We start from the raw sequence: 144,179 nt of genomic DNA, 5'->3' as shown, positions 1-144,179 counted from the left end.
GGAAGACTTAAACGCTAGAACCACCAACATAGAATCTGTTTCAATCCAAAGGTTTATCCATCCTTTGCTATGGGCAATCTCAACTGCAGTCATGGCTCCAATCAGTTCATCATGCAGAGAGGAAGAGATACCTAAGTTATAAGCATAAGCCCCCAAAGAAGAAGAATCAGCATTTCTAAATAAACTCGTTGGTTTATGACTCTATAAATGAAAACCACCACAAGAGGATGGTCCAGGATTACCAATAGATGACCCATCACAGTTACACTTAATCCAGTTGAAAACTGGGGGCTGCCACAACACTTCTTTAATAACAGGAGCATTTGCATACTTGAATTTGACATGGAAAGCTCTGAGAATGGTAAATTCAGTAATATTAGAGTTAGCATGAAGCTTACAATTATTACCAGAAAGGGATACTCCAGCAATGATAAGGTTCACTGCAATGTTGTGATGAGTCAAGTAATCTTCAAATCTTCTTTTGTTTCTGTAGTGCCAGATAACATTAAAACAATAGATGATTGCTAAGAAATAGAGCCTGCAGAGATTGAAGACTTTTGAGGATTGACATGTTGACCTGAAGCTTGTGTATATTTGATGAAAAGGTCAGTAAGAGATTGAATATTGGAAGAAGTAGCCTTACAAAAAAGCATAATATCATCTGCATATAAAATGTGTGATGGAACCGACATATCTCTGGAGCCATGAATGAGATTTAATTTCCCTTCTCTGACAGCTTTAGTAATACTTCTGCTAATAACTTCCTCTGCAAGGCAAAAAAGGATTGGGGAAAGAGGGTCCCTTTGCCTTACTCCTCTAGAACAAGAAAAAAAACCATGCAGCTTCCCATTGACTGAGATGGATATTTTTGCAGACTCAAGAATAGATTTAATCCAATTGCAAAAAGTAGAATTGAAACCAAAAGCGTGTAAAACTTCAAGTAAGAAATACCAGTTAAGGGTATTAAAAGCCTTCGCTATATCCACTTTTAGAGCAAGGTTACCACCAAATGATCTTTTATGAAAAACATTAATAGCCTCTGAAGTTAAGCAGATGCAATCCTTGATGCTCCTACCCTTGATAAAACATCTCTTCTGAACTGAGGTGATTGGCAGACATTATTGTAGATAGCCTGTCAGCTAAGATTTTAGAAATGATCTTGAACTTCAAATTTGCAATAGCAATGGGTCTGTACTCAGCCGCAGTGTCTGTATTATCTGTCTTAGGAATAAGCACTAAAGTATTAGCATTAAAGTTTGGTAATAACCAAGATGTGAAAAACTGCAGAACAGCTTTATATACATCATGCTTGATTATATCCCAATAAGTTTGAAAGAATATTGCTCCAAATCCATCAGGACCCGGGGCACTATCTTTGTTTAAATTAAAAACAACATTTTAAATTTCTTCATGAGTGGGAATAATAGTTAACATTGCATTAATTCTATCAGTAATGAGATTAGGAATAACGTCTTCCACCATACCATTATCATTAAAAGTAGTAGAACTATTAAAAAGAGAAGTAAAATACAATACGAGCTGAGACTTCTTCAGGATCAATTAGTGTGCTATTACCATCCATAAGGGTAGATATGGCTTTGGTTGTGGATTTAATCTTGGATATTTTGTGGAAATAAGCAGTGTTACGGTGTCCCTCACGATGCCAACTAACTCTAGATTTTTCCTTCCAAAATAACTCTTCCATATTGAGGGCATTATCTAAATTAATTTGTGCAATATTCTGCTGATCCAACAGTACATCAGTAGGGCCAATTGAATCCAAGACATGTTGAATGTCATCCAATTTCTGAGAAGCTATCTTGACATTGGAGTGCACATTGCCAAAAGTATTTTTGTTCCAAATCTTGAGACTTTCTTTCAAAAATTTCAGCTTTTGAGTCAGAACATACACGGGACAACCTACCACTACTCTATTCCAGCTACGAGTAATAACATTGAGACAATCTGGATGAGATATCCACATGTTAAAAAATTTAAAACTTGAAGCAACAGTATTATCTTGAGTTTTGAATTCTAAAAGAAGAGGGAAATGATCAGACCTGGTGTTGGTGAGGGTGGAAATATTAGTGGAGTTGCAAGAAATGATCCAACCCTCATTGCAGATAACTCTGTCAAGCCTTTTCTGAGTATGATGTCTACCTCTCCTTCAATTAGCCCAAGTAAAGAAAGCACCATGAGTAGGTAAGTGAATCAATTTATTAACATCAGTCAAGTTTTGAAAATCTTCCATAGGTGTCTTAGCAGGAGGAGAGTGACCACGTTGTTCATGAGAGCCTAATATGGTATTGAAGTCTCCAATGCAACTCCTAGGAATCAAATGTTGACTGTGAAGCTGAGAAATGGTTGTCCAAAGATATCTTCTTTTAAGGTAGCAGGTGGAAGCATAGACTCCAGTAATGCCAAAAACTTTACCACTTTGCTCCACTGTTGATCATCCAAGGCAATAAGGGTAGGGGAAAGGTGAGGGGAACATAAACACCAGAGGTTAGGGAGGAGATTGGTTCTATTATTTAAAGTAAAAAGTTTTCAAACCAATTTTATTTAACCATATTTTAGAAAAATCCATCCAAGGTTTAGCTATAAAAACTATATCAGGTTTGGATTAAAAAATTAGCTTCTTCAAAGCCAGCCTGGAAGGAGGATTAGCTAACCCCCTTATGTTCCAAAATAAACACTTCATTGAGAGGGTTTAGTTGAACCACCCTTAGGCCTGGTGGTAGAACTGTTCTTTGTTTTTCATTTCTTTTAGAAGACCTTGGAGTCATAAGTTGAAAACCTTGAGAGTCAATGGTGCTTGGATTGGCTTGATTAGCTTGCATATCCAACTCCAAAAACTTGTGTATCTTCCTAGAAGCCTCGGCGTCTGATGAACCTGAAGATAAAGCACCAGTTGAAGATTTTTTCAATAAGGCTTCATTTTCTTGATCCTCTTTTTCAGCAAATTCCCCCATGATTCCTTGAGAAATTCAATATCCTTTTGGACAACTAGGTATCTGCTCACTATCAACATGAATACCTAATTGCTCAACATCAGATTTGTGTTCCCCATGGACTTGAGTAGCTTCCACAAACTCTGTATCTGCAAAACTAGTAATATCATTCTACACCAAATACCTAGCTAAAAACAAGTAGAACTATAGAAAGTAACAAAGAAAAATATTAAGAGTTGTTCCCACAATTTGTAGAAAAATATTTGCTTAGGATGGGGAAAATTTGCTTAGTGGTGACAAAAGACCAATCAAACATGTAATATTATAGAGTTAAATATGTTTTCAGTCCCTTCTAAAATTTTAGAATTTTGTTTTAGTCCCTGTAAAATAAAATCACACTTTCATCCATATCCTGAACTGCACTTCAATTGGTTCCACACCATACATGAAAAAAAAAAAAGCAGTAGAAACCTTGATACATGGTTTATTTCCATGATAAGAGTTGGCAAAAATAAAAAAATTTAAACTTGTTTCTACATTCACTTACAGCCTGAAATATGCGTAGAAACAAATCAAAAACCTTTCATATATGGTTTTATCTCCTTGACAAAGTTTCTTGCATCTGTTATTCTTCCCCCAATTCTTATCCTGCAACCAAAACATCAGTTTTCCCTCCACAGTCCACAGTCTCTTCAAAATTCAGGGCCAGTTGACAAACTACTATGAATGTAAGTCCTATGTCAATGTTATCACTTGTAGACTCAACAAGAACTTTCTTTTCAATCATTGGCAGAAAAGATTAAACTTATTTAGATCATACATTCAATAATTAGGGCAGAAAAGATTAAACTTATTGAATACCCCCCCGACATGGAAAGTGAGAGTATGATATTTTCATACTTACAAATTCATATTTTGTTGCTTTGGGGCAGAAAGGCTAGCAACCTTTTTTAGTGTTATCCTCCTTATGGTCCTCATTTTCCCGGGACAATTATCTACGTAGTAGTTGAGATCCTCAACCTCTAAGCCATCATAGTTATGAGAATTTCCTCCATTTATCTCCAACATGCAGATTAGGCATCCTTCTACAACATAAGTATATCAGTTCAGAGGCTAATCCAACACCACTAACATTATATTTGCACGATCACTTTAAATAGTAGTTGCATTTAGATACTAAAGCTAATAACACAGTATATCATTCTTAATACATACAAAACTCAAGAAGTAAAACATATCCATTGATTCATGCAATCAAACTCAGGGTTATTAGGCTGATATATACCACCCCTTTTTAATATTATGGAATATGATCCCATCTCATAGTGGCAAGTCACAGTCAAGAATTGTGTTTAGAATCATAAAAGCTTACAATAGATATTATCCTCCATTACATTATGAATAAAAATTCATATCAAGTAATCATCTGACTCACGATGCTTCTTTTAGAGGGTCGTCTACGCAACCGACACTTACAAAATTAATTGAAACACTAATGCTTGGATTCCTTCCCAGTCATCGAATAGCTATAAAATGGAGCAAATTATGTTTCTCAGTGGTCATTCACATTATAATATTGAATTCAAACTTATAAAAGCACAATATGATATCAACTGCTTATATTATAAATACAAATTCATAAAGATTATGGAAAATTGAGGAGTTCAGTAAAGATTTCATAAAAGTAGTGTTTGCCCTTTTCCATTTTGTCAAAGTATATACTGATACCATACTAGTCAAAGAAAAATGTGGCTTTTAAGAAATTAATTATTGGAATACTCAATGTATTCCCAAAAATTAAAATATCAGAAGACAATAAGAAAAAAAGGCAAATCTAAACATTGTGACTATGGTTTAAAAATTAGAAAAAAAGAAAGACTCGGGTATTGAGGTTGGGTAAAGCATTGCCTATACATAATTTGCTTGACACTACTTTTTTACAGGGAAACAATTTTAAGGAAATAAATATGTATCATAAAGTAACAAAAGAAAAATTGGAGAGTTCAAAAACGCAACTAGTACCTTAACTCACGCTGTTCCATTTCTGAAACCTTTACACCTTCAAATAGATATTGCTCATCTTCTATATCATCTCTGCAATAATTATGCAAAAGGTTATCAAATTCAACTAGAATATTAAGGAAAAATAAGGACTATAACACATATCATCTATGTCCAATATACCAAATACTAATTTGTTCATCACAGAAAATTAGAACTCGAAACAACCATAAGAAAATAAAAGAAATGGAAGTAGAATCATACCTCAGTTCTTCTAATTTCTTTTCCTGTCTTTTCTTTAAGTATTATTTTTAGTCCCTCTAAAATTTTAGAAATTTGTTCTTAGTCCTTGAAAAATAAAATCGCAATTTCATTCATATCCTGAACTGTACTTCAATTGGTTCCACACCATACATGAAAAAAAGTAGTAAAAACCTTGATATATGGTTGAAGTATGTTCATCTTTCGGTTGAAAGTTCAATGGCTGCTACTAACAAAACTCTGTTATATAATGGCAGATAGTGACAGAATGAGACAAAACATTAAGATTGATTATCACTTTTTATTTCTTACATGGACAAAATTGGTGGTTTTATTAAAATTGTAGCTCATGAAACATAACTTTTACATTATGAGTAAAGTGTTCATAATGTTTTTTACGGTCAATAAGGCTTCCAAATACAAAGCAACAGTTTATAGAACAAATAATATTCATCTATTCCTGTCGGGTCATGAAGGCAGCATATAGTCTCAAAATTGAGGCTCATATTTATATTCATTGATACCTTTCGGGTCATCCAAGCATCCAATCCATCCCTTATATTATGAATGAATCAAATTCAATTCATATCGATATGGCATCAAAGGCATCGGACAACTTTTACATTATGAGTGTTCATAATGTTTTTTACGGTCAATAAGGCTTCCAAATACAAGCAACAGTTTATAGAACAAATAATATTCATCTATTCGTGTCGGGTCATGAAGGCAGCATATAGTCTCAAAATTGAGGCTCATATTTATATTCATTGATTCCTTTCGGGTCATCCAAGCATCCAATCCATCCCTTATATTATGAATGAATCAAATTCAATTCATATCAATATGGCATCAAAGGCATCGGACAACTTTTACATTCATAAATGCATTCAAGTCAAAAAAAGCTCAATAGATACCAACCTTATATTGTGAATACAAATTCACATTCATAAATGCATTTAAAGCATTATAAATTTGTACATTATAAATAAAGTGTGCATCATGTACTTTTCTTTAAAATCAGTTAGGCATCCCAACAATTACCAAATTCATCGATTCCTACCATCAAACTTGGGGGTTATATCATCCTTTTTCAAATTGCAAATAGAGATTTCAAATCACATAGACAATTCACAGTAAAGAATTTCATTCGATACATAAAAAATATCATCCAACTTGTGCATTGTAAATATAGGCTCATATAGTGTTCATATTGTTTTTTACGGTCAATAAGGCTTCCAAATACTAGCAATAATTTATAGAACAAATAATATTCATCGATTCCCCACAAAAAGCTCATCATATGGTGAGGCTTTTTTAATGAAGATGCTTTGGAATCTCACCACCAAATCAGAAGACCTCTGGTGCAAGGTTCTTTATAGCAAGTATGGAAGGAACAAAGACCTTAGGGTAACCATAAATTCTCAACCTTATGACTCTCCTTTGTGGAAAGCCTTAACAAGTATTTGGGAGAAATTTCAGCAGAATATTGTGTGGAAGTTGGGTGATGGTAACATTATTAATTTTTGGCTAGATAAATGGACTCCCAGTGGAACTTCTCTTATCTCCATTACTAATCAAACTATTATCGACACGACTCTCTCTGTGAGGGATGTGGTAACCCCCTCGGGAGATTGGGATTATAATTTTCTTACTTCTAGCTTACCGTCTACCTTTGTTTTTCAGGTTCTCGCTATCCCCGTGCCTAAGGACACCGATGGACAAGACAATATTGGTTGGGGAGGAACCAACATGAGAGACTTCACAGTTAAAAGTGCCTATGACTCTCTAAACACTATAGCTCAACCTATTGAGGGGGATTGGAAGGCCTTGTGGAGCTGGAAAGGCCCTCATCGAATTCAAACTTTTATGTGGATGGCGGCTCATGAACGTCTTCTCACTAATTATCGTAGGAGCAAATGGGGAGTTGGAGCTTCTCCTACATGCTCTGCTTGTGACAGAGACAATGAAACCACTATTCATGTTTTGCGGGATTGCCCCATAGCAACACAAACATGGATAAGGTTAGTACCTTCTAATAATATCTCTAACTTTTTCTCTCTTGAATGCAGGGATTGGATCTTCAAGAATATCAATAATCAGAACAAGAAGTGGATAACAACTTTTATGGTGGCGTGTTGGTACATATGGATGTGGAGGAACAAAAATATATTCGAGGAGGAATTTCAGCGTCCGACTGATACAATTTTCAAGATTCTCAAGATGGTTGATGATATAGATAATTACACCAGACATCCTCTGAATACCCGTCGATGCGACACTATTTTCATTGGATGGAAAAGACCTCGGGAGGGGTGGATTAAGCTTAACTGTGACGGAGCCTTCAAGAATTCTTTGGGTCTAGCTGGTTGTGGTGGACTCTTTCGAAACTCTGGTGGCAGATGGATTAAAGGATATGCACGAAAAATGGGAACTTGTGACGCTCTTTCCGCTGAAATGTGGGGAATGTACTTGGGAATGAAGCTTGCTTGGAGTCAGGGTTTCCATCATCTGGAAGTAGAAAGCGACTCAAAATCTCTAGTAGACATGATCACAAGGAAAGTTAAAATTAATGGCAATCCTCCAACCTTGGTGCGTCGTATACAAGAGCTTTTAAAGTTGAACTGGCAGGTGCATTTCAATCATACCTGGCGGGAGGGGAATAGAAGTGCTGATTGGCTGGCTAATTTTAGCTTCTCCTTAGACTCTTTTAATATTCATGTTATGGAGAATCCTCCCAGTGAGGTTTCGAGACTCCTTTTTGATGACTTTTTCGGGGCTTGCATGCCTAGAAATATTCGTTCGATTCTGTAGTTCTTTTCGTTTTGGGCTTTAGCCCTCTTTTTCTACCAAAAAAAAAAAAAATATTCATCGATTCCTTTCGGGTCATGAAGGCAGCATATAGTCTCAAAATTGAGGCTCATATTTATATTCATTGATTCCTTTCGGGTCATTGAGGCATCCAATCTATCCCTTATATTATGAATGAATGAAATTCAATTCACATCGATATCGCATCAAAGGCATCAGACAACTTTTACACTATGAGTAAAGTTTTCATAATGTTTTTTACGGTCAATAAGGTTTCCAAATACTAGCAACAGTTTATAGAACAAATAATATTCATCTATTCCTGTCGGGTCATGAAGGCAGCATATAGTCTCAAAATTGAGGCTCATATTTATATTCATTGATTCCTTTCGGGTCATCCATGCATCCAATCCATCTCTTATATTATGAATGAATGAAATTCAATTCACATCGATATCGCATCAAAGGCATCAGACAACTTTTACATTATGAGTAAAGTGTTCATAATGTTTTTTACGGTCAATAAGGCTTCCAAATACTAGCAACAGTTTATAGAACAAATAATATTCATCTATTCCTTTCGGGTCATGAAGGCAGCTTATGGTCTCAAAATTTAGGCTCATATTTATATTATTTGATTCCTTTCGGGTCATCCATGCATCCAATCCATCTCTTATATTATGAATAAATGAAATTCAATTCACATCGATATCGCATCAAAGGCATCAGACAACTTTTACATTATGAGTAAAGTGTTCATAATGTTTTTTTACAGTCAATAAGGCTTCCAAATACTAGCAACAGTTTATAGAACAAATAATATTCATCTATTCCTTTCGGGTCATGAAGGCAACTTATGGTCTCAAAATTTAGGCTCATATTTATATTATTTGATTCCTTTGAGGTCATCCATGCATCCAATCCATCCCTTATATTATGAATAAATGAAATTCAATTCACATCGATATCGCATCAAAGGCATCAGACAACTTTTACATTATGAGTAAAGTGTTCATAATGTTTTTTACGGTCAATAAGGCTTCCAAATACTAGCAACAGTTTATAGAACAAATATTTCTTTTTATCGTGTTTCACAACATTACAGGATTTTCCAGCAAAAACCAAAAATGTCATAGATTTGTATACCCCAGTTAAATTTTTCACTCACAAAATAGTAAGTTCTTTATTAAAAAAAAAAGCAGAGATTGAAGCATCTTGAATCAAGAATGAAAAAATTGGTAGCCAACAGCAGAAGATTGAAACACGTACCAACTATATAAATCGAAGGGGCAAATCTTTTGAAAAGAAATTAAAAGATCGAAATTGCATTACTTGAGCCAATGAATAAATTGATTTTCGAAACTTAGCGAACGTTGCAACCCTATCTTGAAGAAAACAAGATTCCGTCAACTAAACAAACCGCGCTGCAATCTTTGAAGATGCCACACAAGTTTTAGAGATGATCGAGAGAGAGAGACACAAGATGATTTAGGGTTTGAAGATGATCGAGTGATACTCAAATCTTGATTTTTAGGGTTTCTCTTCAGAACGCGTCTTTAACCTTTTCAATTTCGGTAGCTCTAAGAAGGAACACGGAATGAATTTCAAAGGGTCTACTACTATGCTATTTATCGGAAAACTTTACCCCATCACACTTATCTTATTCCCAACATTTTATTCAAAAAATTCAAAAATTTCAGTTCTGCCCCCTTATTTTTTAACATTTCTATTTACAAATTTTCACCCCAACACATTTCGGTTGATAGTTTTAATTTGTTTTTAAATGAGGGTAAAATAGGTATTCCTATCAAATGTTGGGGTACAACGGAGATTTTTCAATTTATAGATTTTATTGGGATTTTTTTTATTTTAATGGAATGGTTTCAGGCTGAAATATCATCTTCTTTTGTTTAAGTTGAAGAGGTAAACCACTGAAATTAAATTCACACATAACTTTAAAGTTTCGGGTTCGAATTTGGATCATGGTATTCTACCTTACAATTTCGTCATTTTTATTAGTTGAGTCAAGACTTATGAACGAGTTCAAATATAGTTTAATCCACTTAGTATTTCTTAGGATAAATTTGTAAGAATTAATTACTTATACTAAGAAATTTTTTTAAGGTGTTCGTTTTAAATGAATTTCATATTTTACATTTTATTGTTTCTCATTATTTAAATTTTTTTTTTAATGCTAAGAGATCTTTTATGATGATCTTGCTTTGAAAAAAAAGGCCCAGCTAGTCTGATTGATGAAAGTAATTGCCTTGTGCCTCTATACAACATAGTTTAAGTTTGGTTTGACATTGTTGTTGCAGCTTGTCCTTATATATAACATTGGTAGTTTGTTTAAAATTTATTGCTAATCCGTGCTCTGCCGCCTGCCGTCGTAGTTCGTCGGAAAATATGTGGTCCCCCGCCGTGGACCACCGTGCCGGCGCCAAAGGTCCGACGTTGACCGGCCACCACCACCACCTAACTTTTTTTAATTCAAAATTATATTATTAAAAACATCAAACAGGAAACAATAGAATTCGGCTTATTAATTAAAAAAAATAGAATTGGGCCTGTTAGCAAATTACGGGGGTCTAAATAGCAACTTTCTAAAAACTGAAAATAAAAATAGAAACCAAAACACATTTTACAAGTTTCAGTTTTTTAGTCCACAAAACTAAAAACACAAAACAGTTTTCAAAACTTTTTTTCAAAAATAGTTTATCAAACAAGTTTTTTAATTTTCTAAGTTTTAAAAACTAAAATAGAGAATTTGAGAAGTGTTTCAAAAAAGCCCTTAGTCTATTTGCAATCTATGAATTTTATTTGTCTTTTTTTTTTAAAAAAAAAAAAGAAATTTATAAACACCCATTTGTAGTAATTGCACAATTTTGGAACCATCTTAGAAATTTTGGTTAAATGAAATTTTGGTTCCTATTCTTTTTTGGAACGCTAGTCCCTATTTTTAATTGCACAAATTTGGACTCATCTTAGAAATTTCGATCAATTAATGATTTTGGCCACCCAAATTCATGAAGTGAAATGCAATTAATGTGGGTGTAATTTCATTTCAAAAACAAAACAGTTACAATATGCATCTATAATAGAGAAGGTCAGTTTATCTGAGCAAAAACTATTTGCAAGCATCAAGTTATTTCTCCAAAATAGCGGAAGCAACTTGACTTAAAAGAAGAATGATTTCAACCAATCGAACCGGATAGCAATGCGGTTGTTGATTGCATCAATTAAAACCTATAAAACGTTACCTATAGTTTGCTTCAATTTTATATTAATTATATAAGATACACTTAAACGACTACTTAAACTTCTATCGGTGATAAACAAATCTTGCTGCTCATACTTTTCTATATGTTATATGCTAGTTCTTAAGATTTTGAAATTTAAATGGAATAAAATTATTCCTTTAAAAAAGATATATGAATTTTTTTTATCTAATACTATATATTGTATTGAATTAATAAATAGTATATTATTTTTTATTTATAGAATAAACTACAAAATAACATACAATCAACATTTATTATTTTAACAAGCAAAATAATTAGTTAGTAAAAAATATGCAATAAATATTAAACTAACAATATTCATGCTAACATATAATTGTATTCACTTAATGGATAAGTAAAATATCAAAATTTATTGTACAAAAAAAAAATTCAAAATTTAAAGCAAACAATGTAAGAAACAAACCAATTATAACTCCATGATGCCTTAGTTGTACCAGAATATCACTCATAAGGTAATCAGAAATCGTCGTCATCGTTGACGTCGTCATCATCATCATCATCATCATCTTCATATTCATCATCACCGTTATAATTGTCACCATTGTCGTTGTCATCATCAAGTATAGATTCTACTAGATTATTAATCATATTTGAGTTTGAACTATCGAAATCATCTTCAATCAAATTGTTTTCAGGGGCATCAAACGTCAAGAAAGGCCCTTCGTATGTAATAAAGTTGTCCTCATCAGACAAATTTAGACTAGAGATAAATGTTGAACGGTCTTCTAAGCTGGTATTGGAAGATTTTAATTCTAATGACTCATGTTGAATTTGGATAAAGTCAGGGATGGATGTGATTTCCTTATCATCGGAATTGCAAGATTTTGATTTCAACGACTTGTGTTGAATTTGGACAAAGCCAAGGAAGAATGTGATTTCCTCCTCGTCATAAGGCGATGGTGGGATTTCAATTGAGTTCGAATTTAGACCATAGATAAATGTTGAATAGACTTCTAAGCCAGTATTAACAGATTCAATTTGCAACATTGAAAGCTGAATTTTCTTCCTTGACAATTTGGCTGTTCTAAATATGAGCACCACCAACTTCGACTAATTTTACCTGTATCACTCTTCAAAGTCAATAAAGTTGAACCAGGTTATTATGATTTTCATTTAAAAAAATTAGGCGCAAAAAAGTTAAACGATTTCTATTTTATTAAAATTAGGAACTAACTTTGATAGTGTATAGTTTCCCAGCTTAAAAATAGATAATTAATAAAAATAATAACAAACTCTAGCAAAACAAAGATAACAAACCGGAAACAAAACACCTTAAATCTTGGTCTATATAAATCTTTTATTTTTATTGATCAAGAAGACAATAGTTAATAATGTTAATATTAAATTTTATTAAAATGATACTATATACAAACAAACCAAAAAGTTGGTCAAAACGGCTATTTTTATGAATTAAAGTATAATCATACATACATACACACACATATATATATATATATATATATATATATATATATATATATATATATATATATATATATATATATATATATATATATATATATATATATATATATATATATATATATATATATATATAAAATTAGAAGAAAGGTGATAAAACTTGCACAAGAAGTAATTCAAAAACCGAGAACAAAATTAAATAAAACTAAATTACTAGTGGCTAAGATACTATTTCATTCTTTATAAATAGTTCTTTAACCAAGTGATTGTATTAAAGTACACAATGAATTTCTTTTCTTTTTTTTTTGGTACAAGTACACAATGAATTTCATCCGAAAACAAAATTATTCGAGAGTCCAAATTGAAAGTTTATATGACATAATTATTAGTCTGACTTTACTTATTCTAATCGAACTCTAAATTATCAAAACTTTTTCCTTAAATAACGGCAGGACAACCAAAAAAGAATTTGCACTGGTTTATGAATTACTAAAAATCCTTCACATGAGGGTATGACATACTGAAATTGGTGTTAAACACTAAAAAAATGTACATTCAGAAATCTATTTAGTCTTCTTATGATGATAAATAAAGTAAACTTGTATGAATGCATGTGATGAGATAAAACAAAAGAAACACGGTGAAATTTTTCAGTAAAAAAGAAGTCAAAATTAAAAAGCTTACCAATTGTTCTTCAAAATGTGAAATCCAATCCTCTTAAAATTCTCATGTACTTTCTTTATAACTGATCATGAATTCATATTTATAGATTATATTTTATCTTAACTTTTTGTAACAACTAAAGAGATAATTAAGGTAGTTAAGATTAAAAGATAAACTATAATTTGTGTAAAAAAAAGATAACCTTGTATAATCTAAACCAAAAAAAAAAAAAACTATAATCTAGACCAAATGAAATAAGATAAGCTATACTCCGTTAATTTTTTTATTATAAAAAAATATGTTAATTTAAATATCTAAATATTTTTTTAATAATAATATTTAATTATATTCACTTTAATAGTTTGATCTAGTGGTAAAATGATATATTTTAGATTTGCTCTTTGCGTGCTATAGTTTTTCCTGTCTTGCATTGGGCTATAATCTATACCCAACTCCCGGCGCTTAAACATACTCCCCCGTTCCTTTTTAAGTATCTTTTTATAATAGTAACATCAAATTAATAAAGTGAGTTTTTGCAGTTTATTTTCTCATTATACCCTTACTAATTTAAAGACTCGTGCATTCACACGGGTTCACTGATTTTTATTCGATATTGGAGTTTGTCACTATATTAATGCAGAAAATTTATTTTAAATTAAATATTTCAAAATTTGTTATATAATTTTGTTAAAATATAAAGTGGAATTATTGTGTTAATTATTTCTTAGTGACAAATAATGGTCCGTGTATATTTTTAATAAAAAAATTAGAAATTTTATTATGAATATTTAGGGTCATTTAGTTTGTTTGATACTATTTAACTTTATGTTATCATCATTAGTAATTATTGTTTTTTTACTTCTATTTTTATGTATATATTGTTATGTTTTCTTCCTATCTATAATCTATTTTGTTCCTATTTTTAAGCATATCATCTTTCAATATTTTTTTCCTTATATTTATTTTAGTGAAATTACAATGAAGGATATAAAACTTGTAACATGGTTAAAAGTAATAAGTATAAAATATGAACTTTGGTGGTAATCGATTTTAATATATTAGTAATAGATTTTAATCCACCAATAAATTCTTATTTTTTTGCACACACTTTCTCTTTCCAATATTATATAGCAAAAAAATAAATTTAATATGATACTGTATGTATGTACAATTTTTATTTTTTTAAATATAACAATAATTAGTTTCATTGAAAAAGATAAGAGTAATTAGCAATAAGTATAATTGACAAATCATACTCTTAAAATACCAAAAGGACAGTTAAATCCGGCGTCAAAAGACACTTAAATAAAAAAGGAACGGAGGGTTTTCCCAAAAAAAAAAGAAAAAAGAAAGAATCCATTGTAATGTATTAAATTTTGTAACCCTGATTTACTAACACTACTACTATGTAATTTTTTTTTTAAGCCCATTGCCACAGCACATGTTGCACATATGTCTGGGCCGGCCTTACTTTCCAAGCATTATGGCCAATTCTTACCTCCATCAGCTTCACAGAAAGATGTCTCGAACCCTTTCCCTTGAAGATATTCTTCAGCTCAACCCCACACTACCAAGCAACTTGTTTGTGAAATATCACATAATATACAAATTAAACACATCATAAATAATATAAAATATTTTAAACACAAAAGAGAATTTCATGAAAATGAACATACCAACTACTTGTACCAATATTTTGAAGTAGTAAATAAAACTTTTATTAGTAAGTTGAGCTTTAGCGTTTAAAGAAACTATACATAACTTTGTTGATTCTATTGCCATCCCAAAGTTGAGCTTGTATTCTTTATCACACAAGAAAATAAAAGAAAATAAAAGCTTTTATAAAGATGTTTGGTGTTTTTCTTACATTTGAGACTCAAAGAGTGGTAAGCTTCAATAAATGAGATGTTTGTTTCTAAACTACTTAAATATTCTAAGATACAAGTTTGTAAGAATTCTATCTAAGTGTTTTTGCTTAACATATAACTAGACCCTTACCCGTGCGATGCACGGGTGTGATGCAATTATTTTTATTTTACAATTGCATAAAACTGAAACATTAAATATTATCAAAATAATAATAATAATAAAATAGAGAATCCAAAATTCAAAAGATTTATTTTCTAAGGAGAAGTGGTGTGGCATTGTAAGTGAGTGGTTAAATGAAGAAATATTATTGGTTTAAGGATTATGGTTTACTTTACATGAGTAACATAATGACTATCTAAAATTTATATATACAGGAGTAATATGATATATCTCCGCACAACATATAAATCTATTTCAAAACACACAAAGGATTTGATGAAAAGATATGTGACAAAATCTAAGTCACACAATTGGCATATAAATAGTGACAGAATTAGAAAAACTCAAATAAAACAAATAAAATTAAAAGGTACATATCTTTTAAAAATATTCCAAAGGGACATATGTGAAGAGCATCAACCTCACAGTTCAGTTCGTTTGAGTAAGAGATGATGACCCAAAGCCTAAAATCAAAAATTATAAAAATAAGTATATCAATAAAAAAAATGAATAAATAAAAAAGTAAAGGAAAGGAAAGTAAAACAACTATTACATAATTCAATTAAAAATAAAGTATATATTATTTAATTTGTATCATAATAGAATATAAATACACATATACAGTAACAATTAACTAAACCTATAAATGATGTGCAACACAAAAGTTGAATGTATGATCTGCAACAAACAAAAAAAGTCTCTCTTAATTTTATTTGTTATGCAAAAAGTTAATTTTTGCAAAAAATAAAATAACTACAACAAATCATGGTTTTAGAAAATAACATAAGTATTTATACCTGATGCACAAAAGATGAAGAGGCAAGATAATGGAAAGAGAAATTGCACATTATAAGATATGAAAAAATCTATTCTCACATTCAACCGGAAAAACAAATGGTAATCTTATTAAGCACATGATTGAGCACCAGGGGATGAAAATATTTGTTTCTAACATTCGTAATGGTTAGTTAGGAAAATATGAATAGGATACAAATTAAAACAGTTGTAAGCTATATATTAAAATATTGGTAGAAGAGTCCAAGAGATGAAAATTGAATTGTGACTTAAGAGATGAAAATTATATTACTGAGAGTTACAAAGTTAGTTAGTGTGTATTTTTGTATTCTCCTTATTATAATATACTAAGCAAAAATTATTATATTCACCAAAAAAAGTAAAGGCTAAGTAAAAACTTGAGTGAGTGTATATTAAAAAGCCATAAGTAAATAAATGTAGAATATGAAAAGTATAGAGATGACAATAATAATAATAATAATAATAATAATATTAATAATAATAATAATAATAATAATAATAATAATAATATGGATGATGTGGCTAAATGAAACAATTTGATTGGTCTAAGTGGATTAGGGTTAGGAGAACTATTTAAGAATTATATATATAGATTACAGTGAGTTGTGAGCTTGTGAGAGTTCAGAGATTGTGTTCAAGAATAGTAAGTCTTCAAGTTTCTCAGAGACCCATATAAATATGAGAGTTGAATAGAATTGTTGATGAAGAGTTTGTCAGCTTGGATAGATATGTTGAAGGTTATATTGAACGTTGGAAACCTTTCTCCATTTGATAAACCATTTACTTGATAAATGAATCATTTGTTGTACTTGGAATGATCCGTTGTAGCTTTCTTGGAAATGAACTCTTTTAACATCGTTGATTGTGAGCATGCTTGCTATGTGCGTTTAATGCAACAGAGACAACATGCTTGGAGAATGTCAAGGATGTTGACATTCTTGAGCAAAGAGGACAAATATGTTAGTCCTATGAGCAAGCTCTTCAAAGAAGTATAATACATGTCATTGTCACTTCAAAATCTTGGTGAAAGCTTGATCTTTTCAAAATCTTGCTTCAGCTTCAGAACTTGTCTTCTATTTAACCAATCTTCAAAACTCATTCTTCAGATGCAGAAGGTCCTCTTGATTCTTCTTGAGATATATTGCTCAAAACTTTGACTTTGTTGGATCTTCTCAGAAGCATTCTTCTTCAGAACTACACCAGTCTTTAGAACTTGTAAGCCATCAGATTTGACTTTTGTTGTGCGTTCAACATGTCCTTCAAATGCAAATTTCTACAATTTCAGAACTACATTTTTAATCCATGGTCTTGTATACTTGAACATAAATTAGAATATTCAATTGTTCTCTTATACATTGTTATTATCAAAACCTCAGAGATATTGTCCTAAAATCCATTTTAGTTTAAGATATTTATTTAAGACATCACAAAATCTTTCCTTAAAAAATCACCCAATTTTATATTTACTAAATATAATAAGAAATAAAATCCCATCAAATTTAATAAAATTTTCTAATTTAAACTAAAATAAAAAATAATTTACATATCGAATAATTTTATTTTTGTAACTTTCCAAATAAAATAAAGGAAAATGCTAAACAGTGCCCCCGGGACATTGTTTAAGAACCAAATATAGTAATATCACATTGAAGTTTGTGCAGTCAACGTCTCGAAAGTGTAAACAGTGTTATTTTTAATTTTAAAATTTCTTTTTTTGGTTTCCTTAACCGGTGCCCGGGGGCACCGGCACCGGTTAGCATGACCCTATTACAATTACTATATTGTCTTTTATGAAAAGATGTATTTGTAGTTAACTTTACGTATTTCAATGCAAAGACGTATTTTTGGTTTCCTTTTGTGATTTATTATCTTTATTCCTGAAATCGATATTGTCTTAAAACTTTATGCTAACTTTATATGTATATATATATATATATATATATATATATATATATATATATATATATATATATATATATATATATATATATATATATATATATATATATATTTAAACAGGTCCTTTGAATCCCAATCCTTTATCTGATCGGGAGAAATTGGTTAATGAATTGCAAATTAGATATCGGACCTACTGCATTGAGTTTTGCGTAACCGAAGTTAGTATAGTTCCAAAATTTTTAATAGATTGTTTTTTACACCAAAATTTTCAATTATTTATATTTAATTTAATTTTATATGTTATTTCTATTAAAATTATGATACCGAGTATTGATATTAGAATTTTCACACACGACACAATTTTGCATTTAGTGACAAGTCACAATGATCGTGTTACAACAAATTTCTATACATCTGGTAATAGAAGCGACAAGGCACAATGTTTTTATGAAATAAAGATGTATTATGATGGTAGATATTTGTCGGCATGTGAAGCTGCTTAGAGGATATTTTCTTTTGATATACACTATATAGAGCCTACAGTTGAGCGGCTTAATTATCATCTTGAAGATGAGCACATTGTTTTATTTGAAGATAACGAGCGTATTCAAGACGTTCTAAACAAACCAAAGAGTCGTACATCAAATTTTTTGGTATGGATGGATGCAAACAAGAAATTTCCAGAGGCAAAAAATTTAACATATAGTCAATTCCCAACTAAGTTTGTATGGAAAGAAAATTTGCATCAGTGGGCTCCAAGACAAAGAGGTTTTTCAATTGGAAGAGTTCACTTTGCACCACCTGGTGCCGGTGAACGGTTTTATTTGAGGACGTTGTTAAACTACGTCAAAGGTCCTACTTCTTTTGATGAATTAAAAACAGTGGATAATTTCAAATATGATAGTTTCAAGGAAGCCTGTTTTGCAAGGGGTTTACTGGATGGTGATAAGGACTATATAGAGGCAATAATAGAGACAAGCCACTAGGGTTCAAAGACTTTTTTAAGGATAATTTTTGCAACATTATTGGTGTCAGATCAGCTGACCAGCCCAGAAATAGTTTGGACAAGTACTTCACATCTTTTGATTGATGACATTTTGCACAAACAGAGACGCTTGCTTGGTGCTCCAGGTATAAAATACTTTCACCTATTTCTATAAAACCATACTTATTAGTTGTTTATTTTATTACTCATGTAACCTTGCTTATATCACTTTTTAAATTATTTATTATGCAGTTTATTGAATTGTAGTTTTTTAAAACTGGAAAAAGAATTTTGTCAAAAAAAAAAGGAAAAAGAATTGATATTTTTTATAAATACCCTTTGTTTTTACGTTAATGTATCCAAACATAAATCAATTCTGTTTAACTCACTTTTAACCAAAATCAAATCTATCAAACTCAATTAAGCTAAATTAATTTTTTTGCAAAACAACCAAACACAACCATAGTCATGTCACTAATCACATTCAATATTTTGATTTTAACATTGCAGATTTAATATTAACTGATGATCAATTGATACAATATGCACTAGCAGATATTGAGATGATGTTACGTAGTTGTGGGAAGAGTTTAAAAGATTATCCTCCAATGCCTAGAGCAGACAAATCATTAGTTCCTGATATACAAAATAGTTTAATACACGACGAATTGAATTATAACAGACAATCATTAGCTGAGGAACATGTTAGATTGATGTCAACTATGACTTCAGAACAACGTAAAGTATATGACACAATCATGACAAGAGTTAACGAAAACAAACCTGATGTGTTTTTTCTTTATGGTTATGGCGGTACAATGAAGACATTTATCTGGAGGGCCATGTCAGCCGCATTACGCTCAAATGGTGAGATAGTTTTAACAGCGGCCTCAAGTGGGATCGCTGCCTTTGTTATACCTGGCGGTAGAACAGCACATTCAAGGTTTTTTATTCCTCTAAATGTTGACGAGTTTTCAACATGTATCATAGTTCCTAAAATCCCTTTGGCGCTATTAATACAAAAAGCAAAGCTCATTATATGGGATGAAGCACCAATGATGCACAAACACTGTTTCAAAGCTGTTGATCGAACTTTAAAAGATATTCTAGAGTCTGTTGATGAAAAAATAAACACATTCCTTTTGGTGGAAAAGTTGTTGTTTTTGTCGGAGATTTTAGACAAATTCTACTAGTAATACCCAAAGGTAGAAGGCCAGAAGTTGTTCATGCTACTATTATAATTTTTCGGTTCTTTGGAATTTTTGTAAAGTTTTAACATTGAGTAAAAACATGAGGCTTCTCGATGGTGTTTCGAGTGCAGACGTTGAACAATGAAATTGGAGATGACAACGACGATGATTTAGAACTTGACATTCCATTAAATTTATTGATTCCAAATTCAGGTGATCCTCTTGCTTCTATCGTTGAAAGCATCTATCCCCAACTTTTACAACGATATAACGTATTTTCAAAATAGAGCTATACTAGCTCCTGAAAATTTAATAGTCGACACAATAAATGATTATATGTTGGATTTAATTCATGGTGAAGAAAAAACATATTTGAGTTATGATACTCCACTCAAACAAAATGTAGACGGTCAAATAGTGGATGATGTTCATACTCCCAAATTTTTTAACACGATTTCTACGTCGAGACTTCCAAATCACAAGTTGAGACTTAAAGTTGGAGTTCCAGTTATGCTATTAAGGAATTTCAATAAAAAATTAGGATTATGCAATGAAACAAGACTTATTATTACGAGATTGAGAAAACGTGCTTTTGAAGGAATTTTTTTTTCATGAAGTAATATTGGTGATCAGGTTTTCATACCTAGATTTTCTCTGACACCATTTGACGTGAGAATTCCTTTTAAATTTCAACGGAGACAATTTCCTATAATGATTTCTTTTGCGACGACTATTAATAAGAGTCAGAGACAATCTTTAAAGCATGTTGGGATATATCTTCCATCGCCAGTGTTTTCACATGGTCAGTTGTATGTTGCAATTTCAAGAGTTACTTCTAGAAAAGGATTAAAAATATTGATCATAGATGACGACAATGAAGATACGACTAAGACTTCGAATGTGTTCTATAAGGAAGTCTTCCGTAATATAACATAATTTTCTTTGTATGAATATTTTTCCAAAGTTATTGTTGAACTATCGTTTAATGTTACTCAAATTTTTTCATATACCTTACATTAATTATTGGAATTATCATATCTTATTTAATCATTATATATCCTACAGCTAATCAGACCCGTGCACCGCACGGGTCGATGTTCTAGTTGCTTCTTAATAAGCAGATTACACACAATGAATTACATAGTATACACTTAAAAAAATGAGTTTAGGTTTCTTCCATTTATTATTCCTCCATTTGTCCCCATTTAGAGAGAGATAGATAGACACAATTGAAGATTAGTAAGGGACCCCACTACAATTAACTTGTCGTTTTCTCTGTCATAAGCAAATAAAATCTGACAGATAGATAAAAAAAAGAAATAGAAAGAAAATATTCAAGTTTCTTACCTCGATCTACAAGAAAGATATACTTTAGAATTTTTTTAAATCTAAACGAAAGAAAAATAGAACAAAGAAGACAATAAGGGTGCGTTTGATTCGTAAAATAGTAAGGACTGAACATAACAGTACAGGACAGAACAACATGACAGGACAAAGCTGTACCAGAGAGATATATGACGATAATACTTTTATATTAAAAAATAAAATGGGTATTTTCGTATTTTTTATAGTTGTACTGTGGACAAAAAGTTGTCCCGTAGTTTAAGGGACAAAAAATCTTGTTTTTGTCTTGTCCCTTGCTACCTAATTTGTCCAGTCCCATAACCAGTTTCAAATCAAACAGGGTACAAAAAAAGTTGTCCTGTCCAGTACCCTGTTTATTAGTAGATCAAACGCACCCTAAAAGAAATAAATGTAAAATAGAAAGTAAAAATAAGATCCTCTAGTGGTTGTTGGGTCATCACGAGGGGGCAGCCGGGGGATCATCCACAATGGGTTCAAGAACAACTTCACATGTGAGTTGAACACCACACTTTAACTCAAAACCTTAAGGTGTTAGGTTCATTTCACTTATAAAGTTTTCAACTTTCATTTTTCTAAACAATGTGAGACTTAACTCACATATGCCACAACAGTGGTTTCCTAGACATACAAATTTGAAGAATATAGGAAACATTTATGAGAGATCTAGAAGAGCCGATTGTTCTTTTTTTCTCTGACAGATGGTTAGACCTTCTTCGTCTAGATTTTAATCCTGCTGAGAGGTCCACTCGAGATCAGAAATTATTTAAGAAAGAGGAAGGACCTTTCCACATAAAAAGAGAATCTTTTGTTCCAATCAAAATAGAAGTTATATTGATTATTCAAGAATTGAAGTCGATTTACTTTATAAAACGAGAATATCAATGAACTTCTATGAAACACAATCCCATTGGCTAATGATGCAAGTAACTATGATGTATGATGATAGAAAGATTCATAGAAAGAGTCCTTTTCAGCTTTCTACAAATTGAAGAGATTTCGACGATATATCATACCTTGGTTTCTTACTAGAACAATGCTCAAATTTCTCAATTTAATATTGAAAAGAAATATTTATGGGATCAAAAGTATATATATTTAACCAAAATAATATTAATTGTAAAAAAAAAATAAAAAATAATTGATAGCATTTTCCTTTTTTTTTTTGGTACACAAAGATGGCAAAACCCCATTGATAGCATTTTACTATACCGAGGTTACAGCTGTATTACTGTTTCAGATTTTCCCTTAATAATTAATGGAATATTATAATTATTATTAAGTTAATAGCATTAATCATATTATTTTCCCTTATGTTATGGAATATTTTATTATATATTATTAAGATATTAATAGCATTAATCATGTTAATTTAAACGTATAATTCTATGTCTAATTTGCATTTGTTTATAAACATTGTCTACCTCTATCAGAAATTTGTCTTAATATTATTATTATTATTATCTAAAAAAATGGAGAAAAGAGTTGCAATTGTTGGGGCAGGTCTAAGTGGCCTACTTGCCTGCAAATATATTTTAGAGATTGGTTTACATCCAATTGTCTTTGAAGCTGATGATGGTATTGGAGGTCAATGGAGACATACTATTGAATCAACCAAAATTCAAAATCCAAGAAAAGACTTTCAGTTTTCAGATTTTCCTTGGGATTCTTCTGTAAAAGAAAATAATCCAAGTACTGAAAAAGTTCAAGTTTACATCAATTCATATGCTCAACATTTTTCTCTCATTCCTTATGTAAGATTCAATTCCAAAGTCATTGATATAGATTATGTTGGAGAATCTAATGAAGAAATGATGTCATGGGGTTTATGGAGTGGTAATGGCAGCCCTTTTGGCTCTAAAGGAATATGGCATATTACTATTGAAGATACTAAAATTTTTAGAACAGAGGTATGTATATTTTATGGTTTGTAATTGTGTACATTTCTGAATGACTTTGATTTATCTATTTATTTATTTTTCAAATCCTAAATTTTATTTCATGTTAAGCTAACAAATATATCTTTCACTACAAGAAAAGTGGTAATTTGCCAGGGCTTTTTTTATAGGGGCAAAATCCCTGTCAAATATGTACTGTTTGCAAGGGATTTTGTACGGTTTGCGAGGGATTTTGCGCCCACCCTTGGTAAATTCCCTGGCAAAAGTGTATTTCCCTGGGCTTTGGTACGTTTTCCTAGGGATTTTTTCCAGCCAAATGACCGGTATTCTTGTAGTGTTTACACTATTTGTTTTTCTTAAATTAACACTTCTTTTTCAACCCTCACTCATTTTTATTGGGTGAAATTCATATATTTCACCATTTGAAAAACTAATTTCGCATAAAATAATGGGATCCACATGAGTTCATCGGATAAAACGGTGAAAGTTTAAAAAGAGAAGGTTAAAGTGAGTATTTCTACTCAAAAGACGGAGTATATTGCTTTATTGGGTAAGATTCTACAACAATATTTTAAACTAGAGGCTCATGAATATTTATAAAAACCTGACCAGGTGCATAAGGCTGAGTTTGTTATTCTCTGCATTGGGAAATTTAGTGGTTTGTCAAACATTCCTGAGTTTCCTTTTGGTAAAGGGCCAGAAGTTTTTAAAGGTAAAGTTATGCATTCTATGGATTACGCCGCTTTGGACAATAAGACTGCTGCTGAATTGATCAAAAACAAGAGAGTTACTGTAATTGGCTCAAGAAAATCTGCTCATGATTTAGCTACTGAATGTGCCGTAAAAAATGGTAAGTATATTAGTTCAAAAGTTTATTTATTATTATAATTTCATATTGAAAATAAATTAGTCTTATCTTATCTATTTTAATAAATTAGACACGAATTTAAATTTTATTTTTGTGGGGGACTGAATTGGATTATTCCAAATTTTTATTTTTATAGGTGTCACACATCCTTGCACAATGATCTTGAGAAATGTACATTGGTTTATTCCAAATTTCAAGATTTGGGGTTTTAATCTTGCATTCTTATATTTCAACCGTTTCTCTGAGCTTTTTGTTCACAAGCCTGGAGAACACTTTCTTCTTAGCCTTTTGGCCACTCTACTTTCACCATTGGTAAGATCCAATATAATAATTGTTATATTTTTATTTTTTTAAAAAAATAATTGTTATATGTTGTTTCATACAAATAATTAATTATTTTAGAGTTAAATATAATTTAATTTAGTCACTACAAACTTATGCTATTTTAATTAGTTTAGACTCTATTAAATTTTAATTATAATTTTAGTCTTCTATAATATAGCATTTTTTAATAATAATATTTATTTTGAAAACATTTTACAAAAATGATATTTTTAGTCCTCAAATTAATTCCTATAAAATATAAACAAAAAATAAAAGTGAATATTTATTTGAAAGACTAAACTTAAAATCCTGTGATTTAATTTTCAGAGATGGGGAATTAGCAAACTTGTTGAAACATACTTAAAATGGAATCTACCATTGAAGAAGTATGGACTATTACCAAATCATAGTTTTCATCAAGATATGTATAAATGTTCATTTGGGGTGCTCCCTGAATTATTCTATGATAAAGTGAAAGAAGGATCACTCGTGATAAAGAAATCACAAAATTTTAGCTTCTCCAAAGAAGGTTTGATCATTGATGGAGAAACTAAGCCACTAGAAACAGATGTAGTTATTTTTGCCACAGGATTTAATGGTAACCAAAAACTTAGAAACATATTCAAATCTCCAATATTCCAAAATTATATTAATGGCTCAACAAACGCAAATGTTCCACTTTACAGGTCAGTAGCATTTGATACTTTTGAAAAATTTATATCATATTTCATGTATATGTTTTTGTGTTCTTATTCCTATAAATACATGAATTTATGCTTTTATATATATATATAATGCTTATATATTTTCTAATATTATAAAGAATTAAAGATTAAATATAATTGTAGTCTGTGTAACTGTACAATTTTTTTGGTCCTTTTGAAAATAAATTGTATTTTATTTTTGAAAAAAAAAATTGTATTTTTAATCTTTATAAATATATCTTTTTTATTTTTTATGTGTTTTGTTTGGGTCTTGCCCTGTTCAGAATCCAAAAGTAGAAATATTTTCTTAAATTTTGTGTAATTAATTTGTGAGAAGTTTAAAAAAGTGAATTGGATGCATGAATTATGATAAAATATTTCTTTTTTTGAATCACTAACATGTTAGTGTCCTAAGTTTAATCCACATTGACTCTATTGTAAAAAAAAAATTGACGGAAAAAGAAAAACTGTTTTTTTTTTCTTTCTAAAATTAATCTTTGTAAATATATCTTCTTTATTTTTTTTTTTATGTATTTTGTTTTAGTCTCCATGAGGTCTAGGTTTAAGCTCTATTGTAAAAAAAAAGTGACGATAAAAAAGAAAAACAATTTTTTTTCCACAATTAAAATAAAATCTCTTGATGATCTAATTTAGTTCTATATATAACCATTTACATATTTAGTTCAATATATAATTATTTTGATGATCTCCAAAACTAATATATGTGTTTTGCCACTTATTCAGGCAAATAATTCATCCTCGAATCCCACAATTGGCAATTATAGGATATGGTCAGGCCTTATCACATATCTATTCTAATGAAATAAAATGCCAATGGCTAGCACAATTTTTAGATGGTAACATTAAATTGCCCAATATAAAAGAGATGGAAAAGGAACCCAAATTATGGGAAGATACTTTGAAGAAATATGATAGTAATTGGAAATCATGCATTGTTACTTGTGCGATATGGTATAATGATCAATTGTGCAAAGACATGAAATGTAACCATCTAAGGAAGAAGGGTCTTCTTAAGGAGGTATTTGAGCCATATGGTCCCACTGATTATAGTGGTCTTGTGCACAAATGATTATAATGGTTTGTTACTTGGTCTCATTAATAATAAAAAAGTGCACCCTTTCCACACTTTTGTTGTTATAATTCTTTTGATCCAAAATTTGTTGAAGAGGTAATGGAGTTTGAAGTTTGGTCACTCCCTTGGGAGTTGGGAAGCTTGGCTCTAGATAATTCAAGGCTTTGATGCATGGTGGGACTACACACTCTTGATTTCCTACTTATTTTCCTTTCCTTTTTGTTTTATTTTCTTTCTTGGCCTCATTGTACCCAAAAAGAAATGCTTACTGTTTATTGTCTTTTTCATTTATAATAATATATTGTGTTTTCTAGTTAATTTGTTTTCCCTAATTAGCCCTGTCATTATATTAATCCACTATGATTTGGCATGGATTTAGTGAAATTTGGCATGGATTTTAATCCACTATATGATTTGGCATGGATTTAGTGAAATTGCACGGTACACATGGACATGGTATAAGTTCTATTTTTTTTGGTTACAAGAGAGAAAAAAGAGAAAGACAAAACAAAAGGAACTACTTCCTAATAAAAATCACACCCCTAACGTCAGCGTCAATAAGGTTGAGCAGCTCGGTAGGGGGAACTGTTAACAACACTAGAGGAGAATTCGCTGAAGCTCCCAATTTAGCCAAAACATAAACTAGTTTATAACTTATAAGCTCATTTGATTAAAAAAACTCTGTTGGATAACAATTTATCAAAAAGAGCTTATAGCTTATTTTACTAGCTTATAACTTATTTTTCCAACGCTATCTCAAGTAGCTTATGCGCTTATAACTTATATTTTCTTCAATTTTACCCCTACCATGTTGATAAAATTAAGTATTAAGTAAACATATTTTTTGAGGTCATTTCATACTTATTAGCTAGTTCAACCGCTAATTTTACCAAACACTATAAATTCCATTAGCTAACTTATTAAGCTAAAAACTAGTTCATAAGATATTCATTATAAGTCCATCCACTATAAGCTAGTTTATCCGGTATCTATTATTCTTTACCAAACAAAGCCTAAAAGGCATCATTATAAACGCGTCATACAAAAAAGAGTCATCATTATAAGTTAAAATTAAATAAATAATAAATATAATATTAAATTTGTCAAGGACGAAATCAAAAAGGGAAAAATATTTTTTCTTATTAAAATAAAAGATATTCATTCATTCAAATTGGTAGAGTACATCAAATCCAAGTTAATAGCATAAAACGGCATACTCATGCCTACAAAGTAACCGAAATACCTATGTCTCCGGATCTGCATCGTTTATGAACTTAATCACTATGTGAATCAGTAATTGACCGAAGTTGATATGTCGATTCAATCAACGAACACCGCAACAAGACTGGAAAACAAACACCGCACCAAGACGGAAAATAAAAAAAAAAAGTCGCATTAAGACAACGAAATCACAAAAAAAAAAAACCACACAAAAGAAAGATCTAATCGATGTTAAAAAACATTATTGTTCATGATCTCTTCAATTCAATATTCATCCATATTCATCACTTCATCTTCAGCCTAAAAATCTAGAAATTCATCAATCAACTTCAAATTTACTCGAATCTCAACCACTAAAATCAATCGGGTATTATAGTTTTTTGTCTTTCTGTTTTCACTAAATCACGAAATTGATTCTCCCATTTTTAAAATCATCATGTTTTTGTTTCTTAGATTTTTTTACTTAAAAATAGTGACTTAATATCCATATCTATACCTATAATCTTCTATAACTATAATAAAGAAAAAACTTCTATTTTGATGTAACCTTTTCTTTTCTGAAAAATCTCAAAATATCTTTCACACTCTTCTTTAATAACTTCCAAAATCATACTCTTCATTTGGTTATTTGTAGTTATTCCAAACAAACAAAAAACTAAAAAGTGGAAGTTGAAGTTATTTACATATATTTCAAAAACAAAAAGGAAATTAAAACACCCGCACCATTATGACAGGGTTAATGGATTTGGAAGAATGACATGAGAAATAGGAACATGATGCATTGCAACCACACTTTTGTATAATGCACTTTTCTTGATTGATTTTTTTCCCCTGGTTTTAGTGCTTTTTCTTATTTGTTTTTATGTGTTGTAAATTGCATGGTAACAGAAGTATTATTCTTTATTTTTCAGGGTGAAATTAAAGCATTTAGTTTGTATGGATCAATGAATAATTATATATTTCTATTTATGGTTTATATGCACTTAAATCGATAACTTTACCCGATTGATTAATGTGGTCACCAATTGTTTATGAAAACTGTGTGCATAGCTAACAAGCCATCACAAGGAAAAAGAGAAAATAAGAGGGGGACAAAGGGAAAGGGAAAACGGAGTTTAATTGTCATCACTCGTAAATCACTTTATATTCTCTCATTTCATTTCCTTTTTAAGTGTTTTTTAGTTTAGTTTCAAAACTATACTATCAAATTTGACCTGAATCTGATTTTCTTTTATTTGCATTTTTGCAAAGGAGGATCCCAAAAACTCAAAATTGTTCAAGTGCCAAACAAGCAACCCTCACTTTCCATTATGTATTGGTTATTTATATTTGGCACCACCTTCACTTTCTTTCGTTGTCTCTATTTCCATATTGTGGTTCCTCTTTTTTGTTGCTTTTTGTTCTTATTACTTTATTCTTATTTCAATTGTTTTTGTTGAATGTGTTCATTTTACTTTGCATAGAAACACACAATTTACATAATTTTCTATTATGTTTTGGATTGTATATAATTTTATAGGTATCTTGGAATTATTATTCAACCTTCATTTTGTTTTTTAAAAATAAACATCATTTCTTATTTTGCCTCAACATGTTATCAAACCAATTGGTTGATTGCATGATAGTGTAATCAAAGAAACAGAAGAACCCAAAGTACAATTTTGGTGGGCCTGATGCAGAAGAAAATTAGGCCAAAACTTGATGAAAGACATTGAAATTTCAAATCTATGAAGGTATTCATTATGACATTATCAAACAATTAGATTTTTTGACACACATAAAAAAAAATGATTTGTAGGTACCACACAAACGACCGCTAGATTGAAAAAAATAGTAACAAATAAAATTAAAGTACACGTTAGCGCAATAGAAAAAGTGGATCACACAAACGTTTGGCCACTAGTTTACTATAATAAAAATTTTATTTTTTAAACATTTGAAGCTCTTACACTTAAGTTTTTTGGTTTTAGGAAAACTATAGTTTTTAGAAAAGTTATTAGGATAAGGTTTTTCATCGTAACGAATATTGAAGCGCGCAAATCTCTCCAAAGTTGTTACAAGGCGCGATTTCACGATGGACAACTGTTTAATGGTAAGATAACAAAGATTGTTATCGAGCCTATGTGTTAGATATGATTGGGGATCATAACTAACTTTGATAAAGGATAAGATTAAATCTTTTATCTTATGGAGTAAGTTTTGAAACAAAGTTTGTTTTAAAACTGAATCATATGAGCTTGCATCTCAAAATCTCTACAATCAAGAGGAGCTGCAGAAAGATTAACTTGAATCTTTTATCTTATGAAGTTTAAAGCAAAGTTTGCTTTTTTATCACGGTCGTTTCGTGATCAAAATAATTTTAAAATAAGTAGTACAAGGTAGTAACCTTGGTCGTTTCGCAAGGACTCACGATCGGTTTAACAATGTTAGAATGAATTTAAAGGTTGCAAATTGGGGGTTTTCGATTTGAAAGCAGTAACAACGATAACGAATTTAATCAACGTGAAAGTAATCAATCCATTGGTTTTAGGCAACTTCGTTTATAATCTATCACAGGTTCTTAAAAATATCCATTCAAGGGTTTATGCTTCGGTTGATCATAAAACTAATTAAACAAGCGAAAATTAGTATTATACGGAATTCAATTGACTAAGCATCATATATATTCAATTAACTATGATAGTGATCAAGCATCACGGAAATAAAGTTCATATCCTAACAACTTCCAATCAACCCTATTGCTAAGCGCGATAGTTTGTATCAATTTCTATTCAAATCAATTTAAACAAGCGGAAATCAATTCGAACAATCATCAACAATACAAATTCGAATTAGAATAATTAAGCATTAATCTAAACGAAATAAGGGATACGAAAGTGATACAAACAGCATAAACATTCAAACGGAATTGCAATTATAAACTGAACCTCGAGAATTCATAAACAGAGTTCCTTACACCAATGGATCGATAAAGGAATTTAGTTCTCCATAGAAGTGGTGGCTGCTCTAGGGTTTGGATATTTCGTGTGAACAGTGAATGAATTTTCCCTAGCTGACTTTTTTTCGGTTTAAATAATACATGGAGACGGGCCTTAAAACAATTGGGCCGAAAACATAAAGTTGTGCTGAAAGTTAATAATTTAATTCGTCTGGAACATAAACGCAATTATTTGACACACTTGCGCTCCGAACTGGGTTTTGGCCTCAACATGAAAGTTGTAGCTCTTGATCTCAGCTTTCCAACGCATCTTCCCGCGCCTCAATCCAATATTTGTAACTCCAGTTATGACCTGCGGACTGGAAGGGTGTCAAAGTGCTATTTATTCATAAATTAAGTGCGAAAATAAAATAAAGTTAGAAATAAACTTAAATATAAAAACACATTAAAATAGTGAAAATAGTAAATTAAACCATAGGAATACACTAGTACAATAGTAGAAGAATGTGCATTACAATGCACTGATCACTTTTAAACTAAAACCCCTATTAGCACGCATCTCAAACAATCAAGAGGAGGAGCATGCCTATAAATAGAGACTCAAACATACGTTTTTAAGCACGAGCAATAACTGGAGATTGTGTGTCAAAGACCTTGTGCCCACTGTGCAAGGATTATAACCGGCGGTTGAAGTTTAAGGAGTTAAGAATTTAGTTGCTAGGTTGTTATTGTTGTTGAATGATTATTCAACTTTATTTTTAAATGACAAAGAAGAAGTTCGATCACTTTAGAGGAGGTGGGCAGTAACCATATCTAGGGGAGTAAGCTCTTAAGTAGAAAAACACTAGGATTAAGAAAAGGCATACAGATCACTAGGTTTTGGTGTGCGTTGTAAGACTAAGTATTAATTCAGAGTAGTAGATTTCCTTTCCTAGATTGGTATCTCCCAGAGTAGGTGTGGTTTTCACCGAACTGGGTAAACAATTACTTCTGTCGTTTATTATTTTCAGTATTTACTTCTAATACAATTATATTGATCATGCCAACCAGTTGTTTGATGTTGAAGTAAGCCCTAAAAGTCAATCTATTTTGATAGAATCTTCTTTTATATCATGACTTTGATTTATATATTTAATATATATAATAAGGCATTTCTTTATTTTGTTTGTTTAAAACTAATAAAGTCCCTAGATTTGCTAGTCATTTTAATTGAACATTAAGTGTGACTTAATAGTGAGACTCCATTAAACATGACATTATTCTTAAACTATCCATAGTCAACTTGTAATATGAATTGGGATAATATTAAAAGGGCAAAGACTATTATGTAATGAGATTGATGACCGCATCTCACGGGTCATGAATATGGAGATATTAAGTCTATACATAGGTATAAATATTAAGAGTAGTATTTATATTGGACTGATCCACCATGAGAATACTACATAGTATGTTATGAAAGGTGTCATAAGTTATTCTCATAGTGATAATGGTTTATACTACCATTAGACCTGAACCAACTATGATCCCTAAATGTGGAGTCAAGTACTTTATTGTTATTCAAACATTATCTGTAAAAGGATAATTATAAAGTTGGTTAATAGGTACTTCACGAATCATGCTGAGGATAATGAGTGACCTAGATGGTATTTTCCCCTCTTGCATAACGGGAGTAATATCTATAGGCCTCTTGATGGAATATGATTAATAAAATGTGTGGCCACGCCGAAATAAGTCAATATGGGATATTGAGCTTATTTGTTGCTCAGTGTATTCTGAAGGTTTGAGAAACACAAGAAAGTGGGTTTGAATTGGGTTTCTACTAGATTAAAAATCTATTCACAATGCCCAAAATCAAACTAGACAAATAAAGACTTTGATTGCGAACAATCGCAACCAATAAGACTATTAAAAGGAAAGACACTGAATAGATCAAAACAGACTCTTAACTAAATTTTACAACAACAATGAACAAGTAAGAGTAAAGGGATAGAGGATGACATAGTCAATTTTTATACTGGTTCACCTATAACGAGGCTACTCTAGTCCACCCCACCTGGGTGAGTTTGCCTTGTACCTCAAAGACTTAATCCAATAATCTAAAAAGATTACAAAACCAATAACACTGACTACGTGTCAATGACTTCTTGAGAATTATGACTTCGACAAGTGCCCCAAGAAGATTTTCAACCTTAATCTAGAAAGATTAATCAAAGCTCTTTGTGTTTACAAGTTGCTTCTTGAAAGCAGATACACAAATAATTTTTTGACCTCATATACTTAGTACTTTCTCCTAAGTATTCTATACAGAAGATTTACAAATAATTGAATGAAAAAATATATGTGCAAGTATATGTATGTATGTACTTTTGCATTCTTCTTCGAATACTTTGATCTTCTTTTGTAATTGTATGACGAAGTAGACCGCTGGAATTTGAATTAAGAGCGTCGTCCTCTTCAATGTTGATTACCATCATTTTAGCGTTGTCGTTGCAAAGCTTTCCATATTCGATTTCCTTGTCTGATGCTTCATAAAAGGAAATACTTCATTTTATAATTGATGGCAAAGATCTTCTTCCAACGTCTCTTTTGATCATTGGCTTTAGTTGAAAATATCATTGAAGTGTAGTCAAGTCATTGGTCGTTTCCTTGAGATTACTTGGATTTTTAACTGAACATCTCGCATAGAGTCTGAAATTCAACACTAGTGACAGAACTCGAACTTCACTCATTCAGAATCTTCACCTAGTTCAGAGTCAGAGTCTCGCTTCGTTCAGCGTCCTTTATGTGAGGCTTTCCAGCATCTTCAGATACATCTTTCTTTTATTTTCTGCACACTTAACAAACACGTTAGTGCATAAACTTTTTCTCTCCATATTTTGTTGTCATCAAAACTCCTGAGTTAGATAGTTGTAGAACCAACCTTGTTCCAACATATTCCGGGATCAAAAAATAAAATATTGAACCATACAAGGGTGACACGATCTATGCTCTGTGTTCAATATAGATATAAAGGGCGAAGAGGTAATTATACACAAGTTCGTTATCGCAGAAAGGTTTCATCAGATCACATGACATTCTCGTCACATGGGTGACAACGGCGTATTGCTAGATGCTAACCGTTGTGTATAATATTAAATACATGATTTAATATTATTACCAATGTTTCGAGGACCTACAAGGGTCACACATATAGGACAGATATATGAGAGAGAAATAGATAAGTTAAACTTATTTATAAGATAAATAAATAAGATTTATTTATAAATAAACAAATAAGAAACACACTTAGGGTTGATCTAGTGGTGTTGACTTAGGTCATTGGAGTATGCTCCTCTCAAGATCTCATGTTCGATTTCCCCTAATGCCAATTTTGGTGGGCTAGCAAAAAACTCTGGCTTTAAATGTGGGCACCCCGCAAGTGGACGGTGTGATTAGTCCCCTTGGATTAGTCGATTCTAATGCCGGATACCAAGGTTTCAAAAAAAAAAAAAACAAATAAGATTTGTTTATAAAATAATAAGTGAGATTTATTATTAATTATATAACTACAGAATAATTATAATGGATTATGAAGTAAATAAAAAACATGATAAAATTATTATTGTAAAACAATTATTTTGTAAATAATATAACTATTATCACAAGAAAATTATATTTAACTTGTTATAAAATTTAAATTGATCTTCCTTTTTTGCAATTTCTAATAATTATTTTACTTTTAAATGTTGTAATTTTAGTAAAATTTTGATTTTATATATTATATAAGTTACAAAATTATCCGCATGATAAAATCGTGTTTATATTTAAAAATAAATTATTTTATTTTAAATTTAATATCAAATTATTTTATTATTTATATTTTATTAATTTTCATATTTTTATTTTAAAATATAGTTTATAAAATAATTCAATAATTTATTTTTTTATCCTATCATGCGGGTAACCACTAGGCTACTAGAAGAAAAAAATTATTAAATCAAAAAATATTTTTGCCACACACCAAACCAAACAAGTAAGAAAAAAGTTCCTTAGCCACAAAAAAAAAATCCAAATTAATGTTACTTAAGAAGAAGGAAAGGTAAAAGATAAATTGAAGGATAAAACATCATAAAATAAATACTGTATAAAGAAAATAATTACCAGTTTTTCCCTAGCAGTTGTGTGGAAAGATTCAACAAGTACTGTCAAGGAGCTGGTACTTTTAATTTGTTTTCTTTCAATATAGTATAGTAATATGTAATGTTAAAGAACAAGAGTTTGATGATTTTTTTATTGTCAAATATAAAAGGAAGAAACGAAAAAGCTGACGGTGGGAGTCGAACGAAGAAGCTACTTTGGGGAAAAAAGCAACGGACACGAGTGATTGTTTTTCTTATCAGGTTGTCATCCCAGCTTAAACTAAGGATTAAAATAATAAAGGAGCAATATGATAGGATTAATAATAGGTTTAATTTATCATATCCTGTTGGTGCATCAAACAAGAGATTTAAGTAGGATAGGATAATTTTATAATATCCTGTCTCCTTATCATGTGCATCAAACGGGCCCGTACAAGTCTTGATTAAAGACAGGATACTGATATTACCTATGTCCCCTATTGTGATAATTAATAGAACGATCCGTGTAAGCGTGTGATGACAGATTTGACAAGTGTACCAAATTGTCGTTAAGTAATAAAGTTCATAAGATTCGTCGCAGTACGGAAGCAGGAAGGAATAACAAGTGTTAATCCTGTTAGATAAAAGCTTTAGAATCCACCAGATTTCCGGAATCCACAAGAAAGAATATTTTGGAATCCACCAAACTTGAGAAAATTCTCTTATATTTTATTGAATAAAAAGGTTGTCTTCAAGGCTACAATAGTTTAGCTTAAATAGTAGTGAAAAATAAAAATAACAAATCTCCTAAAAGATTGTAAAAGAAAATAACAAACCTAGCTAAATAAAAATAACAAATCTAGCTAAAATATAATAAAATTAAAACTAGCTAAAATAATAAAATACTAAAGAAACTCTCTGATAAGCGACCGCTTAGGATCGTCTTGAAAACAGGTAAAAGAGGAACTTGACCCTAACCGCGACCTGCCGGTAGAACCAAAATTATCAAGATATAGAGGAACTTGACCCTAACCGCGACCTGCCGGTAGAACCAAAGTTATCAAGATATAGAGGAACTTGACCCTAACCGCGACCTGCCGGTAGAACCAAAGTTATCAAAGAAAGTGTGACCCTAACCGCGACCTGCCGGTAGAACCAACACTATAAAGTTCTTATCTCAAGAACAATGTTCTTATCACAAGAACAAAGAAAAAGTTCTCACAAGAGAAACTCTCAAATTAGATTATATTCCAAGTTCCTTTGAAAAGTACATGATAGTCCTATTTATAGCATATCCTTACATAGTAGGATTTATTGTCCACTACCATACATTCACCATAGGACTTAGAAAATTCCCACTAACATGCTTATAAATTCCCACTAGCCACTATAATGACTTAGTGCACCACTAGGAAGCATCTAGAGAGCCTAGGGAGCAACTAAAGGTCATCTAAAAACTCTCCTAATACCAAAAACGAAAATTACAATAAAAATAAATAAAATTGGACTTAATTATTTTTTTATTTAGTCCAATATTATTAGACCACTATTCAGCCCAAGGATGCTTCTTATCATATGAATTGAGCTTCAAGTTGGGCTCAAGCATCTTCATCCAAATATTTTTTTATGCATTTTTTTATAAGTTTCCTTCCACATGTTTAGGGAACTCATGATCGTATCATTCTCTCCCTCTTCAAGAGGATTTGTCCTCAAATCCAAACCTGCATAAATAACTAAAAGATTAGTAACAAAAATTCTCTCTTTTGAATATTTCTTTTCTTTTTGCAAGTTGAATTTTTCTTCTTCAATCTTCTCAAAGTTGACATCTTTTTCAACCTCCTCATTTATTTTTCTCTCATAAATTTCCTTCGCTTCACATTCATTTTTCTTTTCTTCTTTTCTCTCAATATTTTCTTTCTCCTCCACTTCTATAACATCATTATATTTTCTCTCACAATTTTCCATCTTCTCTACTTCCTTTTCTTTACTTCTCTCAAAAGTAAGATTTCTATGTTCTTCACTAACTTCTCCTTGAGATAAAGACTCTAGAGTACAAGAAGTAAAATAAACATTATTAAAAGGAATGATGACATTTTCGGTAGCCACAAAAACGCTATTAATTTCTTTTTCGATAATCTCTTCTTTTTCTTTCTCACTCTTAGGAATGGTGACATTTTCGATAGCCACAAAAATGTTCTCAATTTCTTTTTCAATAATTTCTTCTCCCTTCACTTCACTTTCAAGTTTCTCCTTGCTCTCTTGTTTTCTTTTCTCTCTACCAATCTCTTTATTTTGGAAGTTACCCCAAAATACATCAAAATTTGCAATATGTTTTTTCGTTTGTCCCTCACTTTTCATTCTTCTATTTTCTATCTCCTTTTCTCCGTTTCTTTTTTTATAATTTTTTCTATAATTCCTCTCTATGCGATCAAACTTTTCATGAAGCTTTTGAAATTCTTGAAATAATAACTTCTCCAAATGTTTCATGGAGACATGCTTTTCTTCCTCCATATTTTTTTTTCAACTCTTTTTTTTTTTTAACAAGATAAAAAAAATGATAGATCAAACCTGATTTCAAGAGCCGAAGCTCTGATACCAACTGATAAGCGACCGCTTAGGATCGTCTTGAAAACAGGTAAAAGAGGAACTTGACCCTAACCGCGACCTGCCGGTAGAACCAAAATTATCAAAATATAGAGGAACTTGACCCTAACCGCGACCTGCCGGTAGAACCAAAGTTATCAAGATATAGAGGAACTTGACCCTAACCGCGACCTGCCGGTAGAACCAAAGTTATCAAAGAAAGTGTGACCCTAACCGCGACCTGCCGGTAGAACCAACACTATAAAGTTCTTATCTCAAGAACAATGTTCTTATCACAAGAACAAAGAAAAAGTTCTCACAAGAGAAACTCTCAAATTAGATTATATTCCAAGTTCCTTTGAAAAGTACATGATAGTCCTATTTATAGCATATCCTTACATAGTAGGATTTATTGTCCATTACCATACATTCACCATAGGACTTAGAAAATTCCCACTAACATGCTTATAAATTCCCACTAGCCACTATAATGACTTAGTGCACCACTAGGAAGCATCTAGAGAGCCTAGGGAGCAACTAAAGGTCATCTAAAAACTCTCCTAATACCAAAAACGAAAATTACAATAAAAATAAAGAAAATTGGACTTAATTATTTTTTTATTTAGTCCAATATTATTAGACCACTATTCAGCCCAAGGATGCTTCTTATCATATGAATTGGGCTTCAAGTTGGGCTCAAGCATCTTCATCCAAATATTTTTTTATGCATTTTTTTATAAGTTTCCTTCCACATGTTTAGGGAACTCATGATCGTATCACTCTCCTACATCAGTCTCCTCTACCTCAAAAGAACTCGACCTCGAGTTCTCATCTTGATAAAGAGCCTCATATGCTTGATATTGACTCATGCGTTTATCATAGTAAAAACTTAGTACCGGTTTTGCTGTAATTACCAAATTCTTTCTCGTTTTCTTGATTGCTACTGTTTGCTCTTCGTTTTTCTCCTCTAACTTGAGATAACAACTTGTTAACCCATCTAATAACTACACAGTGGTGATAGAGCTTATATACATAACATGGGAATATCGATCAATGTTCATAAGTTTTTCAACTTGAATATAACAAGGTTTGGAGATCTTTCCAACATGACCTCTACCTAAATCAACTAGTAGTTTGTGCTCTGCACATTGTTTTTCACCATTCAAAAGAATTTTCTCCAACATGATATCTTCTTTTGGTTTTTTCCCTCTTCTAACAATCGTCAAGTTTCTCGAAAGAGATGATTGGTTATCATCTAGGGTTTCAATAGCTGTTTGACGTAGTTGAAAATTGTTGGCATGATTGTTGTTGGCATTATTGATGATGCTAAATGTTTCATCGACTTTAACATTAAGATACCAATTAATATACGTTATCAAAACAAAATGTTTAGCAATATCTTTAATCGTCTTACGCGAGTTACCTGTCATTTTGGAAGCATGCTCAAAAGGTCGGTCAAGGAGTAATCTTTGTTACAACAAAACGGACAACAATATGTCGAATCAGAGATTTTAAATTCGTAGTAATCATCCTTCAACCTTTTGTAATATCTACGCTCATAGTATTCCAAATCAGATTCATCACGAGTATGTTCTGATTTTATGTACGTAACAATAGTATGGTTGTTATTACGAACCCTAATAACCGAAATTGGTTCATCTCCCTTGTTCGAATTGTTTCTGTTGCTTTTGTTGGTGTTGATGTTGTTGTTGTTGTTGGCATTGTTGTTCAACTTAGTCGTCAATGCCGCCATCTGAGTTGACAGAGCTTTGACCATCGTCGTTAAACCACCAAATATTGTCCTCGTAATAGGTTGATCTCCCACGGCCGAATCACGTTAGGAAAAGAACATGAGAAACCTGCTCTGATACCAATTGACGCAGTACGGAAGCGGGGAAGGAATAACAAGCGCTAATCTTATTAGATAAAAGCTCTGGAATCCACCAGAAAGAATAATTTGGAATCCACCAAACTTGAGAAAATTCTCTATATTTTATTGAATAAAAAAGTTTCCTTCAAGGCTACAACAGTTTAGCTTAAATAGTAGTGAAAAATAAAAATAACAAATCTCCTAAAAGATTGTAAAAGAAAATAACAAACCTAGCTAAATAAAAATAACAAATCTAGATAAAATATAATAAAATTAAAACTAACTAAAATAATAAAATACTAAAGAAACTCTGCTACATCATATTCGTATTCACATGTATTGCTAAATTTCGTTAAAACAATTTAATTGAATTTAAGATGTAAAATAGGGGGATTTGCTTGGCAAAGTTTGTTTGTTAGACGAGAAAATAAGGTTGGTGATTTTCAAATGATTCAAAACTGATTAGGTTTTTCGAATTTCTTCCTTATCACAATTTAGAATGAACCCGACTTTATATTACAATTTCTCTGTTTGTTGTTACAATGAGTTAACAAATTAGTTATTGAATAAGAACATTTTCCTGTCATAATAATACCCTAATGTCTTAGGAGAATTCCAAATCATAAAAAGTTTTATAGTAGGTTAATTCCTTTATCACAGATAATAATTCGGTATGTCTAAAGTAATAATTGACGGAACAGTTTATCTCATATTCCAGTTGAACAGATAGTGTTAGTAATCAATTGATACCTATAAACAATTATAAGGTTGTAATTCATACAATTTTGCAAAGAATTTAATTTGAATTACTATCTCCAAATTGTATATTATTTTTTCCGTTAGTTTTATGGATATAAGTGATCGATGGTTAAAGAAAACTATGAAATAAAGTAAAAATAAAATAAAATAAAAATAAATAAAATTGGGAAGCTTCATGGATGTATTACAGCAACCGATCTGTTGTTTCATGCAACCGAGTTAAAAAAAAAAAGAATATTTCTTAGAAATTTGATTTCACCGAAGAGAAGTGAGTTTGATTTCACCGATCTGTTGTGTTTGGTTTGACATAATTGATTTTGGTTAAAAGTGAGTTAAACAAAATTGATTTATGTTTGGATACATTAATGTGAAAGTGATTCTCAATATTTTATGTTGTTTGGATAATTTGCATCAAAATCGATTTTGGATGTATAATTACGAAAATGGGCATACACATGTGTATTTATAATCAGATTTCATTTATTTTTTATTTATAACTATTTAAATTTGTATTGTATTAAAAGATAAAAAAAAATTATATTGTATTATTAAATTAAACGGACATTTGTAGCCTATGTCCGTCATTTGCTTTATGACCAGCAGTAAAATAAAAAAATTGGACTAAGCCATAATGGGCCAACGGGTCGTAGAGCCCAACATTGTATTCCTTCTTCAACCTTTCAACCTAAAACCAGCAGCCGCAGAACAACAACAACAGTGTATTCCTTCAACCTAAAACCATCATCAGAGGGCAAAAAGTGGAGGGTAATAGAGGAAAATGAATAAAAATAAATATGTCACATATCATTAAATCTCCAAATGCGATTCACTTCACCGTAGAAGCTTCATTTCAAAGAAACTCGCGTCTAGCTTTAGAATCACGGTCACAGAATTGCGTTTGCTTTTTACCCAAACAGTCGAAAAAATGATGAAACCGCATTTCGAGGCTGTAGAATCGTGTTTGGAGGTTCTCACCGCCAAAACAAACAGACACTAAAGAGGAACAATTTAGATTAATTTTTTGCACAACACAATTTATATAGGTTCCAGATTTAGTGTAGGGGTGAAGATGAAGAAATGGTGAAAATATTAATCGGTGATGGTACACTATTAGATATGGTCTATGTTGCCCGGGTACGGTACTGGTACTCGGTACCGGTATGGAGTACGTCCTTTTTAGAAAAATTAAGGTACGGGTACGTCCCTATATTTTTTTTTAAAAATATAATTATATATATATATATATATAAAATAATAGAGTTATATTGTTAAAATAAATAATTAAACATAAAAAATATCACACCACACTTTAAATGTGAAACATCAAAATATGAAATTAAAAACCAATTAGCTCAAAAAGAGTCAATTATTTCCCTCTTCATCATCACTAAAAAGAGTCACCTCTAGTTAGATTCATCGCGAGAAAGACTAGCAATTTCAAGAATATCAACTATATATTAAATAAATCTCATTCATCTCTACGAATATCCCACATTTTTGTTGCACTTTCATTATAAGTATTAATATTTCTTTTTCTTGAGAGAAGACGAAGATTGGTATGAATAAAAACTAGATCTTCATCTCTCTTTGAATTGAGTCTATTCCTTTTCAATGAATGAGTGAATAATTTCGGCGGCTACTTTGTTATTGTTTTTTAGCAATAGTTATCACTTTTATATTATAAACAAATAAAAAACGTAAATCTTCCTATAAAAAAAACTAATAATAAAAGAAAAAGGAGAAGAAAAAAAACGTGTTTTTTTTGGATTGGTATACCACGCGCGTACCACAGGTGTTCCACGCGTGTACCCATAGCAAAAAAAAAAGGTACGGCGTCGGTGCGTATCGGGGGAGTACCATACGCGTACCGGTACCCGGTACCGGTACTCGGTCTAAAATGGAGTACCCACGCAACATAGGATATGGTAGGCTTGCAAAATCTAATGGTTTTGATTTATACAAGAAGATCAAACGGTTAAATTTAGTCCACCGTAGACATTTGAGATTAAAAATTAATGGAAGGCATCATTATGAATAACGAAACATAGTTAAGGGACCTACAAAGAACGAAAATTAGTTATGAGACCAAAATGAAACCAACAATTTAGTTAAGGGATAAAAAAAATAATTTAGCCAAAATAAATTTGAGTCAACATGAGTTGATGTATGAGATCCAAATTTGGGTCAACATAATATTTATTATCACAGTTCACTCAAAATTTTGTTGACCCAAAATTTGTTAACTATATATATATATACACATATATGTGCACATTTGCCTCATCGTTTATGTTTTAAATCAACTTTAAAATCTCAAAAATTAAATTTTTGAAAATGTTAGCTAAATGTTTTGTGCCTCTGTTCCTTGTTTTTATATCTTTTCTGTGTAATGCTTCAAGTGATGTGAAGCTTGAAGGAAATCAAAGCAAGGAAATCGTTAAAATATTTGTTGCATTGCCTCTAAAATCAGAATTGTTGAACTTTTATTGTGACCGAACATGGGGGGACTTTGAAATGAAGCCAGGAGAAACTCGTGAATGGCATGTTCCTGATTTTGGAGTGTCATGTAGAGTGACTAGGGGTCTTTTAGAGGCTGTTTTCATTGCGAGAAATGGAGAATTTTGGATAATAAAAATTGATGGTTTTTTCCGTTCTTTTGATGGTCTCCACTGGGTAAAAGAGGAACGTTGGCATAATAATTCTAGTATTTGATTTGTAATATTTCTTATCTCAAAACTAATAGTAATAATAAATGGATTCTCTCGTATCCTAATTTTTTCGCTATTCATTTCTCCGTATCAATTTTTTATAATTTCTCCATTTCATCTTTTAAAATGATATATAATCAAATAAAGTACCCAAAAGACTCAACGCATAAGATTGATGTCTTCGAGTTTTTTACTTATTATATTTATATATATTCACTGCTCTAAAAAGGTAGAACGAGATAGGTCCAATAGTGTGATAAGTTAATTACCTGCAAAAATATTAGCACTCCAGTGCTCAAGTCAATGTTTGAGTGAAGGGAAATGCTAATTAATTGAGTAGAATATAGGTATCTTAGGTATTTAAGATATATGTGTATTTATAAGTCAAACATTGCATGAGTATTTATGGAGAGTGACATTTTCATTACGTTAGTGGGGGTCTGGAATTGTTTTAAGTTAGTACTATACTGGAATTATATTGGTTGAGGCCATGTGCTTCCTAGGACGTGTGTGTCCTTGCCTTTGAGTAGTTATTTCATGGTTGGTAACATGTATTGGAGTTTTGTGTCTTTGGCCTTGAGAATATCGGACGTTAGTCCAACATGTATTGGAGTTTTGTGTCTTTGGCCTTGAGAATATCGGAAGTTAGTCCAATTCAGAACAGCTGCCCCATGTAACACCTTTCTAGGTTCATTGAATTACTATCTCCAAATTGTAATTTTTTTTCTCTGTTAGATTTAGGGATGCATTATGGATGTATTATAGCAATCGATCTATTGTTTCCTGCAACCGAATTTAAAAAAAAAAATGAACGTTTCTTAGAAATTTGATTTCATTGAAGAGAAGTTGTGAGTTTGAGCTCTTATTTAGGATTGTAGAAAATTATATCACAAAAAATCTACAGAGATAACAATTCAAAATAATTTTTTTTCACAACACAATTTATGGGTTTTGGATTTAGTGTAGGGGTGAGATGAAGAAATGGGGGAAAACATTAATTGGTGGTATACTATTAGAGATCGTAGACTTGCAAAATCTAATGGTTTTGTTTTATACAAGAAAATCAAACGGTTAAAATTAATCCATTATTTTTTTTTATAAGCAAAAAATAAATTATGAAATCCACTATTGATGTTTAGGATTACAAATTAATGGAATGGACCATTATGAATGATGGAGACATAGTTAAGGGACCTAAAAAGAACAAAAAATAATTAGGTTTCCAAAATGAAACCAACAATTTTGTTAAGGGAAAAAAAGAGTAATTTAGCAAAAATAAATTTGGGTCAATATAAGTTGGTGTATCTAGTCCAAATTTTGGTCAACATAATATTTATTATCACACTTGACATTATGGCTCTGTTTGGTAACACAAATAAGCTAGCTTATAGCTTATTATATGAGCTTATAAGCTTGTTTCAAAAAATTAGAGGTGTTTGGTAACAAGCTTTTTGTACTAGCTTATAGCTTTTTTTCAGATGCTATTTCAAGTAGCATTTGAGCTTATAGCTTATAGCTTTTTACACTTTATTCCATTTTTACCCTTTAATTTAATAACTACCCACTCTAAAAAATAAACTACCCACTATCAATTATGTAATTTTATATTTAATAACCACTTTAAAAGCTAATTTTACCAAACACTTTAATTTCAATAAGCTAACTTTTCAGCTATCAGCTATAAGCTAGCTTTTCAGCTATCAGCTAGCTTATCAGCTATCAGCTAGCTTATAGCTTATTTTTACCAAACAGACCCATAATACTCCATCCGGTCATCTTTTATATTATAAGCTTGTATACACAAACAAATTCTAAACCCTAATTTGTTTTCCCTGTTTTCCCTCCATTTTATCTTGCAATTTTTATTAAAAAATAATACAATTTTGTCTTGACTTTGATTCGAACCCGCAACCCTTCAATGCAAGGTAATATTTCCAACCATTATGGCAAATATATAATTGTGATTAAAATTATGTGCAATAATTGATAAGCACCATCAATTTTAAAAGTATATCATATCAAAATTATTGTTGACTATATTATTCATCACGAAATATTTTTATGTCTTTCCTGATCAATATTTTTTTTCTACCGGATCATAAATTTAGAGAATAATTATCATGTGAGATTTGGAAAGTTATTATCACGTGTAATTTAGAAAGTTATTATCAAACTCAATTCTGCTAAATCATTTTTTTTGCAATACAACCAAACACAACCATAGTCATGTCACTAATCACATTCATTATTTTGTTTTAACATTGTAGATTTAATATTAACTGATGATCAATTGATACAATATGCACTGGCAGACCAATTGTGATTTAAATTATGTTCACAAAGTGTTAAGCTCCATCAACTTTCATAGGAAAGATTTCATACGACAATTAAGCACCATCAATTTTCATTGCACAATTTAAACAATTAAAAACCGATAATCTCTTATATTATAAGCTTGCCAACATAAGCTAACCCTAAACCAAATTTTTTCCCCTCTCATTTTCTCTTTCTTTTTATTGCAGCTTTATATTAAAAAAATACAGATTGTCATCGAACCTGCATCCCTTACTTACAATAAAACCTTTCAACCGCTAAAACATGTGCTTCAATTATGAAAAAATTTAGGAATCCTAATATTTTAACCCTGTTTTCAATAAATTTGAACGGCGGAATTAATCACAATTTTTATTTATTTATGGATGTCTACTTAAGTTTATGTTCTTGATTATGTCTTTAATTTTTTTTAACCTTTAATTATCATCAATTTTTTAACCTTTAGTTATCAGCAAATTTTTTTTAATAAGTAAACAAAACTACGGGGTTCCAAAATTATTTAAAAATATATAAAATATAAAATAAGCACATAAACAAATATAGAATAATTAGTCCATGAAATTCCCTATACTACTCTTATTGAAAATGCTCTTAGAATTTTTGTATTTTATTTTTTATTGTTACATATTACACCTAATTAGACCCATGCACCGCATGGGTCAAAGTTCTAGTTTTTATAAGAAACGGTCGATTTTTTAGGTTCATATATTGAATAACTAATGTAATTGGTCTGTAATATAAACTCAATACATTAATTATTGAATGAACCGGAATCAACTTGAAAAAATACCGGAGGGTGTATTTATTATCACTATTGACTCAAAATTTTGTTGAACCAAAATTTGTTAACTATATGTGTTTGTATGTGCACATTTGTCTCATCGTGACATTGTCTATGTTTTAATCAACTTTGAAAATCTCAAACATTAAATATTTAAAATCAATTTTTAGGTTCATTGAATGACTATAATGTATTTGGTTTATAATATAAACCAAATACATTAATTATTGAATGAACCTGAAAAAGTTAATAGTTGCTTATAAAAAAGATCGAAGGGAGTATTTATTATCACACTTTATGTTAGAAGTCCCACATTGACTAGAGATATGACATAGATAGCCTTTATAAGAGTAATGCAAACCTCAACTCTCAAGCTAGTTTTTGTGGTTGAGTATAGGCCTCTCAAATTCTAATATGGTATCAGAGCATATCCTATATCCATTTGTTGTTTGTCGTGGAGACCTCTCATATTTGAGCCACCCGTTGTTGTTGATTACACGTTCCAACTTGTTTAGTTCTGGACGTGAGGGAGTGTGTTAGAAGTCTCACATTGGCTAGAGATATGACATAAATAGTCTTTATAAGTGTAGTGCAAACATCAACTCTCAAGATAGCTTTTGTGATTGAGTATAAGCCTCTCAAATTCTATACTTTACTCAAAATTTTGTTGACCGAAAATTTGTTAACTATATAGTATGTGTCTGTATGTGCACATTTGCCTCATTGTCTATGTTTTAATCAACTTTGAAAATCTCAAACATTAAATTTTTGAAAATCTATTTTTTTGGTTTATTGAATAACTATAATGTATTTAGTCTGTAATATAAATCAAATACATTAATTATTGAATGGACCAGTTGCTTATAAAAAATACCGAAGGGAGTATTTATTATCACACTTGGCTTAAAATTTCGTTGACCCAATTTATTTATATATATATATATATCTGTGTGTGTGTCTTTATGTGCATGTTTGCCTCATCGTCTATGTTTTAATAAACTTTGAAAATTTCAAATATTAAATTTTTGAAAATTGATATTTTAAGTTCATTAAATAACTATAATGTATTTGGTCTGTAATATAAACTAAATACATTAATTATTGAATGAAACTGAAAAAGTCAAAGTTGCTTATAAAAAAAGTCCGAAGGAAGCATTTAATATCACACTTAGACTCAAAATTTTGTTGACCCAAAATTTGTTAACTATATATGTGTCTGTATGTGCACACACATTTGCCTATGTTTTAATCAACTATGAAAATGTCAAACATTAAATTTTTGAAAATGTTAGCTAAATGGTGTGTGCCTCTTTTCCTTGTTCTTATATCTTTTCTATGTAATGCTTCAAGTGATGTCAAGCTTCAAGGAAATCAAAGCATGGATAAAAAGTTTTCCTTTTCCAATAACAGTGACTTCTCCAATATCGTTAAAATCTTCGTTGCATTGCCTCTAAAATCAGAATCGTTGCACTTTTATTGTGATCAAGGATGGGGGGAGTTTGATATGATGCCTGGAGAAACTCGTAAATCGCATGCTACTGATATTGGAGTGGGATGTACAGTGACTAGGGATCATTTAATTGCCGTTTTTGTTGCGAAAAATGGAGAATTTTGGGTAATAAAATTCGATGGGTTTTTCCGTTCTTTAGATGGTCTCCACTGGGTAAAAGATGAAATCTGGCATAATAATACTAGTAGTATTTGATTTGTAGTAATATTTCTTATCTCAAAAATAATAGAATAAATGGATTTATGTATCCTAATTTTTTTCGTTGTTCATTTCTCTGTTTCGATTACCTAACATTTTAAATTTCTCCATTTCATATCTTAATAGTTACTACATTTACTACATTATACTATTTACGCTGATTTTAAACGATCTGTTGGGCTTAGGCCGTCTTGAAAACCAAAAAAATAAAAAATAAACTGATCCCGTAACCTAATTTTTTCTTTATTCATTACTCCACTTCAATTTTGTTTATAATTGTTCCATTTCATATGGTTTAAAATGACATATACTTGAATAAAATACACAAAAATATTAAGTAAGATTCTTTACATATAACTTTTTATAGGAGTCAACTAGTTTTGATCCAGTCAGATCAGTGATGTCGTGTCTAGGAAAATTCCTTACATAACCTTTCTCGACCTCTTGACCAACTTCACAACCGCTTGATAATAGCTTTATGTCCAAGGTCATACACAACAAGAGTCTAACATCAACGCAACATTTGACACTGCAATTGTTCAAAGAAACATTTGAACTGTGAGTGCACTTTTCCCTTGCATGGTTTTGATAGATGCCAAAAATAGAATATAAGAATAATATGAAATGGGTAAACTTTTTTAAAAAATATATAATTTTCATTGATTTCTTGTACCCGTGCATATGTGTTTTATCACAAGATGAACCGGTGCATGTAAAGTGAGAAAAACAAGTATTCGAAAATAAAAAAGTTGAACCGGTGCCAAAATTTATGCACTATTGCATCTGTGAACAAAATAAAAAATGACCGATGTCAGAATTCATACACCGGTGCATTTGTTTACAGAACCAAACATGAACCAGTGCCAAAATTCATTCACCGGCCAGTGCACCTGTGTGTTTTTACTGTTTCTGAACTGGTTGTTGGGAAAAACCGACATAGAGAAAATAAAAAAATGCAATCAACAACACAATAATATAACGTGAAAACTCCAAACCGGAGAAAAAACCACGGTCATTGTCAAAACCAACAACCAAAGAATAAACACTACGTGAAAATTGTTACAACACATAGACTACCCTCGACCTTCCCTTAGCTCCCAATATACCCACACTCTCCAAAGCAAATACCTAACTACATCTCTCAACCCTCTAATACAAGAGTACAAGAGAAAAATAAAAAAGTCAGATATAAGCTTAAAGTGCTACTGACTGGTGCAATTATAAACAAAAAACTTAGGTCCATTATATAGCCTTGATTCCCCCATTGTTTCACCATTCTAAGCGAAGAGATTGGTGACCCTTCAAGGAAAGGATGCTGTGTTTGGTTGGGAATATTTGACAGTGAGATTGATGCTTCTAAAGCTTATCATTGTGCTACTTTCGGATGAGGGGTCAGAAAGCTGAATTTTCCTAAATTGAGTATATGCCCCCCATTGTCCCTAAATTGATGGTCTGGATAGAATTTCAATATGAATGTTTATTCATAAACTTCGAATGTAAGTGGAGATGACCATTTGCGCCATAGATGCGAAAAAGTTTATATGTCCATCGATGTCCCTAAATTGAATATATGTCTCTCGATGTCTCTAAATTGAATATTGTTCCTTGATGTCCCCTAAATTGAATATATGCCCCTCGATATCCATAACTTGAATATTTGTCCCCGTGTCCCTAAATTGATGGTCTGAATGAATGCAATTCGGTGTGAATATTTAGTAATAACTTGAAATGTAAGTGGTGATGACCCTTGATGCGATGATTATACTTGCATTTTCATATTGGTAAATTGGGATGATAGTTTTGTGCCTGTGTGGCCTTAGATGTGAAAATTGAATATATGTCCCTTGATGACCCTAAATTATTGGCCTAAATGCAATTTCATTATAAATGTATTAATAGAAAATAATTTTAAGCTTCTTGATTAGACCTTCAATGACTCTGCATATCCTTTCAGTTTAGCAATATCTCTTGTATGGATTTGATTTCTTTTGATTTTTATCACTTCTACATCTTTGTTTTCAATTTTTTATCTTTTGGAAATTTTTTCTATTTAATTTGACTCAATTTTGTCTTTCATGCAGAAACACAAAGTCTCCAAAATATAGTTTGACACAAATGTTGTTTTGGATAGTTTGTTGTATGCATGTCAAGGAGTGCGCTAAATCGGTGAACCTTGATTTTTCATGCCTAAGAAGGCTAATTTGGTCCTGAAAATTTGTCTATTTGCTCTTTCACTTTAATAGTTGCTGAGTTGTTTTCTTAATGTGTATAACATCTTTCTATTCATAGCTTGCCTAACCTATGTGGGTTCTGAGGTAGTAAACATAATTGTTTGATTGAGACATGACTTAACTATCCCATATTTAGACTGGTTTGCATTGGGTAAGTTGACCTAAAGTGTGAAGGTATCCAATTGGATGCTTGGTGATCTAAATAATTTGTTGTTATCTCGACTATTGGGTGATCTCGCATCCAAAAGCTATCTCTTTGCAAGTTGCGACTATTTTTGAGGTAGTTGAATTGAAAGTTTGGAGTTGGTTAAGTGCAAGGAATGTTTGGTTCAAGTATCATGTTTCATCATGGTTTATTAATCTGACAAGTTACTCGGTTATTGTCGAAATACATAGGCACGTGTGGGATGAAATTATTGTCTAACAGCTCCTATTATGCATATTTTATTGGTTGTTGTTTGTGGTGTTGGAGATGGGTGCTGCTATAGGTTTCTGTCACGACATGTTGTTTGGTTCAGCTCAGTAGTCTTGCTTGTCTGGTTCGATGCATATGTATGACTTTTATATGCACCCCTCAACTTATATGTGCAACTTGTTTTGTTTAGTGAATTATCGTTTCTCTGAGGTATCTCTTGTGTGCAACTTGTTCCGTCTTTGGCACTCGTTCACTGTAACTTCAAAGGGAAAGTACATGCATGGTGTGAGCTTGAACAAGTATACCATGATCATTACGAAAGCAAATACCAATACCAAATTTTCCTTCGGTTGAAAAAATGGCTCCGTCGACGTTGCACTTTAACCAATTAGTTTTCGGCTTTTCCCATCTATGCACCTGAAGAGACGATTGAGTTCTATCGAGCATGTTACAACACCATGTATACATGTTGTGACAGCAGAGGGCTGTTTGTGTACCCAAAGACACTTATTTCGTGTTCGTCATATGCTCCAAAGGATAGAGACAAAATGTGCTTGTGAACCTGCATCAAGATCAACAATTATAGCAAATATAATTGAAGAAGAACGACCACTTTGATGGATTTTTTGCTCTAGCTTTTGCCACAACTTCACTTCCTTCCAACATGATACAACATGTGGACAATCAATGAACAAATGTAATTCATCTTCCGTCGCGTTGCTGCACACAACACATATTTTTTGGCAATTTACTCCTCGAATGTGAAAGTTGAGGCGAGTTGGGAGCAGTGTTTTAAAAACCGGACCGGTCATCGAACCGGCGAAGATGCTGGTTTACTGGTTCATTGGTCGAACTACTGTGTCACTGGTCGAACCGCATGACAAACCGGATTAAACCGGATTAAACCGATTGAATGAACTGGTGTCAACAATAAAACTATATAATTAATAAACCGGGCAAACTGAGTGACTTATCTCTAAAAAATTATGACACTTAAATTTTTTTAAAATACTACCAAAGCTCAAATAATAAGTAAATAAATATTTTTTAAGTATTTATAAGAGTTTGTCTTAAAAAAAGTATTTATATGAGTAAATAAAAATTACACAGCCAATTATATTATTTTACTACTATTTTTAAAAGTCCCATACTTTTTTTTCAAAAAATCTTTAAAAGCCCAATATTTTTAATACTTCAAGCCCAATAATTTTGACATATAAAACTCATAAGATGAAACCCTAGATCTAATTGTACAGAGCAGCAGCCACAAGACTCTGTGTTCTTCTTCTTCTTTCTATGCAATTTCCAAATTAAGCAAATCATAGGTGCTTTCCAAATGCACAGATCTTATATTTTCTTGATTTTCAAACTTATATATGTGTTGTTCTTTTCAAACTCTTCCTCCTCTTCTTCAACCTCCACCTTTTTTTCTATTTTTTTTAATACCTTTGTTACATTGCAGAGAAAGAACTATGTTGTTCTTAAATTGAAATTGATGGTTGTGCATCAAGAGAAAGTTTTAATAATTTTATACAAATAAATTTTTCTTTTTTAACTTGAAAACAAGATCTGATTTTTTTCAAAGCAACATCACAACTATTTCAATGGTAAATCATGAGTACTTCCAACAAAGATGCAACACAACTATAATTCGAGAAAAAAAGTTGGATTTACATTGTTTCAGAAAAATCAAAACAGAAAAAAAAAAAAAAAAAAAAAAAAACGAAAAATACATTCAAACCGCCGGTTTTGAAAACCGACCGGTTCACCGGTTTTTCCGATTTTCCCGGTTCACACCGGTTCGATAGCTTATCCGGTCCAGCAGTCAGACCAAACCGCTAATTCTCTGGTTCTCGGTCCGACCGGTCCGACCGGCCGGTCCGGTTTTTAAAACACTGGTTGGGAGACATCGAAGCATTCTCCAACAAAAAAAATGAAGTAATTAACTGTTCTAAAGTTATTACTATAATAGAAGTACTAATTGGTCATTAATATAAAAAAAAAATAGGAAAATGCTAGTTAAGGATGCAAAAATAGTAATTTGGCATTGAAGTTTGTGCAATCAACTCATGGAAAGTTTAAAAAAAATGTTCTTTTCTTTTCAAAACTTTCTTTTTTTGGTTAACCAATGTCCCTGGATACCGGTTAGCATAACCCAAAAAAATATTATGGACTAATTAGGTTTTGGACAAAACTTATATGCATTTCTTTAGATGTTGTTTTCCATGTTCTTCTCACAAAAAGAAAAGTAGTTATTTGTATTTTTTAATTAAAAAAAGAAAAAGAAAAATGCTTTTAAATAAAAATAAATCCCAAGTATCTAGCACAGTAAAAACTGTGTATATGAAACTGTAAATAAGTTTGGTCTTAGGTTTTATGCGATCCGTCAACAACAAAAAAAACTCGCTTGTACCATTCGTCAACAAAAAAAAAATTGCTTGTACCAAAACGAAGTGTCATTCGTCAATCACATTAGTCCCTGAAAGTGTCATTCGCTGTCAAATAAGTCCTTGAAAGAACGAAAAATAAAAAAAACTCCCCGATTGTTAATTCCGTTAATCAATTTAGTCCAAAACGTTAAAGATCGGTTAACTTGTGATGATGTGTCCTATAATATGCTGATGTGGCACTCTGACAAGGATGTTTTAATGATTTGTTGAATTTTTTTTTTTAGTACACTTGGCTTTTATTTTAATTAACATTAATTTAAAAAAAAAAATACAATAAAATACAAAAAAAATTAAAACAAATTCATACTAAAACAAATTCTACTAACTTAGAAATCAAATCTGACACACAAAATCCCTAAAACATCTTAACAAAAGCAGCAACAACAAGGAAACAAAGAACAAGAACATCATCCGCTTTTGAAGAAATTATCATCTCTAAGAATTATCATCTCTAAGAGCATGGCAAACAAGAAGCAAAAATCATCCAAACCTAACAAAAATTTACAAAATCTAACACAGCTCATCTGGAGAAAAAACCATCCCCAACCCATCTCACCTTCAAACCCAACATAGAAACATGGTTCTGCTCTTCTCATAACCTTCTAACCCAACCTAATTCAAATCCAGAAACAAGAAGAGTCTGAAAGTAACGATGAGAGCGAAAATGTCGTTGTGGACTTCGGTGCTGGAAGTAACGATGCAGATGGTGTGGTTGACGAAGGAGAAGTCGAGGTCAAATCTCGAGATTCCATAGCGAGATGGAGTAATCAGAATACACGGATGTTGTTGGGAAAGAGAAGAGCCCAAAAATCAATTTATTTGAATGCTCTTCCAATCTTCAAACCCATAGATTGAAATTGAAGCTATGGAAGGTAAATGTTATTCATTGAAGACTAGTAAAGGTTTTGTAAGTGAGATAGTCAAAATTGATATGGTTTGTAAATGAAATTAGGAAGTAAGATTTCTAATTTTTTTTTCCTTTTGTTTTGATTTCTAGGTTTGGATCCCTTTTGTGATGAATTTCGGTGATAAATTTTGGGTTTGATTATTGTTGTGTATGAATTTTCTTTTTTTGGTGAAGTGTATGAATTTCTTTTAATTTACTGTCTTTTATTATGTTTTTGTTTTTTTAAATTAATGTTAATTAAAATAAAAGCCAAATGGACATTAATAAAATCAGCAAATTAATAAAATATCCTAGTCATAATGCCACACCATCACACTTAACAGAAGTTTAACGGTTTGGACTAAATTGACTAACAGAATGAACAATCGGGGAGTTTTTTTTACTTTTCGTTCATTCAAGGACTTGTTTGACAGCGAGTGACACTTTCGAGGACTAAAATGACTGTTTACTCACCAAAAAATACAACTCAATTTTATTTTTCATTTGACACTATAAATACGAGTCGATGTTATGATTCATGATCATGTTAAGGCTTTGCGATAAGGTTTCTTTGTTACCGTTTAACACCAAATTCAATTTCACTCTAATCGATCATCGATTCAACCCTAGTAACAAACCCACAACGTCGCATTGCCGCAAATCTTTCATTCGAGCAAATTACTTCTCTGTTTACGAAACTGATTCGTTCTCCGCGAATCTTGATTACTCGAACCCTAATGTGAACGGTGTCGCAATTTTAGGGTTTCATATTTCTGCAGCCCTTTCTTGATTCGATTTGAAAGAGATGAGTAGAAATGGAAAAGAATTCTAAGCTTCTTGATTGGACCTTCAATGATTCTGCAGTCCTTTCAATTATATCAATGTCGCTGCTATCAATGTAATTCTTATCACTCTTTCAATTCTTGATTCTTTATTATCTCTTTGAATCTTTCTATAATTGGTTTGACAGGAATGTTGTTTTGAGGTTTGTTTTTGTTTGCAATATTAACATGTTAATCTTGTTTATCTTAGAAGATGCTAAATCGGTAAGTCTTGATTATTCAAGTCTAAGAATTCTTAATACAAGTATTGGGATAATGTGTTAATGACCCAATGAGATGTATTTTTTTTTTTTACCAATATGAATGTTTATTGGAAATGCAAGTCCAGACTTATATAATGATTTTCTTATCAAGGTAAATTGGGAGATGTTTGTGTGCCCTAATGCCTAATTGAGTATACGTCCCTCAATGTCCCTAAATTGATGGTTTGAATGAAATTTCAATATGAATGCCTAATTCATAACTTCAAATGTAAGTGGAGATGACCCTATGTGCCATTGATGCGAAATAATGTATATGTCCCTCGATGTCCCTAAATTGTGATGGTCTGAATGGAATTTCAATGTGAATGCTGATTCATAACTTGAATGTAAGTGGAGATGACCCTTTGTGCCATTGATGCGAAATAGTACATATGTCCCTCGATGTCTTTTAAATTGAATATATGTCCCTCGATGTTCCTAAATTGAATATATGTCCCTTCATGTCCCTAATTGATGCTTAAACCCTAATTGATGCTTAAATGAATGCAATTCGATGTCCCTAAATTGATGGTTGGAATGATGCGATATGATGTCCCTGAATTGATGGTCTTAATGAATGCAATTCGATGTCCCTAAATTGATGGCTTGATGCCCCTAAATTTATGGTATAAATGGATGCAAGTCGATGTCCCTAAATTGATGGTCTGAAAGAATCCAATTCGATGAGAATGCTTAGTCATAACTTGAAATGTAGTTGGAGATGACCCTGCTCTACACGTGATATTCCTCCGACAAATGTTGAGGAGAAAGTAATCAGTCCAACTGCTGAGCTGGATTTAGATGCCAAAGATTCTTTTTTTTTAATAGGCAGCCCATATGGATACTCGTCTATAGCAGACATGGATATGTTTTGTACTTCTCAGAATGTGATCAAATCTCTCAAGCCTATGAACTGTCTTCGGTCATATGCTTCAGTTGTAGAGTTCAATGGTCAGATTTATGTTTCCGGCGGTGGAGATGACCGTGTTTGGTTTGACTCAGGTATGAGATCTTACTATGGTTTGAATTTGTTATTTTTACAATGAGATGAAGTTTCTGTTAACCATTTTTGGCTTATGTAGAATCATAACCAATTTCTGATAACTGGACCTTGTGTCCCTCTATGAACCGAAAGAAAGGGAGCTTGTCTGGTGCTGCTTTGAACGATAAAATATTTGCTGTTGGAGGTGGCGATGGTGTTTAGTCCTTCTCAGAAGTTGAGATGCTTGATTTTGACATTCGGCGGTTGATCCCCACATGTTCAATGCTAGACAAGGTAAAGTGAGTCTTTCAAATGGTAAATATTCATTTTCTTGATTGAGGTCCGAGAGGAATAATTACGGCTAACCAAAATCAAAGGGAGATTTTGTGATTTTTTAGGCGTAAGCTTCTTACAATGACAACTGGATTAATTGTATTACATGCTGCTTTTCATTTACATTTTACTTCATCTAGGATGTTAAAGGAAATTTTATATATGCTTGCATCAAGTAACACAATTAAGCTTATTGCCCTTAGTACTTCTGTGTGAGTGAGTGACTTCTAGGATGTGAACTAACAGCTCTGCCTAACTGATATTTGTTCTTCTCAGTCACATAGAATAAAAAAAAAAAATTGGATAATTTCTTTGAAAAGCATACAAAATTGTTGAAGTTAATGCTTGAATGTTCTTCATATTTTTTTTACCAATATGAATTCTTTATTCATATGGAAATTGACCCTTGACACTATACATGCTTTGTCATATTGGAAATTGGGATGATAGTTTTGTGTCTGTGTGACCTTAGATTCGAAAATTGAAAATATTTTCCTTAAGAATTCTTAATACAAGTATCGGGATAATGTGTTAATGACCCAACGAGATGTATTTTTTTTACAATATGAATGTTTATTGGAAATGCAAGTCCAGACATGATAATGATTTTCTTATCAAGGTAAATATGTTTATGTGCCCTAATGCCTAATTGAGTATACATCCCTCAATGTCCCTAAATTGATGGTTTGAATGGAATTTCAATATGAATGCTTAATTCATAACTTCAAATGTAAGTGGAGATGACCCTATGTGCCATTGATGCGAAATAATGTATATGTCCCTTGATGTCTTTTAAATCGAATATATGTCCCTCGATGTCCCTAAATTGTGATGGTCTGAATGGAATTTCAATGTGAATGCTGATTCATAACTTGAAATGTAAGTGGAGATGACCCTTTGTGCCATTGATGCGAAATAGTACATATGTCCCTCGATGTCTTTTAAATTGAATATATGTCCCTCAATGTCCCTAAATTGAATATATGTCCCGTGATGTCCCTAATTGATGCTTAAATGAATGCAATTCGATGTCCCTAAATTGATGGCTTGATGCCCCTAAATTTATGGTATAAGTGGATGCAATTCGATGTCCCTAAATTGACGGTCTGAAAGAATGCAATTCGATGTCCCTAAATTGATGGCTCGATGCCCCTAAATTTATGGTATAAGTGGATGCAATTCGATGTCCCTAAATTGACGGTCTGAAAGAATCCAATTCGATGAGAATGCTTAGTCATAACTTGAAATGTAGTTGGAGATGACCCTGCTCTACACGTAATCAGTCCAACTGCTGAGCTGCATTTAGATGCCAAACATTCATTTTTTTTAATAGGCGGCTCATATGGAGAATCTTCTATAGCAGACATGGATATGTTTTGTACTTCTCAGAATGTGATCAAATCTCTCAAGCCTGTGAACTGTCTCCGATCATATGCTTCCGTTGTAGAGTTCAATTGTCAGTTTTATGTTTTCGGTGGTGGAGATGACCGTGTTTGGTTTGACTCAGGTATGAGATCTTACTATGGTTTTTGAATTTTTATTCTTACAATGAGATGAAGTTTCTGTTAACCATTTTTGGCTTATGTCGAATCATAACCAATTTCTGATAACTGGACCTTGTGTCCCTCTATGAACCGAAAGAAAGGGAGCTTGTCTAGTGCTCTGCTTTGAACGATAAAATATTTACTGTTGGAGGTGGCAATGGTGTTGAGTCCTTCTCAGAAGTCGAGATGCTTGATTTTGACATTGGGCGGTGGATCCCCACACGTTCAATGTTAGACAAGGTAAAGTGAGTCTTTCAAATGGTAAATATTCATTTTCTTGATTGAGATCCGAGAGGTATAATTATGGCTAACCAAAAACAAAGGGAGAGTTTATGTGATTTTTTTGGCGTAAGCTTCTTACAATGACAACTGGATTAATTGTATTGCATGCTGCTTTTCATTTACATTTTACTTCATCTGTTTTTATTTTTATATTTTTCACAAGACATGACATGTAGCTAAGGTCTAGGATGTTAAAGGAAATTTTATATATGCTTGCATCAAGTAGCACAATCAAGCTTATTGCCCTTAGTACTTCTGTGTGAGTCAGTGACTTCTAGGATGTGAACTAACAGCTCTGCCTAACTGATGTCTGTTCTTCTCGGTCACATTATAGAATAAAAAAAAAACATTTGGATAATTTCTTTGAAAAGCATACAAAATTGTTGAAGTTAATGCTTGCATGCTCTTCATATTTTTTTTACCAATACGAATTCTTTATTCATATGGAATCAGGATGGTATACATGGAAATTTTGATGCTCTAAATGCAATTTGAAATATGAATGTTTATTGGAAATGCAGGTCCAGACTTGATAATGATTTTCTTATCAAGGTAAATTGGGAAGATGTTTGTGTGCCCTAATGCCTAATTGAGTAGACGTCCCTCAATGTCCCTAAATTGATGGTTTGAATGGAATTTCAATATGAATGCTTATTCATAACTTCAAATGTAAGTGGAGATGACCCTTTGTGCCATTGATGCGAAATAGTATATATGTCCCTCGATGTCTTTTAAATGTAATATATGTCCCTCGATGTCCCTAAATTGAATATATGTTCCTCGATGTCCCTGAATTGATGGTCTGAATGAATGCAATTCGATGTCCCTAAATTGATGGCTCGTTGCCCCTAAATTTATGGTATAAATGAATGCAATTCGATGTCCCTAAATTGATGGTCTGAATGAATCCAATTTGATGAGAATGCTTAGTCATAACTTGAAATGTAACTGGAGATGACCCTTGACACTATACATGCTTTTTCATATTGGAAATTGGGATGATAGTTTTGTGTCTGTGTGACCTTATATGCGAAAATTGAAAATATGTTCCTTAATGACTCTAAATTGTTGGCCTTGGTGAAATTTCATCATAAATGTTGAAATAGAAAATTTTAAGCTTCCTTTGAAGTTTAGCATGACTCTGCACTCATGGACCTTTGAGTTGTTTTCAAAGTGTGTGGATATGAAGAACTGGACAATTTAAACATTGATTATTTTGACAATAGATTCAATGTTGCATATGTGATTGCTAGAACATTGGCTCTTTAAGTGGTCTACTATTGCTAAAGCAGGGACCTACGTTTAATGCACCAGCAGTTGTTGATTGCGGATTGGGGAAATTATTGTCTAGCACTCTGTACTAAATTGCATATTGCTGAAGTGCAACAATTGCATTTTGTTCATATTCCGGCTATAGTTGCTATTTGATTGAATGTTTGCATCGAGCCTCAATAGTTCATTGTCACTGATTAAATTGGTCTGTTGGTAGATTCATAGAAATATAAATAAACTTCTGAAGTTAAATTGTTTGATTAGTTTGGACAATTGATCTGAGATTGTGATTGAGGGTCAGTTCACTTTTTTGAGTAAGGGAACAAGGTACATGTTTTGGAACCGGTTATTTCCGCATAACTTCCCTTTTTGAAGTGCATAAAAAATTGTGTTTTTCTGTTCATTCTTGTTTTTCTTTTGTATGAACATGAATGCCTGTTTTGTCTGCATCTTTTCTTTTTTGTGGAGGATGGATTTTTAATTGGTCAACATTTAACTTCCAGTTTCTTAAGTAAATTAAGTTTCTTATCATGATATTTTAAAAAAACATTTGTGCAACATTTGCAAATTTAGTTTTGATTTGTAAGTCTGGTTTCTGAATTATTCCAGTTTACACAAAACAAATATGTAAATGCAATGGTAGTTCCACAACATGATAGTTAGATCACTGAAATCATAGTATTCTTTTAAACATTGTTGTGGTTTAAATTCCAGGTTCTGTTGCTATTTTGAAAATGGCAAAAGGAAGTAGAGGACGATGCAGGATTGCTTCTCGTCAGTACCAACTGACTTCATACCCACTGGCTCGATTCAAAAGGGACATTTGTGAGGATATGTGTCAAAATAAAGGCTCCAAGGCCCTGGATAAGAAAGAGTGCGAAGATGTAACATGTTCTGTGTGCAAGGAATATCCACACAATGTTGTTCTTCTTTGTTCTTCTCATGACAAGGGTTGCCGTCCCTACATGTGTGGAACTAGCCTTCGTAATTCCCATTGTCTTGATCATTACAAGAAATCTTACACCAAAGTAATTTCCGTACATAATGGACAGCCCGTGCAAGGTTCATGAGAAGAATGAAGTTACTGAACTTGCTTGCCCCCTAGGTAGGGGTCAGGATAAAGGTTGGACCGTTGTGGAACCTGTGCGAGACTATCTCAATGAAAAGAAAAGAAGCTGCATGCAGGATGACTGCTCATTTGTCGGGAACTATAATGAGTTCAAGAAGCACATGCGAGCAGAGCATCGTTCTTCAAATCCTTTCAAGTTTATCACTTCTATATCTTTGTTTTCAGTTTTTATCCTTTATCTTTTGGATTTTTTTCTAACTTATTTGACCCAATTTTGTCTTTCATGAAGTAACACAGTCTCCATAATATTTTTTTGATTCAAATGTTGTTTTGGGGTAGTTTTTTGTATGCATTGATTAACCAGGAGTGTGCTAAATCAGTGAATCTCGATTTTTCATGCCTAAGAGAAGGCTAATTTGAGCCCTGAGAAATTTTATTTTTGCTAAAAGAAACTAAGGCAAGTCTTGGGATGCGGTGTTTGGATGACCCTGACGAGATGAATTTTTATACCAAAAATATGGATCACTATGAATTCTTTCGTTGTGCAACTAGTACTACACTTTGCAATATACAGAGCTTCGGTTTTGATGTACTTACAGCAGCTATATGCACTGCTTCCACTGCAAAGGTAGTAATCTTTGCACTGTTGGGACTTGGGACTATTAGATGTTCATAATTCTGCTCTATTTTGTTGTCTATTATGAAGTTTATAGGAAAAATATATGGAAACGAATGCTAGACTCAATATTTACAGTCGAAAATTGTGCTCGTCAGTTACTTGAATGCTTGAATTTAGTGCAGAGATCGCGTTCTATTTCAGGTCAGATGCTCTTAGAATATTTGTCTGCTTCAAGTCGATGCGGGCAGAACCTGTGATTGCTTGAAGTCTGATATGGGCTGGTGCTTTGCAGAATGCTATCGTGATTGGGCCTGGTGCATGCAGAACCTAATTTGTAGAAGAAAGCATCGGGATTATGTTGTTCAAAAGGCATAATATCATGACCCTTTCTGCACAAGGTACATGTTATATTACAATGAAGTGATATATGTTATTGTACCAACTCTTGAAATTTTTTGAGAAAGATGTTATTATGTCTAATACGTAATATTCAAGTCTTATTTGTTGTTCAAATGTAATAGAAATCAATTGCTATAATGCTCATACATTGTCAATACCATTGGATGTGTTCCTATTTAGTCGACAGAAACTATTAGATGGCTCTTTCACTTTAGTAGTTGTTGACTTGTTTTCTGAATGTGAATAAAATCTTTCTATTCAGAGCTTGCCTAACCTACGTGGGTTCCGAGGTAGTAGACATAATTGTTTGATTGAGACATGGCTTAACTAGACCATATGTAAACTGGTTTGCATAGGATAAGTTGATCTAAAGTGTGAAGGTAGAGAGTAGAAAAAAGACTCGAGAAAAAGGGGAAGTTCTAGTGGTTGGGTGATATGGAATCAGACTAAAAAAGAGAAGTCTCTTAACTTGCAGAATCTGACTAAGAGCTTATTTGGAAGACATGGGCTAAAATTGAGAGGCTTGATTATTTGGAAGACATGGGCTAAAATTGAGAGGCTTGAGATACTAAATAGAGGCTAAACATCAACAATATGTACGTGTTTATGTTTATCGCTCACTATTTTTCTCATCTCTTCAATTTTCGATACATTATTATCTTTTGAATTTTTCTAATTGATTTTACATGAAAGTTGTTTTTTCTTTGGAACATTAACATGTTAATCTCATTTATCCAAGAAGATGCTAAATTGGTGAATTATTCAAGCCTTAGAATGTGAATTTGGACAGAAAGAAATTGTATTGTTGCTAAAAGAATTATTAATACAAGTCTTGGGATATTGTCTTTTGATGACCTGATGGGATGAATTTTTAACCAAACATGCGGTTTACAATCAGGATGGTCTAAATGGAAATTTTAATGCTCTAAATGCAATTTGAAATATGAATGTTTATTTGAAATGCAAGTAGAGATTTGATAACGATTTTCTTATTACGGTAAATTGGGAAGTTGGTTGTGTGCTTTGGTGCCTTTGATGCAAAATTGAGTCTATGTCCCTCGTTGTCCCTAAATTGATAATTTGAATAAATTTTCAATATGAATGCTTGTTCATAACTTCAAATGCAAAGATGACCCTTGGCGCCATTAATGCAAAATAGTATATATGTCCCTTGACGTACCATAATTGAATATATGTTCCTCAATGTGCCTAAATTGAATATATGTCCCTCGATATCACTTGAATGAATACAGTTCGATGTCCCTAAATTGATGGTCTGAATGAATGCAATTTCAATGTGAATGCTTTGTCATAACTTGATATGTAACTGGAGATGACCCTTGACGCGATGACTGTACTTGTTTTTTTTCATAAACGTAAATTGGGATGATGATTTTGTGCATGGGTGACCTTAGATGCGAAAATTAAATATATGTCCCGTGATGAATTTTTATGCGCAAAATGTTCATTTCAATATGAATTATTTTGTTTGCATCCACTTAGGGATGGCAACGGGCGCCCATGGGTGCGGGTTTGACACTTACCAAACCCACATCCGAAATCATCACCCAAACCCAAACCCAAAGGCTGTTCGGGTGGCAAAACAACATCCACGCCCACACCCATTGGGTTCGGGTTTTTTCCACCCAAACCCAAACCCGCAGCACATTTGAAAATAATTTGCAAATTTAAGAAATTAAATTTCAACATAGACTTTGAATTAAATTACAACTAAAATTAAGGTCTTCCAAGGAAATTCAAACATATACTTTCAAGAAATTACAACATAGACTTTCAAGAAATTAAATTACAACTAAAATTTAAGGTCTTCCAAGGAAATTGAGGGAGACTATGGGGGTAATTAGGTAATTATAAAATATTTCGGGTGGGTGTATAGGTTTCGGGTGTGGGTTTGACTGATACCAAACCCACACCCATATTATTGGGTGTCACCCGAACCCAAACCCAGTCAAATCGGGTTTCGCCCGTTGACTTGGGTTTGGGTTCGGGTGGGTCTCTCGGGTTTGGGTTTTTTTGTCATCCCTACATCCACTGTGTCCACTGCAAAGGTAGTATAATATTTGAACTATTAGGACTATTAGATGTTCACAATTCTGCTTTGTTTTGTTGTCTATTATGGAGTTAATGGGAAAAACATATGGAAACAAGTGCTAAACTCAAGCTTTACAGTCGAAAATTGTGCTCGTTAGTTACTTGGAGGTTGGAATTTAGCACAGAGACCGCGTTCTGTTTCATGTCTGATGCATGCCGAACATGTGACTGCTTCAGGTCTGATGCGTGCCGAACATGCCGAACATGTGACTGCTTCATGTCTGATACGGGCTGGTGCTTTGCATAATGCTATCGCGGTTGGGCCTGGTACAGAACCTAATTTGTAGAAGAAAGCACCGGGATTATGTTTTTCCAAAGGCATAATATCACGAGCCCTTTCTGCACAAGGTACATCTTAGATTACAATGAAGTGGTAAATGTTATTGTATCAACTCTTCAAAGAATTTGAGAAAGATGTTATTATGTCTATTACAATGAAGTGACAAAAGTCTTGGAATATTGTGTTTGGATACCTGATGGGATGATTTTTTTAGCAAACATGCAGTTTACTTTATGAATTCTTTATTCATAAGGAATCAGGATGGTATAAATGGAAATTTTGATGCTCTAAATGCAATTTGAAATATGAATGCTTTTTCGAAATGCAAGTTGGACTTGATAACAATTTCCTTATTACGGTAAATTGGGAAGATAGTTGTGTGCATTGGTGCCTTTGATGTGAAGTAGAGTATATGCACCTCGATGTCCCTAAATTGATGGTCTGAATAGAATTTTAATATGAGTGCTTATTCATAAACTTCAATGTAAGTGGAGATGGCCCTTTGCACAATAGATGCGAAATAGTTTATACGTCCATGTCATGAAGAAGCTATATATAGAGGGAGAAAATCCATCTCCCCTACATGAAGAAGCTATTAGCATCACTGTAGTCCTTTTACTCAAAGGATTGTGGAGTGTAGCATCTTGAAATCTTTGGAACACCGCCCAAGTTGGAATCATATGAAGGAATCGGACCCCAACGAGCACATCAACACCGTCCTAGATTACCATCGTGCGCAAGGAGATGTGAAAAGTAACCTATTCGTATTCATCCTCAAGGGCTCTTTCATGACTTGGTTTAAAAGGTGTGCTAGACGGCTCTATCAATTCGTAGAGGAGCCTATGTGAGGAATTTGCATCCCATTTCACGGCATGTAGATGTCAACCCAAAATTGTGGCCTCACTCAGCACTATATCATCCTGAGAAGTACAGAAACTCTTTGAGAGCACGTAGAATGATCGATTTACTAGAGAAGACTTCGAAGTCAAAGGAGCATATGACAAACTCAAATGCGTCATCTTCAAAAAGGGCCTGAGGATGGAGATCATGCATGTTCAGAGAAAAACTATTACTGAAGGAGCCACGAAGTATGAGTGAGTTACTCATTTGGGCGTAATCCTATTTCAATTACAAAGAGAGACTCTTGTTAGATGAGGTAGAGAAAAGTACGTAAGTTATCTACCAAGAACGGAGACGACAAGTGCCGCCGGGTCGACAGAGAGAAAGAGAATAAAGGCCCCATAGTAAACTTCTGAAATTCACGATGTTGAACACATCTAGGGACTAGGGAGAAAATATTAAAAGATTCAGCTAATAAGGACTTCAAGGAAATTGGGATCAAGTTCCCTAAAGAGGTCAGGGAATCTTCCAGGATGGACAATTCAAAATATTGTCGATTCCACATAAGTTGTGGTCATGATACTGACGATTGCATTCAGCTGAAGATTGTAATCGAGGAGCTCGTTAAAAAAAGATAGTTGAATAGATAGAATACAATCAATGAGGAGGTCCTAAATTTTGCTTAGATGTCAGTTTACTAAATTATGTAAGAGTGTCACATCGGTTGCGAGATGGTCTGAATGTTTGTTTATAAGCAAGAGGCAATCCTCACTTTACAAGTCGGTTTGTAAGATGAGTTAATCCTAATACCCAATCTAAGAGTCAGTTTTGTAATTTACGATGTATGTTATTTCCTTAGTTGATATATAGTTGACTACTCTCTCCGTACTACAATATAAGTCACTTTGGCCAAATTACACAAATTAAGAAATGTAATTAATATTGTATGGAATAGAAAAATTATGAGTTAGTTTACAAAATTGTTCTTCAATAATGATATATGAAAGATAAAATGAAGAATTGAAAGAAGAGAGTAATAAATATAGTTAAGGATATAATAGGAAAAATAGCATTAAATGTTTCATTGATAAGGTAAAGTGAATTATAATTTGGTAGTATAATTTTTTTTCTCAAAGTGACTCATAATTTGGTAAGGAGGGAGTAATTGATATGTAAGCTCATCATCACTAAAATGATCTCAACGATATTAGCACTTAAATACTCTTCTAGCCCAATTAATGTTCATACCTTCTTTTTTTCACCACCAATTTAATCTGGTTCGGGGGTTAGTTCTGATAAGTGGTTTCGGTCCCCTCTCGATCGCAGTTGCGGGGGATCGAACCGGGATCTTCCCTATCAAGTTAAACACCAATCACCACTGAACCAACTAGCGACTAATATATATATATTTTTTTGGTAAACAGAATTTAGAGAGAGGAGATGGTGATTAGGTCTTTAAGTAAAAAAGTCTTTCAAATTAAAAAAATAAAAATTTATTAATGTATTTATATTTATCTTTCTTCAAAAATGCTTACAGAACTTTAATCTGAGATCTTTTAGATTTAAGATTTGTCTTTTTACCGCTAGATTAATCTTTTGAAGTTTTTATATATTCTCTATAAATTATTTATATTTTATAACAGTGTTCTCCATAATTTTAATTAATGCAATCAAGTTTCTAAATTTCACTTTTGACTAGTTCTCATTTTATGTCCAGCTTGTTTGTTTTCCCCTTAATATAATGAAAGTATCACAATCATGGAAGAAGACATGGAATTTCCAAGAACAAATGGTCGACTGACTTAATATCTATATAATCAATTATATATTAATTTATTCTAAACAACTATATATATAATCATTAATATTATAAGAGCTCTCTTTCTTCCTTAGCCATTCCTATAAATCCAGTTGACAATATAAATCATTTCAAACATTATAGATCATGATTACTAATGGGACAACCATGGATCCAAATTGTTTCCTCAAGCTCATATTGCTACTAATAATACTCCTCCTAGGGTTTCTTGCTTGGCTTGAAAACAAAAGAACAAACTCAAATAACAAAAGGGAAGAGATAGTGCAAGTTAGTGATGAAATAAATCTATTGTTTGAACAAGATCATGAGGACAACATAATATCCATTGGCTTAAGTGAATATTGTGTTTGCTCCTTTTGTGGCAAATTAAGCAACATAATCACAAGATGCTCTCGATGCAAAAATTATACATATTGGTAAGTTTCCAAAATTTCATTTCATTCTCTTCCCTTTCAACTATCATTTTTTGTTAATCTATATGCAAGCATTATTCATATAGTATAAATATAAACAACTTGACTTTATGATTTGAATTGGATATTTATTTATTTTTTTCACATAGTTTTAATTAATATACACACACTATCGTTTTGATATTGATCTTGTTGTAATTTGAATCAGCTCAAAAGAATGCCATGTGATGCACTGGACATGTTGGCATAGAGACGAATGTTTTGAGGTAATGTCTACAGAAGATCATCAAGAATCATCTTTTCATGGATCCCAATGCTTTCACTTGGAGCCTAGAAACGTAATGTTATTAATTATTTAAAGTTCTAAATAATTAGTTTGAGTCATTTTTTATAGGATATAGTGTGAATCCTTTTGTTTTAGTAATATATATTTTATTTCATAGATGCAGCTTTATTGTGGAATGATAGTTTTTTCACTTCCTAAACAAAGTCACCATTATTCTAAAAAATAAAATAAAAAACTTCTTTAACAAAGTCAATGAAAAACTGACCGCAATTTAATCTCTAAAACTGACCGCAATATATGGTCCACCGCAATTTAATGTTACAATCTGCTAAACAAAAATTCCATGTCGGTTTTCAGTTAAAGATTATAGTCAAGTCAACTTCTCCCTTGATTTGAAATATGAAAAATAAAATGTTTGATAGTTCAAACTCTTCTTTGTAAAAAAAATAATTTTACTTTTTTTTTAGTATTACTGTTTTTCTTACAATATAATATCTGTTTTAATGATATCATTTGTAAAATATATTCAATTAATTATCTCTAAAAAATTTTGAACAAGTAATTATATCTAAAAATTATTGTCATTTTAAATAAAATATTAAATTTCTTTCTCTATTTAATAATTATAAAATTGACTATTTTATTAAATTAATAAATGGTAGAAGTCCATCTTTAAACTCTTTTGAGAGATCTAAAATAATTAGATAAATAAAATTAAAAAAAAATAAGTTAACTAATTGATAAGTAGTTTTTTTTTTTTTTTTTTACTTTGTCACTAAAGAGTAAGTTAATGTTGACCTATATTGTCAAGAAAAAGAGTTTATGTGATATTGACCTATTTTATTACTCAAAAAACGCGTTGTGTGTGAGAGAAAGAAAGATATGACTTCATAAAAAAATTACAAAAAGAAAGAGATATGGCTTAGGTAATTATAAAATTAAAGATATAATATGAGACAGATGCTTAAAAATTTAATTAACATTGTGCAGGAAACCTCTAATTACTCATTCAATGATGATGATGAGCAAAAACCATATGAAGGAGATGTTTATTATATTGAAGGAGGAGAAGATAGTGATGAGTCAAATAAAGAAATAACAAGGGGGCTAATTCAGCATGATGGCATTTTCAGTAATAACAGTGATAGCTGTGCAGTTTGTGGTAATCCATGCTCCAAAAAATGCTCAAGATGCAAAGCTATAAAATACTGGTAACTTATTTCATAAATTTTTATTTTTTATTTTTTGTGGTAATCCATTGCTATGCGCTTTTTTTTTAATGGTAAAATGTATATTAATAGAAAGAAAAAAAGAAATCCGCGGGTTACAACTTTTTTTTTACTATGATATTGATATGAAGTTTTTACCGCCATTAGCGATGACTAATCTCCGTCGAGGAACCTGTGGGGCACACAAGGTGAGTTCTTCCCTTCCAACTGAATTTTCTCCATACGCATGAGCCATGAATCGAACCATTAATCACATACTTAAGGGGACCAAGACACTTACCAGTTTAACGATTCATTATTGGTGAACAATCCATTACTATGCTAGCACACTGCTGACAAGTGACCACCAACAACAAACATAGAAATATTGTTCTTTTATAATAGACATAAAGATCAAATAAAATTAATATACATTTGAATATTATAAATATATTAGTTTTTAGATGAATTCTTCGATAGACATCTTATTTAAATACGTACCGATACATCCGTGATGTGTACAATTTTGATAGGTGTACAAATAATGTTTTTCTAATTTTTCTATTAAACACTAAACATTTATAGATCTATTAGAATTGTTCACCTCAGCGATGTTGTGGTACATGTTTAAATAAGATGTGTACATATGTGTCACCGTGAGCTTAGCTCAGTTGGTAGGAACGTCACATTTTATGTGCAAAAGCTGGTGTTCGAACACCGGACACTTCATTTATTCACCTTAAAATTTATAACTACTAGATTACCTGGAAAAAAAAATATATACATATGTATTTACCTAATTTTTATTGACACGTATGTGTCTTATAAAAAAGAACTTTGAAAAAAGTTGTTGTTTCATATACTATAAGTCAATGCATCTTTCATGTTTTTGTGTTTTCTTCTTTAGTTTTTTTGTTCCACTACTAGACTTAGTGTTAATTAAATCATTTTTTAAGGGATACAAAGTCTTAAGATTGTAACTAACTAATAATCTAGGTATAATTAGTTAGTTGGACACTGACAAGTGTTGTTGAGAAATTGCACATTAATACTTCTTCAATTTTTATTTTTTTTTTACAAAATATTTAATAGCTTGAACTCGGAACTTCTGGATCTTATATCTATTTGTAATTTGTGTAGCACTAAACCAACTTGATAGTGAGAATTACGGTTTGATCCTCACAGCTGTGATTGAGAAAGAATCGAAATCATTTAATGACAAAACTGACTTCAGAACCAAATTAAGTGGTTCGGTGGCCTGGTGGTGGAAAAAAAAAAAACAACTATTATTGGATGAATTAGCTAGATTTTTTTTGTGTTACAACACCGGTTTTTATAAAAATGAGTTCTATTAATTTGGATATAATGTTCTTTCAATAATTTGAGTTATTCTAAACAACTATATATTAAATCAAGTCATTGAGCTCAAGTGGTTAATGAGTTTCACCAAAAAGGACGGATTTCGGGAGAAACTGGGTTTGATTCCTGGGTAGAAGAATTTTTTGGCCAGATTTTACTTACCTCGCGACCGAACTCTTGACTACTATGACCTTTTTCTCCTAGGAACTAGAGGCTTATAAAAAATAAAAAAAACTATATATTAGATTAACTGGATTTTGATATTTGACTTTTCGCTAAATATCTAAAACCACGTCAACTGAATAAATCTATATTTATCATCACATGGTCACCTTCAAAACTTGATATATACGACCAAGTTACTTATCAAGAAGTGAAAGTGCCTCAAATTATTTGTATTCACATTAATTATAGTCATAAAATATATGTATGTCAATGTGAAAATATGTTAAACGAAAGTGTATACATGTATAAAGATTTCATTTTCAAACAGTATACATGTAGATGTTAATCTTCAAAACTCTACGTTGTTCTTTTTTTTTTTTGGTCAATATCTTGCTAGCTACTTTTAACTATACATATTTAATATAGACGAAATTTCCTTCTTGCCTTATACGTCGTGTGAGCCACTCAAATTTCTACAGCTCCCCTCAAAATTTGTAGGAAGTACATTCTTTAAAGTCAAAAGAAAAAGAAAAGAAAAAACGAATTACTATGATTTTGCATAGAAGTTAGAATGGAAGTTTCTTGTATGACTAGTCTAAAATAAACAACTCAATTTAGAGAATAACGATGTCTGTTAAGAGAAGTCTCATATCGTTTGTGAGATACCCTGAATATGTGTTTATAAGCAAGAGACAATCATCACCTTAGTGGCCTTACAAGCCAGTTTTGTAAGGATGAGTTAAATCCAAAACTCAATTCTAAGATGATAGAGCCTCTCCACGATCCGCTGGGCTGTCTGCTATCAAGTTCTGATCGTGACATCCTCATGCAATCCTCACCTTACAAGTCAGTTTTGTAAGGATGAATTAGGCCCAAAACTCAATTCTAAAATGTGTTTTATCAGTGAAAAATAGGGGACTAAACTTGATAATTGTTTTTTTTTTTTTTGTATATTGTTTGATTTAGAAATTGGTTAGGAGACTCGACTAAATATAAGGGACTAAAATTTACAATTCATAAATTTGTTAATATATCTACTGATCTTAGGCTTCATTGTTTTTGTGCCTTTTTCTTTTGCAGCTCACAAACATGTCAACATTTTGATTGGAAATCAGGGCATAAATTTCAATGTTGTGTTAAGATGAAAAGTTCAACTCAAGTAGCAACAAGCAATCAAGAATGGCCCGTTGGTGAAAATGTAATTATTATTTTCTTAAATTTATAAAAATATGCATAACAAATCACGAGTGAATTAAAATATAAGCCTTATTGAAATGTTTATTTAGTGTTTGTAGTGTCTCGTGAGCTTAATTCAGTTGATAGGAACACTGCATTATATATGTAGGAGTTTGGGGTTCGAACTCCGAATACCCACTAAGCTACTTAAGAAGAAGAAAAATGAGTTGTTGAAGAGTAAATTCATTTTTGAGTATTGAAAATGAATTTGCATTATCTCCCATGTTATAAAATAAATAAATTGGGACTTTTAATCCAAACATTTATAATTTTTGTTTTTCACTCTTTCTTCACAGGTTATAATGCCTCCAAATCTTGATGAGGTGGCATATACTGATCATTCATATGACACTCTTTGCTTGGAATTTCATTCAGGTCTCAAATATACATTCATTTAGTACTGATGAGAGCTATACATTTTTAATATTTTGATTTCATTTTTTTATTTTATCAGGGTCAGCACAATAATTTTTAATAGTGAATGAGGTTAAAGTAAATTATAAAGTAAAACATGTGTCATTTTTGTCTCAATATGAGACATTTTTGCTTATGAGATTAATTGTTATGTATTGAAAGCATAAATTTTTTTTACATATAACATTATGGTAGCACTTTTATAGACATGTTTTTAAAATATAGTCTCAAACGTCTATATGTCATTATTTGACTGGATGTATGTGTAAAATAATTTTACACCGACAGTATATAAAAATTAAGTCATTTGCTTATAATATTTAGTTATAAATACTTTTTTTGTTGGTAGGCTTAAAAGTCTTTAGTAGCCTTACCGTTGGATCAGTAATGTATTACATCAAACCTAAATCATAATAATAAAGTTATTTGTATTATGGTTTCATTAATTAGTTTTTATTTTACTCTTTTATTCATATTGATTCTTGGTTGGTGCAGAAGAAAACACCAAGGCTCTCATTTTAAGTTCACAGGTATGAATATAATTAACATAGGAACTGTACCTAAAGAATAACTTTACTTGTTACTTTAACTTGTGTTGCAATGCAGGAAGCTAACAACAACGTAGAAGAGGTTGAAGAAAAAATGAGAAACTTAAAAGAAGAATTGGAAATGATCAGGTATAAGAAAAACGTGTTTTGCTCCACCTCGCGTTATCGGCTTATCGCCTCATGTAATTGTTGTTTTGCATTAAGTACTAATAATGCCAAAATATTATCCCGTGAACTTAGCTCAGTTAGTTGACAGGGACATTGCAATATATATATGCAAGGGGCCGGGGTTCGAACCCCAATCATCCCACTTATCTACTTTAAAGATGAAATTTCTAGCCACTAGACTGCTTGACAAAAATAAATAAAAAAAATAATGCCAAAATATTTTATGATTTTTTCAGAAATGAAAATATAACACTTCAAGCAAAGCTTGAGTATTGGGAAATTAGAGCAAAGTATTCCGCTGATAGACTTTACAGTTTCAAGAAAGAGAATCAGCACCAGGTAATTATTATTTGAAAGAGATTTCAAAATTAAAGTGAGTTTGTGAATGATTCTAATGTCTTTTTTTTGTTCTACATTTTCAGTTGTTAATATTGAAGCATGAAAATGAGTTGACATCAAATGCCGAGAAACAAGCACGTCAAATGGTTACTAATTTATCTCAGAGATTACACTGTTTGCAGGTTTAAGCAACTTTCATTGCATCTTCATGTAATACATCTCATTTAAAATGATTACATTAAGTAATACTAATCATGTAATGTGGCAAACCATGCAGATTTCAATTGAAACTGGAGTAGCAGAGAGGAAAAAACAGGAAGAATTTATATATATGCTACAGGTATATAATTACATAATCGGAACCTTGTAAATTTGAAAGATTAGTTTTTGAAGCTATGTAGCGCCCGCACATAGCTTCAATGTGCGACATCACTGACGCAACACTAACACATGTTTTTACTTATTACAAGTGTCTACGTGTCAGTGTCTTGTGTTTTGTCTGTAGTAGTGCTTCATAGGTTTGAAGGCGCGTGCACTAGAGTCGCATTCTAAATTTTGTTACTTAAAGTTACCACTCATTGATATTTGTTAATTTTACAGAATGAATGTACAAAGGCTAAGAGAGATTTTCAAGAACAAAACAAGTATGTTGAAAGGCTTAGACAGAAGCTTGATGATGCAACTCAATTTCCTATGAGAATAGCTGAAGAGACAAGACAAAAGTTAGCCATTACTTCCGATGCAATTTTTGCTAATGAATTCAAGCCTGCCGTTGAGGTATTTATTGGTGTTTGTATCAATTTCTTTACATCCCTTTGTTGGATTATGTTAGAAAATCACCTATTACTATGCTAAATGTATATTAGGAAAATGTTAGTAGTTAAGTTTTTAGGGAGAGGTAGAATTTGTTAGCAACAAGATTGAGTTATAGCTCGATTGGTAGTGATATTCTCACAGAAGACAAAAACTCTCATGAGGTGACAAGATCATGTAACAGTTATGGTAGCCTATCCCTATGGTCAAGTTTGAACTCGGTGAAGGATTACAAAAATAATCGAAACTATGTCTATGTATTGTTTTCTTTCTCTTGTTTTAGTTCATATTTGCAAGTTTTAAATATTTTTTCTTCTTATATTCAAATTCTATTTAGGTGTCCAAGACAATCAGTTTAAGCAGAAATCCAACCTTGACTAGTCAGGTAACTTGAGAAATTCAATTTGAGAAATAATTTAATCTATATCATTGATATAATATTGTTTCTGTTGTTAATAGCTTACCAAGGAACTAAGTTACTTTCAAACTATTGCAGTGTTGTACAATTTGCTTAAGCAATGAGAAGGACTTGGCCTTTGATTGTGGGCACATGGTAAAGTCCAAAAATCCTAACAAATTTTTGCTGCTTCATTTATATTCAATGATTAATAGCAAGTTATTGAAATGCAGACTTGCAAAGAGTGCGGATATAAAATTCGCAAGTGTCATATATGTCGAAAGAAGATCGCTAATCGTATCAGGTTGTTCCTGGGGTGATTGACAATGGAGTTGATAGCCAATCTCAGAGAATGGCATTATATATATGCTTATTAATGTGATCAGATCTTGCCAATTACATAATACAATCAATGAGGAGGTCCTAAATTTTGCTTAGATGTCAGTTTACTAAATTAGGTAAGAGTGCCACATCGGTTGCGAGATGTCCTGAATGCTTGTTTATAAGCAAGAGACAATCCTCACTTTACAAGTCGGTTTTTAAGGATGAGTTAAGCCTAATACCCAATCTAAGAGTCAGTTTTGTAATTTACGGTGTATGTTATTTCCTTAGTTGATATATAGTTGACTACTCTCTCCGTACTACAATATAAGTCACTTTGGCCAAATTACACAAATTAAGAAATGTAATTAATGTTGTATGGAATAGAAAAATTATGAGTTAGTTTACAAAATTGTCCTTCATTAATGATATATGAAAGATAAAATGAAGAATTGAAAGAAGAGAGTAATAAATATAGTTAAGGGTATAATAGGAAAAATAGCATTAAATGTTTCATTGGTAAGGTAAAGTGAATTAATTATAATTTGGTATAATTTTTTTTTCTCAAAGTGACTCATCTATAATATGTAATAAGCCAGACATATTTCTCTTTCTCTCTCCTCTCCTCATTCAACCTCATTCCTCAGCATTTATTTGGCATTTAATCACTCGCTTAATTTTTTCTCTTTCTGATATCATGTCAATTGATTACCCATTAATCACACATTATTCTTTTTCAAAATTTCTCATGAAAAAAGAAAAGGAAAAAAGAAAGCATCAAATTAGATAAACAATGGAAACTTCCAAACCCATGCGCTACCTCTCTGGCTCCCTACCCTAGGGTTCATTCCACCATCATCAGAACTCATAAACTCAATCGATCTCACATTGGTATTTCTCATTCCCCAAATTCATTTCCTTCTAAATCTCTTAGGGTTCACTCCGCCGACTTGAAATTTTAGGGTTTTTTTTACAGGTTTGAAATTTTCTAAATCTATCACTATTATTAGTTTCTTCTACTTTTTTATTATTGGTCTTCTTTTATTATCATTGTTCATCTTCTCTCGATTGCAATGTGAGAACATATTATCCATCTACACTAATGGAAGATTGTATGGCATTTACCTTTTTGATTCTATTGTTGAGATTATATGGGTTCCTATTATTTCCATTCTCTTTTATTTGACTTTGAACTTTAATAGAATTTCTTTTTCATCCCCTAATATTGGCAAATGTTGGATGACACAACTTGAGTTTTTTCCTAACGTACAAAGAAGATCTTTAATATCGTGTTTGATTTGATTTTAATCCCTAAATGAGTAACTTTATATCATTTAGAAGTGGTATATATTTGTCACTTCAATCATTGGAAAAACTCATTGTTGTTAGGCTTATATTTATGTGTGTTTGTTTCTTCTCCCTTTCATTGACTAATTTTATTTTTTTTTACTAAATTTCATTGACTAATTTTTGAACTTGAAAAAAACTAAAAAATTGTTGGTCCACTGTTATTATTTTCTATAATCGATCCAGTTGTTTTGTTTATTTTATTTTTTTAATTTTATTATTATAAAACGAATTTTACTAATTATTTAATTTATTTTTTTAAAACCAAAATTCAGAATTTTTTGTAAACACATAATTTACTAATTTTAATTTATATTTTTTATATAATACACATCAAAAACAAAATAAACAAAACAATCACTGTGCTCTTAATAAATATGAAATTAATTTATTACACGATCATATTTTTATATTTATGTAGTTATGTAGTGTATATGAGTGTATATGACATCACAATATTCATTCTCATAATAATGCCACCTAATTTATACGATTTTCATAATTACACTATAATGTCGGTTTCATGTATTTTTTGTTGAAATTAAATTTTGAAGATTACGACTTAAAAATATAAGACACGCATAAACCATTAAACATATTATTTGAGAGCTTTACACCTATAAATAGCCTGTCTACAACAAGTTTATATTCATCAAGATCAAAACAACCATATAATATTTTTGCATCATCAACCTTATTTACAATATATCATGGCTTCATCATATGATTATGTTGCTTCGATCAATGCTTTGAAAGAGAGCTGGAACCTGATGGTTCGTATCGTCCATTTGTGGTACGTCAAAGATCTTGATTCTTGAAAATTATCATTTTCCATTGAAATGGAAATGATGTACAAGAATGTAAGTTTTTTTCAACCAAACTCCTTTTTCTTCTTTTTTTATGTATTTGATATTTTTGCGTTTTTTTAAATCAAGCGTACAAGTCCTGTTCAATAATCTATTTTAATTTTATATTTGATATTTGATTTTTAAGGGTAACCATATTCAAGTATGGGTGAAAGGAAGCTAGCATTTTATTATGGGAGAAACATGTAAAATATCAGGTTAGCTTTGTAACCAATAAATTATAATTCTTAAACGCAACAATTATTCGTAAGTTTTTCCTCTATTTTATTTTTAATCTATTTACCTTTTGATGTGTGAACATTTGAGTCAAACGGTTCAACTGATTTTGTTTTGCTCTTCTTTTTTTTTTTTGAAATTTAAAGGGGCCAAAAGATCCAAAAGAAGATGATACGCAGATCAAACAGTAAAGAGAAACTCCCATAACATTGTCAACAACTAAAGACTTAACCTCAGTTATTGTTAGAAGAATTGCGGTGGAAGGATTGTGTTCGTGATATAATTTAAGCTATATGTGTTATTATTTATATGTAAAATAACTGTAAAAAAATTGATATGTAAAATTTATATTTGATAAAAGTAATCAAAATGATATTATCACGTGGGCCACAATTTTGTTGTTTCTTCCTTATTTTATTTTTTTGGTAGAAATTTCTTCCTTATTCAGTTATTCTTTTTGACATGAATAATTTTTTTTTTTCTGGTACAAGTAATTTATTCCTTTATTTAGTCAGGTTCTTTTTTCGTGTACCATTTATATATCTTAATAGTTTTTTTTTAACACGGTTCTTAATAGTTACATATATATAAAAAAATTACATATTTAAATTATATTTAGATATTTGTCAATAATCAAATATAAAAAATGTTGGGAGAGGTCGATCTCTTAAATGGATCTCATTTATCTCGAGATAATTAGTCTCTGCAGTTGGACATGGAGACATGGAGGATACCTTTGATTTATCAAAAAGATATAAAACAATGTACAGTAAAAATGTACAAACAATGAAAACAAAAATTAGGAAATAAAAGATAATCTTTGTTGTAGCATACTAATAAATGCTATTTCAAAGTTCTTTAAATTTTATTCGATAATTTATCAAAAAATTTCAAAATATAGAATATGGTTTTATTTTAATACTTAGATGGGGACTTACTTAAGAATTTCTTTATATGGTTTAATTTTAAAAATGCATAAGATAATCCATCTATATCTATATCTATATAATCTATAATATGAATAAAGTCAGACCTATTCATTTTTCTCTCTCCTATAAAATACTTGCTTCTCATGCATTCTATTCTCTGATGTATTTGACAATTAATTCATTTGTCTATAATAATTGCCAATAATTTCAATATTCATTTGACAATTATATTCATATATTAAGACGGGAATCTATTTTTATTTTATAATTTACGTGAGACTTTTGTATTTATAATTTACATGGGCATATATTTTTGCACATGTATTACTTTGGGGCTATACTTACCTTACAGTCGAACTGTGAATTATCAGCGAATTCTTCCATGAGAACAAGAGTGTTAATACTACTTAATACCAAAAAAAATATATTACAATAAATACGTTATTTTTATTCATATATTAACACAAAGACATATTTTTTTTTTCAATAATTTATACGATGTTCTATATTTATTTTATTTGGAGGATATTGATGTGGAAATTAAATTAACTAATATAAGATATATTCAAATAATTTTTTTAGGGTATTTTTGTTTCATATTTATTTTACTATGGGTATTATGAGATTATTTTAACTTTTTTTTGTTTGTTTGGGGGGCTTTTTTTAAAAAAGTTTACACACGAGTCTATATTTTTACGTATATATTAAGAGACATGATTTATTTTTTTGTAATTTATACGGGGCCTACTTTTTTTTTTTTTGTGATTCACGCGGGAAATATATTAAAATTGTACGTTTAATTTTCCGTAAAATAAAAAATCAGAGGTACAATTTTAATTGAATTGTGTATGATTTTAAAACTATTTTAATTGACTATATTTATATATTAATACGGGATCTTATTTTATTTAATTTTTGACAAATACGGGATCCTACTTTTTTTATGTTATAGTTTTTCATTTTTCATCCTTTTTATTTTAGAACGATGAAAATTTTAATATTAAAATATTAATTTTTTAGTCTCATTTTACCCGTGCTTGGCACGGGTCCGGATACTAGTAATTTGTTATGGAGGGAGTAATTGATATGTAAGGTCATCATCACTAAAATGATCTCAACGATATTAGCACAAGAAAGTCTTTGGTATAACTCGTGAATTAAATACTCTACTAGCCCAATTAATGTTCATACCTTTTTTTTTTTTCACCACCAATTTAATCTGGTTTGAAGGTCAGTTCTGGTAAGTGGTTTCGGTCCCCTCTCAATCGTAGTTGCGGGGGATCGAACCGCGATCCTCCCTATCAAGTTAATTATTATGAGAAATGAGAACTATTAATAATAACCATAAGATTTAATTGACGCATCGGATTAAAATTCTCATACTCACTTAAAACCTCGTGTGATCTTATTTGTGAAGATTGAAAAATCTTTCTATATATAATTTTTCCTAATTTATTTATATAATCTTTCCTAATTTATTTAATTATTAACGGAAGGTAATGTATATGATATCATGCTAACACAAATAGAAAAATGCCGGGGTAGAAAAATGCAGGAAAACCCCCCAAAAAAAAATGCAGGTGCCCAATGAAGAATTCAATTTTGACTTTGGAATGATTATTCTTTTTGCTATTATATAGATGGTATTAGTGATTTACATATCTACTCAACATAGCTAGTTTCATTTTATCTTACATTGGTTTATCTTAATTTTACTATTTAGTGAGATTAAGACCTTATTATAGCTCATTAAAAGGAGCACTATTTGATTGATGGAAAAACTCAAACACTTTCTTTATAATTGACTTTTCTAATATTGCACACATCATTTTTGAGTTTTTGCCGGTGATGTATATGTGTTCATAAGCTGTGTATTTTGAGTTTTGGTCTGGGATATAACTATACGTGCTCTATAACAACAACGATGGTCGACAAATTACAGATTAGTAAGCTATTGACAATCTGCAAATTCTCATTCCTAATAATGCTCTATTTGTGTTAATATGAGATGCATTACATGCGTTAATAAATTAGGAAAGATTATATATAGAATGATTTTTCGATCTCCACAAATAAGATCACATGAGGTTTTAAGTGAGTGTGAGAATTTTAATCTGATGCGTCAATTAAATCTTATGGTTATTATTAATAGTTCTTATTTCTCATAATAATTATCAGTTTTCACCGGATACACACCCTATATATATATATATATATATATATATATATATATATATATATATATATATATTGGTAAACAGAATTTAGAGTGGAGATGGTGATTCAGTCTTTAAGTAAAAAAGTCTTTCAAATTAAAAAAATAAAAATTTATTAATATATTTATATTTATCTTTCTTCAAAAATCTGTTTTTTTAACCTGAAATCTTTTAAATTTAAGATCTGTTTTTTTTACCGCTAGATTAATCTTTTGAAGTTTTAATATATTCTCTATAACAGTGTTCTCCATAATTTTAATTAATGCAATCAAGTTTCTAAATTTCACTTTTGACTAGTTCTCATTTTATGTCCAGCTTGTTTGTTTTCCCCTTAAAATAATGAAAGTATCACAATCATGGAAGAAGACATGGAATTTCCAAGAACAAATGTTCGATTAACTTAATATCTATATAATCAATTATATATTAACTTTATTCTAAACAACTATATATATAATCATTAAAAGAGCTCTCTTTCTTCCTTAGCCATTCCTATAAATCCAGTTGACAATATATTTCAAACATTATAGATCATGATTACTAATGGGACAATAACCATGGATCCAAATTGTTTCCTCAAGCTCATATTGGTACTAATAATACTCCTCCTAGGGTTTCTTGCTTGGTTTGAAAACAAAAGAACAAACTCAAATAACAAAAGGGAAGAGATAGTGCAAGTTAGTGATGAAATAAATCTATTGTTTGAACAAGATCATGAGGACAACATAATATCCATTGGCTTAAGTGAATATTGTGTTTGCTCCTTTTGTGGCAAATTAAGCAACATAATCACAAGATGCTCTCGATGCAAAAATTATACATATTGGTAAGTTTCCAAAATTTCATTTCATTCTCTTCCCTTTCAACTATCATTTTTGTTAATCTATATATGCAAGCATTATTCATATAGTATAAATATAAACAACTTGATTTTATGATTTGAATTGGATATTTATTTATTTTTTTCACATAGTTTTAATTAATATACACACACTATCGTTTTGATATTGATCTTGTTGTAATTTGAATCAGCTCAAAAGAATGCCATGTGATGCACTGGACATGTTGGCATAGAGACGAATGTTTTGAGGTAATGTCTACAGAAGATCATCAAGAATCATCTTTTCATGGATCCCAATGCTTTCACTTGGAGCCTAGAAACGTAATGTTATTAATTATTTAAAGTTCTAAATAATTAGTTTGAGTCATTTTTTATAGGATATAGTGTGAATCCTTTTGTTTTAGTAATATATATTTTATTTCATAGATGCAGCTTTATTGTGGAATGATAGTTTTTTCACTTCCTAAACAAAGTCACCATTATTCTAAAAAATAAAATAAAAAACTTCTTTAACAAAGTCAATGAAAAACTGACCGCAATTTAATCTCTAAAACTGACCGCAATATATGGTCCACCGCAATTTAATGTTACAATCTGCTAAACAAAAATTCCATGTCGGTTTTCAGTTAAAGATTATAGTCAAGTCAACTTCTCCCTTGATTTGAAATATGAAAAATAAAATGTTTGATAGTTCAAACTCTTCTTTGTAAAAAAAATAATTTTACTTTTTTTTTTAGTATTACTGTTTTTCTTACAATATAATATCTGTTTTAATGATATCATTTGTAAAATATATTCAATTAATTATCTCTAAAATTTTTTGAACAAGTAATTATCTCTAAAAATTATTGTCATTTTAAATAAAATATTAAATTTCTTTCTCTATTTAATAATTATAAAATTGACTATTTTATTAAATTAATAAATGGTAGAAGTCCATCTTTAAACTCTTTTTGAGAGATCTAAAATAATTAGATAAATAAAATTAAAAAATAGGCTTAATTAGTAGGATGGTCCCTTAAAAATATTTTTGGTTTCACATTGGTCCCTTAAAGAAAAAAAGGACCGAATAGGTCCCTTAAAGAAAAAAATGTCTGAATAGGTCCCTTAAAGACATCTCCGTTAATCAGTTTGGTCCTCGAAAAAATGGATGGAAAGGACCAAACTGATTAATGGAAATGTCTTTAAGGGACCTATTCGAACTTTTTTTTTTAAGGGACATATTCGGACATTTTTTTCTTTAAGTGACTATTTTACTAATTAAGCCTAAAAAATAAGTTAACTAATTGATAAGTAGTATTTTTTTTTTTTTACTTTGTCACTAAAGAGTAAGTTAATGTTGACCTATATTGTCAAGAAAAAGAGTTTATGTGATATTGACCTATTTTATTACTCAAAAAACGTGTTGTGTGTGAGAGAAAGAAAGATATGACTTCATAAAAAAATTAAAAAAGAAAGAGATATTGCTTAGATAATTATAAAATTAAAGATATAATATGAGACAAATGCTTAAAAATTTAATTAACATTGTGCAGGAAACCTCTAATTACTCATTCAATGATGATGATGAGCAAAAACCATATGAAGGAGATGTTTATTATATTGAAGGAGGAGAAGATAGTGATGAGTCAAATAAAGAAATAACAAGGGGGCTAATTCAGCATGATGGCATTTTCAGTAATAACAGTGATAGCTGTGCAGTTTGTGGTAATCCATGCTCCAAAAAATGCTCAAGATGCAAAGCTATAAAATACTGGTAACTTATTTCATAAATTTTTATTTTTTATTTTTTGTGGTAATCAATTGCTATGCGCTTTTTTTTTAATGGTAAAATGTATATTAATAGAAAAAAAAAAACGAAATCCGCGAGTTACAACTTTTTTTTTAATATGATATTGATATGAAGTTTTCACCGCAATTAGCAATGACTAATCTCCGTCGAGGAACATGTGGGGCACACAAGGTGAGTTCTTCCCTTCCAACTGAATTTTCTCCATACGCGTGAGTCATGAATCGAACCATTAATCACATACTTAAGGGGACCAAGACGCTTACCAGTTTAACGATTCATTATTGGTGAACAATCCATTACTATGCTAGCACACTGCTGACAAGTGACCACCAACAACAAACATAGAAATATTGTTCTTTTATAATAGACATAAAGATCAAATAAAATTAATATACATTTGATTATAAATATATTAATTTTTAGATGAAATCTCCGATAGACATCTTATTTAAATACGTATTGATACATCCCTGATGTATACAATTTTAATAGGTGTACAAATAATGTTTTTCTAATTTTTCTATTAAACACTAAACACTATTTATAGATCTATTAGAATTGTTCACATCAGCGATGTTGTGGTACATGTTTAAATAAGATGTGTACATATGTGTCCCTGTGAGTTTAGCTCAATTGGTAGGAACATCGCATTTTATGTGTAAGAGCTGGTGTTCGAACACCGGACACTCCACTTATTCACCTTAAAATTTATAACTACTAGATTACCTAAAAAAAAGTGTAAACATATGTATTTACCTAATTTTTATTGACACGTATGTGTCTTATAAAAAAGAACTTTGAAAAAAGTTGTTGTTTCATATACTATAAGTCAATGCCTCTTTCATGTTTTTGTGTTTTCTTCTGTAGTTTTTTTGTTCCACTAGACTTAGTGTTAGTGTTAATTAAATCATTTTTTAAGGGATACAAAGTCTTAAGATTGTAACTAACAAATAATCTAGGTATAATTAGTTAGTTGGACACTGACAAGTGTTGTTGAGAAATTGCACATTAATACTTCTTCAAATTTTATTTTTTTTTTACAAAATATTTAATAGCTTGAACTCGGAACTTATGGATCTTATATCTATTTGTAATTTGTGTAGCACTAAACCAACTTGATAGTGAGAATTACGGTTTGATCCTCACAGCTGTGATTGAGAAAGAATCGAAATCATTTAATGATAAAACTGACTCCAGAACCAAATTAAGTGGTTCGGTGGCCTGGTGGTGGAAAAAAAAAACAACCATTATTGGATGAATTAGCTAGATTTTTTTTGTGTTACAACACCGGTTTTTATAAAAATGAGTTCTATTAATTTGGATATAATGTTCTTTCAATAATTTAAGTTATTCTAAACAACTATATATTAAACCAAGTCATTGAGCTTAAGTGGTTAATGAGCTTCTTAAGTGGAACAATTTCTTAGCCAGACTTTACTTACCTCGCGACCGAACTCTGGACTACTAGGGCCCCTTTCTCCTAGGAACTAGAGGCTTATAAAAAATAAAAAAAACTATATATTAGATTAACTGGATTTTGATATTTGACTTTTCGCTAAATATCTAAAACCACGTCAACTGAATAAATCTATATTTATCATCACATGGTCACCTTCAAAACTTGATATATACGACCAAGTTACTTATCAAGAAGTGAAAGTGCCTCAAATTATTTGTATTCACATTAATTATAGTCATAAAATATATGTATGTCAATGTGAAAATATGTTAAACGAAAGTGCAAGGAGGGTATTAATGTATAAAGATTTCATTTTCAAACAGTATACATGTAGATATGTTAATCTTCAAAACTCTACGTTGTTCTTTTTTTTTTTGGTCAATATCTTGCTAGCTACTTTTAACTATACATATTTAATATAGACGAAATTTCCTTCTTGCCTTATACGTCGTGTGAGCCACTCAAATTTCTACAGCTCCCCTCAAAATTTGTAGGAAGTATATTCTTTATAGTCAAAAGAAAAAGAAAAAAAAAAAACGAATTACTATGATTTGCATAGAAGTTAGAATGGAAGTTTCTTGTATGACTAGTCTAAAAAAACAACTCAATTTAGAGAATAACGATGTGTGTTAAGAGAAGTCTCATATCGTTTGTGGGATATCCTGAATATGTGTTTATAAGCAAGAGGCAATCATCACCTTAGTGGCCTTACAAGCCGGTTTTATAAGGATGAGTTAAACTCAAAACTCAATTCTAAGATGATAGAGCCTCTCCACAATCCGCTGGGCTGTCTGCTATCAAGTTCTGATCGTGACATCCTCATGCAATCCTCACCTTACAAGTCAGTTTTGTAAGGATGAGTTAGGCCCAAAACTCAATTTTAAAAATGTGTTTTATCAGTGAAAAATAGGGAACTAAACTTGATAATTGTTTTTTTTTGTATATTGTTTGATTTAGAAATTGGTTAGGAGACTCGACTAAATATAAGGGACTAAAATTTACAATTCATAAATTTGTTAATATATCTACTGATCTTAGGCTTCATTGTTTTTGTGCCTTTTTCTTTTGCAGCTCACAAACATGTCAACATTTTGATTGGAAATCCGGGCATAAATTTCAATGTTGTGTTAAGATGAAAAGTTCAACTCAAGTAGCAACAAGCAATCAAGAATGGCCCGTTGGTGAAAATGTAATTATTATTTTCTTAAATTTATAAAAATGCCAATGGTCAATATTTAGCAAAATCAATTAAAAAAAAATATGCATAACAAATCACGAGTGAATTAAAATATAAGCCTTATTGAAATGCTTATTTAGTGTTTGTAGTGTCACGTGAGCTTAATTCAGTTGATAGGGACACTGCATTATATATGTAGGAGTTTGGGGTTCGAACTCCGAATACCCACTAAGCTACTTAAGAAGAAGAAAAATGAGTTGTTGAAGAGTAAATTCATTTTTGAGTATTGAAAATGAATTTGCATTATCTCCCATGTTATAAATAAATAAATTGGGACTTTTAATCCAAACATTTATAATTTTTGTTTTTCACTCTTTCTTCACAGGTTATAATGCCTCCAAATCTTGATGAGGTGGCATATACTGATCATTCATATGACACTCTTTGCTTGGAATTTCATTCAGGTCTCAAATATACATTCATTTAGTACTGATGAGAGCTATACATTTTTAATATTTTGATTTCATTTTTTTATTTTATCAGGGTCAGCACAATAATTTTTAATAGTGAATGAGGTTAAAGTAAATTATAAAGTAAAACATGTGTCATTTTTGTCTCAATATGAGACATTTTTGCTTATGAGATTAATTGTTATGTATTGAAAGCATAAATTTTTTTTACATATAACATTATGGTAGCACTTTTATAGACAGTTTTTAAAATATAGTCTCAAACGTCTATATGTCATTATTTGACTGGATGTATGTGTAAAATAATTTTACACTGACAGTATATAAAAATTAAGTCATTTGCTTATAATATTTAGTTATAAATACTTTTTTTGTTGGTAGGCTTAAAACTCTTTAGTAGCCTTACCGTTGGATCAGTAATGTATTACATCAAACCTAAATCATAATAATAAAGTTATTTGTATTATGGTTTCATTAATTAGTTTTTATTTTACTCTTTTATTCATATTGATTCTTGGTTGGTGCAGAAGAAAACACCAAGGCTCTCATTTTAAGTTCACAGGTATGAATATAATTAACATAGGAAGTGTACCTAAAGAACAACTTTACTGTTACTTTAACTTGTGTTGCAATGCAGGAAGCTAACAACAACGTAGAAGAGGTTGAAGAAAAAATGAGAAACTTAAAAGAAGAATTGGAAATGATCAGGTATAAGAAAAACGTGTTTTGCTCCACCTCGCGTTTATCGGCTTATCGCCTCATGTAATTGTTGTTTTGCATTAAGTACTAATAATGTCAAAATATTGTCCCGTGAATTAACTCAGTTAGTTGGCAGGGACATTGCAATATGTATGCAAGGGGCCGGGGTTCGAACCCCAATCATCCCACTTATCTACTTTAAAGATGAAATTTCTAGCCATTAGACTGCTAGACAAAAATAAATAAAAAAAATACTTCCAAAATATTTTATGGTTTTTTCAGAAATGAAAATATAACACTGCAAGCAAAGCTTGAGTATTGGAAAATTAGAGCAAAGTATTCCGCTGATAGACTTTACAATTTCAAGAAAGAGAATCAGCACCAGGTAATTATTATTTGAAAGAGATTTCAAAATTAAAGTGAGTTTGTGAATGATTCTAATGTCTTTTTTTTGTTCTACATTTTCAGTTGTTAATATTGAAGCATGAAAATGAGTTGACATCAAATGCCGAGAAACAAGCACGTCAAATGGTTACTAATTTATCTCAGAGATTACACTGTTTGCAGGTTTAAGCAACTTTCATTGCATCTTCATGTAATACATCTCATTTAAAATGATTACATTAAGTAATACTAATCATGTAATGTGGCAAACCATGCAGATTTCAATTGAAACTGGAGTAGCAGAGAGGAAAAAACAGGAAGAATTTATATATGTGCTACAGGTATATAATTACATAATCGGAACCTTATAAATTTGAAAGATTAGTTTTTGAAGCTATGTAGCGCCCGCACATAGCTTCAATGTGCGACATCACTGACGCAACACTAACACGTTTTTACTTATTACAAGTGTCTACGTGTCAGTGTCTTGTGTTTTGTCTGTAGTAGTGCTTCATAGGTTTGAAGGCGCGTGCACTAGAGTCACATTCTAAATTTTGTTACTTCAAGTTACCACTCATTGATATTTGTTAATTTACAGAATGAATGTACAAAGGCTAAGAGAGATTTTCAAGAACAAAACAAGTATGTTGAAAGGCTTAGACAGAAGCTTGATGATGCAACTCAATTTCCTATGAGAATAGCTGAAGAAACAAGACAAAAGTTAGCCATTACTTCCAATGCAATTTTTGCTAATGAATTCAAGCCTGCCGTTGAGGTATTTATTGGTGTTTGTGTCAAATGCTTTACATCCCTTTGTTGGATTATGTTAGAAAATCACCTATTACTATGCTAAATGTATATTAGGAAAATGTTAGTAGTTAAGTTTTTAGGGAGAGGTAGAATTTGTTAGGCAACAGGATTGAGTTATAGCTCGATTGGTAGTGAGATTCTAAGAATCAATGTACATAAACCCCACGTACATGATTCGAATCTCACATAAGGCAAAAACTCTCATGAGGTGACAAAATCATGAGTAACAGTTATGGTAGCCTATCCCCGTGGTCAAGTTTGAACTCGGTGAAGGACTACAAAAATAATCGAAACGATGTCTATGTATTGTTTTCTTTCTCTTGTTTTAGTTCATATTTGCAAGTTTTAAAAAAAAATTCTTCTTATATTCAAATTCTATTTAGGTGTCCAAGACAATCAGTTTAAGCAGAAATCCAACCTTGACTAGTCAGGTAACTTGAGAAATTCAATTTGAGAAATAATTTAATCTATATCATTGATATAATATTGTTTCTGTTGTTAATAGCTTACCAAGGAACTAAGTTACTTTCAAACTATTGCAGTGTTGTACAATTTGCTTAAGCAATGAGAAGGACTTGGCCTTTGATTGTGGGCACATGGTAAAGTCCAAAAATCCTAACAAATTTTTGCTGCTTCATTTATATTCAATGATTAATAGCAAGTTATTGAAATGCAGACTTGCAAAGAGTGCGGATATAAAATTCGCAAGTGTCATATATGTCGAAAGAAGATCGCTAATCGTATCAGGTTGTTCCCGGGGTGATTGACAATGGAGTTGATAGCCAATCTCAGAGAATGGCATTATATATGCTTATTAATGTGATCAGAACTTGCCAATTACATAATACAATCAATGAGGAGGTCCTAAATTTTGCTTAGATGTCAGTTTACTAAATTAGGTAAGAGTGCCACATCGGTTGCGAGATGTCCTGAATGCTTGTTTATAAGCAAGAGACAATCCTCACTTTACAAGTCGGTTTTTAAGGATGAGTTAAGCCTAATACCCAATCTAAGAGTCAGTTTTGTAATTTACGGTGTATGTTATTTCCTTAGTTGATATATAGTTGACTACTCTCTCCGTACTACAATATAAGTCACTTTGGCCAAATTACACAAATTAAGAAATGTAATTAATGTTGTATGGAATAGAAAAATTATGAGTTAGTTTACAAAATTGTCCTTCATTAATGATATATGAAAGATAAAATGAAGAATTGAAAGAAGAGAGTAATAAATATAGTTAAGGGTATAATAGGAAAAATAGCATTAAATGTTTCATTGGTAAGGTAAAGCGAATTAATTATAATTTGGTATAATTTTTTTTCTCAAAGTGACTCATCTATAATATGTAATAAGCCAGACATATTTCCCTTTCTCTCTCCTCTCCTCATTCAACCTCATTCCTCAGCATTTATTTGGCATTTAATCACTTGCTTAATTTTTTCTCTTTCTGATATCATGTCAATTGATTACCCATTAATCACACATTATTCTTTTTCAAAATTTCTCATGAAAAAAGAAAAGGAAAAAAGAAAGCATCAAATTAGATAAACAATGGAAACTTCCAAACCCATGCGCTACCTCTCTGGCTCCCTACCCTAGGGTTCATTCCACCATCATCAGAACTCATAAACTCAATCGATCTCACATTGGTATTTCTCATTCCCCAAATTCATTTCCTTCTAAATCTCTTAGGGTTCACTCCGCCGACTTGAAATTTTAGGGTTTTTTTTACAGGTTTGAAATTTTCTAAATCTATCACTATTATTAGTTTCTTCTACTTTTTTATTATTGGTCTTCTTTTATTATCATTGTTCATCTTCTCTCGATTGCAATGTGAGAACATATTATCCATCTAACTAATGGAAGATTGTATGGCATCTACCTTTTCGATTCTATTGTTGAGATCATATGGGTTCCTATTATTTCCATTCTCTTTTATTTGACTTTGAACTTTAATAGAATTTCTTTTTCATCCCCTAATATTGGCAAATGTTGCATGACACAACTTGAGTTTTTTCCTAACGTACAAAGAAGATCTATAATATCGTGTTTGATTTGATTTTAATCCCTAAATGAGTAACTTTATATCTTTTAGAAGTGGTATATATTTGTCACTTCAATCATTGGAAAAACTCATTGTTGTTAGGCTTATATTTATGTGTGTTTGTTTCTTCTCCCTTTCATTGACTAATTTTATTTTTTTTTACTAAATTTCATTGACTAATTTTTGAACTTGAAAAAAACTAAAAAATTGTTGGTCCACTGTTATTATTTTCTATAATCGATCCAGTTGTTTTGTTTATTTTATTTTTTTAATTTTATTATTATAAAACGAATTTTACTAATTATTTAATTTATTTTTTTAAAACCAAAATTCAGAATTTTTTGTAAACACATAATTTACTAATTTTAATTTATATTTTTTATATAATACACATCAAAAACAAAATAAACAAAACAATCACTGTGCTCTTAATAAATATGGAATTAATTTATTACACGATCATATTTTTATATTTATGTAGTTATGTAGTGTATATGAGTGTATATGACATCACAATATTTATTCTCATAATAATGCCACCTAATTTATACGATTTTCATAATTACACTATAATGTCGGTTTCATGTATTTTTTGTTGAAATTAAATTTTGAAGATTACGACTTAAAAATATAAGACACGCATAAACCATTAAACATATTATTTGAGAGCTTTACACCTATAAATCTGTCTACAACAAGTTTATATTCATCAAGATCAAAACAACCATATAATATTTTTGCATCATCAACCTTATTTACAATATATCATGGCTTCATCATATGATTATGTTGCTTCGATCAATGCTTTGAAAGAGAGCTGGAACCTGATGGTTCGTGTCGTCCATTTGTGGTACGTCAAAGATCTTGATTCTTGAAAATTATCATTTTCCATTGAAATGGAAATGATGTACAAGAATGTAAGTTTTTTTCAACCAAACTCCTTTTTCTTCTTTTTTTATGTATTTGATATTTTTGCGTTTTTTTAAATCAAGCGTACAAGTCCTGTTCAATAATCTATTTTAATTTTATATTTGATATTTGATTTTTAAGGGTAACCATATTCAAGTATGGGTGAAAGGAAGCTAGCATTTTATTATGGGAGAAACATGTAAAATATCAGGTTAGCTTTGTAACCAATAAATTATAATTCTTAAACGCAACAATTATTCGTAAGTTTTTCCTCTATTTTATTTTTAATCTATTTACCTTTTGATGTGTGAACATTTGAGTCAAACGGTTCAACTGATTTTGTTTTGCTCTTCTTTTTTTTTTTTTGAAATTTAAAGGGGCCAAAAGATCCAAAAGAAGATGATACGCAGATCAAACAGTAAAGAGAAACTCCCATAACATTGTCAACAACTAAAGACTTAACCTCAGTTATTGTTAGAAGAATTGCGGTGGAAGGATTGTGTTCGTGATATAATTTAAGCTATATGTGTTATTATTTATATGTAAAATAACTGTAAAAAAATTGATATGTAAAATTTATATTTGATAAAAGTAATCAAAATGATATTATCACGTGGGCCACAATTTTGTTGTTTCTTCCTTATTTTATTTTTTTGGTAGAAATTTCTTCCTTATTCAGTTATTCTTTTTGACATGAATAAATTTTTTTTTTCTGGTACAAGTAATTTATTCCTTTATTTAGTCAGGTTCTTTTTTCGTGTACCATTTATATATCTTAATAGTTTTTTTTTAACACGGTTCTTAATAGTTACATATATATAAAAAAATTACATATTTAAATTATATTTAGATATTTGTCAATAATCAAATATAAAAAATGTTGGGAGAGGTCGATCTCTTAAATGGATCTCATTTATCTCGAGATAATTAGTCTCTGCAGTTGGACATGGAGACATGGAGGATACCTTTGGTTTATCAAAAAGATATAAAACAATGTACAGTAAAAATGTACAAACAATGAAAACAAAAATTAGGAAATAAAAGATAATCTTTGTTGTAGCATACTAAAAAATGCTATTTCAAAGTTCTTTAAATTTTATTCGATAATTTATCAAAAAATTTCAAAATATAGAATATGGTTTTATTTTAATACTTAGATGGGGACTTACTTAAGAATTTCTTTATATGGTTTAATTTTAAAAATGCATAAGATAATCCATCTATATCTATATAATCTATAATATGAATAAAGTCAGACCTATTCATTTTTCTCTCTCCTATAAAATACTTGCTTCTCATGCATTCTATTCTCTGATGTATTTGACAATTAATTCATTTGTCTATAATAATTGCCAATAATTTCAATATTCATTTGACAATTATATTCATATATTAAGACGGAAATCTATTTTTATTTTATAATTTACGTGAGACTTTTGTATTTATAATTTACATGGGCATATATTTTTGCACATGTATTACTTTGGGGCTATACTTACCTTACAGTCGAACTGTGAATTATCAGCGAATTCTTCCATGAGAACAAGAGTGTTAATACTACTTAATACCAAAAAAAATATATTACAATAAATACGTTATTTTTATTCATATATTAACACAAAGACATATTTTTTTTTTCAATAATTTATACGATGTTCTATATTTATTTTATTTGGAGGATATTGATGTGGAAATTAAATTAACTAATATAAGATATATTCAAATAATTTTTTTAGGGTATTTTTGTTTCGTATTTATTTTACTATGGGTATTATGAGATTATTTTAACTTTTTTTTGTTTGTTTGGGGGGCTTTTTTTAAAAAAGTTTACACACGAGTCTATATTTTTACGTATAAGAGACATGATTTATTTTTTTGTAATTTATACGGGGCCTACTTTTTTTTTTTTTGTGATTCACGCGGAAAATATATTAAAATTGTACGTTTAATTTTCCGTAAAATAAAAAATCAGAGGTACAATTTTAATTGAATTGTGTATGATTTTAAAACTATTTTAATTGACTATATTTATATATTAATACGGGATCTTATTTTATTTAATTTTTGACAAATACGGGATCCTACTTTTTTTATGTTATAGTTTTTCATTTTTCATCCTTTTTATTTTAGAACGATGAAAATTTTAATATTAAAATATTAATTTTTTAGTCTCATTTTACCCGTGCTTGGCACGGGTCCGGATACTAGTAATTTGTTATGGAGGGAGTAATTGATATGTAAGGTCATCATCACTAAAATGATCTCAACGATATTAGCACAAGAAAGTCTTTGGTATAACTCGTGAATTAAATACTCTACTAGCCCAATTAATGTTCATACCTTCTTTTTTTTTTTCACCACCAATTTAATCTGGTTTGAAGGTCAGTTCTGGTAAGTGGTTTCGGTCCCCTCTCAATCGTAGTTGCGGGGGATCGAACCGCGATCCTCCCTATCAAGTTAAGCGTCAATCACCACTGAACCAACTAGCGACTGATATATATATATATATATATATATAGGGAGTGTATCCGGTGAGAACTGATAATTATTATGAGAAATGAGAACTATTAATAATAACCATAAGATTTAATTGACGCATCGGATTAAAATTCTCATACTCACTTAAAACCTCGTGTGATCTTATTTGTGAAGATTGAAAAATCTTTCTATATATAATTTTTCCTAATTTATTTATATAATCTTTCCTAATTTATTTAATTATTAATGGAAGGTAATGTATATGATATCATGCTAACACAAATAGAAAAATGCCGGGGTAGAAAAATGCAGGAAAACCCCCCAAAAAAAATGCAGGTGCCCAATGAAGAATTCAATTTTGACTTTGGAATGATTATTCTTTTTGCTATTATATAGATGGTATTAGTGATTTACATATCTACTCAACATAGCTAGTTTCATTTTATCTTACATTGGTTTATCTTAATTTTACTATTTAGTGAGATTAAGACCTTATTATAGCTCATTAAAAGGAGCACTATTTGATTGATGGAAAAACTCAAACACTTTCTTTATAATTGACTTTTCTAATATTGCACACATCATTTTTGAGTTTTTGCCGGTGATGTATATGTGTTCATAAGCTGTGTATTTTGAGTTTTGGTCTGGGATATAACTATACGTGCTCTATAACAACAACGATGGTCGACAAATTACAGATTAGTAAGCTATTGACAATCTGCAAATTCTCATTCCTAATAATGCTCTATTTGTGTTAATATGAGATGCATTACATGCGTTAATAAATTAGGAAAGATTATATATAGAATGATTTTTCGATCTCCACAAATAAGATCACATGAGGTTTTAAGTGAGTGTGAGAATTTTAATCTGATGCGTCAATTAAATCTTATGGTTATTATTAATAGTTCTCATTTCTCATAATAATTATCAGTTTTCACCGGATACACACCCTATATATATATATATATATATATATATATATAGGAAAATGTTAACATGTGCACCAAAGGCACATGTTAAGGAAGCAAAAGTAGAAATAATATATTGAAATTTGTGCATTTAACTTTTTAAACATTAAATTTTTTTTCTAACATTAAATGCAATTTTCTATATTTAGAATCTTAACATGTGCCCTTGGTGCACATGTTAACATGACCCTATTCTCTATAACAGTGTTCTCCATAATTTTAATTAATGCAATCAAGTTTCTAAATTTCACTTTTGACTAGTTCTCATTTTATGTCCAGCTTGTTTGTTTTCCCCTTAAAATAATGAAAGTATCACAATCATGGAAGAAGACATGGAATTTCCAAGAACAAATGTTCGATTAACTTAATATCTATATAATCAATTATATATTAACTTTATTCTAAACAACTATATATATAATCATTAAAAGAGCTCTCTTTCTTCCTTAGCCATTCCTATAAATCCAGTTGACAATATAAATCATTTCAAACATTATAGATCATGATTACTAATGGGACAACCATGGATCCAAATTGTTTCCTCAAGCTCATATTGGTACTAATAATACTCCTCCTAGGGTTTCTTGCTTGGCTTGAAAACAAAAGAACAAACTCAAATAACAAAAGGGAAGAGATAGTGCAAGTTAGTGATGAAATAAATCTATTGTTTGAACAAGATCATGAGGACAACATAATATCCATTGGCTTAAGTGAATATTGTGTTTGCTCCTTTTGTGGCAAATTAAGCAACATAATCACAAGATGCTCTCGATGCAAAAATTATACATATTGGTAAGTTTCCAAAATTTCATTTCATTCTCTTCCCTTTCAACTATCATTTTTTGTTAATCTATATGCAAGCATTATTCATATAGTATAAATATAAACAACTTGACTTTATGATTTGAATTGGATATTTATTTATTTTTTTCACATAGTTTTAATTAATATACACACACTATCGTTTTGATATTGATCTTGTTGTAATTTGAATCAGCTCAAAAGAATGCCATGTGATGCACTGGACATGTTGGCATAGAGACGAATGTTTTGAGGTAATGTCTACAGAAGATCATCAAGAATCATCTTTTCATGGATCCCAATGCTTTCACTTGGAGCCTAGAAACGTAATGTTATTAATTATTTAAAGTTCTAAATAATTAGTTTGAGTCATTTTTTATAGGATATAGTGTGAATCCTTTTGTTTTAGTAATATATATTTTATTTCATAGATGCAGCTTTATTGTGGAATGATAGTTTTTTCACTTCCTAAACAAAGTCACCATTATTCTAAAAAATAAAATAAAAAACTTCTTTAACAAAGTCAATGAAAAACTGACCGCAATTTAATCTCTAAAACTGACCGCAATATATGGTCCACCGCAATTTAATGTTACAATCTGCTAAACAAAAATTCCATGTCGGTTTTCAGTTAAAGATTATAGTCAAGTCAACTTCTCCCTTGATTTGAAATATGAAAAATAAAATGTTTGATAGTTCAAACTCTTCTTTGTAAAAAAAATAATTTTACTTTTTTTTTAGTATTACTGTTTTTCTTACAATATAATATCTGTTTTAATGATATCATTTGTAAAATATATTCAATTAATTATCTCTAAAAAATTTTGAACAAGTAATTATATCTAAAAATTATTGTCATTTTAAATAAAATATTAAATTTCTTTCTCTATTTAATAATTATAAAATTGACTATTTTATTAAATTAATAAATGGTAGAAGTCCATCTTTAAACTCTTTTGAGAGATCTAAAATAATTAGATAAATAAAATTAAAAAAAAATAAGTTAACTAATTGATAAGTAGTTTTTTTTTTTTTTTTTACTTTGTCACAAAAGAGTAAGTTAATGTTGACCTATATTGTCAAGAAAAAGAGTTTATGTGATATTGACCTATTTTATTACTCAAAAAACGCGTTGTGTGTGAGAGAAAGAAAGATATGACTTCATAAAAAAATTACAAAAAGAAAGAGATATGGCTTAGGTAATTATAAAATTAAAGATATAATATGAGACAGATGCTTAAAAATTTAATTAACATTGTGCAGGAAACCTCTAATTACTCATTCAATGATGATGATGAGCAAAAACCATATGAAGGAGATGTTTATTATATTGAAGGAGGAGAAGATAGTGATGAGTCAAATAAAGAAATAACAAGGGGGCTAATTCAGCATGATGGCATTTTCAGTAATAACAGTGATAGCTGTGCAGTTTGTGGTAATCCATGCTCCAAAAAATGCTCAAGATGCAAAGCTATAAAATACTGGTAACTTATTTCATAAATTTTTATTTTTTATTTTTTGTGGTAATCCATTGCTATGCGCTTTTTTTTTAATGGTAAAATGTATATTAATAGAAAGAAAAAAAGAAATCCGCGGGTTACAACTTTTTTTTTACTATGATATTGATATGAAGTTTTTACCGCCATTAGCGATGACTAATCTCCGTCGAGGAACCTGTGGGGCACACAAGGAGAGTTCTTTCCTTCCAACTGAATTTTCTCCAAACGCATGAACCATGAATCGAACCATTAATCACATATTTAAGGGGACCAAGACACTTACCACTTTAACTATTCATTATTGGTGAACAATCCATTACTATGCTAGCACTGCTGACAAGTGACCACCAACAACAAACATAGAAATATTGTTCTTTTATAATAGACATAAAGATCAAATAAAATTAATATACATTTGAATATTATAAATATATTAGTTTTTAGATGAATTCTCCGATAGACATCTTATTTAAATAAGTACTGATACATCCCTGATGTGTACAATTTTGATAGGTGTACAAATAATGTTTTTCTAATTTTTCTATTAAACACCAAACATTTATAGATCTATTAGAATTGTTCACCTCAGCGATGTTGTGGTACATGTTTAAATAAGATGTGTACATATGTGTCACCGTGAGCTTAGCTCAGTTGGTAGGAACATCACATTTTATGTGCAGAAGCTGGTGTTCGAACACCGGACACTTCATTTATTCACCTTAAAATTTATAACTACTAGATTACCTGGAAAAAAAAATATATACATATGTATTTACCTAATTTTTATTGACACGTATGTGTCTTATAAAAAAGAACTTTGAAAAAAGTTGTTGTTTCATATACTATAAGTCAATGCCTCTTTCATGTTTTTGTGTTTTCTTCTTTTGTTTTTTTGTTCCACTAGACTTAGTGTTAATTAAATCATTTTTTAAGGGATACAAAGTCTTAAGATTGTAACTAACAAATAATCTAGGTATAATTAGTTAGTTGGACACTGACAAGTGTTGTTGAGAAATTGCACATTAATACTTCTTCAATTTTTATTTTTTTTTTACAAAATATTTAATAGCTTGAACTCGGAACTTCTGGATCTTATATCTATTTGTAATTTGTGTAGCACTAAACTAACTTGATAGGGAGAATTACGGTTTGATCCACACAGCTGTGATTAAGAAAGAATCAAAATCACTTAATGACAGAACTGACCCCAAAACCAAATTAAGTAGTTCGGTGGGCCTGGTGGTGGAAAAAAAAAAAACTATTATTGGATGAATTAGCTAGATTTTTTTTTGTGTTACAACACCGGTTTTTATAAAAATGAGTTCTATTAATTTGGATATAATGTTCTTTCAATAATTTGAGTTATTCTAAACAACTATATATTAAACCAAGTCATTCAGCTCAGGTGGTTAATGAGTTTCACCAAAAAGGACTGATTTTAGGAGAAACCGGGTTCGATTCCTAGGTGGAACAATTTCTTAGCCAGACTTTACTTATCTCGCGACCGAACTCTGGCCTACTAGGGCCCCTTTCTCCTATGAACTAGAGGGTTATAAAAAAAAAAAAAACTATATATTAGATTAACTGGATTTTGATATTTGACTTTTCGCTAAATATCTAAAACCACGTCAACTGAATAAATCTATATTTATCATCACATGGTCACCTTCAAAACTTGATATATACGACCAAGTTACTTATCAAGAAGTGAAAGTGCCTCAAATTATTTGTATTCACATTAATTATAGTCATAAAATATATGTATGTCAATGTGAAAATATGTTAAACGAAAGTGCAAGGAGGGTATTAATGTATACAGATTTCATTTTCAAACAGTATACATGTAGATATGTTAATCTTCAAAACTCGTTGTTCTTTTTTTTTTTGGTCAATATCTTGCTAGCTACTTTTTTTTTGTACATGCTAGCTACTTCAACTATACATATTTAATATAGACGAAATTTCCTTCTTGCCTTATACGTCGTGTGAGCCACTCAAATTTCTTCAGCTCCCGTCAAAATTTGTAGGAAGTATATTCTTTATAGTCAAAAGAAAAAGAAAAAGAAAAAAAAAACGAATTGCTATGATTTGCATAGAAGTTAGAATGGAAGTTTCTTGTATGACTAGTCTAAAAAAACAACTCAATTTAGAGAATAACGATGTGTGCTAAGAGAAGTCTCATATCGTTTGTGAGATATCCTGAATATGTGTTTATAAACAAGAGGCAATCATCACCTTAGTGGCCTTACAAACCGGTTTTGTAAGGATGAGTTAAACTCAAAACTCAATTCTAAGATGATAGAGCCTCTCCACAATCCGCTGGGCTGTCTGCTATCAAGTTCTGATCGTGACATCCTCATGCAATCCTCACCTTACAAATCAGTTTTGTAAGGATGAGTTAAGCCCAAAACTCAATTCTAAAAATGTGTTTTATCAGTGAAAAATAGGGAACTAAACTTGATAATTGTTTTTTTTTTTGTATATTGTTTGATTTAGAAATTGGTTAGGAGACTCGACTAAATATAAGGGACTAAAATTTACAATTCATAAATTTGTTAATATATCTACTGATCTTAGGCTTCATTGTTTTTGTGCCTTTTTCTTTTGCAGCTCACAAACATGTCAACATTTTGATTGGAAATCAGGGCATAAATTTCAATGTTGTGTTAAGATGAAAAGTTCAACTCAAGTAGCAACAAGCAATCAAGAATGGCCCGTTGGTGAAAATGTAATTATTATTTTCTTAAATTTATAAAAATGCCAATGGTCAATATTTAGCAAAATCAATTAAAAAAAAATATGCATAACAAATCACGAGTGAATTAAAATATAAGCCTTATTGAAATGCTTATTTAGTGTTTGTAGTGTCTCGTGAGCTTAATTCAGTTGATATACAAGAAAACTTATAATTTGCAGCGACTTTTATCGTTGTCAAAACCTTAAAGTTGTTGGCAAAATTATTTTCCTCAGCGAAACAAAAGTCGCTGCATGTCGTTGTTATAAGTGCCGTTGCAAAAAGTTTTGCCACAACATTTAAAGTTGTTGCCATTTCTAATATTTTTCACAACAACTAGAGTCGCCGCAATAAATATGTTCTTGAATCAAATCAATATTATTAAAATATGAAGAGCAAAGTGATGAACAAATTAAAAGAAGAATAGAGTGAAAGTAGTGTACCTAATTTCCATGAGGTTTGAGAATTCCATACCAAAAAAAAGAGTGAGCTTTGAGGGATGGATTGATATTTAATTTTTACGTTGAGGAAGTTTCCCTTAAATGACTCATGCACTTTCAAATTCATAAATTAATAGTTATCACTACATTATTATATAACAACTTCTCTAAAAATAAGAGGAAGGTTGTTTCACATATCATAACTGCACCACTATGGTGGTGGTGTGTGATACGGTTATTATCCCAAATAGTGGATTTTTTTGTTGATAATTATGGATGAGTGGAGTTAATAGTGGGTGGTATTTTTAATTTATTTATTTTTAATTAAGTATTTTTAATTGTTGTTGGGATAAGTCATTTTTTGTAGCAATAATAATATTGTTGAGAAAACAAAATCATATTGCAACAATTTAAAAAGGTTGTTGTTAAATCTATATTTTTGCCAACAAGTTGATTTTTGTTGAAAAAATATTATTGCCAAAATTCTTTATTCTTGTAGTAGGAACACTGCATTATATATGTAGGAGTTTGGGGTTCGAACTCCGAATACCCACTAAGCTACTTAAGAAGAAGAAAAATGAGTAGTTGAAGAGTAAATTCATTTTTGAGTATTGAAAATGAATTTGCATTATCTCCCATGTTATAAAATAAATAAATTGGGACTTTTAATCCAAACATTTATAATTTTTGTTTTTCACTCTTTCTTCACAGGTTATAATGCCTCCAAATCTAGATGAAGTGGCATATACTGATCATTCATATGACACTCTTTGCTTGGAATTTCATTCAGGTCTCAAATATACATTCATTTAGTACTGATGAGAGCTATACATTTTTAATATTTTGATTTCATTTTTTTATTTTATCAGGGTCAGCACAATAATTTTTAATAGTGAATGAAGTTAAAGTAAATTATAAAGTAAAACATGTGTCATTTTTGTCTCAATATGAGACATTTTTGCTTATGAGATTAATTGTTATGTATTGAAAGCATAATTTTTTTTTACATATAACATTATAGTAGCACTTTTATAGACACGTTTTTAAAATATAGTCTCAAACGTCTATATGTCATTATTTGACTGGATGTATGTGTAAAATAATTTTACACCGACAGTATATAAAAATTAAGTCATTTGCTTATAATATTTAGTTATAAATACTTTTTTTGTTGGTAGGCTTAAAACTCTTTAGTAGCCTTACAGTTGGATCAGTAATGTATTACATCAAACCTAAATCATAATAATAAAGTTATTTGTATTATGGTTTCATTAGTTAGTTTTTATTTTACTCTTTTATTCATATTGATTCTTGGTTGGTGCAGAAGAAAACACCAAGGCTCTCATTTTAAGTTCACAGGTATGAATAGGAAAATGCTAAACAGTGCCCCCGGGGCACTGGTTAAGGATATCAAAATGGAAATTTTATCTTGGAAATTGTGAATTCAATACCTTAAAAATGTAAAAAGTTATTATCTCTCATCATTAATTTTATTCTTTCTTTCTTTTTTAGTATGCTTAACTAGTGCCCCGGGGGCACTGTTTAGCATGACCCATATAATTAACATAGGAACTGTACCTAAAGAACAACTTTACTTGTTACTTTAACTTGTGTTGCAATGCAGGAAGCTAACAACAACGTAGAAGAGGTTGAAGAAAAAATGAGAAACTTAAAAGAAGAATTGGAGATGATCAGGTATAAGAAAATCGTGTTTTGCTCCACCTCGCGTTATCGGCTTATCGCCTCATGTAATTGTTGTTTTGCATTAAGTACTAATAATGCCAAAATATTGTCTCGTGAACTTAGCTCAGTTAGTTGGCAGGGACATTGCAATATATATGCAAGGGGCCGGGGTTCGAACCCCAATCATCCCACTTATCTACTTTAAAGATGAAATTTCTAGCCACTAGACTGCTTGACAAAAATAAATAAAAAAAATAATGCCAAAATATTTTATGGTTTTTTAAGAAATGAAAATATAACACTGCAAGCAAAGCTTGAGTATTGGGAAATTAGAGCAAAGTATTCCGCTGATAGACTTTACAGTTTCAAGAAAGAGAATCAGCACCAGGTAATTATTATTTGAAAGAGATTTCAAAATTAAAGTGAGTTTGTGAATGATTCTAATGTCTTTTTTTTGTTCTACATTTTCAGTTGTTAATATTGAAGCATGAAAATGAGTTGACATCAAATGCAGAGAAACAAGCACGTCAAATGGTTACTAATTTATCTCAGAGATTACACTGTTTGCAGGTTTAAGCAACTTTCATTGCATCTTCATGTAATACATCTCATTTAAAATGATTACATTAAGTAATACTAATCATGTAATGTGGCAAACCATGCAGATTTCAATTGAAACTGGAGTAGCAGAGAGGAAAAAACAGGAAGAATTTATATATATGCTACAGGTATATAATTACATAATCGGAACCTTATAAATTTGAAAGATTAGTTTTTGAAGCTATGTAGCACCCGCACATAGCTTCAATGTGTGACATCACTGACGCAACACTAACACATGTTTTTACTTATTACAAGTGTCTACGTGTCAGTGTCTTGTGTTTTGTCTGTAGTAGTGCTTCATAGGTTTGAAGGCGCGTGCACTAGAGTCATATTCTAAATTTTGTTACTTAAAGTTACCACTCATTGATATTTGTTAATTTACAGAATGAATGTACAAAGGCTAAGAGAGATTTTCAAGAACAAAACAAGTATGTTGAAAGGCTTAGACAGAAGCTTGATGATGCAACTCAATTTCCTATGAGAATAGCTGAAGAAACAAGACAAAAGTTAGCCATTACTTCCAATGCAATTTTTGCTAATGAATTCAAGCCTGCCGTTGAGGTATTTATTGGTGTTAGAAAATCACCTATTACTATGCTAAATGTATATTAGGAAAATGTTAGTAGTTAAGTTTTTAGGGAGAGGTAGAATTTGTTAGCAAAAGGATTGAGTTATAGCTCCATTGGTAGTGAGATTCTAAGAATCAATGTACATAAACCCCACGTACATGATTCGAATCTCACAGAAGGCAAAAACTCTCATGAGGTGACAAGATCATGAGTAACGGACTAACGGTTATGGTAGCCTATCCCTGTGGTCAAGTTTGAACTCGGTGAAGGATTACAAAAATAATCGAAACTATGTCTATCTATTGTTTTCTTTCTCTTGTTTTAGTTCATATTTGCAAGTTTTAAATATTTTTTCTTCTTATATTCAAATTCTATTTAGGTGTCCAAGACAATCAGTTTAAGCAGAAATCCAACCTTGACTAGTCAGGTAACTTGAGAAATTCAATTTGAGAAATAATTTAATCTATATCATTGATATAATATTGTTTCTGTTGTGAATAGCTTACCAAGGAACTAAGTTACTTTCAAACTATTGCAGTGTTGTACAATTTGCTTAAGCAATGAGAAGGACTTGGCCTTTGATTGTGGGCACATGGTAAAGTCCAAAAATCCTAACAAATTTTTGCTGCTTCATTTATATTCAATGATTAATAGCAAGTTATTGAAATGCAGACTTGCAAAGAGTGCGGATATAAAATTCGCAAGTGTCATATATGTCGAAAGAAGATCGCTAATCGTATCAGGTTGTTCCCGGGGTGATTGACAATGGAGTTGATAGCCAATCTCAGAGAATGGCATTATATATGCTTATTAATGTGATCAGATCTTGCCAATTACATAATACAATCAATGAGGAGGTCCTAAATTTTGCTTAGATGTCAGTTTACTAAATTAGGTAAGAGTGCCACATCGGTTGCGAGATGTCCTGAATGCTTGTTTATAAGCAAGAGACAATCCTCACTTTACAAGTCGGTTTTTAAGGATGAGTTAAGCCTAATACCCAATCTAAGAGTCAGTTTTGTAATTTACGGTGTATGTTATTTCCTTAGTTGATATATAGTTGACTACTCTCTCCGTACTACAATATAAGTCACTTTGGCCAAATTACACAAATTAGGAAATGTAATTAATGTTGTATGGAATAGAAAAATTATGAGTTAGTTTACAAAATTGTCCTTCATTAATGATATATGAAAGATAAAATGAAGAATTGAAAGAAGAGAGTAATAAATATAGTTAAGGGTATAATAGGAAAAATAGCATTAAATGTTTCATTGGTAAGGTAAAGTGAATTAATTATAATTTGGTATAATTTTTTTTCTCAAAGTGACTCATCTATAATATGTAATAAGCCAGACATATTTCCCTTTCTCTCTCCTCTCCTCATTCAACCTCATTCCTCAGCATTTATTTGGCATTTAATCACTCGCTTAATTTTTTCTCTTTCTGATATCATGTCAATTGATTACCCATTAATCACACATTATTCTTTTTCAAAATTTCTCATGAAAAAAGAAAAGGAAAAAAGAAAGCATCAAATTAGATAAACAATGGAAACTTCCAAACCCATGCGCTACCTCTCTGGCTCCCTACCCTAGGGTTCATTCCACCATCATCAGAACTCATAAACTCAATCGATCTCACATTGGTATTTCTCATTCCCCAAATTCATTTCCTTCTAAATCTCTTAGGGTTCACTCCGCCGACTTGAAATTTTAGGGTTTTTTTTACAGGTTTGAAATTTTCTAAATCTATCACTATTATTAGTTTCTTCTACTTTTTTATTATTGGTCTTCTTTTATTATCATTGTTCATCTTCTCTCGATTGCAATGTGAGAACATATTATCCATCTACACTAATGGAAGATTGTATGGCATCTACCTTTTCGATTCTATTGTTGAGATCATATGGGTTCCTATTATTTCCATTCTCTTTTATTTGACTTTGAACTTTAATAGAATTTCTTTTTCATCCCCTAATATTGGCAAATGTTGCATGACACAACTTGAGTTTTTTCCTAACGTACAAAGAAGATCTATAATATCGTGTTTGATTTGATTTTAATCCCTAAATGAGTAACTTTATATCATTTAGAAGTGGTATATATTTGTCACTTCAATCATTGGAAAAACTCATTGTTGTTAGGCTTATATTTATGTGTGTTTGTTTCTTCTCCCTTTCATTGACTAATTTTATTTTTTTTTACTAAATTTCATTGACTAATTTTTGAACTTGAAAAAAACTAAAAAATTGTTGGTCCACTGTTATTATTTTCTATAATCGATCCAGTTGTTTTGTTTATTTTATTTTTTTTAGTTTTATTATTATAAAACGAATTTTACTAATTATTTAATTTATTTTTTTAAAACCAAAATTCAGAATTTTTTGTAAACACATAATTTACTAATTTTAATTTATATTTTTTATATAATACACATCAAAAACAAAATAAACAAAACAATCACTGTGCTCTTAATAAATATGGAATTAATTTATTACACGATCATATTTTTATATTTATGTAGTTATGTAGTGTATATGAGTGTATATGACATCACAATATTCATTCTCATAATAATGCCACCTAATTTATACGATTTTCATAATTACACTATAATGTCGGTTTCATGTATTTTTTGTTGAAATTAAATTTTGAAGATTACGACTTAAAAATATAAGACACGCATAAACCATTAAACATATTATTTGAGAGCTTTACACCTATAAATAGTTTGTCTACAACAAGTTTATATTCATCAAGATCAAAACAACCATATAATATTTTTGCATCATCAACCTTATTTACAATATATCATGGCTTCATCATATGATTATGTTGCTTCGATCAATGCTTTGAAAGAGAGCTGGAACCTGATGGTTCGTGTCGTCCATTTGTGGTACGTCAAAGATCTTGATTCTTGAAAATTATCATTTTCCATTGAAATGGAAATGATGTACAAGAATGTAAGTTTTTTTCAACCAAACTCCTTTTTCTTCTTTTTTTATGTATTTGATATTTTTGCGTTTTTTTAAATCAAGCGTACAAGTCCTGTTCAATAATCTATTTTAATTTTATATTTGATATTTGATTTTTAAGGGTAACCATATTCAAGTATGGGTGAAAGGAAGCTAGCATTTTATTATGGGAGAAACATGTAAAATATCAGGTTAGCTTTGTAACCAATAAATTATAATTCTTAAACGCAACAATTATTCGTAAGTTTTTCCTCTATTTTATTTTTAATCTATTTACCTTTTGATGTGTGAACATTTGAGTCAAACGGTTCAACTGATTTTGTTTTGCTCTTCTTTTTTTTTTTTTGAAATTTAAAGGGGCCAAAAGATCCAAAAGAAGATGATACGCAGATCAAACAGTAAAGAGAAACTCCCATAACATTGTCAACAACTAAAGACTTAACCTCAGTTATTGTTAGAAGAATTGCGGTGGAAGGATTGTGTTCGTGATACAATTTAAGCTATATGTGTTATTATTTATATGTAAAATAACTGTAAAAAAATTGATATGTAAAATTTATATTTGATAAAAGTAATCAAAATGATATTATCACGTGGGCCACAATTTTGTTGTTTCTTCCTTATTTTATTTTTTTGGTAGAAATTTCTTCCTTATTCAGTTTTTCTTTTTGACATGAATAAATTTTTTTTTTCTGGTACAAGTAATTTATTCCTTTATTTAGTCAGGTTCTTTTTTCGTGTACCATTTATATATCTTAATAGTTTTTTTTTAACACGGTTCTTAATAGTTACATATATATAAAAAAATTACATATTTAAATTATATTTAGATATTTGTCAATAATCAAATATAAAAAATGTTGGGAGAGGTCGATCTCTTAAATGGATCTCATTTATCTCGAGATAATTAGTCTCTGCAGTTGGACATGGAGACATGGAGGATACCTTTGATTTATCAAAAAGATATAAAACAATGTACAGTAAAAATGTACAAACAATGAAAACAAAAATTAGGAAATAAAAGATAATCTTTGTTGTAGCATACTAAAAAATGCTATTTCAAAGTTCTTTAAATTTTATTCGATAATTTATCAAAAAATTTCAAAATATAGAATATGGTTTTATTTTAATACTTAGATGGGGACTTACTTAAGAATTTCTTTATATGGTTTAATTTTAAAAATGCATAAGATAATCCATCTATATCTATATAATCTATAATATGAATAAAGTCAGACCTATTCATTTTTCTCTCTCCTATAAAATACTTGCTTCTCATGCATTCTATTCTCTGATGTATTTGACAATTAATTCATTTGTCTATAATAATTGCCAATAATTTCAATATTCATTTGACAATTATATTCATATATTAAGACGGGAATCTATTTTTATTTTATAATTTACGTGAGACTTTTGTATTTATAATTTACATGGGCATATATTTTTGCACATGTATTACTTTGGGGCTATACTTACCTTACAGTCGAACTGTGAATTATCAGCGAATTCTTCCATGAGAACAAGAGTGTTAATACTACTTAATACCAAAAAAAATATATTACAATAAATACGTTATTTTTATTCATATATTAACACAAAGACATATTTTTTTTTTCAATAATTTATACGATGTTCTATATTTATTTTATTTGGAGGATATTGATGTGGAAATTAAATTAACTAATATAAGATATATTCAAATAATTTTTTTAGGGTATTTTTGTTTCGTATTTATTTTACTATGGGTATTATGAGATTATTTTAACTTTTTTTTGTTTGTTTGGGGGGCTTTTTTTAAAAAAGTTTACACACGAGTCTATATTTTTACGTATATATTAAGAGACATGATTTATTTTTTTGTAATTTATACGGGGCCTACTTTTTTTTTTTTGTGATTCACGCGGGAAATATATTAAAATTGTACGTTTAATTTTCCGTAAAATAAAAAATCAGAGGTACAATTTTAATTGAATTGTGTATGATTTTAAAACTATTTTAATTGACTATATTTATATATTAATACGGGATCTTATTTTATTTAATTTTTGACAAATACGGGATCCTACTTTTTTTATGTTATAGTTTTTCATTTTTCATCCTTTTTATTTTAGAACGATGAAAATTTTAATATTAAAATATTAATTTTTTAGTCTCATTTTACCCGTGCTTGGCACGGGTCCGGATACTAGTAATTTGTTATGGAGGGAGTAATTGATATGTAAGGTCATCATCACTAAAATGATCTCAACGATATTAGCACAAGAAAGTCTTTGGTATAACTCGTGAATTAAATACTCTACTAGCCCAATTAATGTTCATACCTTTTTTTTTTTTCACCACCAATTTAATCTGGTTTGAAGGTCAGTTCTGGTAAGTGGTTTCGGTCCCCTCTCAATCGTAGTTGCGGGGGATCGAACCGCGATCCTCCCTATCAAGTTAAGCGTCAATCACCACTGAACCAACTAGCGACTGATATATATATATATATATATATATATATATATATATATATATATATATATATATATATATATATATATATATATATATATATATATATATATAGGGAGTGTATCCGGTGAGAACTGATAATTATTATGAGAAATGAGAACTATTAATAATAACCATAAGATTTAATTGACGCATCGGATTAAAATTCTCATACTCACTTAAAACCTCGTGTGATCTTATTTGTGAAGATTGAAAAATCTTTCTATATATAATTTTTCCTAATTTTAACGGAAGGTAATGTATATGATATCATGCTAACACAAATAGAAAAATGCCGGGGTAGAAAAATGCAGGAAAACCCCCCAAAAAAAATGCAGGTGCCCAATGAAGAATTCAATTTTGACTTTGGAATGATTATTCTTTTTGCTATTATATAGATGGTATTAGTGATTTACATATCTACTCAACATAGCTAGTTTCATTTTATCTTACATTGGTTTATCTTAATTTTACTATTTAGTGAGATTAAGACCTTATTATAGCTCATTAAAAGGAGCACTATTTGATTGATGGAAAAACTCAAACACTTTCTTTATAATTGACTTTTCTAATATTGCACACATCATTTTTGAGTTTTTGCCGGTGATGTATATGTGTTCATAAGCTGTGTATTTTGAGTTTTGGTCTGGGATATAACTATACGTGCTCTATAACAACAACGATGGTCGACAAATTACAGATTAGTAAGCTATTGACAATCTGCAAATTCTCATTCCTAATAATGCTCTATTTGTGTTAATATGAGATGCATTACATGCGTTAATAAATTAGGAAAGATTATATATAGAATGATTTTTCGATCTCCACAAATAAGATCACATGAGGTTTTAAGTGAGTGTGAGAATTTTAATCTGATGCGTCAATTAAATCTTATGGTTATTATTAATAGTTCTCATTTCTCATAATAATTATCAGTTTTCACCGGATACACACCCTATATATATATATATATATATATATATATATATATATATATATATATATATATATATATATATATATATATATATATATATATATATATATATATATATATATATATAGGAAAATGTTAACATGTGCACCAAAGGCACATGTTAAGGAAGCAAAAGTAGAAATAATATATTGAAATTTGTGCATTTAACTTTTTAAACATTAAAATTTTTTTCTAACATTAAATGCAATTTTCTATATTTAGAATCTTAACATGTGCCCTTGGTGCACATGTTAACATGACACTATATATATATATATATATATATATATATATATATATTGGTAAACAGAATTTAGAGTGGAGATGGTGATTCAGTCTTTAACTAAAAAAGTCTTTCAAATTAAAAAAATAAAAATTTATTAATATATTTATATTTATCTTTCTTCAAAAATCTGTTTTTTTAACCTGAAATCTTTTAAATTTAAGATCTGTTTTTTTACCGCTAGATTAATCTTTTGAAGTTTTTATATATTCTCTATAACAGTGTTCTCCATAATTTTAATTAATGCAATCAAGTTTCTAAATTTCACTTTTGACTAGTTCTCATTTTATGTCCAGCTTGTTTGTTTTCCCCTTAAAATAATGAAAGTATCACAATCATGGAAGAAGACATGGAATTTCCAAGAACAAATGTTCGATTAACTTAATATCTATATAATCAATTATATATTAACTTTATTCTAAACAACTATATATATAATCATTAAAAGAGCTCTCTTTCTTCCTTAGCCATTCCTATAAATCCAGTTGACAATATAAATCATTTCAAACATTATAGATCATGATTACTAATGGGACAACCATGGATCCAAATTGTTTCCTCAAGCTCATATTGGTACTAATAATACTCCTCCTAGGGTTTCTTGCTTGGCTTGAAAACAAAAGAACAAACTCAAATAACAAAAGGGAAGAGATAGTGCAAGTTAGTGATGAAATAAATCTATTGTTTGAACAAGATCATGAGGACAACATAATATCCATTGGCTTAAGTGAATATTGTGTTTGCTCCTTTTGTGGCAAATTAAGCAACATAATCACAAGATGCTCTCGATGCAAAAATTATACATATTGGTAAGTTTCCAAAATTTCATTTCATTCTCTTCCCTTTCAACTATCATTTTTTGTTAATCTATATGCAAGCATTATTCATAGAGTTTAAATATAAACAACTTGACTTTATGATTTGAATTGGATATTTATTTATTTTTTTCACATAGTTTTAATTAATATACACACACTATCGTTTTGATATTGATCTTGTTGTAATTTGAATCAGCTCAAAAGAATGCCATGTGATGCACTGGACATGTTGGCATAGAGACGAATGTTTTGAGGTAATGTCTACAGAAGATCATCAAGAATCATCTTTTCATGGATCCCAATGCTTTCACTTGGAGCCTAGAAACGTAATGTTATTAATTATTTAAAGTTCTAAATAATTAGTTTGAGTCATTTTTTATAGGATATAGTGTGAATCCTTTTGTTTTAGTAATATATATTTTATTTTATAGATGCAGCTTTATTGTGGAATGATAGTTTTTTCACTTCCTAAACAAAGTCACCATTATTCTAAAAAATAAAATAAAAAACTTCTTTAACAAAGTCAATGAAAAACTGACCGCAATTTAATCTCTAAAACTGACCGCAATATATGGTCCACCGCAATTTAATGTTACAATCTGCTAAACAAAAATTCCATGTCGGTTTTCAGTTAAAGATTATAGTCAAGTCAACTTCTCCCCTTGATTTGAAATATGAAAAATAAAATGTTTGATAGTTCAAACTCTTCTTTGTAAAAAAAATAATTTTACTTTTTTTTTAGTATTACTGTTTTTCTTACAATATAATATCTGTTTTAATGATATCATTTGTAAAATATATTCAATTAATTATCTCTAAAATTTTTTGAACAAGTAATTATCTCTAAAAATTATTTTCATTGTAAATAAAATATTAAATTTCTTTATTTATTTAATAATTATAAAATTGACTATTTTATTAAATTAATAAATGGTAGAAGTCCATCTTTAAACTCTTTTTGAGAGATCTAAAATAATCAGATAAATAAAATTAAAAAATAAGTTAACTAATTGATAAGTAGTATTTTTTTTTTTTTTTACTTTGTCACTAAAGAGTAAGTTAATGTTGACCTATATTGTCAAGAAAAAGAGTTTATGTGATATTGACCTATTTTATTACTCAAAAAACGCGTTGTGTGTGAGAGAAAGAAAGATATGACTTCATAAAAAAATTAAAAAAGAAAGATATTATAAAATTAAAGATATAATATGAGACAAATGCTTAAAAATTTAATTAACATTGTGCAGGAAACCTCTAATTACTCATTCAATGATGATGATGAGCAAAAACCATATGAAGGAGATGTTTATTATATTGAAGGAGGAGAAGATAGTGATGAGTCAAATAAAGAAATAACAAGGGGGCTAATTCAGCATGATGGCATTTTCAGTAATAACAGTGATAACTGTGCAGTTTGTGGTAATCCATGCTCCAAAAAATGCTCAAGATGCAAAGCTATAAAATACTGGTAACTTATTTCATAAATTTTTATTTTTTGTGGTAATCCATTGCTATGCGCTTTTTTTTTTTAATGGTAAAATGTATATTAATAGAAGAAAAAAAAACGAAATCCGCGGGTTACAACTTTTTTTTTACTATGATATTGATATGAAGTTTTTACCGTCATTAGCGATGACTAATCTCCGTCGAGGAACCTGTGGGGCACACAAGGTGAGTTCTTCCCTTCCAACTGAATTTTCTCCATACGCATGAGCCATGAATCGAACCATTAATCACATACTTAAAGGGACCAAGACGCTTACCACTTTAACGATTCATTATTGGTGAACAATCCATTACTATGCTGGCACTGCTGACAAGTGACCACCAACAACAAACATAGAAATATTGTTCTTTTATAATAGACATAAAGATCAAATAAAATTAATACACATTTGATTATAAATATATTAATTTTTAGATGAATTCTCCGATAGAAATCTTATTTAAGTACGTACAGATACATCCCTGATATGTACAATTTTGATAGGTGTACAAATAATGTTTTTCTAATTTTTCTATTAAACACTAAACATTTATAGATCTATTAGAATTGTTCACCTCAGCGATGTTGTGGTACATGTTTAAATAAGATGTGTACATATGTGTCACCGTGAGCTTAGCTCAGTTGGTAGGAACATCACATTTTATGTGCAGAAGCTGGTGTTCGAACACCGGACACTTCATTTATTCACCTTAAAATTTATAACTACTAGATTACCTAGAAAAAAAAATATATACATATGTATTTACCTAATTTTTATTGACACGTATGTGTCTTATAAAAAAGAACTTTGAAAAAAGTTGTTGTTTCATATACTATAAGTCAATGCCTCTTTCATGTTTTTGTGTTTTCTTCTGTAGTTATTTTGTTCCACTAGACTTAGTGTTAATTAAATCATTTTTTAAGGGATACAAAGTCTTAAGATTGTAACTAACAAATAATCTAGGTATAATTAGTTAGTTGGACACTGACAAGTGTTGTTGAGAAATTGCACATTAATACTTCTTCAATTTTTATTTTTTTTTACAAAATATTTAATAGCTTGAACTCGGAACTTCTGGATCTTATATCTATTTGTAATTTGTGTAGCACTAAACTAACTTGATAGGGAGAATTACGGTTTGATCCACACAGCTGTGATTAAGAAAGAATCGAAATCACTTAATGACAAAACTGACCCCAGAACCAAATTAAGTAGTTCGGTGGGCCTGGTGGTGGAAAAAAAAACAACTATTATTGGATGAATTAGCTAGATTTTTTTTTGTGTTACAACACCGGTTTTTATAAAAATGAGTTCTATTAATTTGGATATAATGTTCTTTCAATAATTTGAGTTATTCTAAACAACTATATATTAAACCAAGTCATTGAGTTTAAGTGGTTAATGAGCTTCACCAAAAATGACGGATTTCGGGAGAAACCGAGTTCGATTTCTGGGTGGAACAATTTCTTAGCCAGACTTTACTTATCTCGCGACCGAACTCTGGCCTACTAGGGCCCCTTTCTCCTAGGAACTAGAGGGTTATAAAAAAAAAAACTATATATTAGATTAACTGGATTTTGATATTTGACTTTTCGCTAAATATCTAAAACCACGTCAACTGAATAAATCTATATTTATCATCACATGGTCACCTTCAAAACTTGATATATACGACCAAGTTACTTATCAAGAAGTGAAAGTTCTTTTTTTTTTGGTCAATATCTTGCTAGCTACTTTTTTTTTTTGTACATGCTAGCTACTTTAACTATACATATTTAATATAGACGAAATTTCCTTCTTGCCTTATACGTCGTGTGAGCCACTCAAATTTCTTCAGCTCCCGTCAAAATTTGTAGGAAGTATATTCTTTATAGTCAAAAGAAAAAGAAAAAGAAAAAAAAAACGAATTACTATGATTTGCATAGAAGTTAGAATGGAAGTTTCTTGTATGACTAGTCTAAAAAAACAACTCAATTTAGAGAATAACGATGTGTGCTAAGAGAAGTCTCATATCGTTTGTGAGATATCCTGAATATGTGTTTATAAGCAAGAGGCAATCATCACCTTAGTGGCCTTACAAGCCGGTTTTGTAAGGATGAGTTAAATTCAAAACTCAATTCTAAGATGATAGAGCCTCTCCACAATCCGTTGGGCTGTCTGCTATCAAGTTCTGATCGTGACATCCTCATGCAATCCTCACCTTACAAGTCAGTTTTGTAAGGATGAGTTAGGCCCAAAACTCAATTCTAAAAATGTGTTTTATCAGTGAAAAATAGGGAACTAAACTTGATAATTGTTTTTTTTTCTGTATATTGTTTGATTTAGAAATTGGTTAGGAGACTCGACTAAATATAAGGGACTAAAATTTACAATTCATAAATTTGTTAATATATCTACTGATCTTAGGCTTCATTGTTTTTGTGCCTTTTTCTTTTGCAGCTCACAAACATGTCAACATTTTGATTGGAAATCCGGGCATAAATTTCAATGTTGTGTTAAGATGAAAAGTTCAACTCAAGTAGCAACAAGCAATCAAGAATGGCCCGTTGGTGAAAATGTAATTATTATTTTCTTAAATTTATAAAAATGCCAATGGTCAATATTTAGCAAAATCAATTAAAAAAAAATATGCATAACAAATCACGAGTGAATTAAAATATAAGCCTTATTGAAATGCTTATTTAGTGTTTGTAGTGTCACGTGAGCTTAATTCAGTTGATAGGGACACTGCATTATATATGTAGGAGTTTGGGGTTCGAACTCCGAATACCCACTAAGCTACTTAAGAAGAAGAAAAATGAGTTGTTGAAGAGTAAATTCATTTTTGAGTATTGAAAATGAATTTGCATTATCTCCCATGTTATAAAATAAATAAATTGGGACTTTTAATCCAAACATTTATAATTTTTGTTTTTCACTCTTTCTTCACAGGTTATAATGCCTCCAAATCTAGATGAAGTGGCATATACTGATCATTCATATGACACTCTTTGCTTGGAATTTCATTCAGGTCTCAAATATACATTCATTTAGTACTGATGAGAGCTATACATTTTTAATATTTTGATTTCATTTTTTTATTTTATCAGGGTCAGCACAATAATTTTTAATAGTGAATGAAGTTAAAGTAAATTATAAAGTAAAACATGTGTCATTTTTGTCTCAATATGAGACATTTTTGCTTATGAGATTAATTGTTATGTATTGAAAGCATAATTTTTTTTTACATATAACATTATAGTAGCACTTTTATAGACACGTTTTTAAAATATAGTCTCAAACGTCTATATGTCATTATTTGACTGGATGTATGTGTAAAATAATTTTACACCGACAGTATATAAAAATTAAGTCATTTGCTTATAATATTTAGTTATAAATACTTTTTTTGTTGGTAGGCTTAAAACTCTTTAGTAGCCTTACAGTTGGATCAGTAATGTATTACATCAAACCTAAATCATAATAATAAAGTTATTTGTATTATGGTTTCATTAGTTAGTTTTTATTTTACTCTTTTATTCATATTGATTCTTGGTTGGTGCAGAAGAAAACACCAAGGCTCTCATTTTAAGTTCACAGGTATGAATAGGAAAATGCTAAACAGTGCCCCCGGGGCACTGGTTAAGGATATCAAAATGGAAATTTTATCTTGGAAATTGTGAATTCAATACCTTAAAAATGTAAAAAGTTATTATCTCTCATCATTAATTTTATTCTTTCTTTCTTTTTTTAGTATGCTTAACTAGTGCCCCGGGGGCACTGTTTAGCATGACCCATATAATTAACATAGGAATTGTACCTAAAGAACAACTTTACTTGTTACTTTAACTTGTGTTGCAATGCAGGAAGCTAACAACAACGTAGAAGAGGTTGAAGAAAAAATGAGAAACTTAAAAGAAGAATTGGAGATGATCAGGTATAAGAAAATCGTGTTTTGCTCCACCTCGCGTTATCGGCTTATCGCCTCATGTAATTGTTGTTTTGCATTAAGTACTAATAATGCCAAAATATTGTCTCGTGAACTTAGCTCAGTTAGTTGGCAGGGACATTGCAATATATATGCAAGGGGCCGGGGTTCGAACCCCAATCATCCCACTTATCTACTTTAAAGATGAAATTTCTAGCCACTAGACTGCTTGACAAAAATAAATAAAAAAAATAATGCCAAAATATTTTATGGTTTTTTAAGAAATGAAAATATAACACTGCAAGCAAAGCTTGAGTATTGGGAAATTAGAGCAAAGTATTCCGCTGATAGACTTTACAGTTTCAAGAAAGAGAATCAGCACCAGGTAATTATTATTTGAAAGAGATTTCAAAATTAAAGTGAGTTTGTGAATGATTCTAATGTCTTTTTTTTGTTCTACATTTTCAGTTGTTAATATTGAAGCATGAAAATGAGTTGACATCAAATGCAGAGAAACAAGCACGTCAAATGGTTACTAATTTATCTCAGAGATTACACTGTTTGCAGGTTTAAGCAACTTTCATTGCATCTTCATGTAATACATCTCATTTAAAATGATTACATTAAGTAATACTAATCATGTAATGTGGCAAACCATGCAGATTTCAATTGAAACTGGAGTAGCAGAGAGGAAAAAACAGGAAGAATTTATATATATGCTACAGGTATATAATTACATAATCGGAACCTTATAAATTTGAAAGATTAGTTTTTGAAGCTATGTAGCACCCGCACATAGCTTCAATGTGTGACATCACTGACGCAACACTAACACATGTTTTTACTTATTACAAGTGTCTACGTGTCAGTGTCTTGTGTTTTGTCTGTAGTAGTGCTTCATAGGTTTGAAGGCGCGTGCACTAGAGTCATATTCTAAATTTTGTTACTTAAAGTTACCACTCATTGATATTTGTTAATTTACAGAATGAATGTACAAAGGCTAAGAGAGATTTTCAAGAACAAAACAAGTATGTTGAAAGGCTTAGACAGAAGCTTGATGATGCAACTCAATTTCCTATGAGAATAGCTGAAGAAACAAGACAAAAGTTAGCCATTACTTCCAATGCAATTTTTGCTAATGAATTCAAGCCTGCCGTTGAGGTATTTATTGGTGTTTGTGTCAAATGCTTTACATCCCTTTGTTGGATTATGTTAGAAAATCACCTATTACTATGCTAAATGTATATTAGGAAAATGTTAGTAGTTAAGTTTTTAGGGAGAGGTAGAATTTGTTAGCAAAAGGATTGAGTTATAGCTCCATTGGTAGTGAGATTCTAAGAATCAATGTACATAAACCCCACGTACATGATTCGAATCTCACAGAAGGCAAAAACTCTCATGAGGTGACAAGATCATGAGTAACGGACTAACGGTTATGGTAGCCTATCCCCGTGGTCAAGTTTGAACTCGGTGAAGGATTACAAAAATAATCGAAACTATGTCTATCTATTGTTTTCTTTCTCTTGTTTTAGTTCATATTTGCAAGTTTTAAATATTTTTTCTTCTTATATTCAAATTCTATTTAGGTGTCCAAGACAATCAGTTTAAGCAGAAACCCAACCTTGACTAGTCAGGTAACTTGAGAAATTCAATTTGAGAAATAATTTAATCTATATCATTGATATAATATTGTTTCTGTTGTGAATAGCTTACCAAGGAACTAAGTTACTTTCAAACTATTGCAGTGTTGTACAATTTGCTTAAGCAATGAGAAGGACTTGGCCTTCGATTGTGGGCACATGGTAAAGTCCAAAAATCCTAACAAATTTTTGCTGCTTCATTTATATTCAATGATTAATAGCAAGTTATTGAAATGCAGACTTGCAAAGAGTGCGGATATAAAATTCGCAAGTGTCATATATGTCGAAAGAAGATTGCTAATCGTATCAGGTTGTTCCCGGGGTGATTGACAATGGAGTTGATAGCCAATCTCAGAGAATGGCATTATATATGCTTATTAATGTGATCAGATCTTGCCAATTACATATTACAATAATTGGTCAAGATAAAAAATTATTATAAATAACTATGAGGTCATATCATATGCATTCGAGTTTAATGTATGTGAGTAGATGTGTAAATATGAATGTAAATTATGTTTTGGTGCAGCCTTTGTATCGAATACTATGTATAGCTTTGCCTTTTTTGTTGATGTAAATATAATGCACAAATGCTACTACTGATACAACAACATGAAACATCACGAAAGAATCTTAACTAAGAAACTGTAACTTGAATCTTAAAAAGATTCTTAACTAAGAATAAGAACAAATTCAGAAAGCCAGGCTTTCTAACATTAGGTCAGAATATTCATATAACATGTGCTAAGTTTTTAACAACTATCACTTAGAAGCAAGTTTCTGTAATATCTAACATTAGATTATGACCAGATGAGCTCGTATTTTACTACAATATTAATGTTTCTCTAAAATATATCTAGTTAAATGATCAAGTAGAAAAACCAATTTTTTGGGCAAATATTCATATAACCTGTGCTAAGTTTTTCACAAATGATTTATGTACGTGATAACTTATTCGGATTTGCGCGAACTAGCAGACCAAGCCTCCGCATGCTTACAACCGAAATATTATTTACTATCTTGCCTCTGTAGACACTGCATTGTGAGTAATCTTTCAGTAGTACAGATCCATCTAGTATGGTTCATTATATGTTTTTTACACCATGATTGTGAAGTTTTGTGACAGCTTTGAAGTTAGTAAAGGTGCTTAGCCTGTGAATCCTCTGAAGACTCCATTTCTCTATTCAATTTGGATCTATGGGATTATATTTCAAAGACATAGATGCTGAGAAGGAAAACCCCCAATTGCAGAACTCTACTCCTAAGAAACCAACTGATAAGTACACTTTCAATGGTAAAAAAAACTTGATGTACTAATAAAAAATCAACAACAAAATAAAATCTAAAGGAGACAAATTCTTCCAATTTTGAAGAATATTCTAACATTAGTTTTTATTTGTTATTGCATCCACTTCAGTGACTAGACCTTACATCCTTTACCCTCCGTTTAGGATGATTTTAAGCTTCTACTTTCAAGGAATGACGTCGGTCAAAACATTTTCGAATACCTTCCCCTTTATCTTTGATGTTGTTTAAGTTCCTCGCAAAATATAACTAGAACTTCGCCAATTTAGACTGCCCCAATGATAAAAAAAAACTACTTGAATAGATGTATCTGATGTTGTCTAAGTGTGTGTTTGGTATCATGGTCAACATGTCGAAATCACGGTAATCTACCGTGATTTTGCATAAGCTACAAATTATAGCTTTTGGAAAATTATGATGGGTCACTGTGATTCTAACATATGTACTGTGATCCCAATCATCGGCCAAGTTAAATGATTCAAGTTTTTTAGGCCAGCAGTTATGTTTATCCGTTTGTTTAAGACAACATTATCTTGAGTAAGCATTAGCCCCTACACATCTAAATGAGAAGTTAGTTCCCCTTAGGTTTACATATCATGATAAGAGAACAGCACATATGTCCCGTGAGAATAACTCAATTGGCAGAGACATTGCATTATATATGCAGGGAGCCGGGGTTCAAACCCCGATCATCCCGCTTAAGGGTGAAATTTCTAGCCACTAGGCTACTTGACAAAAAAAAAAGGCCTAAACTTGAAGAACCTGACAAATCTGTTTCTAACAAAACGATTGGAACAAAGAAAGTAACATAATGAGTTTTTTTTTTTTTTTGACAGAGAACATAATGAGTTAATAACTGACTAGAGCTTTAATCATTTTTACTAGTAAAGATCTCGTGCAAGAGCACAAAATGTGAGAAAACAGATGCGTGAGATTCAACCGTGTCAGTGGGGGGAAGGCTTTCTTATGAATAGATACATAGAAGTGTTTCACTCCTATACCCTTATCCCTTTCCAATACCAAACAATACAAGCCAAAATGGACAAACAGAAGATGCTATAACACCTATGCCATTTGCCTTATTATATGTAAATCTACTGTTTTATTTCAGGCCAGTGCAAGTACAACAGTTACACTCATAAATTCAAATTAAGCAAAACAAAAGGCTTATTCGTGAAGAAAACAATAATAAAAACAGTTCAGTACAAAAGCATAAATCCTATAAAAAGTTTGAATTTCAAAGAGGATACTAGAGCTCTTTTATGAAAAATTGACATGAAATATAACTAGTAGATGTCTGGATGGAACCATGAGCACTCAATTTTCATCGAACCACTCCTGCTACCTGCTCCCCATGAACAGGATTGCTTAAATAAATGCGTTCAGGGATAAAAAGAGAGATATAAAACGAAAAAATAGCATTGCGTTGATATTGAACTTAAAAGAACATATATTCACAATAACTAGAGATCAGCAACTTATTCAATTTGTCTGCTCCTTTGCTGCTTGCTCTGGAATTGGTTGAATTCTCACGTATGGTTTTCTTGTTAAAGTTTCTCCTCTTAGAGCAGCAACATAGCGGTCATTGGTATTCTCCTTTCGCTGCAGCTCTCCGAGGTATTCTGCCAGTCTCTCTTTATTCACTTGACCCATCATCTGAAACATAATAAAAGCAACAGATTGTTCAGATAGAGGATTTTCACCAAAGGAAAGAAATCACCTCAAAGAAGAAGGGCAAACATGACAATGACAAATATTTAATCCATCTAAACAGTTACTTAACCTCTATGATAAACTACTATGCTATTTGAATACAAAACCAATCTTGCCAGTTATCAAATGTGATTTAAAATTATCACATATTTGTATCTGACGAAAAATATAGAAAATTGAATACAGAGTAAAAACACTGAAACAAGTGCAATCATTGTCACAGAAAAATATTAGATTTTGGTAGTGATTAAAAGATATATGATGTTATTTAACCTCTTAATAAACTGACAGTCTGTTATGAATTCTCTGGGATCTGGAAACTTGTTATTCGCTAAATGATACACCATGAAGCAACACGGTGGTCAAGTGTTGGGTAAAGGCCTCTTAAGAAAAACAGTGACTTGTCTGTTAGTTGAAAAAACTAGGAGGTATAAACCAAACTGCAAACATCAAGAAATTAGGGAAGATCCCTGTTCACCAAATGATTCCTAGAGTAAAAAAGAGACAATAAATCATTCTCTAGGGATATGTGTTGATGGAGGGTTTCAGAGGGATAAGTCTACATTTTGGTATATATTTCAGAATTTAACAAAAGATTGAAGAATATCATATAGATAATTGTTATAACATTTTAATTTAATTTTAATCACACTTGATTTATGTTTAAAAACATTTTATAACTTATTTAATTTAGAAAAGAAAAATAATTCATCCCTCCCCTCCAAAACCCTCAATCCAAATATAACCTAAGGCTCCCCTCTTATTTATAGGCAATGATAAGTGTTGATTTTATACTTTAATTAACTCTCATATTTGGTTTGATAATCTTCATTTTTGTCGAATTTATAGGTCTTAGATGCATTTTATACTTATGGGTTCAATTTGAGAGTTGAGATTGCTATACAATATTAATTTTTGGATTTTTAATCATTTTGACCTTTCTGACTTCGGCAGCGCATATCTGGAGCTACGAATATCGGATTTTGATGATCTTTGCGCCCCTGGAAAGCTAAGACAAATTACTACAATTTTGGGTTTCACAAGCTTCAGCAAATTTGACATAAATCTAGGTGAAACTGGCTTCTAAAGTTGGTGGTCGTTGCTGTCAAATGGTCAAATACCTTTCTTCACTAATTGGGCCATAACCCTCTCACTAATAGTCAAAATTATACAAAATCTGTGGCCCAAGTTTAACAGAAGACAGCAGCTGGTGTCACTAACAATGAAGAGTCTTATTGCCTAAGGAATAGAGCTAGCTACACAGCAACTAGAGAGGAGGCGGTGATCTTTTACAAACAAGAGTCCAAATTATCTTTCTTTCTACGCAAATTGCATAAAGGCTTAAGGACTAAGAAATTGAGGGCGGCAAACAACAAGGAGGTGCCACTATGCAAGGACAGAAATTGAAGCATATAAATAGAGAGCAAGGCTGAGCATCGAAGGAGAAGAAGAATTTTGGGAGCTTTCTCAATTTTTACTTCATCTTTAGGTTTTCTTTTACTTACTTTTCTTTTGTAATTTTGTATTCCATGAGTTCTATAAGCTCAATGGAAGGCTAATTTTCTTAATCAATCCTTGGGTGTAGACATTATTGAGGTTTGATTTATGAAACCTTGCTCTATTTAGTTTGTTCATATGAATTTCATTCTTCATTGTTTTCTCTCTTGAATATGATTTTATCTGCTTAAGTGAAATTAGATTCTTGAATAGTTGTGTTAGTGGCTTCATTAACTCAATTGTACGAGAGGAAACAAGAACTAGATATTGCATTGAAGGTGTTTGATGTTATGTCTAGCTTGGTTAATTTTGGGTTTTAAAGTTTATTCTTGGTCAAATGTTAGCTTAATTCATTTCCTTGATTAATCTTCATCCTAGAAGCTTTTCTAGTATTAAAATTGGGGATTATGATAGAGCTTATCATCGTAATTCAAGACCAAGAATGAGATTACCATATGCATATTTATTTGTGGTTAAGGATTAAATTAAACTCAATAATGTTGAACCCCATGGATTGATTGTTTTTAAATCTTTGTTTTCAAATCTATTTGGCTTTTGTTTATGTTTATTTCTTCTTCAAACTAAAACCCCCCAAAACCTTTTAATTTTGTTCCTAAATTTGGTTGGATTTCAAAGTTGGTCAATCGGGAAACGATTCGGGTTGTCACTAATACTACAAGTAGTGTTTTAACTCGGTTATATTAATTTCGGTGAGTTCGGCGCTCGTCAGGCAACATGCCTTATTTCCTAATTACCGTACTAAGTAACTCTTAACTGGCAGTAACACCAAATTAGCATATTAACCTCTTAACAAATAGTAACAGGCCTATCAGAAGGTTAGTTTGTTAGGATTAGATAGAAAAGTAGTAGATTATGTAATATATAAATATTAGGATTTGACTTGAGAGAGAATCGGGGCATTTGGACATAGAAAATGCAGACCATCAAAATTCTTTAGTGTTGTGATCAAGGGGATTTGCCCTATTCATTGCACTAAGACATCGGTTTCTATTACTTAGAAACATGGAATAGAGGTAAACACCTCCTCACAGCACTAAACAACAAGAATGCAGGGAGACCTCTAAACATGGAGAAACAAGAAAACAGAAAAGAGAATAGTGTCCTCTCAAAAAGAATTGTGAGCCTTCTAATATCTACCACGCAATCCAATAGATTCTCCATGCCTTCTATATGTCAATCACCTGTTTGTTTTATCCATTACTGCCAACTGCCAGTTCACTATCCAAAACTCCAAACCTTTGTGTTATATACATGTTTAATTGGAGGTATCAATACCAACTTCCACAAGAGCCACACTATCCTCGAGGTAAAAATCAGGATACTGAACTGGGTGTGGAGTAGATCATAACATAGTGATTTGAAAGCTAACTATAAAAGATAAGATATGTGAAATACCATTAAAAGGACACTTATGTCTTTGCATTTCTGAATCAGTTTTTTAGGTATTAACAATGACAGTATGTGAATAATTTCGAGCAACAAAACTTTGAATTCAAGTAGGACAGCTGGATTTCTTCAGGTCTAGGAGCTATACATGAACCAGAAGAAACTACCACGAACTTGGAATTAGACCATTTTTAATCATCTACTATAATGCAATTTTGTAAGTGACAAAACTAATACAACTGCAATTTCACACCTGCGGCCAGCTGTGATCAGTGCTAATCAAAAACACAATTTGACGAACTTAGAATAACAGCTATCAGTTCAGCCATTTACTGACAAACTAAAAGCATGATCAGTGACTATCAACTAATATGCCTAAGTAACAGCCTAAGAAATATGGAACCTCCTCATCTTGTCTATCCTCCATACTAATGCAACCCCATTTCCTCCGTCACTTCATTTTGCATTCAATGATGATTGCAAAACCCATCCTCTAACATACAAGCCGCTCAAACATATCTTCCAACTGCTGGAATCTCTACGTGGTCTCTATGTTTGTTTCCTGAAATCCCCTTTCTATTTCTTGTCTTCCACCCTTCTATATCTTTGGCCGTACCATTCAGCACTGATGGGAACAAGAGGTCTGGTACTAAAGTGATATGTACAGGAAGTGTTGTCAATTGCAGAACAAAGCGGTTTGTTCAAAGCCCGCTAAGCTATGGCCTCTATTTGATAGCACTTAATACTAAATAGTGTATCAGGGAACAATAATGGTCAGTTCAAATTCCGCTGTGCTATTGCACTACACTGGACTGTGAACAGATGGAGACGAAGGAAAATATAAAAATAGAACCGAGGAGAAAATACTTCCTGACAGCACTAAACACTAGAAACACAATTGCAGGCCCCTTATAGATGAAAAACATGAAAGCTAATAATCTCCTATCAAAAACTGCTAGCCCTCTATTTAGTCGATCTTTTCCTATGGTCCATCCGCAGGAAATCATTTTTATTTTTTGTGTTGACCCTCTGGTTCCTAGGGGAAGGAGGCCCAAGTAATTCAGAGTTCGGCCGCGAGGTAAGTAAAGTCTGGCCAAGAATTGTTTTGTTCCCACCAGAAATCAAAAATCATTTTTGTTAATTCTCAAACATTAAGCGTATGTTTGGATGGGTCATTTTGTAAAGAAGGACTTAATTTTCTTTTCAATTTTCTATTCTAAATTAAGGAAGCTATAAAATATTTTGAAAACTGAATTATTTCTAACTGAAATATTATATTATATGATCATATATCATGCTATTCATTCAATTTTTTAAAAATCTCAAATACATATCAAAATACACATTTAACCCTTCAAACCACTCATCTCTAAAAACCCTCCACCAACATACCCTAAATTATGAACCAAGGTATCCCTGAGCGCAACTAAATATATTAATTAACCACTTTAAGATAATTTCGATTCATTTAGCGGAACTAAATAAAAATAAATAAATTGGCGAAACGAATATGAAAAGAATACTTGCCAGTGATTCAGGGCGAGCCTTAGAACGGAGTTTGGATTCGAGTTGATCGCTGCGGGTATTGGTGGCCGTCATGACGCCGAAACCAATAACTCCGGGAACGATGCCGCATATGGTAGCGAATGCAAAGAAGAAAGGTTTAGATTCGCGAGTTCTTCGCACCAGCCATTTCCACGCCATTTTGCTGGGTTTCTCGCGTCTTCTAAGACACACACACACACCTACGTCGATTTGTTATTTTCTTTTTACAGGGTTTTCAAAAACCTTACGGAAGCTAATGGTTCGGTCTGTTGAACCGGAAATAGATGGGTTCGTTCGCGATTGGTTCAGACTAGTTTGAACCGGAGTCTGTATAAACAAAGACTAAATTTTGGATTTTTTGTTTTGTTTTAGAGATTAAATTAAATATTTATTCTAAAAAAAAATTGTATTTTTTGTTTTTTATTTTAATTATATACTTTTTTTTTATATTTTGAAGGAATATTTTTTATTTTATTTTAATAGAGACCAAAATTGTTTTTAAGTCAATTAACTCCAAATTAACTGTCTTTACAACTTTTATTGAGAAATACATTTATCTTTACAATTTTTATAAGTTTTTATCGAATATCGTTAATCTTGATGAGTATTAATAACATATCAAATAATTTTAAATTTCTTTAAAAAAAATTATAGATTGATCTATATAATATAAATTTTCAACCCAACAGTGTATTTTGTAAAATTTATATTCGTTATAATGTTATTTATAACTTGTGCATCATACAACACTTGAACAATTCGTTATAATGTTATTAGGAGGTGCTTCTTACACATATTCTTCATGAGGAAAATATGTGTACGGATGTGTTGACTAAATTGGGTGTTAACTCTAACTTGCCGTTGGTGCATATTTCTACTCCTACCGATCTGGTTACTTAAGCCACTCTGGAATTAAGCTTAGGGTGTAGAGTTTATTAGGAAGTAAATCCCCTATTGCGTTTTTTATTTATTTTTCTCTTATGTAACCAAAATATGATCATTTTTTTTTCAAGGGAGTTTTTTTTTTTAACGATCACAATGAGGGTTTTTTTTCAACCAAAACTTATTTTGCTTTATTCCAGAAGAACCACACTCATTGTGATCATTACCGTAGATATATTATCGATTGTTCAACCCTTTAAAGACACTGATATAAGCATACATATGCTAGTGTAAACAACAAACATATCAACACATTATAGAACCTTAAAGCAGATATAAGGTTCACTAGAAGGGCTTTGGAGTCTTGAAAACAGTTAGCTTTCTATCTTTTGCTTTTCTCTCAGACTCAACAGCCGCAATGTTTACCTCCCACTCTTTTTAAATCCAAAGTGCAAATGTTTACAATTTTATAATGGAAAACATTATACCTTTTCAGATCTGGTTTAAAAAGCAATGTGTAAAAAAGGACAAGGCACACATTTTCCTTGATTCTACTACCTAATAATAACAATTTGTTTAGTCTTCATTTTCCTCTGGTTTCACAAAGAATTCAATATGAGCTATTCGACCAGGTTGTTGATAGCCAGCAGAATCGACATAAGAGTGTGAGATAGGTTTGGAAATTGAAACCAGATGCTGCACTTTTAACATTCCACCTCTCCCAATGCTTAGCTTGCTTCCTCTATTTTCTTTAATGACACTACTTGGCATATTAGAAGTTGATGCTCTGAGGAACTTATATTTGTACCTGATAACCATAAGCAAAGAAATGACAAATAAGTTGATGGTGGGGAAATTGATACCTTACATCTATGTAATAAACTTCTTTTAAATAAAAATAATACTTGAAAGAAACCCGATGGTCACACTGAAATGCTACCAAGAGATCTGAATTCGCACAATACATGAAATCTATCTGAAAATAGATTAAAAAAATAGCATGAGTATAATGAATTCAAATTACAGGGCAAAAAATAAGCATGAACACAGTTGAGTCGAAAGCAATATAAACCTGCAAGTCACCGTGTCCTTCAGCCCTCAATGTAACAGAAGGAGGATTTGGCTCCATAGTTATCTGGATGCTTGATCCAGGCCATTCAAGATCCTCAATAGCTTCCTTTAGTGCTGCAGACTAAGGCCAGTTTGGATCAAAATTCAACTTATAGGAGCTTCCCAATTAAATTATTTTATGGTTCTTCACATGAAAAAAAAAATCCTTATAAATTTATAGATATTCAAGAAGTTAGAAGAGAGAGCCTCGAAAAAATTTAAGATACAGAACCTAATTTCAACTTACATGAGAAGCTATTGTTTGAAAAACTCAAATATCACAAGAGTCTTCTAATATTCTTCCCATATAATCTAGATTCAAAAAATCAGCAGCATAAAATTGTAGCTTATCATATTAAAAAGAAGCATAAAACCTAACTTACAATATTAAAAGATTCATCGACACCTCAAATTTTCATACTGCACATTGCAGAATTCATGATTTACAAATGCACTGTGTATTACTCAAAGATTAACTAGTAACTAACAAGTAATAAAATGGTTAAATGATAGGTAACTCCTTGTGTTAGCAAGTTTTCTATCAATAAACACCACTTTCTTTTATATTTTTTAATCTAATTTCCATCATTGAATTATAACAGTAAACCCAAAATTACTTAAATGGCCCTCAAAGTGGCAGGGGACCGCTAAACACATTAAAAATATTCAAGGACGTCCAAAGGATAGTATGTCATCAATCAATCTGTATTTGCAAGTGATACAAGAAATTTATATCATACCTTAACAGTGAAGGTTATAGGGTTTGTCCCAGCAGGTTCAAAATTGTAGTCCCATGCAATAGTATCAGGAATCCTTGTTCTAATCTCTGCACAAATACTGGCATCCAGCGAATCTACAGATCTAAATATGTGGAGGGAGCATATTAAGACACGGATAAGACAGTTCTATAAAGTTGTTTTGATGTAGAGTTCTAAAGAGTGGTGAATGATCAAGAATCCTATTCAATAAACTACCATTACGGCTATCACTCAGATAGGAATATCATCTTCAACCGAAAGTTCTTAATTCACAAAGGAATTTCCATTCTGTGGAACTTTTGTTTATAAAAATTAAATATTAAGAAATAAAAGGTCCGAATAATATAATTGGCTGTCAATAATCTAATATTTTATTTCTCTCCGTCACATTTATATCAATTATATATGAATATGTTGGTTCTATGAATAACATAATCAGGTGTAGAAGGGTAGAAACTGTTGGAATTTGATGTCAATTATTACAGGCCATTTGTTATTTATGACTCATGTGGGAATGATTGCTCAATAGCATGGTGATTTTCACTGGTAGGTAATGTATATCAATCATGCTTAGTTTTATTCAAGCATGAATGGTCTAAAGCATAATAGCACCTTGTTTAATTGCCTAATGTACGAGAAGTGAGAAAGGAAATTGTGCCTATCTATTAATAGAAGGGTCTACAAGGGGCTTTGGGACTGGATCCGGAATATCTACACCTAGTTCTGTTTGTGTTGTTTTGTTATTCGAAGTAAATTGTTTTCATTCTCTGGGTGGATCTAGGATTGTGTTTTCCAGAAATATCACACTTGTGTCAAGTCTCAACGACCAACAATGCTTCATAAGCAACTTGTATGGTTGCGAGCATAAATAACAGCTTGCACAAGAGTTTTAATTCCCTGCATTCGCTGAATTGCTGATTTGAACTGTTAGATTAAGATTGTAAGGCTCACATTCCGACTTTTTATTTTTGCAAAAAATTTACCAAAGTTGGAAGATACATGGGCGCCTGATCTTGATCTGATGATTCAGATCGCATGACTCGATCAAAAGGGTAATAAGAAAGTCAGTTCCGCTTGCAAAATTGCTTTTGTAAAGTTGATTTTAGTTTAAATGATTTATGTTTGGAAATAACAAAATTGAGTTTAAAAATCATGTTTGGAGGCAAAGCCACAAATCTTAACATTATGTTATAATCAATTTTACAGCAAAAAACATTTCTAATAAAGAACCCCAAACATATTTTTTTTTGAAAAAGCTAAATTAACACACCCAAATTGGCACCAGAGAAAATCGAACCTGAGACCTTAAGGAGGAGCACACTCCCAGGTCCCAAGCCAATGCCACCGGACCAACCCAAGTGGGTTAAAGAAGCCCAAACATACCAAAATCAAAATCAGTTTTAAATTGGCAATTACATACTTGAGAAGAACCTGCATATCAGGACCAGGATACTGAATCTGAATCAAACTAGAATGACCAGGAACAGAGAAAGCGTTCAAACAATCGACAAAAAGACCTAAACTCACACCAAAACGAGGGCGTCCTTCTGCATTGTAATCATATCGAATGAATAGCTACAAAAAAAAAACACAGAAACTCAGTAAACAAAAAAATGAGAATCGTAAAAAATTGAAGAAAATGGTATATTTAATTGATACCTCTTTTTTGAGATAAACTTTAGCTTGGAGACAACCACTTTCTTCAACGATCAAAACGATGCCGTGTTCGGATAACTCCAACACTGCGTCTTGGTGGCGTTTCCATCTAACGGCATTTAGTGCGTCGACTAAACCTTGAACGTTTTCCAGTTCGCATATAACGTCCGATGCTTCTTCCTCCATTTCCGACATTATTCCCTCTGCGCTTGCTTGCTCTCTACAAAACTTCACTCACATTTCTTGAAACTTGAAAGAAATTATTTCAACTTGGGATTTATTTCAAACTTAATTTTTAGGTCTTTGCTATCTATTTTTATTTTTAATGGTAAATCTACGACAATAATAAAGGGAAAATATTTTTTTTGGTGCAGACTTTTTTTAAAAGGAAAATGATAAACAGCGTTTCTGGGGCACTAATTAAGGATATAAATATAGAAGTTTTATCTCGTAAATTGTGTATTCAATGTTTTAATGATGTGAAAAGTTATTCTCTCTCATCATCAACTTTATCATTTGTTTCCTTTTTTAGTATGCTTAACTAGTGCCCGAAGGGCACTGTTTAGCATGACCCTTTTTAAATATAGAAGTTTTATCTCGTAAATTGTGTATTCAATGTTTTAATGATGTGAAAAGTTATTCTCTCTCATCATCAACTTTATCATTTGTTTCCTTTTTTAGTATGCTTAACTAGTGCCCCAAGGGCACTGTTTAGCATGACCCTTTTTAAAATACCATAAATACCCTTCTCTTAGTATTTTTTTTTTTTCACACTCTAACTTCCGAAACCAAATTTTTAAAAAAAAAAGAAAAAAAAACTCTTTTTAACTTCCAAAACCAACCATTTATTCCATTCTTTTAGTTTACACATCTTCATTCTTCTCTATTTTTCTTCAACAATATTTGTATTCATTCCTGTTTTTTTTCCTCAATTTTTTTTTAACTTAAATATTTGTCAACCATTCTATATATCACTCGAATCTAACATTCTATTTGCAGTTATATAACTTCTGTTGCATAACTTCAATTCCTTTCCAAACATCAAATATATGGAGGAAATAGAACAATAGAGTAATGCAAACAACATATTTTCATGCAATTTCCTTCACCGTCTTACAACTTTATACAATCATTTGAAAGGGTTGCATATCGCTCTAATTAAATAAAATTTGATGTGTTCTAAACTTCTTTGCATTACTTAATTTCTATCCTCTCTAACGTTCCATTTTGTATAGTGATTTTGTTCTCAATAATATGTGATGCATGTATTCTTTGATTGTAGTTTATGTCATTTATCATGAAGGTCTTCCAAAATTCATAATACTTGAAGGTGTTTGTTCATCATTAAGGTGAATTGTTATGAGAGAAATGAAGGAAAATAGAGCAGCATATGCGCTACACTGATGATGGTAACATTAAAGCGGCAAGAGACAGACACGCGGGAGAAGAGTAAACAGCGAGACTAAATTACAGTACATAACGGGAAAGATATATGTCAATCAATAAAAACATATGAACGGGATGGTTAGCAATGTGTGTGCAAAAATTATTTGTTTTATAAAATGTGGGTGCAAAAGAAAATCATCCTATAAGTGAATTTTTGATGTGCAAAAGAAAATTATTTTGGGGACGTATCGATATTCTGACTATGGTACTCCAAAGGGGTGCTAAGTGAATGCAATACAAGATTTTGTTACCCTTCAAAATTTGTGAATTTTTTATTGCTTTTGCGGTAGTTTGATTGTTGGGAATCTAGACTGACACATATGTATAAATTTTTATAAGGTTTTCAATTATATTCGGCCCAAATTAACGTGCCACTATAATGTGCTAATTATAATCCATTATTTTTAAGTTAATTTCGTCTTATTCATAATGACTGATAAAAATATATATGCAGGGTAATGAAAAATATTCATGGTTCAGATTTCATATTTGGCCTTCTTAAACAATGTCGTTGATGGTGTTATTGCTTTCTATGAATATATATCTCTCTATCCTTTATACTTAACATGACTAAAGTGTTCGTAGTTGTGGTGTAGAATTTTCATTTCCATTTTTTTTGGTAGAGGAGTTTTCATTTTTTTTTTTGTTATACAAGAATTTTCATTTTCTATTCAAGAGTGTTTATTATTTGAGATCTTATGTGCCATTAATAAATTTGTATTCATTCATTATGTATTCTTTAATTATCTTCCTCTACTACATATCTAATGGGTTTTTCTTAAGCATATTTTTCTAATCAAAGTACAGAGGTTAACTTATTAAGTAATTGGTAACAATGTGTTGATTTACATGTGAATAACTATTAAAAATATTCCAAATTATATAAAATCATATTTTTACTCAAACCATTATTTAATTGTCTATGACTAATTAATGACTCGCCTGAACATATTCTATTATACATTTGAGTCTTGATATTGAGTTCTATTCTACTGAGTTGTATAAAAGATTATACTAGACACATGTGTAGTGATTTTCTATTATCACATTGAGTTCTATTTTAACATATTTTTATTTTCATAAAATCGGATCACACAGACGGGCGCGGAACGTGTCCGTCTGGCCACTAGTTGTTAGTAATTTTTTTGACAAATTTTTTTAATGCTATCTATTTTATTTTTTGACAAAAATAAAACTAATCAAATTTATTATTGGATCTTTATCATAATTTTGGAGAATAGGAATGGATGTAATTATCTTGTGTGAGTCATTATAAGAAATTTCCTTCTTAAAAACTCTACTTAAGAGTTGTGAAATAAAAAATAAAATACCCCTAAAAGGTGAAATTAATATGTCCATTTTCATATTGGTGCTCCTGATTAACTTTTTTTTTTTAGGTTAAAATGCTCCTGATTAACTTTTTTGTCATCCACAATGTTCTTTGAATCCAACTTTAAATATCATCTGAGTTGGTCTTAATGATTATCAAATGAATAATAAATAGAAGATTTTTTTGACACAATAAATAGGAGACTTACACTTCAAGCAATTAGAGTATATATGAGAGTAACTATAAGAGTGTGTTTGGATGGGGGATTTTTTTGAGGTAAAGTAATGTTTTGAGGGAATTCAAATGATTTGAGGTGAATTCCATTGTTTGGATGAAAATTTGAAGAATTTTCAAAATGATGGAAATTTATGAAGTATTTTGTTAAAGTTAAATTTAGAGAATTTCAAAATGACACCTAAAACCAAAGAATTTGAAATTCCTTCTTCTCTATAAACTTTTAAAAATTACTAATTGATCGTAAAACCTAAAATTAGCCGAAAAACCTAAAATCGACGATAAACGCTAAATCGGCCGAAAATCAAAAAAATCGGCAGAAAAAAACTAAAATCGGCCAAAATTCCAAAAATCAACTATAAACCCTAAAATCGGCTGAAAACCCAAAAAATCGGCCAAAAAACCAAAAATCGACCGAAAACCCAAAAAATCGGCCGAAAACCTAAAATCGGCCAAAATCCAAAAAATTGACTATAAAACCTAAAATCAGCCGGCAACCCGAAAAATCGGCAGAAAAACCTAAAATCGGCCAAAATTCCAAAAATCGACTATAAACCCTAAAATCGGCCGAAAACCCAAAAAATCGGCCAAAAAACCAAAAATCGACCGAAAACCCAAAATCGGCCAACATCCAAAAAATCGGCCGAAAAATCTAAAATCGTCCCTAAACCCAAAAAACTCGGCCGAAAACCTAAAATCGGCTATAAACCTCAAAATCGGCCGAAAAACCTAAAATCGACTATAAACCCATTTTTCGGGCGATATTAGGGTTTATAGTCGATTTTTCGGTTTTTCGGTCAATTTTTCGTTTTTCTGTCGATTTTAGGGTTTATAGTCGATTTTTGGGTTTTTTTTTACTGATTTTAGGTTTTTCGGCCGATTTTTTGGGTTTAGGGTCGATTTTTGGGTTTTCGATTAATTTTTTGGGTTTTCTGCCGATTTTAGAGTTTATAGTCGATTTTAGGGCTTTTGGTCGATTTTAGGTTTTTCAGCCGATTTATGGTTTTTGACCGATTTTAGGTTTTTCCGCCGATATTTTCAGTTTTTCGGCCAATTTTTGGGTTTAGGCTCGATTTTATTAAAATAAATAAAATTAAATGAAGGAAATTCAATTACATTATCCAAACAAAGAATTTTACAATCGATGGAATTTCAACACTTTATCCAAACACTGGAATTTGAAAATCAAGGGAATTCAATTGAATCAATTGAATTGCCTAGTATTTAAAATCCCTTGAATTTCTAGAATCCCTCATCCAAACACACTCTAAGATATACTTTCGAAGACATGTCCTTTCTTATCAAGCAAAATGTTACCACAATCCATTGACAACAATTCGTCGAATTTTTACGCAACTTGTAGAAAAAAAATCTATATTTTCCCAATAGTTAATATATTTTATCTAAAAAAAAACCTAATACTTTATTAAATCGACTTAAACTTGCAAGAAGAAACAATAACAATAGAAAAATTATTGCATTCGGTCTACGATGCCGAATCAGGTAAAAATGTGGGAGGGTAAGTTTGATTTGTAAAGCGGTTGTGTCTGAGTGGGTACAAATTTCTCTCTTTCCCGTGTGAGTAAAAAATGACTCATGAAATGGAAGACAACAACATCCCTTACTCTTTCTCAAATATGGATCCATCATATATAGTGCTTTTGAGTCCTAATTCATTAGTGATGATAGTGAATCCTCCAACTAGTGGTGTAGTTTGGAATGATATGTTTGATTGTTCTACTTCCATAGATGAACAAGCAGAAGCAACAATAATCGATTTGAGTTTGGTTTTGGGTACAATTAATTAGACCAAAATCGGCTATTGATGTTTCTGTTTGATCAAATATGAAAGTTGAATAATCAAATGTAGACACAAAAATTGCACCACTAGCCGGAGGGTTCATTATCATTAGAGGTGGGAACAGGCCAGGCCGGCCTACATGGCCTTAAGGCCTAGCCTACATAGACTCAGGCCAGGCCAGCCTATTTCTTTAAATAGAGCAGGCCAATGCTTTTTTATAAGCCTATTTAGCTAAAAAGGTCAGGCCGCAGGCCATTAAAAAAGCCTTTGAGGCCTACTAGGCCGGCCTATTTAAGTTAACATGAATAATATTTTTATTACGATTATTATTTATATATTAAAATTTATACTTTGATTAAATTATAAATCTATTAACTTTTTAAGTAATTTAAGTTTATTAATCTACATTAGTTTTTAACATATATAAATGTATTATTATAAACTAGAATTGAAATATGATGACATATATAGTCAAATTCTCTAAAATATCAAATGGAACATTATTTTATTAGTTCATAAGTATATTTCAAAATAAATATAATTATTTATTTAAATATGTTCATATGAAATAGGCTTTTAAACAGGCTAACAGGCCATATCAGACTTTCAAAAGGCCAGGCTCAGGCCTAGAATTTAAGCCTATGATAGGCCACAGGCCAGGCTCAGACCTTCGATTTTTTGACAGGCCAGGCTCAGACTTGGCAAAACCTAGCTCGGCCTAGCCTATTCCCACCTCTAATTATCATTATGTCTGCTTGAAATAGTGAATACGATTCAAATCATGTATAGCTTATGGATCCATATATGTGAGAAAGAATAAGTGATGTTGGTGTCTTCCGTTTCATTGATCACTGCTCTATCCATGTTTTCTTCTGCATCAAAAGAAATTAGGAACATTGTTTTATGGTTTTTTTTTTTTTGCTTCGATCATTGTTTTATGGTTGATGTGTAACAATTGAGGAAAATTGAGGAAATTCCAACGGAGAGAATTTATACTAAAAATATGTGATGACAGAAGGAACATTGTAAGTTGGATTTTGTTTGATAGCTTAATTTAATATTTTTATTTTACTTTTTTGTATTAATTTACTGCTTTTTTTATTATGAGAAATGATGGAATGCATGAATAAATTTATGGAGGAAAGAAGTAATTATGACCCGCCAGGGTTGGGGTTGGTCGAATGGTGTTGGCTTGGACCCTTGAAGTATGCTCCTCTCAAGGTCTCAAGTTCGATTCTCACTGGTGCCAATTTCAGTGGGCTAAGTCCATACAGAGCAAAAAACTCTGGCTTTAAATGGGGCCCCCACAAGTGGGCGGTGAGATTGGTCCCCTTGAATTAGTCGGTCCTAAGGTCGGATACCAAGTTTTCAAAAAAAAAAAAATTTCTTATTTTTGTTTTACTATTTTTATGTTTTACTATTTTAAAAATGCACATGTAGGGCTATTATATGAAAAATAACATTATGAATAATTCCAGGGCCACCGGATTATATTACTATGATTACTATGTTGAGAATAAAATTTAAAAAAGAAGAAATGGGTATGGTGGTGGTGGCACAAGTGAACCTGATTTCATGTACTTCATTCATTCCTTATGTTCTTACCTCAATACATTTATTATTGAGAATAATCGGTTGTATTTTAGGGATTTGAAAAACATTATGAAGAATTCCTTAGTTCATTGTGACAAAACGCCTCCAGTTATTAGTCTCCGACCATCCGCAACAACAAGCACATCTCTTTTTGTTAGTAATTTTATGGGCTAAACCTACTAGCGAATAAATTTGAGGATTAAATTAACTACCTAAAACAAATTCAATGACACAAATGATTAATAAAAAAGACACCTGCAATGTGTTTGCAATTTCAAACACATTTATGGATCAATACGAAGAATTACACTTCAAAGGATCAAAATTGTAGAAGTGATTTGACCTTTTAAATTAATGTAATCTCAATCTAAGTGGCAAAGAATATTTGAGCTCCATAAGTAAATGTTCTATGGATCAATCCGTTTTTTTATACAAGCTTCTATGGGAAGTGGAAATTTCGTCTATAGGAAGTTTCTATTTCGAATCATTGCCAGAATGAAGCTTACTTTTATATAAAAAAATAGCAATTTTAAAGATAAGAGGGGAGCTTCCCAAATGCAAATCAACCAAATAGTACTTAAACATAATTCAGTGACCCAAAATTTGCAATCATCTTTCTAACTTATAAAGTAATCGTCCTTTTTGAATAATATGAATATGATGTTCGAAATTGAGTCCAACATATAAGTTAGATGATTTCTCTCCCAACCCCCCTTAATTCTTTTCTACCCCCTGAATTTCCGTTTTTGTCCTTGGGGTTACTGCGGTTTATACGAACCGAAATAATATGACATGCTGATAAATTTCGGTAACCACTTACCGAAATCTGGGACATTTCGGTTCGCAGGTACCGAAACAATTATTTCGGTAAACTGCTACCGAAAATGGCCTAATTTCAGCGATCAACGTACCGAAATCTATGACATTTCGGTTCGCAGGTACCAAATAAGCTGACGTTTGTTTTCTGTGTAGCGAAAACACTAATGTTCGGTTCGCAGTTACCGAAATGGTCTAATATTTGGCTTCGGTAAATATAAACCGAAGTTTTTTGGCAAAAATGTTTCAAACCACAAGGGGCAAAATTAAATTTTTGGGGTATAAAAAAAATAGGGGGGTCGGGAGAGAAAACATCCGTAAGTTATAGCCATATTTCTTAGCTTTTCAATGCATATTCGCCCCTAGCTACTAGCCTTGCCTTAAACCTGCCTTGGTCAACTCGTGGAATCCCTTCTTTCAGCTTGTAGACCCATGTACAACTTAATTCTAATAAAAAATGTAATATTTTTTTTTATTTAAAAAAAATCATCTTCTATTTAAATTGTAAATATCATAAAATAAATTAAATTAAAAAAAAAAGTATTTATCATTGTAACTAACAAAAAAAAAAATCCTAATAACATCAAAATGACTTGGTGGTTGAGTTTGTAAATGAGTTCTACATATAGTACGTAGTTTCAATTATTAGGTTTTTCAAAAAATAAAATAAATACAATGTTGAAATTTGAAAGAAAAAAAAACTTTGCACACACAAACATCATTGTCACAAGTAATCCATCTAATTATGAATATCGACAATACATAATTATTACTTAGTATTTTTTTGATTTACAATGAGCTGGAGATCGAACTTAAGACCTATAACATACTACCTAAACCCCTCACCATATACCAAACCTAGTGACTTTACTATTATTGAGTATTTTGTATATAGAAATTCAAATGTTTGAATCCCTAAAATTTTGATGCTCGATACCATTGCACACTCGACACATACATTGAAGTAGGGCCCGCATACAATCAAAGAGAAAAATAAGTAAGTGATGGCAATGTGTGCCTATAGATGCAGGTTTGATACTACCCAAATCCCCATCTATATATTCAGGTGCCACCCAAACCTAAATGTTGTTCGGGTGGGAAAATGAAACTCACACCCACACCTGCTGGGTTCGGGTTTTTTCACCCAAACCTAAAACTCGTAACAAGAACACGCATAATTGATTATTTGCTCAAACCCGACCCTAACTATTTTTTTTGAACAAGCCAAAATGAGATCTTTATATAAACAAAAGTCTACTCAGCACAAGACGTACCAAGAAAGACTAAGTAAGGCTACAAAAAAGTCAAAATACAAGGACCAAAAGAAACTATACAAAGCCCAAACAAAGCATAGGACTAGACCACCAACTATGACAGTTTAAAGCTAAAGTACTACTCGTCGCTTTCAACCACCTAAAAGAAAAAGTCTTGATCTTGTCCAACATATGATGCACTGTGTTTGCTGAGCCTCTGAATAAACTGTAATTTCTTTCGGTCCACATAACCCACACACAAGCCAACCATATAAGCTGCATGAAAGAACGTCGTGCTCGAAGACCACCTGCTGAGTATGTAAACTGAACAAAATGACCGGGAATAGTCTGAGCTGTCAACAAAGAAGAGCCAATCCAAGAGCTAACAAGAGACCAAAGAATACCAAAGGTACTATATTTGATAAAATGCAAAATGTAGCACAATTTGGTAATATAGTTTGTGTTGGATATTTGAATTGGCTTAATTTTGCTAAAACAAATATACTAACAAGATGTTGGAAAACATGTTACAACATCATATTTATTCAAGGAAATCTCGCGCATTTATGAGAGCATATGCTATATATGGAAATCCACTTAAAGAGCACGCTCAATGGAGATTTGATCTGATCAGGTATTTTAAGGATAAGATAAGACTTAATGGTACAACGGTATGATCACAATTATCCTATAAAGTCCTTAAACACTTTTGGAAAGTTTCTATACATTCTTGATGAAGATCAAAAGAGAATCAGATCATCCTTTATGATTCTCAAGGAGCGTCTGAGCATTTGTGAAGAAAGAGGAGCGTGCCTAATCATTATATATACGAAGACCAAGCTCAAGAATAAATATCTCATTGAAAAATATCAGTTACACATATTGAGTCTTTGTTGAGTCTTTGTTGAGTCTTTTATTATTTGATTGTAATTCTTGCTTGTGGATTCTATAACACGAGCTAAGAAGTAAGTTTATTAGTTTAAGGTTACTCCTAAGCTTTGAAGTACGGAGTTTACCGTGTGTGATTCACTTGAAGCTTTTAAGCAAAAGTGAAGTGTTGTCTTGGCAAGTTGTCGCCACATCTTTTCCAACATTGTATAATCAACACAGGTTGTGTTGTGTGAGTGGAAGTGAGATGGGATCTCATGTCTAGGAAGTTCCTAGGCAGAAGTTGCATGAGTAGTGTCGAGGTTATAAGGCGTAAACCAAGGGTTTGCTGGAGGTCTTAGTTTAAGGCGTAAATCCTAGGGTTTGCTGGAGGTCTTAGTAACTAGAGCTATTAGTGGATTTCCTTCCTGGATTGGTATCCCCCAGAGTAGGCAGTTGGCTGAACTGGGTTAACAATTACTTGTGTCATTTATTTATTTTCTGTCAGTTTTTATATGTTATATAAGATGTGCCAACAATAGAAAACAACATTATTCACAAAGTAGTTGTTGGGACATCTTAGGCAACATCATTCTAGTGATACCAGAATTTCAATTGGTATCAGAGCAGGCACCCTGTTCTGTTATTTTGGGTGAGCTCCAGGGAGAGTACTTTCTGGTACAATGGATAAAGAAGGAGGGTCAGTGTCTAAACCCCCCTTACTGACAGGTCCTGAGAACTATGATTATTGGAAATCTAAAATGGAGGCTTTCATAAAATCAATTGACAGCAGGACATGGAAGGCTGTGTTACGTGGATGGGAACCACCAATGGTTCTTGACAAAGATGGCAATAAAACTAATGTCAAGAAGCCACATGATGAATGGACAAAAGATGAGGATGATCTAGCACTTGGCAACTCCAAAGCCTTGTATGCAATCTTCAATGGTGTGGATGCTAATATGTTTAGGCTTGTAAAGAGATGTGTTACTGCTAAGCATGCCTGGGAAATTCTGAGAAAAGCTCATGAAGGAACATCAAAAGTTAAGCTGTCTAAGCTCCAGATGCTCAAAACCAACTTTGAGAATCTCAGAATGAAGGAGGAAGAAACCATTCATGACTTTCAAATGAATGTGCTTGATTTCGCAAACTCATTTGATGCGCTTGGAAAACCTATCTCAGATGAGGAGCTAGTTGGAAAAATACTCAGATCTTTGCCTAAAAGATTTGATATGAAGGTGACAGCCATTGAGGAGGCTCATGATCTCTCAAGTCTAAATTTAGATGAACTCATAGGATCACTTCAGACCTATGAAATTGGTTTGAACAGAAGGAATGAAAAGAAAGATAAGAATCTAGCCTTTGCTTCAAAAAGTGATGCTGATGATTTACAAATTGAATCTGAAGGTGAAGAAAGCTTAGCTGAGTCTATGGCTATGCTTGGGAGACAGTTCAACAAGTTGATGAAGAAAGTGGATCAAAAGCACAAGCCAAATGGTCGATTCAACAACAACAAACAGTCCAGCTTTCAGAAAAAGACAAATGAAGATGAAAGAGGAGTGAAATGCCACGAATGTGAAGGTTTTGGCCATATCAGACCTGAATGTCCAACCTTTCTAAAAAGACAAAAGAAAAGTCTTGTGGTTTCATGGTCTGATACAGATTCAGAGGAGGAAGAATCTGCCAAATTTGTTAATGCTTTAACAGGAGTTTGTGTATCTGACTCAGAATCATGTGATGAGGAGGTAACTTATGAAGAACTAGCTGCTACTTACAAAGATCTTCATAGTAGAAGTATAGAAGTTTGCAAAGCATTGGAGAAACAAAAGAAGATCAATGGCAAACTGCAAACTGAGAGAAATGACTTACTCATGAACATTAATAATCTCAACATTAAGGTTGAAGATCAGAGTAGTCAAATTCAACAGTTGGAAATGGAGAAGTCTAACCTCCTGTGTAAAGTTGCTGAACAAGATGAAGAAGTGACCAAGTTAAAAGCTGACTTGGATCAAGTCACAAAAGTGGCCAAAATGATGGCCAAAGGTACTGATGCCTTTGAGGAAATGTTACAAAGACAAAACTACGGGAAACCTAAGCCCATTGGCTTTGAACATGAAAGAGTAAAGCAACAGATGAAGTTCAACAATGCCACTATACATACTCCAATCAACAACACGTTTGTGTCAGGAGGATTGTCGCAACATCTTATGGAACATCCTGTGCCCAGGTTCTATAACTGGACATGTCATCATTGTGGAAGGAAAGGACATATTAGGCCTTTCTGCTATAGGCTGCACGGATATCCAAGGAGAGTTCATCAAGAATTCTATACTCCTGTCTTTCCTAATGTTACAACAAGACAGGAATGGAGAGAAAAGAAGAAGATCACAGGTCTAATAGCTCATACATCCTTGAGAGCTTCTTCAAGAGAAACATGGTACTTTGATAGTGGCTGTTCTAGACACATGACAGGTGTTGAACACTATCTTGAAGATTTGAAGTCATATGCTACCAGTTTTGTAATCTTTGGAGATGGAGCTAAAGGAGAGATCAAGGGAGTTGGTAAACTTGCAAACCATGGCTTACCAAAGCTTGATAATGTGCTGCTTGTAAAAGGGCTTAAAGCTAATCTAATCAGCATAAGCCAACTTTGTGATCAAGGCATGAAAGTTAACTTTACAAAAGCTGAATGCCTAGTTACAAACGAGCAAGGAGAGCTGTTGATGAAAGGAGTAAGGTCAAGAGACAACTGCTATCTCTGGATTCCTAAAGAAGAAGATGTACCAACATGTCTTATTAGTAAAGAAGATGAGGTAAAGTTGTGGCACCAAAAACTTGGCCACCTGCACCTCAAAGGAATGAAGAAGGCAATAGCTAAAGAGGCAATCAGAGGTCTTCCAAAACTCAAAATTGAGGAAGGAAGTATATGTGGAGAATGTCAAATAGGGAAGCAGACAAAGATGTCACATCCAAAGTTGCAACATCTTACCACAACAAGGGTTCTAGAATTACTGCACATAGACCTGATGGGGCCAATGCAAGTGGAGAGCCTTGGAGGAAAAAGATACGCGTTTGTCATGGTAGATGACTTTTCAAGGTTCACATGGATTGAATTTCTAAAAGACAAATCTGAAAGTTTTGATGCATTCAAAGAACTTTGTCTTCAACTCCAAAGAGAAAAGAACTCTGCTATTGTTAGGATACGAAGTGATCATGGTAAAGAGTTTGAGAATGCAAGCTTTCTTGAATTCTGCATCTCTGAAGGAATCAAGCATGAATTCTCAGCTCCAATCACACCTCAACAAAATGGTGTTGTTGAGAGGAAGAACAGGACAATACAAGAGTCAGTCAGAGTGATGTTGCATGCAAAACATCTTCCATATCAATTCTGGGCTGAGGCCATGCATACTGCCTGTTATATTCACAATCGTGTCACACTCAGAACTGGAACTTCTACTACACTATATGAACTGTGGAAAGGCAGAAAACCAACTGTCAAACACTTTCATGTGTTTGGAAGTAAGTGTTATATCCTATCTGATAGAGAGCACAGAAGAAAAATGGATCCTAAAAGTGAAGAAGGATTGTTTCTTGGGTACTCAACAAACAGCAGGGCTTACAGAGTTTACAACCAGAGAACTAAGGTAATAGTAGAATCTATCAATGTTGTGATAGATGATTTGACATCTGCTAAAACATCTGATACTGAAGATGATGTTGCAACAACTTTGCCAACATCTGAAGAAGCTGTAGCAGAAAAAGAATCAGATTCAGATGATGAATCAACCATTTCTACACCTCGTCCAGTAAGTAAAGTTCCTTCAATAAGAATCCAGAAGAACCATCCCAAGGATCTCATCATAGGAAATCCTAACCAAGGAATTGCTACAAGAAGGACTAATGAAGTGGTTACTAATTCATGTTTTGTTTCAAAAGTTGAGCCTAAAAATGTAAAAGAGGCTCTCACTGATGAGTTCTGGATAGAAGCCATGCAAGATGAATTAACTCAGTTTAGAAGAAGTGATGTGTGGGATCTTGTTCCTAGACCCAATGGTGTTAATGTCATAGGCACAAAATGGGTGTACAAGAACAAGTCAGATGAAAATGGTGTTGTAACAAGAAACAAGGCAAGGTTAGTAGCTCAAGGGTACACTCAGGTTGAAGGACTTGATTTTGATGAAACATTTGCGCCTGTAGCAAGACTAGAATCTATTAGGCTACTCCTTGGTATAGCATGCATCTTCAAATTTAAGCTGTACCAAATGGATGTCAAGAGTGCCTTCCTAAATGGGTATCTACATGAAGAAGTTTATGTGGAGCAGCCAAAAGGTTTTGTAGATCCTGCTAATCCTGATCATGTGTACAAGCTGAAGAAGGCTCTTTATGGACTGAAACAGGCTCCAAGGGCCTGGTATGAAAGGCTGACAAATTTTCTTGTTAGTCAAGGATACAGAAAAGGAGGCCATGACAAAACCTTGTTTGTTAAAGAACAAGAAGAGAAGCTGATGATTGCCCAGATTTATGTTGATGACATAGTATTTGGTGGAATGTCTGAAAAGATGGTGCAACATTTTGTACAACAAATGCAATCAGAGTTTGAAATGAGTTTGGTAGGTGAGCTGACATATTTTCTTGGTCTGCAAGTAAAACAAATGGAAGACACCATATTTGTCTCTCAAAGCAAGTATGCGAAGGACATGATCAAAAAGTTTGGAATGGACATTGCAGCACACAAGAGAACACCAGCTGCTACTCATCTAAAGCTAACCAAAGATGAAAATGGCATTGATGTTGATCAAAGCCTATACAGGAGCATGATTGGCAGTCTATTGTATCTTACAGCTAGTAGACCAGACATCACCTTTGCTGTGGGTGTTTGTGCAAGATATCAAGCCAAGCCAAAGATGAGCCATCTTGTGCAAGTCAAGAGGATTCTGAAGTATATAAAGGGCACCAGTGATTATGGGATTCTGTATTCCCAGACCACGAACTCAACTTTGATAAGGTATTGTGATGCAGATTGGGCTGGAAGTGCTGATGATAGAAAGAGCACTTCAGGAGGATGCTTCTTTTTGGGTGACAACTTGATCTCATGGTTCAGCAAGAAGCAGAATTGTGTGTCTCTATCCACTGCAGAGGCTGAATACATAGCTGCAGGTAGCAGTTGTTCACAGCTAATGTGGATGAAACAGATGCTGAAAGAATATAATGTCGACCAAGATGTCATGACATTATATTGTGACAACTTGAGTGCAATCAATATATCAAAGAATCCAGTTCAACACTCAAGAACCAAACACATAGACATCAGGCATCATTTCATCAGAGACCTTGTTGAAGAAAATTGTGTGGAACTCAAGCACATTGGTACAAGTGAACAGCTAGCTGACATTTTTACAAAGGCGCTTGATGCTAATCAATTTGAATTTTTAAGGGGCAAATTAGGAATTTGCCTGCATGAAGAAGCATAGCAGTTACTGCAGTTGTGGCGTGCAAAAGGAAACCGTTTTCTCTCCCATCAATCAATGCACGCTAATTTAGGGAAATCATTACAAACTTCCCTTAAATACATCATCACACGCATTCAATTGTTTTTCCAAATTCTAACCTTTGTCTGCAAACCCTATTCTCTCACTTTGCTCATCAAACTCCATCTATCCAACTTCTCAAACTTCAAAAACCTTCATTCAAACATGTCTGAATCATCACAAACTACAAAGTCTGGTCGTTCTACTCGATCAAAGGCGAAGATTGATTCCTCGAAGATCATCAAGGACGCCGTCCCTGTTACGACTGTTCGTGCTTCCAAACCCAAAGCTCTAACAAATGTCGCTGAGAAGAAAGGAAAAGAAAAATCTGTTGAGAAAAAGGAAGAAATCATCAAAGTAAGTGATGCTATCTCCCCTTTGGGTAATAAATCTAGTAAAGGAAGTTCTAAAAGGAAAAGAAGGGATTACAAATCTAAGTTTTCTCTGTCTATGTCTGATTTGGTGTTTGATTCGAATGTTAACACATCTGAGAAAACATCTGAAACCAACGAAGGAGAATCTCAGAACCCTAAACCTGTGTCTGAAGTTGTTGAAACAATTCCTCCTGCTGGTGACCCTCGCGAAGAAAATTTGGGATCTGACGCTGCAAAGCAAGATCTTAACTCTATGCCTGTTGAAACGGAGATTGAAGACACCCATACAGAAGTTGAGCCTGACATTGCTGATAAATCACCAACTCTTGCTGAAATGGTAACTGAAAAATCAGTCCCTGTGGAAACAGAAGAAGTTGTGATGAAGGATGTTGAGACATCCTTGAGAGAAGATGAAGAAACTGAAACCGCTGAGGAAGAACCTGTGAAGGAAGCTGATACTGCAAAAGATGTTGAGACAACTGTCACAACATCTGAAACCTCAGATGAAGAGACTGAAATTGCTGATGAAGGAGTTTCTGCTGATGAAGAGGAAACTCAATCTGAAGAGAGCAACCAGTCCATCCCTACAGATGAGCAAGAGGTTGAAGCTGACAAGCCTGCAGAAGCTGAGAAAGAGAAAGATGTTGTTGATGTTGATGATTATGTCACCACCAAGACTGCT

At 31.4% G+C, this 144,179-nt stretch overlaps 7 protein-coding genes and 2 pseudogenes across 11 annotated transcripts; 7 read left to right on the top strand and 2 right to left on the bottom strand.

Annotated features, from left to right (window-relative positions):
• The first annotated feature begins 18,468 nt into the window (after window positions 1-18,468).
• On the top strand, window positions 18,469-21,250 carry LOC123895948 (annotated as a pseudogene).
• Window positions 21,251-23,160: 1,910 nt separating this feature from the next.
• LOC123895262 (probable flavin-containing monooxygenase 1) lies at window positions 23,161-26,572 on the top strand. Its single transcript, XM_045945519.1, has 5 exons — window positions 23,161-23,598; window positions 24,199-24,436; window positions 24,591-24,766; window positions 25,106-25,464; window positions 26,227-26,572. Exons 1-5 carry the CDS (start codon window positions 23,161-23,163, stop codon window positions 26,570-26,572), a joined length of 1,557 nt encoding a protein of 518 aa, XP_045801475.1.
• Window positions 26,573-59,625: 33,053 nt separating this feature from the next.
• Window positions 59,626-61,238, top strand: LOC123898426 (annotated as a pseudogene).
• A 4,977-nt stretch (window positions 61,239-66,215) lies between these two features.
• On the top strand, window positions 66,216-74,312 carry LOC123898284. 2 transcript variants are annotated; one of them, XM_045949197.1, is made up of 14 exons: window positions 66,216-66,610; window positions 66,816-66,945; window positions 67,884-68,104; window positions 70,706-70,823; window positions 71,158-71,236; window positions 71,771-71,805; window positions 71,882-71,952; window positions 72,228-72,330; window positions 72,414-72,512; window positions 72,608-72,670; window positions 72,931-73,107; window positions 73,481-73,528; window positions 73,640-73,696; window positions 73,774-74,308. In XM_045949197.1, the coding sequence occupies exons 1-14, from the start codon at window positions 66,321-66,323 to the stop codon at window positions 73,858-73,860; spliced, it is 1,578 nt and encodes a 525-aa protein (XP_045805153.1). In that variant the 5' UTR covers window positions 66,216-66,320; the 3' UTR covers window positions 73,861-74,308. The 2 variants fall into 2 exon arrangements, with proteins under 2 accessions (XP_045805153.1, XP_045805155.1); XM_045949199.1 differs by having other exon boundaries at window positions 66,339-66,610; window positions 66,816-66,873; window positions 73,774-74,312.
• A 5,532-nt stretch (window positions 74,313-79,844) lies between these two features.
• Window positions 79,845-88,273, top strand: LOC123898076. Its single transcript, XM_045948928.1, has 14 exons — window positions 79,845-80,261; window positions 80,468-80,597; window positions 81,812-82,032; window positions 84,599-84,716; window positions 85,090-85,168; window positions 85,702-85,736; window positions 85,812-85,882; window positions 86,156-86,258; window positions 86,342-86,440; window positions 86,536-86,598; window positions 86,856-87,032; window positions 87,451-87,498; window positions 87,610-87,666; window positions 87,744-88,273. Exons 1-14 carry the CDS (start codon window positions 79,969-79,971, stop codon window positions 87,828-87,830), a joined length of 1,581 nt encoding a protein of 526 aa, XP_045804884.1. The 5' UTR covers window positions 79,845-79,968; the 3' UTR covers window positions 87,831-88,273.
• A 5,573-nt stretch (window positions 88,274-93,846) lies between these two features.
• Window positions 93,847-102,943, top strand: LOC123897893. 2 transcript variants are annotated; one of them, XM_045948710.1, is made up of 14 exons: window positions 93,847-94,264; window positions 94,470-94,527; window positions 95,537-95,757; window positions 98,383-98,500; window positions 99,658-99,736; window positions 100,271-100,305; window positions 100,571-100,641; window positions 100,915-101,017; window positions 101,101-101,199; window positions 101,295-101,357; window positions 101,617-101,793; window positions 102,181-102,228; window positions 102,340-102,396; window positions 102,474-102,943. In XM_045948710.1, exons 1-14 carry the CDS (start codon window positions 93,975-93,977, stop codon window positions 102,558-102,560), a joined length of 1,506 nt encoding a protein of 501 aa, XP_045804666.1. In that variant the 5' UTR covers window positions 93,847-93,974; the 3' UTR covers window positions 102,561-102,943. The 2 variants fall into 2 exon arrangements, with proteins under 2 accessions (XP_045804666.1, XP_045804665.1); XM_045948709.1 differs by having other exon boundaries at window positions 93,850-94,264; window positions 94,470-94,599.
• A 5,975-nt stretch (window positions 102,944-108,918) lies between these two features.
• On the top strand, window positions 108,919-116,981 carry LOC123898290. 2 transcript variants are annotated; one of them, XM_045949208.1, is made up of 14 exons: window positions 108,919-109,339; window positions 109,545-109,602; window positions 110,596-110,816; window positions 113,275-113,392; window positions 113,767-113,845; window positions 114,380-114,414; window positions 114,681-114,751; window positions 115,025-115,127; window positions 115,211-115,309; window positions 115,405-115,467; window positions 115,727-115,903; window positions 116,329-116,376; window positions 116,488-116,544; window positions 116,622-116,981. In XM_045949208.1, exons 1-14 carry the CDS (start codon window positions 109,050-109,052, stop codon window positions 116,706-116,708), a joined length of 1,506 nt encoding a protein of 501 aa, XP_045805164.1. In that variant the 5' UTR covers window positions 108,919-109,049; the 3' UTR covers window positions 116,709-116,981. The 2 variants fall into 2 exon arrangements, with proteins under 2 accessions (XP_045805164.1, XP_045805163.1); XM_045949207.1 differs by having other exon boundaries at window positions 109,545-109,674.
• A 1,760-nt stretch (window positions 116,982-118,741) lies between these two features.
• Window positions 118,742-124,072, bottom strand: LOC123899633. Of its 2 annotated transcripts, XM_045950809.1 has the most exons (3): window positions 123,832-124,065; window positions 119,166-119,343; window positions 118,742-119,032 (listed from the first exon to the last, which is right to left on the bottom strand). In XM_045950809.1, exons 1-2 carry the CDS (start codon window positions 124,006-124,008, stop codon window positions 119,170-119,172), a joined length of 351 nt encoding a protein of 116 aa, XP_045806765.1. In that variant the 5' UTR covers window positions 124,009-124,065; the 3' UTR covers window positions 118,742-119,032; window positions 119,166-119,169. The 2 variants fall into 2 exon arrangements, with proteins under 2 accessions (XP_045806765.1, XP_045806764.1); XM_045950808.1 differs by having other exon boundaries at window positions 118,742-119,343; window positions 123,832-124,072.
• A 950-nt stretch (window positions 124,073-125,022) lies between these two features.
• On the bottom strand, window positions 125,023-128,552 carry LOC123898048. Its single transcript, XM_045948897.1, has 6 exons — window positions 128,259-128,552; window positions 128,020-128,174; window positions 126,582-126,702; window positions 125,804-125,923; window positions 125,637-125,707; window positions 125,023-125,539 (listed from the first exon to the last, which is right to left on the bottom strand). The coding sequence occupies exons 1-6, from the start codon at window positions 128,448-128,450 to the stop codon at window positions 125,308-125,310; spliced, it is 891 nt and encodes a 296-aa protein (XP_045804853.1). The 5' UTR covers window positions 128,451-128,552; the 3' UTR covers window positions 125,023-125,307.
• Between the last annotated feature and the right edge of the window lie 15,627 nt (window positions 128,553-144,179).

Source organism: Trifolium pratense, linkage group LG7 (assembly GCF_020283565.1).
Source record: "Trifolium pratense cultivar HEN17-A07 linkage group LG7, ARS_RC_1.1, whole genome shotgun sequence".
NCBI lineage: Eukaryota > Viridiplantae > Streptophyta > Magnoliopsida > Fabales > Fabaceae > Trifolium > Trifolium pratense.
This window is presented reverse-complemented; position numbering and strand designations above follow the sequence as displayed.

What these genes read in the sequence shown, in the direction of transcription:
- LOC123898076 (XM_045948928.1), top strand. Translation starts at nt 79,969, where the DNA reads ATGATTACTAATGGGACAATAACCATGGATCCAAATTGTTTCCTCAAG. An exon ending in TGCAAAAATTATACATATTG is followed by an intron (nt 80,262 to 80,467) that starts GTAAGTTTCCAA and finishes AATTTGAATCAG; the next exon opens with CTCAAAAGAATGCCATGTGA. An exon ending in AGAAAGAGAATCAGCACCAG is followed by an intron (nt 86,259 to 86,341) that starts GTAATTATTATT and finishes CTACATTTTCAG; the next exon opens with TTGTTAATATTGAAGCATGA.
- LOC123898284 (XM_045949197.1), top strand. Translation starts at nt 66,321, where the DNA reads ATGATTACTAATGGGACAACCATGGATCCAAATTGTTTCCTCAAGCTC. An exon ending in TTGCTTGGAATTTCATTCAG is followed by an intron (nt 71,237 to 71,770) that starts GTCTCAAATATA and finishes TGGTTGGTGCAG; the next exon opens with AAGAAAACACCAAGGCTCTC. An exon ending in AATTTATATATATGCTACAG is followed by an intron (nt 72,671 to 72,930) that starts GTATATAATTAC and finishes TTAATTTTACAG; the next exon opens with AATGAATGTACAAAGGCTAA.
- LOC123895262 (XM_045945519.1), top strand. Translation starts at nt 23,161, where the DNA reads ATGGAGAAAAGAGTTGCAATTGTTGGGGCAGGTCTAAGTGGCCTACTT. An exon ending in TGAATGTGCCGTAAAAAATG is followed by an intron (nt 24,437 to 24,590) that starts GTAAGTATATTA and finishes TTATTTTTATAG; the next exon opens with GTGTCACACATCCTTGCACA. An exon ending in CCACTCTACTTTCACCATTG is followed by an intron (nt 24,767 to 25,105) that starts GTAAGATCCAAT and finishes TTTAATTTTCAG; the next exon opens with AGATGGGGAATTAGCAAACT.
- LOC123898048 (XM_045948897.1), bottom strand. Translation starts at nt 128,450, where the DNA reads ATGTCGGAAATGGAGGAAGAAGCATCGGACGTTATATGCGAACTGGAA. An exon ending in AAGTTTATCTCAAAAAAGAG is followed by an intron (nt 128,175 to 128,258) that starts GTATCAATTAAA and finishes TTTTTTTTGTAG; the next exon opens with CTATTCATTCGATATGATTA. An exon ending in GATATGCAGGTTCTTCTCAA is followed by an intron (nt 126,703 to 128,019) that starts GTATGTAATTGC and finishes CCACATATTTAG; the next exon opens with ATCTGTAGATTCGCTGGATG.
- LOC123899633 (XM_045950808.1), bottom strand. Translation starts at nt 124,008, where the DNA reads ATGGCGTGGAAATGGCTGGTGCGAAGAACTCGCGAATCTAAACCTTTC. An exon ending in AGGCTCGCCCTGAATCACTG is followed by an intron (nt 119,344 to 123,831) that starts GCAAGTATTCTT and finishes ATTATGTTTCAG; the next exon opens with ATGATGGGTCAAGTGAATAA.
- LOC123898290 (XM_045949207.1), top strand. Translation starts at nt 109,050, where the DNA reads ATGATTACTAATGGGACAACCATGGATCCAAATTGTTTCCTCAAGCTC. An exon ending in AATGGCCCGTTGGTGAAAAT is followed by an intron (nt 113,393 to 113,766) that starts GTAATTATTATT and finishes CTTTCTTCACAG; the next exon opens with GTTATAATGCCTCCAAATCT. An exon ending in AGAGATTACACTGTTTGCAG is followed by an intron (nt 115,310 to 115,404) that starts GTTTAAGCAACT and finishes CAAACCATGCAG; the next exon opens with ATTTCAATTGAAACTGGAGT.
- LOC123897893 (XM_045948709.1), top strand. Translation starts at nt 93,975, where the DNA reads ATGATTACTAATGGGACAACCATGGATCCAAATTGTTTCCTCAAGCTC. An exon ending in CTCTCATTTTAAGTTCACAG is followed by an intron (nt 100,306 to 100,570) that starts GTATGAATAGGA and finishes GTTGCAATGCAG; the next exon opens with GAAGCTAACAACAACGTAGA. An exon ending in CCTTTGATTGTGGGCACATG is followed by an intron (nt 102,397 to 102,473) that starts GTAAAGTCCAAA and finishes ATTGAAATGCAG; the next exon opens with ACTTGCAAAGAGTGCGGATA.